This window comes from Rana temporaria, chromosome 1, assembly GCF_905171775.1.
Source record: "Rana temporaria chromosome 1, aRanTem1.1, whole genome shotgun sequence".
In the NCBI taxonomy this organism is placed as follows: domain Eukaryota; kingdom Metazoa; phylum Chordata; class Amphibia; order Anura; family Ranidae; genus Rana; species Rana temporaria.
The window spans coordinates 685,208,493-685,352,671 of record NC_053489.1 but is presented as its reverse complement, the minus strand read 5'-3'; the positions used below and the strand labels follow the sequence as shown (position 1 = coordinate 685,352,671).

The window sequence follows — 144,179 nt, the reverse complement described above, 5'->3', positions numbered from 1 at the left end:
TCACACTAGGGAAGCAGCCGGATGATGTGAAACATCGAGGCGCTGTCAGAGCTGTGCCATCTTACCCTGGCCAAGATGGATGTGTGGACGCTCGGGTAGGAGGTGGGATCTGTCAGCCGTGGATGGGATGGAGCTGTCCTCAAGGTGCGCTGTGGGGAAGCCAGGCGCGTGCTCAACTGTGCCTGCTCAGGACGTCTCGCTGATGCAGACTGGAGGGGTGGGAACGAGGCTGGAAAAGTGCTGGTGCAGGATTGGTTGGAGGCGTGCCAGTGGGAACAGGATGGGCCAAAGTCCTAAGGCTTGAACACTGTCTCAGGAGATACGTGCAGTATGCTGGATAGCACGGGCTGGAACAGGAAACGTGTGCTGCTACGTCCTGCAAGAGGACTATAGGAAACAACACAGTGGCGGCGGCGGCCATTTTGGTGTAGCCGTTTTTGAATTTCCCGGGACAAAGTCTCGAGACAAAAACAATCCGGGACAAGGGTCCTAAATCCGTGAATGTCCCGGGAAATCCGGGACTGTTGGCAACTATGCATTACTACTCTCCTTGAGGCACCCAATGGTGTCCCAGGCCACTAAAGTGTTCAGGTTTGGCTTGAAGAAAATGTTGAAACCCTAGTGGAAGTTGTCATTAGGTTCTTTCCTGGCTGGTAGAGTTGGGGTTTCATGTTTTGCCCGTGTAGCACTACACCCGTAGGAGCTGCTAGTTGTTTTGGGTGGCACATTTACCTCGTGGCTCTTCTGAATTCCTAGGGGTGAATGGTGCATATAGCAGTAGTAAAGGAATTTCCGCAACAAGTGTCTTTTCTGTGCTCTTTATTACCCAGCCAGGTAAAAACAATAAACTTGTGGTGATAGGATAGAGTTTGAAGAAAGAAGGAGAACAGCAGATTCAGGCGTAGTATTTGGAGCAGTCCTGCTCCCATATGTAACACTTTCCGTACCACTCCTGCCTGAGTGGACTTAGTGTACCCGGACAGGCCTCTCTCACTGACCTGGCAGCCGGAGTATCACTCAGACCTTTGTAGGATAAAGTCTCTGCCACAGACCCTCCTGAAATGAACTTGGACTTGAGGAAAATTCTCTGCCACAGACCCTCCTTAGATGGACTTCAGGGAGACGCCTCTGCCACAGGCCCTCACTGATTGTAGTCACGGAGGCAATCCTCCTTAGGTGAATTAAGCCTGGATCTCCTTAACGTCGCCCAGGTTCCGACTGACAGGTGATCAATCCTTCAGTTTCCAGCTACCTTGATCCCCGGTGGTTTGTCAAAATCCTTTTGGACCGCCAGCCTCTCATTGGCGCTCCTCAGATGGACTCCCCACTAAACAGAAATACGGCTTGGGATCCTCAAAAGTGGGAACCCAGTTGATCACTGGGTCCCGTCGCTGCTCAAATGTTCCGGAGCAACATGGTCCCGAAACCAGGAACAACGTGTGGCACGCACGCACGCCCCGGCCAGGTAGGCCATAACGCCAGGCCGCCGTGATGTGGTCACCCTAAAGGTGGGCGCCACACTGGATGAAAAAGACCAAGAACCAATGGCATCTGTCCCATAAGTACTCTCTCCCAGCATGCCCAGTGAGGACACTCCCTCCTGATTGGCTGCTGGTAAAGGACACCCAAGCCTTAACTCTGCTGCTGCCACCTGTCGTTCTGGGGTGGGAGAACACCCCAGCAACAACAGAATGAGCCCACAGTACAGCCAAGCTGAAACAGAGACCCTACTCGAACATTATAATTGGATCAGAGTCATTAGCACTCTGATCACCCTCTAAATTTCAATAGCACCGCTACTTGGAAGTAACCAGGTGCTACACCGGCTTTCCTTATTGTTTTGGCGGGTTTCTGTCTGGGTCTGGCCCCCTTGCCCTGTAGATATAAATTGGGACAGTGGTTTGATTCAGAGAGCCCTCATAAGAGGGAAGTCCGGTGAGCACCGTACAATACAGAGACCCACAGGAGTATGAGAACGCTTCTCATTATGGCCTGTAACAGAGACTTTTAACTTGGGGTTTGCCCTGAAGACACCAGCACTGGAATTCACCTCCGAAGGACCTGCACTTGTGTGAAAGAACCTATGAAGGACTAAAATTGCTGGACTGAACTTTTTCAGGTATTCCAGCGCAGGAGGCTAGCCTGTGTATATAGTTAGGGAGTTACGGTAGCATACCTCCCAGCGATCCCGGATTCGCCGGGACAGTCCCGGGCTTTAATGCAAGTCCCAGCAAATCAAGGCTGAGTCCCGGAGTGGAGCCCAGCGATCTGCACTGCAGGAGCGCACTAGCGTGGGCACCAGTTGATTTTTTTCCAGCCAGAAAGTTCTGCCTTCTCCGGCACTGTTCACCTTTCTCCTTGCTTACTACTGTCACTTGTACAGAGGAAAGCACTGCCTCCTGCACATTTCTATTGGAGAGCAGAGGAGGGTGGGGGCGGGGAATCTACACAGACCACGGCCGCTGTCAGCTCTACGGCAGAAGCTCCCTGCTTTTCAGCATATCCATGCAGGCTGCTGGCATGGGAGGGTAAGTTGTAGCTGCTCTTTTGCAGCAACCCCACTCTATCAGAGGATGTGTGGGGAAGATAGGTCTGTACTCCAATGGGGGGAAGGGGGTGAGCTCTTTATTGAAGGAGAACTTGGGAGTACACAGCACATCCCTCAGCCCTGCACTCAGTACATAGCACACTCTCCAACCATGCACTCAGTATGTAGCGCACCCCTCAGCCCTGCACTCTTTATGTAGAGCACCCCTCAACCCTGCACTCTGTACACAGCACATGCCTCAACCCTGCACCCTGTATACAGCACATTCCTCAACCCTGCACTCTCCGCCCCCCCCCCCCGAGCCCCCATTTTACTTACCTGAGCCCCGAATCTCAGTGTGTGTGATCCTGTGTCGTTCTCTCCATGGCTGATTGGATAGATTGATAGCAGTGCAGCCATTGTCTCCCGCTGCTGTCAATCAAATCCAGTGACGTGGCCAACGGGGGGCGGGGCCGAGTCATACACTCGGCAGCTATGCACGCCGAGTGTATAACACGAGAGTGCGCCCGCAAGGTAACCCCCTCGGGAGAGAGCTTCCCAGAGGGGGTTCGCCCTTGCGGGTTAGAAGCCGAGGCAGCCGCCATGGGACCCCAGAAGAGGACGTTCGGGACCACTCTGTGCAAAACTAACTGCACGGTGGAGGTAAGTATGACATGTTTGTTATTTAAAAAAAAAAAAAAACGGAACCTTTAGTGTCCCTTTATTGAGGATTAAAACATGGATGACATGACTGACATCCACCACCCTACCCCCCCTACAGGCACAGTAAAATTCCCCCACTACAAGCTGCCTGCATGTGGGGAGGTGCAGTGTGGTGTGGTGGACCCTTCGGGTCTGGTATGAATATTAAGGGGAACTCCATGCCCCCTTCTGATGTCGTGTGACGTCAGAGGGGACGGGGTCACCCGGTTACATCACCGGGTGGCCCCGCCCTTGGCTATATGACAGCTGTCAAAACGAAAAGACGGCAGTCAGCGGGATGCCTCCCAGAAGGCTGGAGGGGATCAGCAGCACTGACAAAAAGTTTGGCAATAGTTTATGATTTACAATGAACAGAGCAAGCTACACGCCATTCAGTTAGGACTTACATCTCTCTTCAATACATAATATAACATAATTCTCACCTCTGTCTCCACCTCTACGTTACAGCTCAAATTATCCCTGGAAGATCGGCTATGGAAATTTGAATAATCAGTACACATATCAGAACAGATGGATTTGTGAGAAGAACATCGTATTAACTACAGCGCAAACTTCCTGCTGACCACCAGTCTGAAATCCCACCATTCCTGTAACTCGGGGGGGGGGGGGGGGGGGAGATCCGCTGAGCCTGGAGAATTTGGCCATCTTTCCAGAATGTCATCATTGAACAGCGGGGGGTTAAAGGCGCACTCCACCCTTTGCAAAAATGAGTAAATGCTGCACCATTGATCAAAGGATCCATCATCATTTACTCACTTTTTGCAAAGGCTGCAGAGCATTGCACCTGTGATCGGGGGGGCTTTGTGGGTGCAATGCTCAGGCTCTATTTTTGTGTTCTCCCAGCCTCGGGTCTGTATGGAGGCAGGACCTGTTGGAGGAAGAGCGTGAACTGGTCATGCCTGTAAAGAGGGCGGAATGTGGCATAGCCACCTTGTGCCCAATTGGAAAGAAGTCCAAATTAGTTGCAAACCCTACGCTTCCCCTTCTCATCAGGAACCTTTCTCTACATCCACTGGCTGGCCGGAGACCTGAACAAAGCCGCAATTGGCTTTGATTGGATCTCCGATGTAGTAACCCTCCGAAAGCGAAGTCACGACATCGGTTTTCAGCCAAACTGAACGTTCCAGTAAAGAGGGCAGAATGTGGCATAGCCATCTCGTACCCAATTGGAAAGAAGTCCAAATAAGTTGCGGACCCTACGCTTCCCCTCCTCAACAGAAACTTTTCTCTACATCCATCGACTGGCCGGAGACCTGAACAAAGCCGGAAACGGTTTTGATCGGATATCCGATGTAGTAACCTGGAAGCGAAGTCACGACATCGGTTTTCAGCCAAACTGAACGTTCCAGTAAAGAGGGCAGAATGTGGCCTAGCCGTCTCATGCCCAATTGGAAAGAAGTCCAAATAAGTTGCAAACCCTACGCTTCCCCTTCTAAACAGGAACCTTTCTCTACATCCACCAGTTGGCCGGAGACCTGAACAAAGCCGCAATTGGCTTTGATTGGATCTCCGATGTAGTAACCCTCCGGAAGCAAATACACGACATCGGTTTTCAGCCAAACTGAACGTTCCAGTATAGAGGGCGGAATGTGGCATAGCCATCTTGTGCCCAATTGGAAATAAGTCAAAATAAGTTGCGAACCCTACGCTTCCCCTCCTCAACAGGAACCTTTCTCTACATCCACCGGCTGGCCAGAGACCTGAACAAAGCTGGAATCGGTTTTGATCGGCTCTCCGATGTAGTAACCCGGAAGCGAAGTCACAACGTTAGTTTTCAGCCAAACTGAGTGTGCCGGTAAAGAGGGCAGAATGTGGTCTAGCCATCTCGTGCCCAATTGGAAAGAAGTCCAAATAAGTTGCAAACCCTACGCTTCCCCTCCTCAACAGGAACCTTTCTCTACATTCACCGGCTGGCCAGAGACCTGAACAAAGCCGGAATTGACTTTGATCCGCTTTCTGATGTAGTAACCCGGAAGTAAAGTCACGACAACGGTTTTAAGCCAAACTGAACGTTCCGGTAAAGAGGGCGGAATGTGGTGTAGCCATCTTGTGCCCAATTGGAAAGAAGTCCAAATAAGTTGCAAACCCTGCGCTTTCCCTCCTCAACAGGAACCTTAAGCCTCCATTCACACCTAGGCGTTTTTACGCCCGACGCCCGACGCTATTGCAACATAATACGCTGGAGGGGTGATTTAACATTGTCGGCTATGGAGATGGTTCACATCTCCACGCCGAACGCCGAAACGCTGTACGCCTGAAGCTCAAAACAGGTGGCTTTCGGCTTTCGGCATAGCCGACAATGTTTCAATCACCCCTCCGGCGTATTGTAGGCTAAAAACGACGCGTTTTGTCGCGGCAAATCGCGGGACAAAACTCCGCAATTTGTCACGGCAAATCGCGGTACAATAAGCCGCGTTCAGGTGTGAATGCAGCCTTAAAGCAGAGGTCCGGTTTAAAAAAAATAAAAATAAAATTTAGCAGCTACTAACACTAACACTTACCTGTCCAGGGTGCCGGCGATGACGGCAGCCGAAGCCGAGCAAATGCTCGGGTCTCGGCTGCCCCGCCGCCATCCTCGGTGAGTGAATCAGAAAGTGAAGCCTTTTTACTTCACCGCCCGATTCCCTACTGCGCATGCGCGAGCCACGTGGCGCGACGTGAATGGATGATGTCTCCTGGGACACACACAAGGTCCCAGAAGACACCGCTCCACCATTCCCTAGAAGGCAGCCGAGGAGCAGAAGAAAGAAGACAGACCGCAGATCAGGAAGTAGCAGATTAGGAAGATCATTTGTAGATAATGGCACCCCCCCCCCCCCCCCCCCCCCGTGGTTCACTGGAGTTCCAAAGCCTTAGAAATTACTTTGAAACCCTTCCTAGACCAATACATGCACATTACTTTGTTTATAATCTATTCTTGATTTTTTTTTTTAGAATGTGGCTTTTTGTGATCTGTTATGCCGCGTACACACGATCGTTTTTCCATCGGTGTAAAAAAATTGAACATGTTTTAAATTTTTCCGTTAAAAAAAAAAAAAACTATACGAAATTCCGATCGTCTGTGTGGAACTCCATCAGAGAAAAATCCATGCATGCTCAGAATCAAGTCGATGCATGTCAAGTCGGAATTTAGTCCGATCAGTGTGTAGGCAAGACTGACGAAAGTCAGCTTCTATTTATGTGATTTCTTGATTCAACAGGTCTGGCATTGATCAGGCCTGGGTGTGGCAAGTGAAATTTAACTCAGCTTTCCAAAAAAATGTTGGTTAATCACAGTTCAGTCATGATTCAGCATGGGGGGGGGGGGATTTACTTTTTCACATAGGGCCAGGCAGGTTTAAACATTTTTTTCCCCTTAATAAAATGATAATAAAAAAACTGCATCTTGGATTTACTTGGGTTATCTTTGTGTAATATTCTAATTTGTTTGATGATCTGAATCATTTAAGTGTGAGAAATATGTAAAAAAAAAAAAAATTAGGAAGGGGGCAAATACTTTTTCACAGCACTGTATATATACGCCTCCCTCATCCGTACGTTTACACTGTTGGACCTACTGTAGAACGTTATGTTACTATATTTGTTGGTGCATTACCCATTTGATTTCTTATTTACTCTTTTATGATACTTTGCTGGTGTCCTGACATACCTTGACCGACCTTCCTCATTTGCTGTTGTACCCTGAACATTTAACTCTGTTACTGGACATGCCGATCATTATCTCTGTACCATAAAAACGCCTTCAATAACAAAAAAAAACAATTGTCTCTACATAGACTTGCACTCAGGGCCGATCCTAGGCAGGGTGCACGGGGTGCTCCACACCCAGGCGCCGCCGAGGTGGGGGCGCCGAAGCTCCAAAGTTCTCCCCTCCCTCCTCCTTGTCTGTGTCCAGAGGTGGAGCGCATGTAGCGGGTGCTGCAGTTCCCCATCCCGATTGCTCTCTCCACTGGCAACTGACAAGAGCGCATACCCGAAATCCGGGCTGGGTACCACAGCGGGGCCTAGTACCGGAACTCGTTCCGGGAATAGGCTCCACTAATTAATTCTGTCCAGTGCGCATGGAGCAGTCTCCTGTCTGCCCTGCCCCCTCTGCGTGGGTCGACTCTTCTCCCATAGGCGGTGTGATGAGAGGCTTTTGGGTTGGCCGGAGTTGATGCCAATCATCCCGTACACTCCCAGAAATGCTCTTCGAGTGCCACCCTCTAAGTAACCAAAGATGCCACATATGCCCCTCCCCCCTGTAATGTTCTTCTGCTCCCAGCGCGCCCAAGCTACAGGGATCTATTGGACAAGTACTAATCTATGGGGACACCTGATGTGGGGGGGCTCTGATGGAGACACCTGCTGTGGGGGGGCTCTGATGGGGGACTCTGATGGGGGACACCTGCTGTGGGGGGCTCTGATGGGGGACACCTGCTGGGGGGGCTCTGATGGGGGACACTTGCTGTGGGGGGCTCTGATGGTGGACACCTGCTGTGGGGGGCTCTGATGGTGGACACCTGCTGTGGGGGGCTCTGATGGGGGACACCTGCTGTGGGGGAGCTCTGATGGGGGACACCTGCTGGGGGGGGCTCTGATGGGGACACCTGCTGTGGGGGGGGCTCTGATGGGGGACACCTGCTGGGGGGGACTCTGATGGGGGACACTAATGAAGACTTCTTAGGGGAGCATCTCTGTGTTTGAGTCGTAGACATAGAAACATTTGTAAAGGGGAGGAGTTAGTAAAGATGACCACACCCATGTGGCGGCACCAGAAATATTTCTGCACCCAGGCGTCTGTGACCCTAGGATCGGCCCTGCTTGCACTCACCGCACTGTTTTGACCATCTAATGTAATGTAATACTCGAGTATCCGGGCACTCAATCCGGGCACTGTCCCCGGAAACCGGGGACGTCTGATCACCCTATCCTATAGGGCATCAAAACAAAGACAGTACATGCGTGTCACTTAGGCCCCTTTGACACGGTCGGACCGTTCAGGTCGGCCTGTCAGTTTTGTCAGCGGACCTGAACGGCCGCTCCATGCAAGCCTATGGAGCATCGGTAAGGAACACAAAGGGTTACACGAGGAACGATTTATGAAGAATCTTCATCTTTAGTAGCCAAGTCAGGAAGAGTGTGCTGGATGAGTGAGGCCTGGGACCTCTTTATTCCATTAAGTATATCTTTGAGTTAACCACTTAAAGACCTCAGGTGTTTTTCAGATTTGGTGTTTGCAAGACTAAAACATTTTTTTCTGCTAGAAAATTACTTAAAACCCCCAAACATTATATATTTTTTTTTTCTAACACCCTAGAGAATAAAATGGCGGTCATTGCAATACTTTTTGTCACACCGTATTTGCGCAGCAGTCTTACAAGCGCACTTTTTTTGGAAAAAATTCACTTTTTTGAATTAAAAAATAAGACAACAATAAATTTGGCCCAATTTTTTTATATATTGTGAAAGATAATGTTACGCCGAGTAAAATGATACCCAACATGTCACGCTTTAAAATTGCGCCCGCTCGTGGCATGGCGTCAAACTTTTACCCTTAAAAATCTAGATAGGCGACGTTTAAAAAATTCTATAAGTTGCATTTTTTGAGCTACAGAGTAGCTCTAGGGCTATAATTATTGCTCTCGCTCTAACGATCGCGGCGATACCTCACTTGTGTGATTTGAACACCGTTTTCATATGCGGGCGCTACTCACGTATGCGTTCGCTTCTGCGCGCGAGCTCGTCAGGACGGGGCGCTTTAAAAAAATTTTTTTTTTTGTTTTCTTATTTAATTTTATTGATTTTATTATTTTTTACACTAAAATATAAAAAAAAAAAAATGATCACTTTTATTGTCATTTAAAAAAATGACAGAAAAAAAATTGTCTCTTTAAGAGGCTGGGCGGGACTGACGTTTTGACGTCACTTCCGCCCAGCAGAGCTATGAGGACGGGTGGGGGCCATCTTGCCCTCACTCAAGTCCTCACTCTCCTGGCGGCAGCATCGGATCTCCTCCGCCGCTACCGACGGCTCCGGTAAGCGGCGGAGGGCGCGGAAAAGCGGCGGGAGGGGGGGGGGGCCCTCTCCCGCCACCGATAACGGCGATCTCGCGGCGAATCCGCCGCGGAGACCACCGTTATCGTTTACACGGCCACCAGCTGAAAACATGGATATCTCAGTTGTGGCAGCAGCTGCTGCCGTTACTGAGATATCCATGTTTAAAAAGAGGACGTACATATACAGTGGGGGGTCCGTAAGTGGTTAAATGGCCCTTTGTATAATGACAGGGCCACATTTATAAGCTGTTTCCATGCTGACAAGGATGAGGAGGATTTTCTCTTCCAAGTGAGGAGCTGGGGTCTGTAGGTCACCCAGGACAGGGGTCTCCAAACTACGGCCAAGATTTTACCCAGCAGCCCACAGCAACTTATCCTATAATTACATCAAGTAAGGCCCGGAGCAGAAGACAGCATGCAATAGGCGTAGGGCCGGCCATGACAGGGTTAACAGAAACCCTTGACAAAGAGGTAGGAGCTGTTTGGAGAGAGGACAGTGCGGAGGGAAAGGAGGGTATAAATTCCTCCTCCCCTCTTTCCCGGGTAACAGAACGTGGGGAGAGATTTAGAGGTGGGAGCTGCTGGGGAACTGAGAAAAAAAAACGTTTTGTCTGTCACTATGTCGGCAGTTGATTCCATGCTGGCCAAGCTTAGAGCTGAGACCGAGCTGCGCGGGGAGGGGTGGCTGCAGTCCATGCTGGGGCCGCTTCTCCCACAGGGGGGAGATGACACGCCGGAGGCGGGGGGGGGGGGGGGTCCCACTCGAGCGCGGCGGTCTCGGCCTCCCGAACGCTACTACTCCCCAGGCCCCTCCACAAGGCAGCACAGGAGAGAGGGGAGCCCCATCCAGGCCCCCTCGGGCCCCCCAGCGAAGCGGACGGCGGCGGGTGGGGGCCCCAGGCAGACTTCCAGGCACGATTCCAGGGGGGGGGGCGGCCAGGGGGCTCCAGTGTGGTGGTCAGGCCCGCCCGGCGTGTGGATCAGGCTTCTGCGGGCTCCGATCCCGGTTGTGCACCGGGGGTCCCGGAGCCTAGACGGGGGAGATCGATCGCAGCGGTGGTTAGCCCCTTACCATCCGCGGCTAGCCACCTCCAATCCAGCCCGGTGGAAAGGGGGTGAGGGGGAGTGGAAGACGGCGGCAGGAATGTGGCGGAAGATCGGCACCCAGAAAAGCGACGGCGAAATCCGCTCATGGGTCCAGAGTGCGAAGGGAGCCGTCAGGCCCGAGTCACCTGGTGGGCCATCATCTGAGGAGGATGTCCGGCCCGGGGACCGTTCGGAGGGTGAGCTGTCAGGATCGGAGGACGAGGTCGTGGCCAAATCAGACATCGAGGCGGCATTTCAGCTTCTGCCGGTCCACCAGGATAGCTTCCGGCTGTTGGGCTGCCACTGGGATGGGGAGTTCTACGTTGATAAATGTCTGCCAATGGGATGCTCCGTCTCCTGCACCTTGTTTGAGCAATTCAGTTCTTTCCTGGAGTGGGTGGTTAGAGATGTGGCCGGAGTGAACTCGTGATCCATTATCTGGACGACTTCCTCTGCATTGGCCCGGCAGGGTCGTGTATCTGCGCTGTGTTGTTAGCCACGCTGGAACACATCGCGGAACGGTTTGGCGTCCCGCTGGCGCCCGAGGAGACGGAGGGACCGAGATCGGTCATCCAATTCTTGGGCATTATTATCGATTCAGAGGCGATGGAATGCAGGTTGCCGCTGGACAAATTGGAAGGCCTCAAGGCGGAGATTAAGGACATGATGGGGTTGCGGAAGGTTCAACTCCGGGCGCTGCAGTCGCTCCTGGGGAAGCTCAACTTCGCATGGGGAGGGCTTTTTGCCGACGGCTGTCGGCAGGTACGGCGGGGGTTCGGTCGCCCAAGCACTATGTGCGGCTGGTGAAGGATCACAGGGAGGACTTGGTGGTGTGGCACTCCTTTTTGGAGTCCTTCAACGGCAGGGCGTTGTGGATGTCCGCTCAGCAATTTTGCAATTTTGACATGGAGCTGTTCACGGACGCGGCCGGGGGTTCGGGGTTTGGGGCATTCTTTCAGGGCAAGTGGAGTGCTGGCCCTTGGCCCCAGTCCTGGTTGGCAGCGGGGTTCACAAAGAACTTGGTGCTGCTGGAGCTATTTCTGGTGGTGCTGGCGGTTGAGTTATGGGGTGCGACCTTCCGGGACCGGAAGTTTCGCTTCCACGGGGATAATTTGGGGGTTGTACAGGTGATCAATAGAGTGACGGCGTCCTCTCCCCCGGTTATTCGTCTCTTGCGGCACTTGGTGCTACGCTGTTTACAAATGAACATTTTTGTGTATGCGGTGCATTTACCGGGAGTGGACAATGTAGTGGCTGATGCCTTGTCTCGGTTTCAGTGGGACAGGTTTCGGGAGTTGGTGCCGGAGGCAGAGGAGGTAGGGGTCCCCTGTCCAGAGTGGAGGATTCCGTTGGAATCGTCTCCCGGTGGATCAGAAAGTCGGTAAGTGAGGGGACATGGCCGGCCTATGAGAAGGTCTGGTTGGAGTGGCAGGCGCTGGTCCGGGAGGCGGAGGTGGACCCGGCTGGGCCCAAGGTACGGGTTTTGGTCATATATTTTTTGTCCAGGAATATGGAGGCTGGGGTGTCACAGTCTGTATTGGATAAAAAGTTGTCGAGTCTTGCTTTCCTGTTTAAGTGGCAAGGGTGTCCGGATTTTACAAAAGATTTTTGGGTGCGGCAAGCACTCAATTGGTATAGGAAGCAGGGGCGGCGGGCGGATGCCCGGCGCCCGGTGTCGTTTGAAATCTTGCGGGGGATTATGGGGGAAGTGGGGACATTGTGTTCATCCCGGTACGAGGTGGCTTTGTTCCGAGCAGCATTTGCGCTGGCGTTTTTTGGAGCGTTTAGGGTGGGGGAGTTGGTTAGCCCCTCGAAAAAAGTTCAGGGTGGCATGTTGGCCTCGGATGTGTTGTGGTCGCAAGAAGGGGTCACGCTGTTCTTAAGGAGATCTAAGGCCCCGTACACACGACCAAACATGTATGCATGTACGCGGACCAGTTTCAGCATACATGTTCGGTCGTGTGTAGGCGCGAGCGGGCCGAATTCCAGCAAACATTTGCCCGCCGGGCCTTTTCCCAGCAGACAAATATTCCTGGACGTGTTTTAAAACCGTCCGCTGGAATCCTGCCCGCTCGGACATGTACGGTCGTCAGTACAGACCTACTGTACATGTCCGAGCGCCCGCCGTCCCTCGCATGCGTCGAATGACTTTGACGCATGCGTGGAAGCCTTTAAATGGCAGGCCCGCCCACGTCGCCGCGTCATCGCCGCGTCATCGTCGCGGCGACGACGCGGACACGCCCCGAGTATTGTTTACGCGCGGACTTCTGTACGATGGTTAGTACAGTCATCATACAGAAGCCCTCTGGCAGGCATGTACGGTGAAAACGGTCCGACGGACCGGTTTCATCGTACATGTTTGCTCGTTAGTACCCGGCCTTAGACAGACCAGAGGGGGAAAGGTAGGGCGGTTCAGGTGTTCCCGGTTGCTGGTTCAGTCCTGTGCCCAGTTGCGGTTGTGCGGGAGTTCCTGGACGTACGTCCAGAGGTGGGCGGCCCCTTTTTGGTGCATGAGGATGGGGCGCCATTGTCACGGTATCAATTCGTGGCAGTGTTTCGGAAGTGTCTGGGGGCATTGGGCCTGGTGGCGAAGGAATTTTCGGCACATTCATTCAGAATTGGGGCCGCAACAGAGGCGGCGCAGAATGGTCTGGATGAGGATATAGTCAAGAGGATAGGCAGGTGGGAGTCGAGGAGGTTTCGGCTATATATAAGACCACATTTGTTGGTGAACTTGGTGTAAGAGTTTAAAAAAAAACAGGGGGTCGTTTAGGGAAAAGGGGACATGGTTGTTATGGGGGATGGGATTGTCTCCCGATGGGCATGATTAGTGATTGATGTTTTTGCTTACTGTCTTTCAGGTATAGGACAAGGATTGGTCTGGATAATGGGCCACTCCTTCGTACACTGGGGGGCTAGGAGAGCGGATGTACGACCGGACAGTCGACAGCTGGGGGTCCCAAGACAGGAAGCGTGCGTACGGTGGCTGGGTTTTCCTGGGATGCTATGGAGCAGGGTGGTGCCGGAAGTGCACAAGTTTGCACGGTTGGACCGTCCACCAGATGTGTTGGTACTTCACGTGGGGGGAAATTACTTGGTAATTTGTTCCATGCTAGATGTTGCGTGGGACATAAAATTTGATTTTTTACGAATCCGCATGTCATACCCGGATACGGTGGTGGTGTGGTCGGACATGAATGAATGAAAACTTATATAGCGCAGCACATGCGAACTTAATCGCCTCTGGGCACTTGTTGTTCCTGTCTCCTTTGGTATCAAAAGAGATGAGTCTTGATCTTTCTCCTGAATGCTAAGTGGTTCTCCTCCAACCGAATGCTGGTTGGTAAAGCGTTCCATAGTCTAGGCCCTTGGACCGCAAATCTCCTTTCTCCTTTGGACTTGTATCTAGCTTTGGGTATCTGGAGGAAATTTTGATTGGTGGATCGCAGAACGCAATTGGGATTATGAGCTTTTATTTTTTCGCATAGATAATGGGGAGCATTCCCATAGATACATCTATGCGTTAGACAGAGTGCTTTAAAAGTGATTCTGTCTTTTACTGGTAACCAGTGAAGGGTTCTCAGTGAAGGTGAGATTGATTCCCAAGGTTTTTTCCCAGTCACAAGTCTAGTGGCCGTATTTTGAACGACTTGTAGACGAGCGATTTGGTACTTGGGGAGTCCGAGGTAAAGGGCATTTGCATAGTCCAATCTTGAGTTTACAATAGCTCCCACCACGACCGCTATGTCTTCCTTGGGAATAAAAGGAGTAAGTCTGCGTAGTAGGCGCAGCAGATGGTGAGATCCGCTGACTACTGACCCTATTTGTGCGTCCAATGTCATGTGAGAGTCAAAGATGACCCCGAGACTTTTGACTTTGGCGCTAGGGGTGATGATTTTGCCCAGAATGGGCGGGGGGGGGGGGGTCCAAGTTGTTGTAGGTTGATTCATACGCTTGGCGTGAAACAGGAGAAGTTCTGTTTTCGCTCCGTTGAGTTTAAGATAACTCTTTGTCATTCAGTCCTCTATCAAAGAGAGGCATGTCTCTAGATTGAGGTGATGATCCTTTTTATTGCAAATGCGGAAATATAGTTGCGCGTCGTCTGCATATGAGTGGTAGAGCAGTTTTTGACTGCTAATAATCTCAAAAAGAGGGCGAAGATAGATGTTGAATAACACCGGCGACAGGGGGGATCCTTGAGGGACTCCACACGATAATGTGCGTTTCTCAGAAGTGAAAGGTCCTAACTTCACATGGTGGCTAGGACATCATGGAGGATGGCTAGGTCAGTGGAGGGGGTGAACAGGGCTCGTAGAAAGATCAACAGAGATGTGGGGAGGTTTGTGATCAGGAACGGAGGACTGGTGGTCAGGCATCCAGAGTTGCAGGTGGATACATGGAGATACCTGCGGGGTGATGGAGTTCACCTGACAGACGTGGGTATCGACATGTGGGTGTTGAGACTGCAGGATGGGGTACAGAGAGCATTGAGGGTGTGGAGGTGCGCCCCAAGGTAAGGAGTTACCTTTGGGTGCTGGTGGCGGGTTTTTGGACTTTGCAGGAGAAGAAATTACCCCAAAGTGCATGCCATTACCCAGAGGTGGTATGGGTTCTGAAGGGGTGTTAGTTTCCAGTTTACCAAGTGTAGCTGGGAGGTTGGTTAATGGGGGCACTGCGGTCAGTGGTCATCTCTGAGCCAGCTTGTCGGCTTGAGGCCTATGACCAGAGGTTAGGTACCGCAGTGCCCAAAATGTTAAAATGGTTACAAGTTAGTGTTAATGGTGCCTGCAAAGTCCAGCACTAGTAGGGTTAAAACTGTTGTTTCTCAGGTATATATGTGTTTACATGTTATTTATTATTTAATATTTAAAGGTTATTTAAATAAAAGGAGGCTGCTACGGCCAGTTTTTACTCCAAGTTACAGTGGTGGTCTCATTATTTATTAAAGGTAAAGGGGGAGTAAAAGTTGTGGGTCTTAGCAGTAAAAAGGGTAAATTATGTGATACCATAGTCATGCCTTTTAATTGTGCAGGAAGGCCGCCAGCACCATAACAACCAAGGATGCATTGAATAGAGGTTTTATGGGACCCCAAACCCGAAACACCAAAACAGAAGAGGGGCAATAAGACTATTACGGTACAGAGATGAGTAGGTAAACTCACAGAGAGTAAGTAAAGTAAAAATGTATAAATTTATTAACATGGTATCAAAAATACAGGACATCAAACAACATAGATGATGGGCACCGGGTCCCAGGACATACCCTGCTCCACCAAGCCCTAGGTTTTCATTGGCTACCTACCTGGCTCAACTCCGTGAATATCCCATCACCAACTGCTCCTGTGAAAAATTGGCCGTTCAGCCTGTTAGCTGCAGTCTTTTTTTCTGCCTGGCTCCTTCAATTTCCTTGTTGAAGTTTGTTGAGCCCAGTGGTATCAGCAGGGCCCCCCACTGCTCCAATTTCTGGTGATTCACAAGAAGTCAGAGCAGGTATATGGCCAACTCTAGATCCTGGTGGTCCTGCTCATAACTCACCAGCGGCAGGGGTGGTTATGAGGGTCTACGAGGGGAGTTGAAGCACTCATAATGCTTACGTGTGTCACTTTCCAGCCAGGTAGATGAGCGAGGTGTCACTGTCATTACCTCGTTACCAGCCAGGGGGCGACACCTCACTGGAAAGGGACTGACACCCACAAGCAGAGAAGGTTTTCCTTGCACATTTTTGAGTTTTTCCCAGTGATAGAATCATTAAAGTACCATGGGCCTTAGGCCTCGTACACACGACCGAACATGTCTGCTGAAACTGGTCCGCCGACCAGTTTCCGCGGACATGTTCGGTCGTGTGTACGGCCGACCGGACAATTTTCCGGCGGATCGGACAGGTTTCCAGCGGACAAATGTTTCTTAGCATGCTATGAAACATGTGCGCTGGAAGCCTGTCCGTCGGACATGTTCGGTCGTCTGTACGACTCACCGGACATATCCGCTCGGCCGAAAGCCCTCGCATGCGTCAAAGTGATTCGACGCATGCGTGGAAGCATTGACCTTCCAGGGTCACGCAAGTCGCCGTGTCATCGTCGCGGCGACGGCGCGGCCACGTCACCGCGTATCCTGTCCACGCGGATTTCGGTTTGACGGTGTGTACAACCATCAGACCGAAATCTCCGAGCGGACATGTCCAATGAAAACGGTCCGTGGACCGTTTTCATCGGACATGTCCCCTCGTGTGTACGAGGCCTTAGAGAAATATGGAGGGAGGCTGCCATGGCTCACCTTCTTCTGAAAATGTCAAGTGCCTGGCTTCAGTACAGACCAGGAAAAGTGACAGTGGGGTCAGAATACTTAATCGGCGTACTTGTTAATAATCAGTGATCAGGAAAAATTCATGCCAAGGGATCAGCATGGCAGTCAGGGAAGTAGCACTTTTAGCAGGATAGGTCAGCGTTGGCAGCCCACATGGGCCTCTTTATACAGGTTTCCTTTAGTGTTGTCACTCCTGGATGTCCAGCACATAATTCTCCCGGCTCAGCCAATTTCTAGACTTCCGGGAGAAAAAAATTCCTGTAATTCTTAAAATGAAACGTTACTCGGTGGTCTCAGTTCTTCTTATTACAGTAGAAGTCGGTCTCCCCCAGGGTGAATTCTGGTCTCTTCTGACTGGATTTATATGGACCCTTCACCAGGGAGGTCAATACCAGATCCATCTCGCAGATCCACCAGTTGTATGCCTTGCAGGAAACCCCCTGCAAATCTCCGCCGCTGATTTTCAGACAATCATCGCGCCGTCTGTAAAGTGATCAGATCATAATATTATACCATGTACATGTACTATGTATTTATATTGTATTTAACACTGTTCTTGCAATAGCTGCTGGTAACTAGTTTCCCTATTCCTGCTCCTCAGGAAAATATCCTCCTCAAACCATGATAGGATCTTCCCAAGCCAGCCTGAACCCAGCCTTGAGGCAAAGCCCCCCTAGACTTGGGGGACCCCTCCTAGTCTACCGACAGTCTCCTCAGCACTTTATCATCCACCCGACTCCCCTGCTGGCATGGCTCCCTCATATTTAGGGGCTGACCTAGCCACCCAGCCGAGAAATTCCTGCTGGGGATTGACCAAGTTTCCTCAAGTATGCAGATCAGTCTCTCCTGGACTCTGCCCACTAACTTCTGGAAGTTTCTTCAAAGTTCTAGATTCAGAGGAAAGTACCAGAGACCTGCTTCTGTGAGCCATCCAGCCTGACCTGCAGTAACCCTGTATTTTTCACTTTCATCCGGGCACCAGAAAACAGTCTCTGACCTTGGTTTTGTTGTTTAATTAGGGATAATAACTCAGATGGGGTAGATGGGTTATGGGAAGCCCAGCTTGACCGAAAAAAATACTAGGGACAACTTCCTTCCTATGTACAAAATCCTGGACTGTTCTCCTTCCTGGTCTCCAACAGTCTTTGGGGATCAAAAGCAAAAGTCCCTTGAGGACTAGGAACTCTCAGTCCCCTTTTTGAAAATAGCACAGTGTGTGGCAAACTTCATACAGGAGAATCTCCTCTCCTTTGTAGAAATTGCTACCAGCTCTACTGCCTGCAGAAGATACCAGCCCTCCTGGCTGCTTATCCACCAGCCTAGCTGGCTGCTCTGAAGATCTCACAGAGCAAGGGAAAGAAGGGTTAAGCAAAATGCTGTCCTCCTGAAAGCTTTTTACATGTGGCAGTCTCTTCCCTTGTGAATCCCTGGGTGTGCTGACGTACTCACTCTGTCCTCTTTGTTCTCTGTTGCCCCTCAGGCAAATATCCTCCTCAAACCGTGATAGGATTTTCCTAAGCCAGCCAGAGCCCAGCCTTGAGGAAAAACCCACCCTAGACCAAGGGGACGCCTCCTAGTCTACCGAGAGTCTCCTCAACACTTTATCATCCACCCTACTCCCTTGCTGGCATGGCTCCTTCCTATTTAGGGGCTGACCTAGCCACCCTGCCAAGACATTCCTGCTGGGGCTTGGCCAAGTTTCCTCAAGTATGCAGATCAGTCTCTCCTGGACTCTGCCCACTAACTTCTGGAAGTTTCTTCAAAGTTCTAGATTCAGAGGAAAGTACCAGAGACCTGCTTCTGTGAGCCATCCAGCCTGACCTGCAGTAACCCTGTATCAGGATCATTTAAGTGCTCCTGCTCCTCATTCCAGCATCCGGGTTTTGGCTATTGCATTCTCCCTGTCTGTGTCCACCTGCAAGGTGATTGATATGGTCAGTCATCTGTTATAAGCAAGCCAAACACTCTGTCCCTTGCTTGTGATAGAAAGTGATACGTGTGTTGTTCCTGATCGAGCTCCCTGTCTGTCTGCCCCGCTTTACTAGCTTAGATTTCCCTTGTATGACTTTGGATCGGATATTGGACTATTCCCTGAACTCAGCCTGCCTTTTACCTGGACTTTCATAGAACCATGCTATCTGTCTGCTAACTGCAAGTATCTGATTTCTTTGCTCAGTTCGCATCTGCCCTGGCATGGTGGCCAGGCACTATAGGGACTTGGGGACAACCAAGTACCGGTAGGCCTGCTTGTCTTAAGATAAAGGGGGCTTGTTTCTGTTGCACAGGGTCTACTGCACACCCATTCAGCTGTTCCGATGGGGCAGGAGGGACTCTTCTCTGTGTCCCAAACTATGCGGGGAGGAAGGATCGCTTATTCACCTAATGTGGCGCTGTCCCAAGCTGCATCGGTTCTGGAGGAGTGTCACGGAGGTTGTTTCCTCGGTGTTCCAGGTAAGGGTCCCGCTGGACCCATTGATATGCATATTGGGTGCGGTAGACGAAGAGGTATACCCTCCACCAGTTAATATCGCAGTGATCAGGCTTTTATATCTAGCAAGGAAACAGATAGCTAGATTTTGGTTGTCCCCGCATGTCCCGACTAAAAAACAGTGGATAGACCAAGTGAACCTCATTACTGTGAGGGAGCATTATACATATCAGCACAGAAATGCGTCCAAGAAATTCAACTCCATTTGGCAGCCCTGGCTGGAGACGCCTGGATTAGCACCTCCGAGACTGATTATGACTCGGTTGTTGCAGATGTAGGTGACATTCTCCCCCCAGGACTAGAATCTGAGTGTCTATAGTAATGTCTGTGATAATGAACATTATAATGTGGATACGAGAACGCACACCAAGGACAGGCAGTTGTTATAATTATTTGGGCAGAGTGTGGAACGCGGAATTCTGGGCATGGCCCGTTGGCCAAGTGTTTGGTTGTGTGGGAGGGTGAGGCGGTTCTCGCCTTCTCGACACTGTGTTAATTGTGCTATTGACAACAATGTTTTTTCTTCAGGTGCCACGGTTCTGGCACGGGTATGGTACTAATATCTATGTGATGATGCTTTGTACAATGCTCTGAATGTTGATCTATATTCATGTACCTGACTTCATGTCTTATTTTTTGGCACAATAAACAATTTTTCTGATTTAAAAAAAAAAAAGATAAAGGGGGCTGCTATAGGTGAAGCACACAGTTTCTAGGTACAGTGTCTGACCACCTGCGTCGGGGTAGATGTGACATTCGTGACACCCTCACGCAGATTCAGACTTACAACCCAAACATGAGTCATAACTTAAATTTGTCTGCACTAACACTAGTAGCACACTAGAGGGTGCTGCATATAGAATAGATAGAATTCCACACGTCCTGTCTATATGTGTTATGAGGCACTGATCATTTCCAATATGTTCAGGACTTACATTTGTAAATTAAACCATTTAAACCACTCTCCTGAGGATGTTGCATTGACCGAACGCGTCGAGAGTACAGAGCCTGCGATATCATCAGGTTACGGGACATTTTGTGCACATCCGCTCGCAACTCACGGGACTAGTGATGTTTGAATACTTGTGTTGCACCCTTCTAGTGTAGAGTGGAGTAGACTGTCATCAGAGGAGCAGGGAGTTGATTATAGACATGTGCAAATGACTCGAATGACGAACCACATTGAAGTCTATGAGAGGCCGAACAGGAAAAATCAAAAGAGCCCATTTTGAAGGCTTATATGCAAGTTATTGCTAATAAAATGGGTTTGGGGTGGCCCCATCACTGCCCCAGGGGGACATTATTCAGGAGCAGTGATTTTAATGATGCTTAAAGCTCAACAATAAAAATGAAAAATTCCTTTAAATATTGTGCCTGGGGGTCCCCTTAGTCTGCCTGTAAAGTGGCACATCTGTAGCATGTATAGAACATGCTGCAGCAAAAATGAAATTTCTAAAGAAGGAAAAACAGGTCAAATAACCTTTAAAATGATTTGCGGTTACTAATTCCGGCAACCGGCTATTGAAAAGATAAAGAAAAAACAGTGTGGGGTCCCCCCCATTCCATTCCCCACCTTTGGGCCTGGTATGGATTTAGAGGGGAACCCCACTCCAACATTTAAATAAAAAAACGGCATGGCTCCCCCTTCCAAAATCCATACCAGGCCCTTATCTGGGCATGTAGCCTGGCAGGTCAGGAAAGGGGGGGGGTGACGAGCGACTCAACATGGGGGTGAGTGCTTTGGGGCTGGGGGGACAACCACAGCCCAGGGTTGTCAGTAAGAACCCCTTGTCCCCATCACCATGGGGACAAGGTTCTTTTGGGTGGGGGCGTAGAGCCCCCTTGCCCCAAAGCACCCATCCCCCGTGTTGAGGGCATGTGGCCTGGTATGGTTCGGGGGGCTCGCTAGTCTCCTTTCCCGACCTGCCGGGCTGCATGCTTGAATAAGGGCCTGGTATGGATTTCGGGGGGGGACCCAATGCTGTTTTTTTATTTTAAATGTTGGTGTGGGGTTCCCCTTAAAATTCATCCATTGCCTGCAATTGTAACCTTGAGTCATTTTAAATGGAATTTGATTTTTTTTTCTTTAGAAATGTAATTTTTGCTGTAGTATGTTTTATACATGATTCAGATGCGCCACTTTACAGGCAAACTAAGGGGACCTCCAGGAACTATATTTAAAGGGATTTTTCTTTTTTTTTTCTTGCACTTTAAGCATAATTAAAATTACTGCTCCTGAAAAAGCGATTGTTTTTATTAAAACATTTTTTTATTGATACATGTCCCTCAGGGCAGTACCTAGACCCCCATACCCCTTTTATGGCCAATTACTTGCATATAGTTTTCTTCTGCTCCTATCCCTGGCATCAGACTCACAGTGCAGAAAGAGGAGGGGAGTAGAAGGAGAGGACTTTCATTGGCTGCTGCTGCAGCTGAAGGGAAGACCCACCCCTAGCAATGGGGCTAGGAGGGATTGAATTGGCCGACAGCCTCCTAGCAACCAGTGATATTGGCAGTGTGCAGAGCTTGAGGATAAATCTAAGCCACAAGTTCCCCATCAGGTTCCCTCTCTCTCCATGTAATTGGCAGTGGGCAGGGTCTATGGCCAATAGCAGGCTGTCTATTGGCTTCGGATTGGCCCACTGCCTGCTGTCAATCACACCAGGAGTGGACCTGGTGGGGGAACAAGTGTCTCTAAATATCCGTCAGTCTCCACCCACTCAACTTTAAAGATCCTTGATGGAATTCCAATCTTAACCACTTGATTACCGAGCCTGTTTTTCAGATTCGGTGTTTACGAGACTAAAACAGTTTTTTTTTGCTAGAAAATTACTTAAAACCCCCAAACATCATATATATTTATTTTTCTAACACCCTAGAGAATAAAATGGCAGTCATTGCAATACTTTTTGTCACACCGTATTTGCGCAACGGTCTTACAAGCGCACTTTTTTTGAAAAAAAAAAACACTTTTTTGAATTAAAAAATAAGACAACAATAAATTTTGCCCAATTTTATATATTGTGAAAGATAATGTTACGCCGAGTAAAATGATACCCAACATGTCATGCTTAAAAATTGCGCCCGCTCGTGGCATGGCGTCAAACTTTTACCCTTAAAAATCTCGATAGGCGACGTTTAAAAAATTCTACAGGTTGCATTTTTTGAGTGACAGAGGAGGTCTAGGCCTAGAATTATTTCTCTCACTCTAACGATCGCAGCGATACCTCACTTGTGTGGTTTGAACACCGTTTTCATATGTGGGCGCTTCTCGCATATGCGTTCGCTTCTGTGCGCGAGCTCGTCGGGACGGGGTGCTTTAAAAAAAATATTTTTTTGTTTTCTTATTTATTTTTATTTAGTTTATAATTTTTTTACACTGAAAAAAAAAAAAAAATTATCACTTTTATTCCTATTACAAGGAATGTAAACATCCCTTGTAATAGAAAAAAGCATGACAGGTCCTCTTAAATATGAGATCTGGGGTCAAAAAGACCTCAGATCTCATATTTAGACTAAAATGCAAGAAAAAAAAAAAATTTTAAACTGTCATTTTTTCAAATGACAAAAAAAAAAATGTTGCTTTAAGACGCTGGGCGGGACTGACGTTTTGACGTTACTTTCGCCCAGCAGAGCTATGAGGACGGGCGAAGGAGATTTTTCCTTCAGTCTCGTCCCCAGTCAGCAGCCGAGCGCACCCGATCTCCTCCGCCGCTACCGACGGCTACGGTAAGTGGCGGAGGGCGCGGGAGAGCGGCGGGAGGGGGGTTCTCCCGCGGATCTCGCGGAGAATTCGCCGCTGAGACCGCCGTTATCGTTTACAGGACCGTCGGCACTAAAGATGGATACCTCAGTTGTGGCAGCAGCTGCTGCCATTCCCGAGATATCCATCTTTAAAAACAGGACGTCTTATGACTATGGGCCGGTAACCAAGTGGTTTTAATGAATTCCCCTGATTGTCTTTTGATAATTGGATGCAATTAATAATAATATACAATTAATAAATGTAACAATGACTTTCAGTGTGATTTTGTTTAGTTACTGTATGTTCCCATCCAGGCCAGCCTGGCCGAGGGGTTGTGGTCGTCTATAACATGACAGCGATGTTCATATCTTATCATACTTACAATGACTGGTAGGGTTCCGGCCATTTCCATTCTTGAGCACCCGAATTCCAGATTAATTCCTTCCCGGCCCAGAATTCTCTGCGATCCTCCTCTGGGAAATGCTAAGAATAGTTTTTGTGTTAAAGGGAATGTGTGGTGGATTTGTCCATATCCTCTTTTCTCATTTATTATGGGCAATAGAAAAACTATGCGATTTGGACCTTGTAACAAAATAAAAGTACAATAATATAATATTGAAGTCTGTGAAATCTGAAATAAAGTTACATAGTTAGTCTGGTTGAAAAAAGACACAAGTCCATCCAGTGCAACCAATAAAAGGGGGGGGAAACAAAAATCATACAATCCCATATACAAAACCCCAGCAGAGCATGAGATCCAATTTGCTCCAGCAGGGGAAAAAATCCTTCCTGATATCCCGGGAGGAAATCGGATATTCACCGGATCAACTTTACCTATAAATGTTGATATCCAGTTATATTATGTGTATCTAGAAAATAATACAGACCTTCCTTAAAGCAATCTACTGAGCTGGACAGAACCACCTCTGGAGGGAGTCTGTTCCACATTTGCACAGCTCTTACTGTGAAGAAACCTTTCCGTGTTTGGAGGTGGAATCTTTTTTCCTCTAGACGTAAAGAGTGCCCCCTTGTCCTCTGTGATGACCGTAAAGTGAATAACTCAGCACCAAGTACACTGTATGGACCCCTTATATATTTGTACATGTTGATCATATCCCCCCTTTATGTATTTATACATGGAGATCATACCCCCCCTTATGTATTTCCACATGGAGATCATATCCCCCTTATGTATTTATACATGGAGATCATATCCCCCCTTATGTATTTATACATGGAGATCATATCCCCCCTTATGTATTTATACATGGAGATCATATCCCCCCTTATGTATTTATACATGGAGATCATATCCCCCCCTTATGTATTTATACATGGAGATCATATCCCCCCTTATGTATTTATACATGGAGATCATATCCCCCCCTTATGTATTTATACATGGAGATCATATCCCCCCCTTATGTATTTATACATGGAGATCATATCCCCCCCTTATGTATTTATACATGGAGATCATACCCCCCCTTATGTATTTATACATTGAGATGATATCCCCTCTTATGTATTTATACATGGAGATCATATCCCCCCTTATGTATTTATACATGGAGATCATATCCCCCCCTTATGTATTTATACATGGAGATCATATCCCCCCCTTATGTATTTATACATGGAGATCATATTCCCTCCCTATGTATTTATACATGGAGATCATATCCCCCCTTATGTATTTATACATGGAGATCATACCCCCCTCCTTATGTATTTATACATGGTGATCATATCCCCCCTTATGTATTTATACATGGAGATCATATCCCCCCTTATGCATTATACATGGTGATTATATCCCCCTGTATCCCCTTGCTGTGTGGGTACTTGGCGGGAGGGAGTGAACTGAGAAGGGGAGGATCAGGGCTACTTTGTGCAAAACCATTACAAACAGTGTGATTTCCCTTGTTATGCATTTCCGATGCAATGGAAGTCGCACTACTAGTGTGAACCAGTGTGACGGGCTGGGGTATCACATGAAAGACAAAACAGGCACCCCATAGTCTGCATTCATTTATTTTTATTTTTGCTATCCTGCTATTCTATAAAACAACCAGTAGATGGCAGAGAGGGTACCCGAACAGAGTCTATATAAGGCCACAGGCACCATGTGACTAAGTGAAACACATTTCACATCATAAAGGTGAATGGTCACATATCTTCCTGTTCGTGTATTCTTGCAGGTATGTACTTTAAATCATTCTCATTCTTACTAAACTGTACTAGAAAGATTCCTAAACATCTGGAGCAGATGCAGGAGAAAGTTTTAGTAGATTTTGTGCAATGGTTTTGCTGTGATTGGACTTTCAGAAAAACATGTGGTGAGAGCAGTGAAAATGGCGCCAAAACTGTAAAACTACTGTACTGGTCGGAGCAACTGTTTATTGCAAGCACCAGACTGTTATATATGGGTATATTTCAACCCGATTTATGCAAAGTTACATATATTAGAAGCCACATGTTAAAATGATATAAGATGATAGAGTCTCTTACTGAAAAGGTTATACACTGCTTGTACATTTATGCAAGGTGCACCATCTAGTGGTCAAAAGAAAGAATTGCTTCAGGATGTATATATTTATTAAGCAATACAATGCAACTCTCATTATGGCAGCTGGAGTGTGCCATAGAGATAAAGATAAGTGTCTATAACACGGAAAAAAAGGAAAATGTATGTTTATTAAAATATAATGGTGTTCATTGTTGCAGCTATGTTTTAAAGTATTTTAGTCCAATCTGTACTGTTGTTGTGTTAACGATTATGAACATGTAACTATAAAAAACTGTATGTACTGTTATATAAAAGTGAAACTCATTTAAGTCATAAAGGTGCATGGTCATATGTCTTCCTGTTCCTGTATTCTTGCAGTACCCGCCGAGATGATCACATCACATCATTACGTCTACAATCATCGGTTCCCTTAATCTATATTTTGGGACCGGTAACACCAGGCCTAAGAATCTACTCACAGGTGGAATTACTATATACCTCCTACCTGAAGTTCCATAGAATCCTTCTGTACGGTAATCAGCTTGGAACCTTTCCTTTCGCAGTCCACCCTGCCACTTTCCCAGGCCCCTCTGCTTTTAGAGATCCAGAGACACTTCTTTCCGAAGAGGTCCCAGCCTTTGGGGCAAAGACCTGGAAAAATAATGCATTAGTACGCAAGTCAAGCTCTGGAGTCGGGAATGGAATCTTATAGAAATCATTTTCTGCGGAAGTCTACAATTGGATGATAAAACTGAACAGCGCAAGGTCATCCACAAGGCGTTGTAAGCAGAAGCTTGGGGTCCAGTGAATGACCAAGGGGCCCACACCTCAGGCTCCTGCAATAAAACAGGAGGAAGAGCAACTGGCCAAAGCTGTGCACCTAACTGCTCCTTCAAGGGAGGATGGACTTGTAGACAGTTGGTGCCTGATGGGGACATGGCAGTACAGACAATGCAAAAGGGGCAGCTTCTCTGTTCCTGTTCCTGTTCCTGTCCTTATCAATGTCAATTAGAGATGAGCTCAGGCATCCCCCGAACACACCTCCAACTAAAACATCTAACTTCTGTTTTTTAGCACTCTAATGAGCTAAAGGGTCACTGGAGTGCAAAAATCTGGTGTTTGGAGTTCAGGTTTAATACGAGTTTGGAGAACGCCCAAGGTCAGTGGTCTCCAAATTGTGGCCCTGGGGCCCAGATGCAGAAAGGCTGTTCCAATGGGTTAAATTTTTCATGGGAAATGGGGTAACCCCACAATCATTTTCAATGAATGAAACAACCTCAGAAAGTGTGAGAACTGGAATGTGGAAATCTCCCAGAATCCCATGCTGCAGTTACTAGAATCCAGTGGCAGCTGGTGCTCAAAATTTTTGGGGGGGCGCAAACAAAAAAATAAAAGAAAAAAATTGCAGCCTCACTGTTCCCATCAAATGCAGCCACGGTGCCATGCCATCAAATGCAGCCACTGTGCCATGCCATCAAATGCAGCCACTGTGCCATGCCATCAAATGCAGCCACTGTGCCATGCCATCAAACGCAGCCACTGTGCCATCAATTATCACCACTGTGCCATGCCATTAAATGCAGTCACTATGCCATCAATTCGCACCACTGTGCCATGCCATCAAATGCAGTCACTATGCCATCAATTCGCACCACTGTGCCATCAATTATCACCACTGTGCCATCAATTGTCACTACTGTGCCATGCCAGCAAACACAGCCACTGTGCCATCAATTGTCACCACTGTGCCATCAATTGTCACCACTGTGCCATGCCATCAAATGCAGCCACTGTGCCCCTCAATTGTCGCCACTGTGCCAATTGTCGCCACTGTGCCCATTGTTGCCACTGTGCATGTCACTGTGCCCTTTAATTGTTGCCACTGTGCCCATTGTCGCCACTGTGCCCATTGTCGCAACTGTGCCCATTGATGCCACTGTGCCCATTGATGCCACTGTGCCCATTGTCGCCGCTGTGCCCATTGTCGCCACTGTGCCCTGTAAAATGCACTTACCTTCCACGTCCCTCGATGTCTTCTCCCGCAGAAGCAGCCAGAAAAGGTTTAAGGGCGTTGGAAGACTCTAGCTGTTCAGAATGAGGCAATTAAGGCCTCTATAAGTAATCCAGAGGATTACCACTGATTTGCTGCACCCTGAGGCTTTCTGAGTGAAGGAGAGCAGTAGCTGAAAGTCTTCTGAGGAGGTGAGGTGGTCATTGATTTTTCTGTGTGATAAAAATCAAACAGAGACCATTGTTTTTTTTTCTGCTGTATGACCAGCAGTGTCTGCCCAGCACTAGGCTGTGCCAGACTCCATAGATAGGTTCCTGTGTGGTGAAGGTAGACGCCCCAAGTGGCCAGGGTTTATTTTATGTTTGATTTTGTTTATGCTGTTTGGATGCTTGCACTTGTTTCCAGCAAGATGGAAGAATAAACCCAAATCTTTGTTTTCAACCGTCTTCGACTGCCTGTCTGTATAAATTCAGTGTGTAGTGAACCCATCCAGGGGGTCACACACCCCGCTACCGAGCTAACACCTTACACATGGTGGAGTTCCGCAGGCAGTATAAAATAAACCCTGGCCACTTTGGGCGTCTACCTTCCACACAGAAACCTATCTATGGAGTCTGGCACAGCCTAGTGCTGGGCAGACACTGCTGGTCATACAGCAGAAAAAAAAACAATGGTCTCTGTTTGATTTTTATCACACAGAAAAATCAATGACCACCTCACCTCCTCAGAAGACTTTCAGCTACTGCTCTCCTTCACTCAGAAAGCCTCGGGGTGCAGCAAATCAGTGGTAATCCTCTGGATTACTTATAGAGGCCTTAATTGCCTCATTCTGAACAGCTGGAGTCTTCCAACACCCTTAAACCTTTTCTGGCTGCTTCTGCAGCCGACGCCTAATAACAATTGGTGTATTGTTTAAACAAGGCAGAAATGTATCTCCCGTCTGTGACAACACCCACAGATTTACCTGACTTCCTGTCACAATACATTCATGCAATGCATGAATGTATGTTATCAGACTCAGTGGCGGGCAAGAGCCAGAGGGGGCGGTGCTCCAGCGCCCTCTATGGACAAACCGCCACGGCTAGAATCTGTATAAGATGCATTTGCTGTGCTTCTAGAAGTCATAGAATAAATGACCACAAGTCAAAGCAGTTTTCTTCTATTTATTGTTGTTTGTGAGGTGAATGAACTTGTTTAAATACCCAATTTGCCTCAATGTGAGCCTCCTATTATTACCTGCACAGCAGAACTTGAAGAGGAACACCTATGGCTAGGAGGAGGGCACACACAGACCGGAGAGAGCATAGTGCTGGCCTATTCAGTGTCCTGATACTTCTTTGTCCAGTCAGTATGTTGGACTATGTTCTGACCAAGCTGTACTGCTGCCTTTGGAGGTTATTGACCTAGCTGTGCAGCCTAATAGGAGCGTTCATCCATGGAGGGGTGCTAGTACAGAGGCTGTCTGCCACAGACACAGCCTCACCCACACCGACAACAATGGCTCCATCTAGGGATATCATTTTACTGTTTGTTGCTGAAGAACTTGAAACAGGAGAGGGGTTCAGGGTCAGGTCAGATACTCCAAAACAGAATTATCTATCAATAGAAGGACAATATTCCCTCTAAATCTGTATCACTGCAATCACACATGGAAGTTCCACGTCAGGTCTTACTCGCAGTGTCCCAGGAGCCGACCACCAACCAGGTTCCACCAGGACATCATCAATGAAGGAGATAAAAGGTCCTTCACCAGGACTTCAGACAGTGCTTTCCCACACAAATCCCTTAAGAGTCTTCCCAGAGAGTAACACAAATCCTCCTTAGCAATCTTCTCTAGGCCCTCTGTCCAGCTCCTGCTAAGGCCCAGATTGCAATCTCAGAAAAGCTGCCTCCAGGGGCAGTAGCCCCAAGAGAACTGAAACCCTCTCTAGAGAAGAAAGAACATTCTGACAAGGCCTTCCAAACATGTATCCCCTCCCCATCCACCTTTCTGGATACCCCCTACCAGGGATTGGCTAGGGCATGATCAGTATTTGAATCTCTCGGCCCTATGTTCTAGAAACCTTTTCCAGAAGCAGGTGTGATGAATCAAACTCCCAGCTTAGAAAACCCTGAATAGACAAAACCAATAGATCACTGCTCCATTTACTATAGTGAAGCCATTAACTAGATATAGCCTAGCAGCCTACCCAGAGGAGGATGCTACATGTATACCTATTGGTCAATAAAGTGTTATAACTACCGTATATACTCGAGTATAAGCCGAGTTTTTCAGCACATTTTTTTGTGCTAAAAATGCCCCCCTCAGCTTATACTCGAGTATGTGTCATCTGCATACCTGATGAGCCGTGTCATGCAGTCAGACGGCGGCCATCCAGTGTACAATAGCCACGCCGCCTCCTTGTCCTCGTCCATGATAGGGGAACACTCAGTTTCCCAGTAGTGAGTCAGTGTTCAGTGTTCCACCTATCACGAACGTCTTCTCGTCCTTGTCTCACTGAACACTGACTCACTGCTGGCTGCTGGGAAACTGAGTGTTCCGCCTATCACGGACGAGGAGGAGGCGCAGCTTTTGTACACTGGATGTCCGCCGTCTGACGCAATGCATGATGGGCTGATCAGGTATGGCACAGTGAGGCATGCAATGGACACAGTGTGGCATGCAATGGGCACAGTGAGGCTGCAATGGGCACAGTGAGGCATGCAATGGACACAGTGTGGCATGCAATGGGCACAGTGAAGCTGCAATGGGCACAGTGAGGCATGCAATGGGCACAGTGAGGCTGCAATGGGCACAGTGAGGAGTGCAATGGGCACTTTGAGGCATGCAATGGGCACAGTAAGGCATGCAATGGACACAGTGAGGCATGCAATGGGCACAGTGAGGCATGCAACGGGCACAGTGAGGCATGCAATGGGTACAGTGAGGCATGCAATGGGCACAGTGAGGCTGAAATGGGCACAGTGAGGCTGAAATGGGCACAGTGAGGCTGCAATGGGCACAGTGAGGCTGAAATGGGCACAGTGAGGTATGCAATAGGCACAATGAGGCTGAAAATGAGCACAGTGAGGCTGCAAATGGGCATTGTTGACCCTCTTTTCTGCTTACAGTAGCTGCTGCATTCTCACCCAAGGCTTATACTTGAGACAATACATTTTCCATTTTTTTTGTGGTAAAATTAGGTGCCTCGGCTTATATTCGGGTCGGCTTATATTCGAGTATATACGGTAAGTATTGCCTTTTAGCTTGTGAACGGGTCAGGGGGGGATTTGATTTTTAGAAAACAGAATAGGAATGATAACTAACACATAATACCTCTCCGCTCCGCTAAGCACTGGTCCAGTTTCGACTTTATATCATTCAGTGTCACTTCTGCTTTTTGTCTTTCGGTTGAAGACGTCTCTTTATCCTGAAGACACTGTAGCAGAGAGCCGTTGAGGTCCGCCTCGTTCTGTACTGCCGTCTCCAGCTCAGCCTTGGTGGCTGTCAGATTGCTCCTCATTGATGCCAGGAGCTCCTCTCGCCTCCCGACACTCTGAATGTGACTGCTGTTTAGGTCCAGCATGTTTTCTACCATATCCTTCAGCTCCAGGTGGACCATCTCCAGACTCTGCTGGGTCTTCTCCAGCTCCCGATGGGTGTCCTCCAGCTCACTCTCAGTGCCCACCAGCTTCTTTTTTACTGACTCCAGGAGCTCCTCTTCCCTCCTTAGGCTCCGAGTCAGACTGCTCAATGTGGCCTGGTGTTGGGTCAACGCCTGCTGGAGATCACCGGACACCTGAACATCTGCAACATGTGATGCAGAGAAGAAGAATAATATAAAAAATAATTATAAGAATAAAATCATAAGACAGAATAGCATACAGGATTCATCTGTCTTCAGGGGATCAGGAAAGATTTGTTTGTTTCTTTAACTTTAGCATATTGAACCATGCTTTATTGTTTTTTGGTTGTGTTTTGGAGGTTGAACAAGAAGGAATGTTTTCCCACACCATATAAATATTGCTGACATCACTCACATTTCACGGCCATGCCGATCACCACCATTGACAGGACAAGACACAGCGGCAGAGAGACCAGAGCAAGGTGCAGAGAATGCTTCTTGAACTCTAAGACACAAAAATGGGTGATTATTCTAAAGACTGTAACATGAGGGGGCCATATACAGAAACAGTTGAAGAAGTCACATATTTAAAAGTGATTAAAGTGGAGGTTCACCCATAGAGAACACTTTTTCCCCTTAGATGGATGCTCGTTTTGTCTAGGGGAATCGGCTAGTTGTTTTAAAATATGATCCGTACTTACCATTTACGAGATGCATCTTCTCCGCCGCTTCCGGGTATGGGCTGCGGGACTGGGCGTTCCTTCTTGATTGACAGTCTTCCGAGAGGCTTCCGACGGTCGCATCCATCGCGTCACGATTTTCCGAAAGAGGCCGAACATCGGTGCGCAGGCGCAGTATAGAGCCGCACCGACGTTCGGCTTCTTTCGGCTACGAGTGACGCGATGGATGCGACTGTCGGAAGCCTCTCGGAAGACTGTCAATCAAGAAGGAACGCCCGCTCCCGAAGACCCATACCCGGAAGCGACGGAGAAGATGCATCTCGAAAACGGGTAAGTACTGCTCATATTTTAAAACAACTAGCCGATTCCCCTAGACCAAACGAGCAGGAATCTAAGGGGAAAAGGTAAAAAAATAAATAAATGGGTGAACTCCCGCTTTAAGCTCTGCTCATGCTATCTTCCTGGTACAAGACATTTATGTTTCTGCATGGTACCGTGAAGTGCTCTCCAGTAGATAGAGTGAGAAGATACATTGTATTGGGTTATGAATATTTATTCTGCCTTTGCCAATCACTCAGAGGTTTCTGGTGGTGATGTAGGCTTTGAAAGAGGATACATATTTAGGAAGCTCTTCTTGGAAAGCCCTTGCCTATGAGGTTATCCCTGGAAAGAACATGAATGAGGAAGACCTTTGCCTCCCAGGTCCTCCCTAGAGAGGATATCAATGAGGAAGGTATTTGCCTCCCAGATCCCCCCTAGAGAGGACATAAATGAGGAAGGTCTTTTCCTCACAGATCCCCCCTAGAGAGGACATAAATGAGGAAGGTCTTTTCCTCACAGATCCCCCCTAGAGAGGACATAAATGAGGAAGGTCTTTTCCTCACAGATCCCCCCTAGAGAGGACATAAATGAGGAAGGTCTTTGCCTCACAGATCCCCCCTAGAGAGGACATAAATAGGGAGGGTCTTTGCCTCCCAGGTCCTCCCTGGAGAGGATATCAATGAGGAAGGTCGTTGTCTCCCAAGTCCTGCCTGAAAAGGGACATGAATGAGGAAGGTCTTTGCCTCTCAGGTCCTCCCTAGAGAGGATATCAATGAGGAAGGTCTTTGCCTCCCAGGTCCTACCTGGAGGGGACATCAATGAGGAAGATCTTTGCCTCCCAGATCCTTCTTGGAAAGAACATAAATGAGGAAGGTATTTGCCTCCTAGATCCCCCCTAGAGAGGACATAAATGAGGAAGGTCTTTGCCTCCCAGGTCCTCCCTGGAGAGGATATCAATGAGGAAGGTCTTTGCCTCCCAGGTCCTTCCTGGAGAGGATATCAATGAGGAAGGTCTTTGCCTCCCAGGTCCTTCCTGGAGAGGATATCAATGAGGAAGGTCTTTGCCTCCCAGGTCCTCCCTGGAGAGGATATCAATGAGGAAGGTATTTGCCTCCCAGGTCTTCCCTAAAGAGGACATGAATGAGGAAGGTCTTTGTCTCCCAAGTCCTGCCTGGAGCAGACATCAATAAGGAAGGTCTTTGCTTCCCAGATCCCCCCTAGAGATTACATAAATGAGGAAGGGCTTTGCCTCCCAGGTCCGCCCTGGAGAGGAAATTAATGAGGAAGGTTTTTGCCTCCCAGGTCTTCCCTAAAGAGGACATCAATGAGGAAGGTCTTTGTCTCCCAAGTCCTGCCTGGAGCAGACATCAATGAGGAAGGTCTTTGCTTCCCAGATCCCCCCTAGAGATTACATAAATGAGGAAGGGCTTTGCCTCCCAGGTCCGCCCTGGAGAGGAAATTAATGAGTAAGGTCTTTGCCTCCCAGGTCCTCCCTGGAGAGAACATCAATGAGGAAGGTCGTTGTCTCCCAAGTCCTGCCTGAAAAGGGAAATGAATGAGGAAGGTCTTTGCCTCCCAGGTTCTCCTTGGAGAGGATATCAATGAGGAAGCTCTTTGCCTCCCAATTGCTCCCTGGAGAGGATATCAATATGGAAGGTTTTTGCCTCCCAGGTCTTCCCTGAAGAGGACATGAATGAGGAAGGGTTTTGCCTCAAAGGCTATGACTGGAGATGATATGAGACCAGAGATCCTTCTCTCCAGATTGCTTCTTGAGAAGGGTGTAGCTCCAGAGAGATCCAGTATTTGTCTCCTAGGCCCTTAGCTTGAGGAAGCTGAAGAAGAGTTATGTTTGTATATTTGCACATCTGAGCTTAAGAGGGTCTGAAACATCCTAATCTGGTCCGTGGCCGAGGCCAAGGATTACCTAACAACATATCCCATGCTTTTAGTGTAGGGACACACCTTAGCCTTGGGTGGAGCTGGTGTATATCATCGTGGACCAGCTGCCCGAAACCTGAAAAGGCAGCCGGTGATCTGACAATATGGTTCCGGCTATCGAGATGGTTCCTGTAAGGACTGCGCAGGGGCAATCCTTGCCGACGGAAATCACCGAACCTCCAGGGCGACGTGGAATTTGAGGTAAGTGGCCAGTCGGCCACTTCGGAGATTTCTGTCGGCAAGGATTGTGCTTGCGCAGTCCTTACAGGAACCATCTCGATAGGGGAAACATACCGACAAGTCACCGGCTCGTGATCACTGAGGAAGGTCAAGGAGGCGGTGCGGGACCCGAGTTGTGAAACCTGAACAGTGGATCACTGCAGGACAATGTTGAAAACGCGGGACAGGTTAGTATGTGAATCAAAGACAAGCCATCATAACAGGTAAAGGGTGGTCAAAAAAAAGGGGAGGGAGTGAAGTTTCTCTTCAATGCTTTCAAATGTCAAACATCAGCAGCAGAGTTGGGGGGTTACATATACTATAGCAGCTGGGAGTGTGTGTAAATCTGAGAAGTTGACTCTCAGATGGAAGCAATCCTGTGGCTGAACAGCAGCCTGAACGGTTCCAAAAACTGTCGGTGGTGCCGGCCCCCCCAAACCCCCTCATATTTACTGGGCTCTGCTGTCCCATCTGCAGACTCAAGACCCCCCATGATGTCCCTGTGTAGAGAGGAGGGAGACCAGTGAATGTGTGTTTGCTAATATCTCCTATCTATTAATGTGTAGTATGTGACTTGCTGTTTTGGCTGTCACTCTCCCTGTCCTCAGAAGAAGCCAATGAAGCACAATCTGCACTACATTAACTTCAGTAGAGGGCAGGGGAGATATCAGGGGTCTATCAGATTATCTCATGTCTCATTAAAAGAACACGTTATAGCAAAATGCTATCACATAGGGGTCTTTAAGTAGAGAAAAAGGTTGCCCCCCTTAAAATCAAAACCAGACCCTTATCCAGGCATGCAGCCTGGCTGGCCAGGAAAGGGAGGCTAATGAGTAGGGATGAGCCTGATGTTCACGTCGAACGGGTGTTCGCCTGTTCGCCAAATAGCAAACAATTTGGGGTGTTCGTGGCAAATTCGAAAGCCGCGGAACACCCCTTAAAAGTCTATGGGAGAAATCAAAAGTGCTAATTTTAAAGGTTAATATGCAAGTTATTGTCATAAAAAGTGTTTGGGGACCTGGGTCCTGCCCCAGGGGACATGTATCAATGCAAAAAAAGTTTTAAAAACTGCATTTTTTTCGGGAGCAGCGATTTTAATAATGCTAAAAGTGAAACAATAAAAGTGAAATATTCCTTTAAATTTTGTACCTAGGGGGTGTCTATAGTATGCCTGTAAAGTAGTGCATGTTTCCCGTGTTTAGAAAAGTCTCTGCAGCAAAACATTTCTAAAGGAAAAAAGTCATTCAAAACCACTTGCGGCTATAATGAATTGTCGGGTCCCGGCAATGCAGATAAAAGTCATTGAAAAAAACGGCATGGGTCCCCCCCCAGTCCATTACCAGGCCCTTTGGGTCTGGTATAAATATTAAGGGGAACCCCAAACCAAATTTTAAAAATAAAATTGCGTGGGAGTCCCCCCAAATTCCATACCAGGCCCTTCAGGTCTGGTGTGGATTTTAAGGGGAACCTCGAGCCAAAATTATAAAAAAATGGTGTGCCGTTCCCCCCAAAAATCCATACCAGTTCCTTATCTGAGCACGCAACCTGGAAGACCACAGGAAAAAAGGGGGGACGAGAGAGTGCCCCCCTCCTGAACTGTACCAGGCCACATGCCCTCAACATGGGAAGGATGCTTTGGGGTCCAAAGCACCATATCCCCATGTTGATGGGGACAAGGACCTCATCCCCACAACCCTTGCCTGGTGGTTGTGGGGGTCTGTGGGCGGGGGGCTTATCGGAATCTGGAAGCACCCTTTAACAAAGGGGACCCCCAGATACTACCCCCCCTATGTGAATTGGTAATGGGGTACATTGTACCCCTACCACTTCACCAAAAAAAGTGTGTTGATTGCCAGGGGGGTGGAAAATGTATGAGAAACCTCCCTCAAAAAAATAAAAGTCCCACAATGTAAATTCAACATCAATCATGCCATTCATCAATATAGATCCATCATTCATGAGGAGCGATGCTCTGACAACCCACTGAAAGGAATAAATGTGCTATTATGACCCTCTACTGCTGCTAACCCTGTTACAAATGACAGTTCCCCAGCGCTGCTGCAATGTCAGCACAGAATTAGGACCCAATGTGGTCATGTCTTCATCTATTTCAGCACTGAATGTATAAAAACCTTGTTTAAAAGCTTGGAGTAGGACAAAACAATGACGTCACTTCTTCAGCCTCCCTCCTTTGAAAAATTGTGTAAAGTTTGGGGCGGCTTAAATTTTGGGCAAAATGTTCTTGTAAAAGAGAGATTGTCAGAATTCAGTGGAGTCTTACGCCAATTATGTGTAAGAATTGTCACCCAGCTTTTTCTAAGCCCCACTTTGCAAATGTTCGTACATGGCATGAGTTTCTCAAATGTATTGTTTGAGTATCTATCAGGATGGAGTACTTTGTTTAGTTAAAATGAGTAAAGTGAAGAAATCAGCCAGAGTAAGGCCAAGTATGACATATATTAAACATTTATATTGAGCTTTCTGTTTTATTTCTGATTAATTTATTCCACAATTGTACCTAAACTCCTCCCTCAGTGTTGTTGCTCCTCAGTTTACTGATATACATCATAAATGTACAACACCACGGCACAGCTCACCTGCCATCAGCCGACGGCCTCTCCCCTTAGTGGGCGCTGGTGAGCGTCTACTCCCTCTGGGTGGCTGCGGACCAGTGACATTCTCATACATGTCATCCCAGTGATTTGTGAGATCCTCTGGGGTGGAGCCTGAAATGAAACAAAATCAAATAAAGATATTGTCACGTCACCTGTGGCCAGGTGACAAGTGCACCCCGTTGGGGTCAGGGATGCACCTCAGGGTAGTGAACCCTATAGCCGACTGCCGCTATCAGAGAGGAAGCGTGAACCCAAGATCGCCCAGGGCGCGGAGTCTAAGACCCAGCTTTGTGTTCACCAGAGCCTCTAGTGGTGAGCATGGCCTTCGCCGCAGCTGGATCCAGGTCGCGACCGCAGGGATCCCCTAGGTCACGTTCCGCAGAGAGAGAGGGGAAGCAGAAAGCAGGACAAACGGAAGTGATGGGTAAGCCGAGGTCAGGGCAACAGGCAGACAGGGTAACCGAGGGACAGGCAAAAGGTCAAGGGCACAGGCAAACAGGAGAAGTCAGGGACGAGCCAAAAACGGTACACAGGGACGTAATCGTAGCATACTGCAGACAGGAACTTAGGCAAACAACACTGTTGAACAGCACTGCAGGCCTGTAGTGCAACAGTTAATATAGACTTCCTGGGATGGCCTGGGTGGGGCCATACAGGAAGTAGAGGAGATAAGAAGGTAACCAGAACAGGCCTCTTAATGGACAGATGGAAACAGGTAAGCTGCCAGACTATTGCATATCCATATCTGATAGGGTGTCATGTGCTGTAGATCCCTGGTGCTCAACCTGGGACCTGGAGGCTGCATGCTGCCAATTCCCACTTTCTGAGTGGACCTTGGGGCCCCTGCAGGTGGCAGTCTAGTTTCTGTGATAGCAGTGATTTCTAGCAGTCTTGTGTAGTGTGTCAACAGTCTCCTGAAGCACATTTCTAATCTCCACTGGTCAACAATTACTATAGTATGTCTACAGTTTTAGACCATTTCTTGCCTATAGTGTTTGACCATCATGTTGGCTTGTCTGCACTCTTTCGGCATCTTTTGTGGAAAGCACAAAGTCTTTGACCATCTCTAGTTTAATGTCTGCAGTCACCTGTGGCATGTATACGGTCTCTGGCTATCTCTAGTGGTATGTCTGCATAATATGCCCATAGTCCTTGACCATTTTCTGTTGTATGTCTTCAGTCTCTTACCATCTCATGTTGGCTTGTCTATGCTCTTCAGAGCATATTTTGTGGCAAGCACAACATTTTTGACCATCTCTAGTTTAATGTCTACAGTCTCTGGCCATATCCTGTGGCATGTGTGCAGTCTACGACCATCTCTAGTAGTATGTCTGCAGGCTCTGACCATCTCTAATAGGGATGAGCTTCGAGGTTCGACTCGAACATTGCCTGTTCGCCGAACAGCAAACAATTTGGGGTGTTCGCGGCAAATTCGAAAAGCCGCAGAACACCCTGAAAATGTCTATGGGAGAAATCTAAAGTGCTAATTTTAAAGGCTTGTATCAAGCCTGTAGTCTTTCACCATCTCCTGTAGTATGTCTTTGTGACGGGAGGGCCCATGGTACCCAGAATCCCTTGGAAAGGTTGGGAAACCCTTGTTTCAGCTCCCAATACACCTCCTTTGTCTAAGTGACCCTGTGTCCATTAGGGGCACAGGGTAACTGAGAAAATATGACTTGGATTATTTAAAATGGGACAGTAATATTTATCCACAATATCTCCTAGGATATATGTACCGTATATACTCGATTATAAGCCAAGCTTTTCAGCACATTTTTGTGTGTGCTGAAAATGCCCCCCTTGGCTTATACTTGAGTCACCTTTTTGTGCCTGATCTCCTGGACGTTGGGGACCCGGTACCATGTAGCCCCAATCTTCCTTTACAAGTGTGCAACGTTTTTTGTCCGGGAGACCTACGGCCAGGAAGCAACGATTTTTCAAAGTCGGGCACCCCTTCCATAGACTCCCATGTTAAACGGTAATTTCTCCAGTAAGTTTGGGGACCTGGTACTGGCCGGTTGAAGGTTCTCTGGACCTGGGTCTTGGCATACACGTAGCCCCATTTCTGCTCTACAAATGTGCAAAGTTTGTTGTCTGGAGGACTTACGGCTGGGGAGCACCAATTTTTCAAATCTGGACACCCCTTCCATAGACTTCCATGTTAAACGTCAGTCTAGTCATGGACACAGTGAGGCATGGGCACAGTGAGGCATAGGCACAGTGAGGCATAGGCACAGTGAGGCATGGACACAGTGAGGCATTGGCACAGTGAGGCATTGGCACAGTGAGGCATGGACACAGTGAGGCATGGACACAGTGAGGCATGCACATGGACACAGTGAGGCAAAGTGAGGCATGCAGATGGACAGTACACAAGTAAAATGCGCAAAAGCCCAAAAAAACACTGATATCTCTTTAGTATAAAATGAAATAATTAATGTACAGGAGAATGTACAATCAGTAGGGGAAGAGTCCAAGCTCTAGGGATGTATACATAAAGAATCCAGGGGTCATGGGGGAATGGTGTTGCAAAAGTCACATATACATTCTCAGCCCTGAGAAAAAAAGGCAAGGGAAGAGGCGCCTCTGAGTGTAGACATTTTAAAACAATTTAATGAACAAGTTTAGTACAGGCAACTCACATTTAGCGAGGTAAAAGTAGGCATTCCATAGATGCAAAAGGGTCCTCAGATCGGTCTTACTGTTCCTTCTCCTGTCAACTCATCATGCACCGCTGATGGATGGTGGAAAGCCGGCGGCGGTGGGGGAGTTTCAGAGCGAGGCCTGGAGTGTTGTTTGTCTGGGCAGGCGAGGTGCAGTGACGTCACTGGCAAGTGACGCGTTTCGTGAGCTGGTGTACTGCGTGTGACGTGGCAGCCGCGCTCCTTCGTCAAACTGATCTAGCTCCCCCACCGCCGCCGACTTTCCACCATCCATTAGTGGTGCATGATGACTTCTAGCAGTACAGCGCCCCAGCAGGAGAAGGAAAAGTTAGGCCCCGTACACACGGTCGGTTTGGTCCGATGAGAATTAACCGAAGTTCAGTTTCATCGGACCAAACCCACCGTGTGTATAGGCTATTGGTCTGGTTTCCTTCGGTCCAAAATTTCTAAACATGCTTCAAAACCGAACCGATGGACCGCTGCCCCATCGGACCAAACCGATGGTTAGTACAGAAAAGCATTGGTTCAAAACCCGCGCATGCTCAGAATCAAGTCGACGCATGCTTGGAAGCATTGAACTTCATTTTATTCAGCACGTCGTGTGTTTGACGTCACCGCGTTCTGACCCGATCGGATTTTGGACTGATGGTGTGTACACATATCAAGCCGTACGGCCACTTCAGAGGTGAACGGTCCGACGGGCCAGTCTCATCGGTTTGGTCCGACCGTGTGTACGGGGCCTAAGACCGATCTGAGGACCCTTTTCCATCTATGGTACTCATACTATGCCTACTTTTACCTCGCTAAATGTGAGTTGCCTGTACTAAACTTGTTCATTAAATTGTTTTAAAACGTCTACACTCAGAGGCGCCTTTTCCCTTGCCTTTATTTCATGCAGATGGACACCCTAGGCTTATACTCGAGTCAATACGTTTTCCCATTTTTTTGTGGTAAAATTAGGTGCCTCGGTTTATAATCGGGTCGGCTTATACTCTAGTATATACGGTAAAGACTATTCTTGGTTTGTTTGATTCTGAACTCAACATGTTAGTTGAAAGAGACGATCACATTCGCCTCTGTACAATGCAGGAGACGGGCCGACTCCTACTGGAGCTTCTGCTATTGGGAGAAGGTGTCCTGTGTTTATACTTATGATAATGTATAATCTACTGTGTGAAGCTCGGTGACAACAAGTGTGACCTGTAGTGAAATATCGATTAATCACAACAATGGCCAGTAGGGCACGGAGTCACCTCATCTGGTTAAAGGATTAGTAATTGGCTCTTGTTAATTCGATTTTGGGTTACAGTTTGTATTGTCATCCTGGTGTATATATTTGTGTGAGATCTCAAAGAAAGAAGGCTATTCCTGATGTACTCCAAGACTGGTGTTGCCTGGTTCTTGTGGGTTACTATAGCCAGATCCATTGGTCTCCTGTTCCAGGACTTAGGAAGCAATATACTGGCTGAAGCACTCAAGCGGAGTGTGGGACGTTCCGTCACAGTCTTTAAAGCGGAGGTTCACCTGTACCTAGATGGATGCTTGTTTTGTCTAGGGGAATCAACTAGTTGTTTTAAAATATGAGCTGTACTTACCGTTTACGAGATGCATCTTCTCCGGGTATGGGCTGCGGGACTGGGCGTTCCGATTTTGATTGACAGTCTTCCGAGAGGCTTCCGACGGTCGCATCCATCGCGTCACGATTTTCCGAAAGAAGCCGAACGTCGGTGCGCAGGCGCAGTATAGAGCCGCACCGACGTTCGGCTTCTTTCGGCTACTAGTGACGCGATGGATGCGACCGTCGGAAGCCTCTCGGAAGACTGTCAATCAAGAAGGAACGCCCGCTCCCGAAGACCCATACCCGGAAGCGACGGAGAAGATGCATCTCGAAAACGGTGAGTACAGCTCATATTTTAAAACAACTAGCCGATTCCCCTAGACAAAACGAGCATCCATCTAGCATCCATCTAAGGGGAAAAATTGTTTTATGGGTGAACTCCCGCTTTAACTATCTTCTGTTGCATGCCTGATGTCTTTGACCATCTTCTGTAGTATTACATTCACTGTCATGGGCCACACATGAGGCCCCCTATATCAACAAAGTTGACCACCCCCCTGCTATAGGTGACCCTGTATGAATGTGTGAATGGAACAGGTTATATTCTAGGATCAAATTGCAAACCTTATGAACTGTGACTCCTCTAATTACTGGAGCTCACTGGACAGCCGAGACCACTGGTGAGACTTCAACTACAGTCCCCATGCTGTATACGTTTTGGAAAAGTCGTTCTCACCTTGGCTCAGCCAGACTCACTGTCATCTCCAATGAATCACCCCAGAGCATCTATCTGAATTTATACTTACCCATTGAGTGTGCCAGGAATACAATGCATCTGACATCCCATTTATGGCAAGAGCACACACCTATGAGGAGATCAGCCAATCAGAGAACAGATTCACCAGCAAAATCACTAGCGGGTGTACAGAGGAACAATGTTACCCGTGGGCGGTGTGCAGGGCCACTAATTCCCTACAATGACCCTGATGCAATTACACTATGGTAATGTATAATTGTGCTGTCTATGGCATGGTATCATCACATGGCACCAATGGCGGTGCATCTATAAAGGGAGTACAAGCACCGCCCCCTCTCTTCTGCCAACTCTCTCTCACCAATAGATAGGAAAGCGTTGCAATGTATGAATCTAACACTGAACTGCCTCTCAGCCAATCAGGTGCTTGGGTCTGTTACCTGTCACCTGATTGGCTGAATTGGACACCGCCTATCAGGTGTCCAATCATAGCAGAGGACGGGAGAAGACATCGTGGAGCGTGGAGGACCGTGACCCGCTTCCCCACTGGAACAGGTAAGTGCGGGGATGTACACTTGCAGCATTTGATGGGCACAGTAGCGGCAATTGATGGGCACACTGGAATAAATTGATGGGCACACTGGAATAAATTGATGGGCTCAGTAGCGGCAATTGATGGGCACACTGGCAGCAATTGATAGGCACAGTTTCAGCAATTGATGGGCACAGTAGCAGCAATGGATGAGCACACTGGCATAAATTGATGGGCATAGTGTCAGCAATTGATGGGCATAGTGTCAGCAATTGATGGGTACAGTAGCTGCGTTTGATGGCACAGTGGCGGTAATTTATGGGCACAGTGGCGGTAATTTATGGGCACAGTGGCTGAATTTGATGGCACAGTGGTGGTAATTGATTCCACAGTGGCTGTGTTTGATGGGCACAGTGGCTGCAATTGACGTTTTTTTCGCACGCCCCCAAAAATTTTGAGCTGCAGCCACCACTGCATGGCACCAGAGCCATTCGAAATAGTGAGGCCCCTTATAGTTTATTTAAGGTTACTGATAGGGCCACAAAATGCTAAAATACCTAGGGGAAGTTACTCTATCCAACAGCCAAGCTCTCCCTATGTGCTCTGCTTCCCCGTATACAGTACATGATCCCCGGGTCTGTCCAGACAAAGATTCACTTCCCCTTTTTTCTGTAAATATTTTCTTCCCCGTTCTGTATATCTGACTCTGAGCATTGCAATAAATGCATGCACCATCAGTGATCAGCGTAACACCTACAGCTCTATAGATCTGATCTTATTGGGTGACTTAAAGGGTTGGTTCACCTTTAAGCACTTTTTCCAAAAATCTCAGTTATGCTTTCCATTCTGCCCCCCCCCCCCCCCCCCCTCCCACACACACACACAAATTGTGAAGCTCTGTTTTTATAAAACTGCCTATTTCTGATTGCATACCTCTATGTCCTGCGCAGCCTGTCCTCACAATCTTCTAGGCGGTCAACCTGCTTAGTGATGGTGAACCTTGGCACACCAGATGTTGTGGAACTACATTTCCCATGATGCTCAACTACACTGCAGAGAGAATTAGTGTCATGAAAAATGTAGTTCCAAAACATCTGGGGTGCCAAGGTACACCATCACTGCTCTAGGTGGTCAGCCTCCCTTCGCCCTCTGGGTGGTCAACCTCCCTTCATCCTTTGGGTGGTAAGCTTTCTTGTGTCCTCTGGGTGGTCAACCTCCCTCTGTCCTCTGGTTGGTCAACCTCCCTCTGTCCTCTGGGTGGTCAACCTCCCTCTGTCCTCTGGGTGGTCAACCTCCCTCTGTCCTCTGGGTGGTCAACCTCCCTCTGTCCTCTGGGTGGTCAACCTCCCTCTGTCCTCTGGATAAACATCTCTCCGTCCCCTGGATGATCAATAGCCCTCTAGTCTCTGGTTAAACCTCCCACCATCCTCTGGGTGGTCAACCTCTCTGCATCCTATGGGTGGTCCACCTCCCTCTGTCCTCTGGGTAACTCTCCATCTGTTCTCTAGGTTTTCCTTTGTCCTTTGGGTGGTCAACCTCTCCCCACTCTCTGGGTGGTCAACCTTCCTGTATCCTCTGGGTGGTCAAACTCCCTCTGTCCTTTGAGTGATTAACCTCACTCCACCCTCAGGGTCGTCAACCTCCCTCCAACCTCTGGGTGGTCAACCTCCCTCCATCCTCTGGATGGTCAACCTCACTCTGTCCTCTGGGTAAACCTCCTTCCATCCTTTGGATGGTCAACCTCTCTCTGTCCTCTGGGTGGTCAACCTCCCTCCATCCTCTGGATGGTCAACCTCACTCTGTCCTCTGGGTAAACCTCCTTCCATCCTTTGGATGGTCAACCTCTCTCTGTCCTCTGGGTGGTCAACCCCCCTCCATCCTCTGGGTGGTCAACCTCCCTCTGTCCTCTGGGTAAACCTTTTTCCATCCTTTGTGTGGTCAACCTCCCTATGTCCTCTGGGTGGTCATCCTCTCTCTGTCCTCTGGGTAAACCTCCCTTCATCCTCTGGGTGGTCAATCTTCCTCTGTCATTTGGTAAAACCTCCCTCCATCTTCTGGGTGGTCAACTTCCATTTGTCTTCTGGGTGGTCAACCTCCCTCCGTCCTGGGGGAGCACAACCTCTCTCTGACCCCTGGGTGGTCCACCCCCTTCAGTTCTCTGGGTGTTCAACCTCTCTCCATTCTCTGGGTGGTCACCCACCCTCCTTTATAAGTCCAACACCAATGGATTCTCTCAGCTCAGAGAAAGTGCATTGTAGGATGCATTGTGCATTAGCAAAGTCTGAATGAGACAGAGGCCAGGAGAGGCCACTGGGGGCGCACTTCTAACATTCCCCTGTCCTGCTCTTTGGCTAGGATGTAGGAGGAGTCCTTCACCTAGAGCAGCCTTTCTGAACCAAGGTTCCTCCTTGCTAGGGGTTTCTTGAGGAGACAACATTGGCTGAATAGTCTCTTGCCTACACTTACCACCAATGTAAGGACTCGGGGGTAGATTCAGATAGATCAGCGGATCTTTAGATCTGCGTAATCTATCTGATTTACGATCCGCCGGCGCAATTTTGAGAGGCTAGTGCAGTATTCAGAAAGCACTTACCTCGAAACTTGCGCCGGCGGATCGTAAATCCCCCTGCGGAATTCAAATTCCGCGGCTAGGGGGAGTGTAGTATTTAAATCAGGCGCGTCCCCGCGCCTATTTAAATGCGCATGCGCCGTCCGCAAGTTTTCCCGGCGTGCATTGCTCCCAATGACGTCGCTAGGACGTCATTGGTTTCGGCGTGAGCGTAACTTGCGTCCGGCCGTAAACGACGTAAAAATTCAAAACTCGGCGCGGGAACGACGGCCATACTTAACATTGGATACGCCGCATATAGCAGGGGTAACTATCCGCCGGAAAAAGCCGAACGCAAACGACGTAAAAAAAAAGCGACGGGCGGGCGTTTGTTTCTGAATCGGTGGATCTCCTCATTTGCATATTCGTCGCGTATACAAATGGAAGCGCCCACCTAGCGGCCGGCGGGAGATTGCAGCCTAAGATCCGACGGTGTAAGTCACTTACACCTGTCGGATCTAAGGGAGATCTATGCGGAACTGATTCTTATGAATCAGCCGCATAGATCCGACCGTCGGATCTCAGAGATACGACGGCGTATCAGGAGATCCGCCGTCGTATCTCTATCTGAATCTCCCCTTCGGAGTCACCACAATGTTCAATCGCTGAAGTTCATTTTCTTATATAGGGCAAGGGAAGAGAGAAAAGATTATCCCACTCATTATTTCTACTTTGTTACATTATTGTGAAATTCTAATGACAGTTCCTCCAGCACATTATCAGGCTATAAACACAGAGGAGGATCACTCCATAATAAAATAATAACATTTCATAAATATAATTACCGCCATGTTGGGTTTCCCTCAGCGCGATGCCACTGAATCTCAGTTCGGCGTAGGTGACGGCGTCGGTCATGTTGGTCCCATTTATGAGAACGGTGAGAACTGATTTACGATTTTATGTGCCAGAAGAGGAAGGAACTCAGATCTGTTACGATCAGAGGAATCGCGCTCCGATGGGTTTTATCTAATAATAATAATAATAGGCTTTTCAAAATACTGCCCAGCAGAACCGACACACCGGCGGAAAGATATTATTTTAACTGTAATAGTTTATTTTTAGCATTTAAAGTTGAGCCCCGGGCAGATGTAAGAGACAGAAAGCAATGCAGCTCTGTATTCATTATCACGTCATTAAGGTCCCATTTAGATACATACAGAAGGGCCCGGATTCACATAGCACTTACGCCGACCTATCTCGAGATACGCCGCGTAAGTGTAAATATGCGCTGTCGTATCTGTGCGTCGTGCCCACAAACTGAGATACGCCTAAAAATAGGCTTCATATGACCGACGTAACTTGCCTACGCCAGCGTATCGTGGGCGCATATTTACACTGGGCGCATTTGCCGCTCCCATGGATTTTCTATGCACAAATGAGGGAGATACGCCGATTCACGAACGTACTTGCGCCCGGCGCATAATATACACGGTTTGCGTAAGTCGTACGTCCGGCGTAAAGTTATTCCCCATATATGAGGCGCCACCCATGCAAAGGTATGGACCAGGGAACTCAAGCCGTCGTATTTTACGTTGTTTACGTTGTACGTGAATAGGGCTGGGCGTAGGTTACGTTCACGTCGTAGGTGATTCTGAGCATGCGCACTGGGATGCGCCCACGGGACGGTGCATGCGCCGTTCGTTATTCATATCTATCTGGCGCTCGGCCCATCATTTGCATGGGGTCACGCCTCATTAGCATGGCTCACACCCACTTCCACTTACGACGACTTATGCCGCGTACACACGGTCGTTTTTCGGCATGAAAAAAATGAAATTTTTCCATCATGGAAAAAAACAAAGTTTTTCCAACTTCATCATTAAAAACGACGCTGCCCACAAACCATCGTTTTGGAAAAATTATGAACAAAGCGCGGTGACGTACAACACATATGACGGCACTCTAAAGGGGAAGTTCTATTCGCCTTTGGGCTGCTTTTAGCTGATTCCTTGTTCGAAAAAGACGATTTGCGCTTTTTTGTCTGTTACAGGGTGATGAATGTGCTTACTCCATTACGAACGGTAGTTTTACCTTTCATTTTTTACATCACGAAAAACGAAATTTTGAAAAACGACATTAAAAAATGCAGCATGTTTTTCAGAAGCCGAAAAACGATGTGAAGCCCACACACCATCATTTTAAATTACATTTTAAAAAATGTCGTTTTTTTTTCATGCCGAAAAACGACCGTGTGTACGCGGCATTACGCCTAAGAAACCCAGCGCACATTTGGCAGCACTGGCTTACTGAATTCCATGCTTGCCTCTCTGCGCTGCGTCGGCGTAGCGTAAAGAAGATACGCTACGGCGGCATAAATATGCACCAATGTATGTGAATCTGGCCATATGTGTTTGGAGGTGAGTATTAGGTAGGTGCCCAGCTTCATGACTAGACATGTGCGGCTCGTTTCATTCTGAATAAATATTTGGATGCATTTTTCGCTATTCGGAGATTTGGATAAATCTGAATCCCCAAATTACAGTATAAACGAAAAATTACCGAATGCTCCAAATAACTAAACAAAATTTGTCCGAATTTCCCAAAATTCCAATTGAAATTTGAATCAAATCTAATTCGAACTGTAAACATGTTTCTGAAATCAAAGCCTGTGTGTGTTATTAAAGTACTATTTGGAAATAATGCTGTTTAAGTTAAGGCAAAGGTTATTTAACCACTTAAGCCCCGGACCATATTGCTGGTCAAAGACCAGGCCAGTTTTTGCGATTCGGCACTGCGTCGCTTCAACTGACAATTGCGCGGTCGTGCGACGTGGCTCCCAAACAAAATTGCCGTCCTTTTTTTCCCCACAAATAGAGCTTTCTTTTGGTGGTATTTGATCACCTCTGCGGTTTTTATTTTTTGCGCTATAAACAAAAAAATAGCGACAATTTTGAAAAAAAAAATCTTTTTTACTTGTTGCTATAATAAATATCCCCAATTAAAAAAAATAATAATAATCTCCTAAATCTAGGCCGATACGTATTCTACATATTTTTGGTAAAAAAAAAAAATCGCAATAAGCGACTGGTTTGCGCAAAAGTTATAGCGCCTACAAAATAGGGGACAGAATTATTATTTTTTATAAAAAATTTTTTACTAGAAATGGCGGTGATCTGGGATTTTTATTGGGACTGCCACGTTATGGCGGACACATCGGACACATTTGACACATTTTTGGCACCATTCACATTTATACAGCGATCAGTGCTATAAATATGCACTAATTACTGTATAAATGTGACTGGCAGGGAAGGGGTTAACACTAGGGGGTGAGGGAGGGGTTAAATGTGTACCCTGAATAGTGTTTCTAACTGTGGGGGGAGGGGGGTGACTGGGGGAGGTGACCGATCTGTGTCCCTATGTACAAGGGAGACAGATCGGTCTCCCCTCCCTGACAGGACGTGGATCTGTGTGTTTACACCCCATCATTACACACACAGAGCTCCATGTCCTTGTCTCTGTAACCGCCGATCGCGGGAGCCTGGCACACGCATCGGCATCTCAGTGATGCGGCGGGCACGTGCGCCCCCCAGTGACCCGAAAGGAGCGGAGGCCATAAAAAGACGGCGACTCAAAGATTTAGAACCACCCTGCGGCCATGTATAGTCGAACGGCCGTCAAGAAGTGGTTAAAGTACCATTTGGAAGTAATGCTGTTTTAGTTAAGCCAAAGGCTATTTAACCACTTGAGCCCTGGACCATAATGCTGGTTAAAGACCAGGCCACTTTTTGCGATTCGGCACTGCGTCGCTTTAACTGACAATTGCGCGGTCGTGCGACATGGCTCCCAAACAAAATTGGCGTCCTTTTTTCCCCACAAATAGAGCTTTCTTTTGGTGGCATTTGATCACCTCTGCGGTTTTTATTTTTTGCGCTATAAACAAAAATAGAGCGACAATTTTGAAAACAATTCAATATTTTTTCCTTTTTGCTATAATAAATATCTCCCAAAAATATATAAAAAAAAAACTATTTTTTCCCTCAGTTTAGGCCGATACGTTTTCTTCTACATATTTTTAATTAAAAATAAATCGCAATAAGCGTTTATCGGTTGGTTTGCACAAAAGTTATAGCGTTTACAAAATAGGGGATAGTTTTATGGCATTTTTATTAATATTTATTTTTTTACTACTAATGGCGGCGATCAGCGATTTTTATCGGTACTGTGACATTATGGCGGACACTTCGGACAATTTTGACACATTTTTGGGATCATTGCCATTTTTATAGCGATCAGTTCTATAAAAATGCATTGATTACTATAAAAATGCCACTGGCAGGGAAGGGGTTAACACTAGGGGGCGGGGAAGGGGTTAAGTATGTTCCCTGGGTGTGTTCTAACTGTAGGGGGGGTGGACTGACTTGGGGAAATGACCGATCGATGTTCATACATTGTTTACACACACAGCTCCCGGTTCTCGCTCTGTAACAAGCGATCGCGGGTGCCCGGTGGTGATCGCGCGCATCGGCCTATAGGCTGCTCGCCGAGATGACGTATAGCAGAGCGGACCTGCCGCCATATAACTGCACGGGCTGGTCAGCAAGCAGTTAAAGGCCCAGATTCTCAAAGGACTTACGACGGCGCAGCGCCATGTACGCCGTCGTAAGTCCTAATCTGGCCCGTCGTATCTATGCGACTGATTCTTAGAATCAGTTACGCATTGATATCCATTAGATCCGACAGGCGTAAGTCTCTTACGCCGTCGGAACGTAACTGCAATTTTGTTTTTGCCCGCTAGGTGGCGCTTCCGTAGATTTCCGCGTTGAGTATGCAAATTAGCTAGATACGTGAATTCCAAAACGTACGCACGGCCGACGCAGTGAAGTTACAACGTTTATGTTAGGCTTGTCCCGGCGTAAAGTTGCCCCTGGATATATGAGGCACAGCCAATGTTAAAGCGGTGGTTCACCCTCAGTGACACGATTTTTCCATCGAGACAGGCATTGTAGCGCGAGCTACAGTATGCCTGTCCCGATTTTTTTACCCCCGTACTCACAGTGTAATCGTACATTATAGATTTCGGCTCCCGCGGGGAATGGGCGTGCCTATGGAGAGGGAGGATGATTGACGGCCGGCTCTGGCACGTCACTCTCCCCGAAGACAGCCGGAGTAGGTCTCGGCTCTTCACGGCGCCTGCGCACAGGCTATGCGCAGGCGCCGTGAAGAGCCAAGCCTATTTCGGCTATTTCCGGAGAAGCGTGACGCGCCAGAGCCGGCCGTCAATCATCCTCCGTCTCCATAGGCACGCCCATTCCCCGAGGGGAGTCGGTATCTTCGATGTACGAGTACACGGTGAGTACGGGGAAAAAAAAATCGGGACAGGCATACTGTAGCTCGCGCTACAATGCCTGATTTTATGGTAGAAGAAAAAAAAAATTATTTTTTTGGGTTTATAGGGTGAACCCCCGCTTTATGTATGACCGTCGTTCCCATGTCGAAATTTAAAAATTTACGTCGTTTGCGTAAGTCGTCCGTGAATGGGGCTGGACGCCATTTACGTTCACGTCGAAACCAATGACGTCCTTGCGACGTCATTTAGAGCAATGCACCCTGGGATATTCTTCGGACGGCGCATGCGCAGTACGTTCGGCGCGGGAACGCGCTTAATTTAAATGCTCCACGCCCCCTACCCGGCTAATTTGAATTAGGCGGGCTTGCGCTGGGTGATTTACACTACGCCGCCGCAAATTTACAGGCAAGTTCTTTGGCCCAGATTCAGCATAGCTTGCGCTTTATTTGCGCGGGCACAGGGCAACGATTTTGCCCTGCGCCCACGCAAATATTTTGCGCTGCCCTCGATTCACGGAGCAGTAGCTCCGTGAACTGCGAGGGCGCGCCGACAAATTTCCCCCACGTAAGCGCGCGCAAGTTAAATGATCCCGCCGGGAATCATTTAAATTAGGCGCGCTCCCGCGCCGAGCGTACAGCGCATGCTCCGTCGGGAAACTTTCCCGACGTGCATTGCGGCAAATGACGTCGCAAGGACGTTATTTGCTTTAAAGTGAATGGCGTCCAGCGCCATTCACGAAGCACTTACGCAAACGACGTAACATTTGAACGTCGCGACGCGGGAGCGGCGGTATACTTTAGCACAGGCTGCCCCTGCAATTAGAAAGGGCAGCCTTGCGCTAAAGTAGCCGTACGGAAACTCCGTACCTGGCTTGCGTGGGGCCCGCGCAAGTTTGTGAATCAGTTGGTAGTATACAATTTGCATACTACACGCTGATCACAATGGGAGCGCCCCCTAGCGGCCCCCGCAAGAATGCAGCCTTAAAATCTGCGTGGCATAAGAGCCTTATGCCGCGCAGATTTTAGGCTGCAGTCGGTGTAACGAGGTTCCTGAATCAGGAGCATTCGTTACACCGGAGCAAGTCAGCAATTGCGCCGTGTAACTCATGGTTACACGGGCGCAATTGCTTCTTGAATCTGGGCCTTTGAGAATAAAGCCCTTGCCTGTAAAACTTGCGGCGGCGTAACGTAAATCAGATACGTTACGCCCGCCCAGTTTAACTCGATTCTACGAGAATCTGGGCCCATAAGCCTTCAATTCACAGATTCGACCTTTAATTCATTCGGATTTTCAAACGCCCTTTTTTTAACGAAACAAAATAAATAAAAACGAATTTCGGGAGTAACTAAATCATTTTATTTTTTTTTGACGAAAACGAAATTCCGAAAAACAAAATATTTCAGTGCGCGAATGTCTAATAATTTGTGTCACATAAATAGAGTTTCCTTTTTTATTGGTATTTGAGCACCACTGGGTTTTACATTTTTTTTGCTATATAATTGAGAAATTAGCGAATTGATATTTTCTACTTTCTACTAGGGATGCGCCGATACCATCTTTTTTTTTTATTTTTACAACGAGCACCGATACTTTTTTTTTTTAGTATTCGGCGATACCAATTAGCGATACCTACCGCAACGTTTTTGTTTCTACTTCAGCTGTCAGAAATAGTACAAAAAGCGTTGATTTACAAATGAAATATATTTATTTTGAAATAAAATGTGAAACATGTAAATATATGTCAAAGATGTAAAAATATTGGGGGGCGTGGCCGGATGTGATCGCGGCAAGACCTGTCTTCTCAGAGCTCCGGCTTTCCTCCGGTAATTTATCCTGATTGTGGCGGCTAGATCGACCGGTCAGCATCGTGGTGGCGGCGTTTGGCTAGGGGAACTACCAAGGAACAAGCTGATGCCCTCATCGTCCTCTAAAAAGCAGGGGAAGCGGAGTTCACAGCCTCCGATGGAGCAGCGGCAGCTCCGCTCGCAAGGCAGCATGGCGACTAGCTCCGCCCACGCCATCTTGTCTCCCAGCTCCACTGTAACGCGCGCCAAATTTGTCCCCGTTCAGATGGCGACGCAGCAAGGCGCTCCTCCGGGGATCCCTATAGCCTCCTCTCCCCTACCTCAGGAGATTGAGGTGGACACGGCAGCCATAACTGGGCCAATCCTGGAGGCCATAGCGGCTTCAAAGACTGAGCTGATGGGCCGCATAGATAGCCTTGCGACGGAATGTAACCTCATCCGTCACGACCTAGAGAAGATCAGAGGCAGGCTGACTACGGCTGAGGACCGCATTTCGGGGGTTGAGGATGTCTCCCATGCCCATGATTCACAACTTGCAGAGCTGCAGGATATGGTCAGATCCCTACAACACAGGGCAGACGACGCCGAGGACCGTCAACGCAGGAATAATGTAAGAGTGGTGGGGTTACCGGAGGGGGCCGAGGGAAGAGACACTGCCACTTTTGCGGAGCGGTTCTTTGTGGAGCTCCTAGGACTAAATGATCGTCCCCCAACCTATGTTGTGGAGAGGGCACATAGGGTGCCCACTGCTGCCAGGCCTCCGGGAGCCCCTCCGCGTCCGTTTCTGGTCCGGTTCCTTAACTACAGGGACAGGGACATGCTATTGGCGGAGGCGCGACACCAAAAGGAGCTGAAATTTGACAACGCCCGCATAATGCTGTTCCCTGATTTCTCGGCGGAGACGCAGAAGAGGCGTCGCTCCTTCACGGATGTGAAACGGAGGCTCAGAGATAAAGATTTAAAGTACAGCATGCTCTACCCTAGTCGTCTTCGGGTACAGTACAAGGGATCGGTGAAGTTCTTTGAACGTCCGCAGGACGCCGGTGAATGGCTGGACCGGATGCCGTGAGGACCTTCTTACATGAGGCTGCCAATATCGCCTGGATCTGCTGGTTCCTCGTCTGGTTTGTGCACCGTTTATATTTTTTCTATTTTTTCTTTTTTCATTTTTTGTTACCCTCTTATGGTTATCTGGTGCTGCTGCCACAAGGCTCCGCTGACTGTCCCCATTGGGGGTTGTTCTCCCAGTTTTTCCAGTGGGACACACTAACATGTCAGTTAATAAGACTGGGTCCCTATGGGGCTGTAGCACAAGCTACATGATAAAAAAAACCTCGCACTCCATTCTGCAAGGTGCTGTAATTGCAGTGACCAATCTCCTGTTTCAAGGTCGGTCGGTTGCAAATTCCTTTTTTTTATTTAGCCAATGGAGCTCTGGTGACAGACGTGGATTTTATTTATCTTTAAATGCCGAACTATAATCACGGAAGGTGGAACTCTTCCAGGTTTGTCTGTTACAGGGTTCAAGCTGCATACCGGACTGTTTTTTTCTTTTTTTGTTTGTTAGTTGGGGGTTCTGGTATAACAGCAGGGGGGGGAGGGATGTTTGACCAACACCACGGGGACTACTCTCACAATGCACCTTGGAATTTAGATGCTTTTATGATCTCATGTAGGATATTTCTGCTTGCCTACCTTTGCAGGACTGCCTCGCTACTGAGCTTCTTCTATTTTGTTCCAAATGCTGGTCATGGATAGTCGTGTTAAGATTTTGTCCTGGAATGTCAGGGGTTTAACCCTTTCATGCCTATGCCTATGTATGACATTTGGTGTTTACAAGTTAAAATCCATATTTTTGGCTAGAAAATTACTTAGAACCCCCAAACATTATATATATATTTTTAGCAGAGAATCTAGAGAATAAAATGGCGATTGTTGCAATATTTTATGTCATACGGTATTTGTGCGGCGGTGTTTTAAACACAACTTTTTGGGAAAAATTTACTTTCATGAATTTTAAAAAAATGAAAAAGTAAAATTAGCCCAATTTTTTGGCATAATGTGAAAGATGATGTTATGCCGAGTAAATAGATACCAAGCATGACACGCTTTATAATTGCACGCACTCGTGGAATGGCGACAAACTACGGTAACTAAAAATCTCCATAGGCGACGCTTTAAACTTTTTTTACGGTTACCAGGTTAGAGTTACAGAGTAGGCCTAGTGCTATAATTATTGCTCTCGCTCTTACGATCGCGGCGATACCTCACATGTGTTATTTGAACACCGTTTTCATATGCGGGCGCGACTTCCGTATGCGCTTTCTTTGCTGCGCAAGCTCGCGGGGAGGGGGGCGCTTTAAAAATTTTTTTTTTTTGTTTTCTTATTTATTTATTTATTTTTTCTAATATTACATTTTTTTTTTTTTTTTTTTTTACATTTTGATCACTTTTATTGCTGTCACAAGGAATGTAAACATCCCTTGTGACAGCAATAGGTCGTGACAGGTACTCTTTATGGAGGGATCGGGGTCTAAAAGACCTCCGAGCCCTCCTTTGCACTTCAAAGTATTCAGATCGCCGAAAACGGCGATTCTGAATACTGTGTACTTTTTTAAATCCGGCGCCATTGGCAGCCGAGAAACCCGGAAGTGACGTCATGACGCCGCTTCCGTGGTTTCAATGCGCACACTGAATCAAAGCCGTTTACGGCTTTGTTTCAGAGCGCGCCGAGACGCTGGAGGCGCCGGATCGTGGATCGGGTCTCCCGGTGGGACGGGAGGCCCGGTCAGAGCGGCGAGAGGCGGCGGGAGGGGGGGGATGTCCCCTCCCGCTCCTCCGGCATAACAACCGAGCGGCTTTTAGCCGCATCGGTTGTTATGTTTGGAAAGCCGATCGCCCGCTCTAAACAACGGTACCGGGATGATGCCTGCGGCTGCAGGCATCATCCCGGTACAACCCCTGAAAGCCGAGGACGCATATATGCGTACGCTCGGCGTGAAAGGGTTAAACAATAAATTTAAGAGGGCGGCCATGTTCCAATATCTCAAGCAGGTCAAGCCACATATCGTCCTCCTTCAGGAGACCCATCTGGAGGGGAGTAAAATTTTGGCCTTACGGAGGCAATGGGTGCAGAGGGCGGTTCATTCCACCTACTCCACATATTCAAGGGGGGTTACTATATTGATCAGCAAGGCCCTCTCCTGTATAATCCACCAGGTCTTTACAGACCCTGGGGGCCGATATGTGGCAATCCTCTTAGAAATCTCAGCGCATAAACTTCTGTTAGTCAATGTGTACTTGCCCCCACCTTTCCAGGTGAAATTGTTGTATGACCTATTGGTAACATTGGCCCCGCACCTACACCTTCCGATGATCATTATGGGGGACTACAACGCTATTATAGACTCGGTTCTGGACTCCTCCAATGCTGCTAGGCCGGCCTCGGGGGATCTCAGTTCCTGGGTGTCGATGGCGGGTCTGACGGAGTTGTGGAGATGGAAACACCCTGGTGTCACCTCATACTCTCATCTATCCACCACCCACAGATCCTCTGCTAGGATTGATCTGGCGTTTGGCAATTGCTCTATCTTACAACATGTGCATGCAATGGAATATTTGTCAGGGGGCCCCTCGGACCATAACCCACTTCTGGCCACTCTGGCTTTCCCGGAGGGTGGCGTACGGGGGGGTTGGAGACTGTCCCCGGGATGGTTAGCGGAGGACCAGGTAACAGAACACTTACAAAAGGCCATATCTGCCTATTGGGCGATCAATGAGGATTCGGCTGAACCCTCAGTGGTTTGGGATGCTTTCAAGGCGGTGACGAGGGGTGAATGTATCTCGGCCATAAAATCTGCCAGGAAAGACCATAACCAAGAGGGAGAAACTCTGATGGCCAAAGAGCGGGAGAGTGCTAAAACACATGCAGACTCTCCCTCAGAGGCCTCTTATGTTTCCCTACTAGAGGCTAGGCGCTTACTCACCCTGCATTTTTCAAATCTGGCTCACACCGAGGTTAGGAAAAAGGCCGAAAATATTTTTGCTGAGGGGGATAAAAATGGTAAGTTGTTGGCCAATCTAGCGGCGGACCGTAAAACAACGGTCAGCGTCCCTGTGGTGCGGAGCAAGGGAGGGGACCTGATCACTGACCCCGAGAAAATCTTAGAGGAGTTTGTGAGTTACTACTCGGCCTTATACTCACCCATTCCAGCATACGATTCCGCTGCCTTGGGCGAATTGTTGAGGGATACGGCCCTACCGCGACTGTCGGACGCGGACGCGGAGACTTTAGACGAGCCTATCTCGGTGCTGGAAATCGAGGCGGCGATACAGGCTTTCCCCCCACAGAAGGCGCCGGGCCCGGACGGGTTCCCGGCGGACTTCTATAGGACGTACGGTTCACAATTGGCACCTAGACTTAACCGGCTCTTTCGGCATTGCTGGGAAAGGGGAGCATTGCCGGACTCCATGATGGAGGCCTACATGGTCCTCCTTCTGAAACCTGGTAAGGACCCAGTAGACTGTTCATCCTATCGCCCTATAGCGTTATTAAACATGGATTTAAAAATCCTAACCAAGGTTCTGGCGTCGAGACTGGCAAAAGTTATATCGTCTATAGTGGACATTGATCAAACGGGTTTCATGCCTGGCATGTCAACGGATACGAACTTAAGGAGGCTATTCACGCATATTCAACTGGATAGTGCTGACTTTCCGGCCAAGGTAATTGTCTCCATTGACATAGAAAAGGCATTCGATTCAGTTGATTGGCAATACATGCACGCGGTGTTGGAGGAAATGGGCTTCGGCCCTAGTTTCCGCCAATGGATAAGACTTCTATATGCAAACCCGCGGACGGCTGTCCGTTTGGGTTTTAAGGTGTCCTCATTTTTCAAGATAGGTAGGGGCACAAGACAGGGGTGTCCTCTTTCCCCGTTCCTCTTTGCCTTGATGATGGAACCCATTGCCAGGGCACTCAGGACATCGGGGGAGGTGGGAGGGATTCAGGTCGGCTCAATTGTGGAATCTGTGGCGCTATACGCGGATGATTTGCTCCTGTTCCTTCGGGATCCGGGATCGTCACTTCGGGCGGCTCTGCGGATCCTGGACATGTTTGCCTCCTTTTCAGGCCTGCGTGTGAACTGGAGCAAGTCATCTATCCTTCCTCTGGGCCCGGAGGCCCAGCTGCAGAGGGATGACACGTTGCCATTACTTTGGGTCTCCTCTCTCACTTACCTGGGTGTAAAAATTACTGCTAGGATAACTGACTACATGTCGCTGAATCTCCTCCCGCAAGTGGTGTCTTTGAAACAGAAGATACAGGCATGGGAAAAATTACCCCTTTCATTAATCGGTAGAGTTAGCCTGCTCAAAATGAAGTTCCTCCCGGTATTATTATATTTCCTGCGTCACTCTCCCATGTGGATTCCCAAAAAATTTTTCATCACGCTGAATGGCTTGATTGGGGCGTTTATCTGGTCGCCGCAGGCACCTAGAATAAGCATCAAGGTTCTTCAGGAGCCATGGGGGCAGGGAGGGTTGGCGCTTCCAGACTGGCAAAAGTACTATCTGGCTGGCCAGATGGTGTTTGCCAGGCGGTGGTTGCTGGCTGATGAGGGAGACACGGCCACGGTTCTGGAAGCTGCATTGTTAGGTTCCTATGAAAGTCTACGGTTGGCCCTCTATAGAGGGCCTAAATCCTCCTTACCTTTAACAACCTCCATGAAAGCCACCATTAGAGCATGGGAGTCGGCCACTACCATGATGTCACCTTCCTATTTGGGTGTTTCCCCCTCGGCTCCATTGTGGCTGAACCCGAATTTACCTGACCTTTGCTCCCTTCCGGACCCGATGATTTGGGCTTGTGGGGGAGTTAAGCTATTGGAGCATATCACGAGAGAGGGTGAGCTTATCTCATTCAATCAGCTGAGGGAGAGGCATGGTCTGCCAAACTCCTTCTTCTTTCGGTACCTGCAGCTGCGTCATGCCTTTCGGGCGCAGTTTGGGGTTAGAAGGGTAGAATTCCTTCCTTCCGCACTGGAGAATCTCCTGGGGAACGAGGAGTTGCCCAAAACCTTATCCACGGTGTACAAATCATTGTTTACGAAGACACCTCTGGGAGTCACCAGATGCCGTGAGCGTTGGGTGAGGGAAATCCCAGACATTCAGGGGGAGGACTGGGAGGATATGTGGGATCACCCCTTTAAACATTTGGTCTCAGCTAGGGACCGTCTAATACATTTCAAATTTCTGCACCGCATTTACTATACTCCTGCCAGATTGTCTCGTGTGTATCCTTCAACTAGTAGTCAGTGCTGGAGATGTGTATTCTCTCCAGCGGATTCAGAACACATTTTTTGGAAATGTCCTCACATTCAAACCTTTTGGTCGGAGGTGGTGGAATGTTTAACAGAAGTACTTAGCGTTCCGGTCCCCCTAACAGCTAGGGTATGCCTTCTTGGGTTGATTGAGGAGGTTGTTCCCTCCTTGGCACATCGTACTCTATTGAATATAGGACTATTCTATGGCAGGAAGGCTATCCTGCTGAATTGGAAGAAATCTGCTGCTCCCACAGTGTCATACTGGAAGGGGCTGATCAATTCGGTAATACACTTATACAAGGCCACGTATAAATCTAGGGGCTGTGGTAAAAAGTTTTATAAAGTATGGCAAGCATGGATTGACAATTCAGAAACGGTGGGATAAGTTCTTAGGGCACTGAAACTGAGTGTCGAGATTCCAGTTATGCATAGTGCTTTACCTTGAGTGCAGTTAATGTCACGTGTGGCAAATACCGTTATGATGGGATTGTGGGGTAGGGTGTTGGTCGGGATTGGGTGGGGGGGGGGGGGGGGGGCTAGGGAGTTGTGCAGGGGATGTTTTTTTTTTTTTTACCTCTGTTTTGTGTGTGTTGGCCCTGCGTGGCCACTGTCGTGGTGGGTATGTTGCCTGCCTGTACTGTTTTGTTTTGTCTGTGCAAAAAACTAATAAAAAGAATTTATAAAAAAAAAAAAGATGTAAAAATATTAACCAAAAGCAAACAAAAAAAAAGTTTTAATTATTAATAGCTTATAAAAATGAAGTGAAAGAAAAAAAAATCAGCAGAAAAATAATAACTAAATGGAAAAGGAGAATAAGGGGTTAACAAGGCTAATTAGTGTAAATTAAGAGGTTAAAAAGAGGATTTTTTTTTATAAACAAAACACAATTTTTTTTTTTTTTTTTTTTTACTTGACAGGTTGCTTTAACCACTTAACCCCCGGACCATATTGCTGGTCAAAGACCAGAGCACTTTTTGCGATTCGTGACTGCGACGCTTTAACTGACAATTGCGCGGTCGTGCGACGTGGCTCCCAAACAAAATTGGCGTCCTTTTTTTCCCACAAATAGAGTTTTCTTTTGGTGGTATTTGATCACCTCTGCGGTTTTTACTTTTTGCGCTATAAACAAAAATAGAGCGACAATTTTGAAAAAAATGAATATTTTTTACTTTTTGCTGTAATAAATATCCCCCAAAAATATATATAAAAACATTTTTTTTTCCTCAGTTTAGGCCGATACGTATTCTTCTACCTATTTTTCGTAAAAAAATATCGCAATAAGCTTTAATTGATTGGTTTGCGCAAAAGTTATAGCGTTTACAAAATAGGGGATATTTTTATGTCATTTTTATTATATTTTTTTTTACTAGTAATGGCAGCGATCAGCGATTTTTTTTCGGTACTGCGACATTATGGCGGACACTTCGGACACTTTTGACACATTTTTGGGACCATTGTCATTTTTATAGCGATCCGTGCTATAAAAATGCATTGGATTACCATAAAAATGCCACTGGCAGTGAAGGGGTTAACACTAGGGGGCGGGGAAGGGGTTAAGTATGTTCCCTGGGTGTGTTCTAACTGTAGGGGGGGTGGCCTCACTAGGGGAAACACTGATCCTCTGTTCATACATTGTATGAACAGAAGATCAGCATTTCCCCCGCTGACAGGACCGGGAGCTGTGTGTTTACACACACAGCTCCCGTTCCCCGCTCTGTAACAAGCGATCGTGTGTGCCCGGCGGCGATCGCGTCCGTCGGGCACACGCACGGGAGTCGGGGGCGAGCGAGGGGCGCGCGCACGCGCCCCTAGTGGCCGCTCGAAGAGCGGACGTATAGCTACGGGCTCTCGCCCAGGAGAGCCAACCTGCCGCCGTATAATGACGGTGCGCGGTTGGCTAGTGGTTAACCACTTCAATACCGGGCACTTTCGCCCCTTCCTGCCCACAATGTTCAGCTTTCAGCGCTGTCGCATTTTGAATGACAATTGCGCGGTCATGCTACACTGTACCCAAACTAATTTTTTATCATTTTCTTCTCACAAATAGAGCTTTCTTTTGGTGATATTTGATCACCTCTGCGGTTTTTATTTTTTGCTATACAAACTAGAAAAGACCACATTTTTTTTTTGTTTCTGTCATACAATTTTGTTTTCCCCTTCACTGACGGGCACTGATGAGGCGACAGCGATGGGCACTGATTTGGCACTGATAAAGTGGCACTGATGAGGAGGCACTGATATGTAGAATTGATGGGCACTGATAGGCGGCACAGATATGCAGCACTTATGGGCACCAATAGGCAGCACTGATATGCAGCACTAATGGGCACTGATAGGTGGCACTGATGGGCACTGAAAGGCAGCACCGATGGGAACTGACAGGCAGCTGTGATGGGCACTGACATGCAGCTATGATGGCCACTGACAGGCGGCACTGATAGGTGGTACAGATTGGCACTGACAGGTGGCACTGATGATGAGGTACTGACAGGTGTTACTGCTGGGCAGTGATTGGCGCTGTGGTGGGCAGTGATTGGCACTGTGGCGGGCAGGGACTGGCACTGTGGCGGGCAGGGACTGGCACTGTGGTGGGCACTGGCATACTTTATTATGGGGGCACTGGTTGGCAGGTGATTGGTACATTGGAGGGGGCTGTGCTGATAATCAATGCACTGATTATCAGCACAGACCCCCCCTCTGACCGGGAGAGCTGCTGATCGGCTCTCCCTGTCAGCGTGAACCGAGAAATGACGTTTACCGGCACTTTCTGGTTCCCGCGATGATCAGCTGTGATTGGTCACAGCTGATCACGTGGTAAGAAGCCTCTGACAGAGGCTTCTTATCACGATCGGTGATGCGGCGTGTCAGACTGATAGCCGCGATGCGCGCCGGCATGTTATCCTGCTGGACATCAATAGACGTCCAGTCAGGATAACGGAACCACTTCCCAGATGTCAATTTGGTATGGTCTGGGCGGGAAGTGGTTAAACTGACTTCATATGCAGACCTAAATTAATAAACAGAAAGACAGATAAGAAGAAACAATGTTTATTTTTCTCTTTCTCTTTCAGTGGCTGAGTGTCAGGACCGTTAAGGTAAGTACTCACCGAGGCCGAGATGCTGAGGGCGGCTCACCTTTGCGACCCTGTGAAGACCACTCCCTGGAGTTAGAACAGAGGAGGGACGGCACAAGGAGGCACCAGTGCCGGGAACCGGTAGGCAGACTTGGTGCAGCTGACGACAACAGGGCAGGTGCAGAGGACTGGAGACAGTCGTTGATCAGGCAGGAACAGGCAGGTAAGTCCAGAAGGGACCAACAGGAAACAAGGCAAATCCGGGTCACGGGCCGTGGGTCAGGAGTTGGGGAGATCAGAGGAAGTCCGTGAGAGCAAGCCAAGGTCAAGGGGCAGGAGACAACAGCAAATCCGATAAGCAGGCAGGGGTCAAGTGTAGGAGACGGCAGAGAATAGTCAGGGTCAAACAGGTCAGGGTATTCAGGTTTCAAGGTTCTCTCACAGGGTAAAGCTGACAACGAACCAGCAATTAGCAAAGGGGAAGGGGCTGGCTTAAATAGGCCGCACTGGCCACTGATTGGTCCACAGAAGTACAGGTTTCAGAACCAGGCTCCAATGGACAGCACACAGAATAGAACTGAGCAGTGGCTCAGAGACAAAGAGCCAGACCTGAAAATGAAGAAGTCCCAGGTTCGATTCTACCCAGAACCAGCTGGGGAATGTGACCGTGAAAGGTCTGTGCCCTGACACTGAGCAATGTTGTTGATAAACATTTCCGCGCTGCTTTTTTTGTTTAGCAGCTCCAATCCCTGGAACTTCTTTTAAACCACAGCTTGGAAATGGGGAATCCCGCTCCTTGAACACGGCGGCGCCGCTCCTTAACAACTGATAATTGCAGGATTTTTTTTTTTTTTTTACATTTCAGCTGTCAGTGGGGGAATCCCGCTGGCAGATGAAGGAACCGTGCATGTGTTAACCACTAGCCGACCAGCCACCGTCATTATACGGCGGCAGGTCGGCTCTCCTGGGCAAGAGCCCGTAGCTATACGTCCGCTCTTCGAGCGGCCACTAGGGGCGCGTGCGCGCCGCCCGCTCGCCCCCGACTCCCGTGCGTGTGCCCGGCGGGCTCGATCGCCGCCGGGCACCCGCGATTGCTCGTTACAGAGCGGGGACCGGGAGCTGTGTGTGTAAACACACAGCTCTCGGTCCTGTCAGCAGGGGAAATGCTGATCTTCTGTATATACAATGTATGAACAGAGGATCAGTGTTTCCCCTAGTGAGGCCACCCCCCCCCCCACAGTAAGAACACACCCAGGCATACTTAACCCCTTCCCCGCCCCCTAGTGTTAACCCCTTCACTGCCAGTGTCATTTTTATAGTAATCCAATGCATTTTTATAGCACTGGTCCCAAAAATGTGTCAAAAGTGTCCGAAGTGTCCGCCATAATGTCGCAGTACCGAAAAAAAATCACTGATCGCCGCCATTACTAGTAAAAAAAATATATTGATAAAAATGCCATAAAAATACCCCCTATTTTGTAAACGCTATAACTTTTGCGCAAACCAATCAATAAACACTTATTGCGATTTTTTTTTACGAAAAATATGTAGAAGAATACGTATCGGCCTAAACTAAGGAAAAATTTTTTTTTTTTATATATTTTTGGTGGATATTTATTACAGCAAAAAGTAAAAAATATTCATTTTTTTCAAAATTGTCGCTCTATTTTTGTTTATAGCGCAAAAAATAAAAACCGCAGAGGTGATCAAATACCACCAAAAGAAAGCTCTATTTGTGGGAAAAAAAGGACGCCAATTTTGTTTGGGAGCCACGTCGCACGACCGCGCAATTGTCAGTTAAAGCGTCGCAGTCCCGAATCGCAAAAAGTGCTCTGGTCTTTGACCAGCAATATGGTCCGGGGGTTAAGTGGTTAAACGAGTATATGATCAACTGTAACTCCATTTTGTCTTTTGTCTTCCATTTTATAGTTCATGTAAGTGTTGAACTTTAAACGACCTGTAAGAGGACTGTTAGAATGCATCCAGTGCGCATACGTGCGGGCAACGGCAGATTCTCACACGCGCCAATGCGCATTCACGTGCGCATCGCACGACGCACAAGTGCAGGAGTGCGTCCCTAGCCACAATTGGCGCCAGACGACCTATTTAAAGGATGTCCTGACTTCTGACAAGTGCTGACTGGTCTTCAGCTGTGTCCTGATAATCTGAACTCTGTTAAACGTGGCTTGATCCCTGTTGCTGAACCTTGGCTTTCCTTGACCCTGCTTTTGGACTCTGATTACTGATTTCTGATCCTGGCTTCCCATCTGACCTTGCTCCTGCCTATGCCTTGTTACCTCGCTGCCCGTCTGTTACTGAACCCGGCTATCCCTGTGACCTTGCTCCTGTCTCCTGCTTGGCTCAATGTTGTCTCCGAGTGCCTGTGCTGGCTATCCATCCTATCAGCTTTCCTGGGTCCAGCTCCTTACCGGATGCTTTGCCTGCACCTCCAAGCCTGCAACTCCACCCACAAGTTCTGCACGCAACACCTACAGGCACTCGTGTTCCTCCTCACCCTAACCACCATCTGTTCCACCTTCAGTGGGGCTTGGGTTGGAGATACAAGGGAGGCCGACCTCGTCATTCCAGACTCCTACCAGGTACGTAACGTGACCTCTGCTTCATGACAAGTACTTGTACACAGGTGTTCTTGAAAATGTTTTAAGATAGTTCATTGTAAGTTCACTAATTAGACAAGGAACATTCGGACAATAGTTGAAATGTATATAAATCACAGAGATAATATTAGAGTCTTCAAGGACAAGTGATAAACTTCTTATAACAGGTGGTTTAAAATAATTATGTGGAATATGGGAAAGTTATGTACAGAACATTAATTAAGTTTGACAGGGTCAAACAAAGGTCTGTTTGTGCCCTCATTAAAACTGTTAAAATGCAGTTCTCAATGTATATATTAATAATTAGAACTCACTGGCCCGATTCAGATAGATTTCAATACCTATCTGCTGGTGTAACGTATCTGCGATACGGTACGCCGCCGTAACTTTGGGCGCAAGTTCCGTATGCAGAAAGAACTTGCGCCCTTAGTTACGGCGGCGTAGCATATGTGTGGCGGCGTAAGCCTGCCTAATTCAAATGGGGATGTTGTGGACGTGTTTTATTCAAATTTAAGATGACCCCGCGTATTTTACGTTTTTTGCGTAAATACATAATTAGCATATTCCTTGCGTAACTATACGGAAGCGCCACCTAGCGGCCAGCGTAAATATGCAGCCTAAGATACGGCGGTGTAAGACACTTACGCCAGTCGGATCTTAGGGAAATCTATGCGTAACTGATTCTCTGAATCAGGCGCATAGACGTAAAATTTTCAAAACTCGGCGCGGGAACAACGTCCATACTTAACATTAGCTACTCCTCATATAGCAGGGGTAACTATACGCCGAAAAAAGCCTAACGTAAACGACGTAAAAAAATGCGTCGGCGGGACATACGTTTCTGAATCGGCGTAAATACATAATTAGCATATTCCTTGCGTAACTATACGGAAGCGCCACCTAGCGGCCATCGTAAATATGCAGCCTAAGATACGGCGGTGTAAGACACTTACGCCAGTCGGATCTTAGGGAAATCTATGCGTAACTGATTCTCTGAATCAGGCGCATAGATACGACCACGCACACTCAGAGATACGACGACGTATCCGGAGATACGCCATCGTATCTCGTATCTGAATCCGGCCCGTTGTGTTTGGACCAGCTGTATCCCTGGAGATAGTGTTATCTTTATGTCCTTGAAGATGATTTTGTCTTTCCAAGATATCTTGCAGCTGCCAAGGCCAATTAGATGATGTTGTTTTTCTTTAGTTTCATGCATCTGTAGAGATTAGGTGAATAATGTTGTCTTATCTGAGTTTCTAAGCACCTGCCGAAACTAGTGAGATAATGAATCTCTGTAGAAACCTCCTTGACCCTTAGAAACCCGCTTGACCCTTAGAAACCCAGGAGTAAGTCTACCCCTTCCCTCTTGTTTTCTTCTTTATGAGATGAACCCCTAATACAATTTTCAGACTTGCTTTGCACATTGCCTGCTGTGTGTGTGTGTCATTGAGGTCTCCAGAATTCTGATTGCGGTCGCTGTGGATTTACCAGGATAAGAGGGTGGTCGGCTGTCCAGTAATCTATCCTTTTACATCAGTGGCTCTCAACCTTTCTAGTGCCGTGACCCCTTGATAAAATTTCCCAAGTTGTGGGGATCCCTAAGGCCCCGTACACACGAGAGGATCTATCCGCTGGAATTGATCTGCGGATCAGTTCCAGCGGATAGATCCGCTGGTGTGTACATCCCAGCGGATCTTTTTCCGCGGATTTTTTTCGGCCCGACCGATTTCCAGCAGATAAAAATTTCTTAGCATGCTAAGAAATCTATCCGCTGGAATCGGCTTCAGCGGATCGATCCGGTGGTCTGTACAGACTCACCGGATCGATCCGTCCGATTCCCTCCCTCGCATGCGTCGTAATGATTAGACGCATGCGTGGGTATCCTTATATGACAGCGTCGCGCACGTCGCCGCTTCATCATCGCGGCGACGGCGCGACACGTCATCGCAAAGGGATTTCGACGCGGATTTCGGGGATCCAAATCCGGGGAAATCCTCGAGAGGATTTATCCGCGGATACGGTCCGGCGGACCGTATCCGCGGATCAATCCTCTCGTCTGTACCCGGCATAACAGTAAAATAATTTTCGCAATTTGGGCCCCTAACCCACGGACATTTATTTCTCCCCGAGTCCCTTCCACTCCTACAGTATTAAAACCCCTAATGGTACATTTTGGGATCTCTCTTTGTTCTCCTTTTATCCCTCTCTATTCTAATTTCCTGTTTTTTCCCCCCATCCCTCTCTCTAGCCGTCTTTCTTGTTCTTTCTCTTAATCTTTCTCTCCCTTTTTCTTTTTTCCTCTCCCCTCTTTTCCTCTCCCTTCCATGTATTCTCTATTTTTATTCCTTACTCCTTGGTGGGGGGATGTGATGAGTGGCAGTGTTGGCGGAAGGCTGGGAGAGTGGCGTGGGCTTCAGGAACAGCTCAGGACTCAGGGACCCCTGGCAAATCGTCATTTGACCCCCGAGTTGAGAACCACTGTTTTACATCATGAAAGTATCAGTTTCGGGTATCGGTGCATTTGCATAAGTACTGATACTCGTGTAAATGCTTAGTATTGGCACTGATACTGATATCGGTATCAGTGCAACCCTACTTTCTACTTTGTGTTATAAAACATATCCAATAAATCTATTTTTTTCATAAATTTAGGCTAAAATGTATTCTGCCTCATGTCTTCAGGAACAACAACAACAACAAAAAATCCCAATAAGTGAATAATAATTTGTGTGAAAGTTATAGCGTCTACAAACTATGGGATATATACTAGAACTTACACAACTTTTACTTTCTGACAACCTATCACATTTCTTGAGGTGCTAAAATGCCAGGGCCGTGCAAACAGCTAAAATGACCCCCTTTTTGGAATGTAGACACTCCAAGGTATTTGCTGAGAGGCATGTTGAGTCCAGGGAAGTTTCTTTTTTGCCACACATTTCTCACTTTAATGAGATCTTTCTCACACATTCCATGGGTATATGTTGCACAACACCCCGAAACACATTCTGTTACTTCTCCTGAGTTTGGGGATACCACATGTGTGAGACTTTTGGGGAACCTAGCCATGTACTGGGGGCCCAAAACCAATGACTACCTTCAAGTTTTCAAAGAGTGTAATTACCTAATTTTACTTTCTATCACAGTTTTGGAGGTCCTAAAATGCAAGGACAATTCAGACACCCCACAAATGTCCAAGGTATTTGGTGAGAGGCATATTGAGTTTTTGGAAAATGTAAAAAATGTAATACTTTCACTTTAATGAAAGTTTTGTTAGAATATTTTCCCTGTTCGGGAGTTCTGCTGCTAACCCAACCGGGGGGGGGGGGGGGGGATGGGGTTGTGGGTTGGTATTTTCGGTCCATCCCTAGATTTTACTAAATTCAATTTTATTTTTATTTACTGCCCTCTGGAAGATATGGCTCCTATCAGAGATCTTAGCTCAACGCCCATCATTTCATCCAGTCATTCTCAAAGGATATTTTGTGATAAAAACCAGAGACATCCAAAGTCTCATCTTACCAGAATCTGTCCCATGTGGTGTAATTTCTGGAGCTCTTTAGATGTGGGTCAGTCTCAGGTTCCCATCTCCGCTGATTGGAGAGTCTGGCCAATAGTAATAGAACATCAGCCACAAATTGTGTCAATAAACTGGAATCCATTGCCGGCCATCTCTCAGAGTCATTGTTATACGACTCTTTTACATTTTTAACTGAATTTTATGAACTTTTTAATAAACATATAAAAAAGAAAATAGTGACAGAACTGGGAGGTAATATTCCGGTATGTTCGATGGAAGCTTCGGCGCTAAAGCTGATAATTATACAACATTGAAATGTGTCCAAAATAATGAGCATATCTTCTTAGCCTCTCCATACTGTGCGATCACTGCTGGTCTGGGGGTTGGAGTTGGTCTTGGGGTTGGAGTTGGTCTGGGGGTTGGGTTGGGGGTTGGAGTTGGTCTGGGGTTGGAGTTGGTCTGGGGGTTGGAGTTGAGTTGGGGGTTGGAGTTGAGTTGGGGGTTGGGGTTAGGTTGGGGGTTGGAGTTAGGTTGAGGGTTGGAGTTGAGTTGGGGGTTGGAGTTGAGTTGGGGGTTGGGGTTAGGTTGGGGGTTGGAGTTAGGTTGAGGGTTGGAGTTGAGTTGGGGGTTGGAATTGGTCAGGGGGTTGGAGTTGGTCAGGGGGTTGGAGTTGGTCAGGGGGTTGGAGTTGGTCAGGGGGTTGGAGTTGGTCAGGGGGTTGGAGTTGGTCAGGGGGTTGGAGTTCGTCTGGGGGTTGGAGGAGGCTGTATTGTCCTTCTGCCGGATGCTCTTCCTGGGACCCCGACTGCTGCTCCAGAGAAGAGGGTCCAGAAGGGGTGTACAGAGGATTGTGGAGGACCTCAGCTGGATCCTAAAAGGAAAGATAGATAGTAAGGGTCACCTTGTATATTTCTCTGTCAGTGTCAGAGAATTAAAATACATTTTAGAAGGATGAAATAGGACTCAACTTTGGTCTCAGTGAAATAAAATAAGCGCCATCATTGGTGTCAGTGGGATAAAATAGGTCCCATCATTAGTGTCAGTGGCTTAAAAAAGGCCCCATTGTGTTGGTGTCAGTAGGATAAAATAATCTCCATTGATGGTGGCAGTGGAATAATATTAGCTCCATCATTGATCTCAGTGGGAGTAAAATAAGCCCCATTGTGGCTCTCAGTGGGATAAAAAAATGTCCCAACCTTGGTGTTAGTGGGAGTAAAAGAAGTCCCATCGTTGGTGTCATTGAGAGTGAAAAAAAATAAGTCCCATTAGTGTCAGTAGGAGTTAACTAAGCCCCATTGTTGGTGTCCACTGGATAAAATAAGTCCCATCATTGATGTTTGTGGGTTAAAAAAATTCCAACATTGATGTCAGTGGGATACAACAATCCCCATTGTTGGTGTCATTAGGATGAAATAAGTCTCATTGTTGATGTCATTGACAATAAGAATGACCATTGGTTTTCAATTGTAATGTACCTAAAGCAACATTGCTGCTGCGGATCTGCTGTTGGAACTATATGGGACTGTAGGACGGGAGAGAATTCCACCTGTAATCCTGGATACTGGAACAGAGAGTGTTCCAGCGTTATCTCTGCACATATATTACTGCAGAGATAAATTATAATATCTGTTTTGAATCTCTCCCCATTCCATGACTATGTGATCAGGAGTTGGATCTCACCTCTCGAGTAGTCGGTATCTCCTGGTAGATGTGGGAAGGTCTGTGTGGTAAAGGGGGGTATTCATTGCTTTTCAGATTGATGTCACCGGTAGATCCCATCTTCTTCCCTGGCTGTGATTTGTATTACAGCAATAAAAAAAACTCAAATAAGCAAACTTATCCTCCAGATCTGAGATCACAGATTGGCCTGATACTATAGTAATAGGCATATTATGGAATTAGAGAATACAGACACTGGTAAGACAGACATCATGTGACAGAGACTGTGTGAATAGGGGGAAGGAGACTGGAGGAATAGGGAATTGTGGGAACTGGGTAGAGAGACTGCAGGAACTGGGGGAAGAGACAATAGGAACTGGGAACAGAGACTGTAGGAACTCAGGAGACATTCCAAAAACTGGGGGAAGAGACTACAGGAACTGGGAGGAGAGATTCCAAGAACTGGGGAAAGAGACTGTAGGAACTGGGGAAAGAGACTGTAGGAACTGGGGAAAGAGACTGTAGGAACTGGGGAAAGAGACTTAGGAACTGGGGAAAGAGACTTAGGAACTGGGAGGAGAGAGACGTTAGGAACTGGGAGGAGAGAGACGTTAGGAACTGGGAGACGTTAGGAACTGGGAGGAGAGAGACGTTAGGAACTGGGAGGAGAGAGATGTTAGGAACTGGGAGACGTTAGGAACTGGGAGGAGAGAGACGTTAGGAACTGGGAGACGTTAGGAACTGGAAGGAGAGAGACGTTAGGAACTGGGAGGAGAGAGACGTTAGGAACTGGGAGGAGAGAGACGTTAGGAACTGGGAGGAGAGAGACGTTAGGAACTGGGAGGAGAGAGATGTTAGGAACTGGGAGACGTTAGGAACTGGGAGGAGAGAGACGTTAGGAACTGGGAGACGTTAGGAACTGGGAGGAGAGAGACGTTAGGAACTGGGAGACGTTAGGAACTGGGAGGAGAGAGACGTTAGGAACTGGGAGGAGAGAGACGTTAGGAACTGGGAGGAGAGAGACGTTAGGAACTGGGAGACGTTAGGAACTGGGAGGAGAGAGATGTTAGGAACTGGGAGACGTTAGGAACTGGGAGGAGAGAGACGTTAGGAACTGGGAGGAGAGAGACGTTAGGAACTGGGAGGAGAGAGACGTTAGGAACTGGGAGGAGAGAGATGTTAGGAACTGGGAGACGTTAGGAACTAGGAAGAGAGAGACGTTAGGAACTGGGAGGAGAGAGATGTTAGGAACTGGGAGACGTTAGGAACAGGGAGGAGAGAGACGTTAGGAACTGGGAGGAGAGAGACGTTAGGAACTGGGAGGAGAGAGACGTTAGGAACTGGGAGGAGAGAGACGTTAGGAACTGGGAGGAGAGAGATGTTAGGAACTGGGAGACGTTAGGAACTGGGAGGAGAGAGACGTTAGGAACTGGGAGGAGAGAGACGTTAGGAACTGGGAGACGTTAGGAACTGGGAGGAGAGAGACGTTAGGAACTGGGAGGAGAGATGGTAGGAACTGGGGAGAGAAACGGTAGGAATTGGGAGGAGAGATGGTAGGAACTGGGAGAGAGACGGTATAAACTGGGGGGGGGGAGACGGTAGGAACTGGGTGGAGAGAGACTACATGAACTGGGAGGAGAAACTGCAGGAACTTGGTGGAGAGAATGTAGAAACTGGGGGAAGAGACTACAGGAACTGGGAGGAGAAACTGCAGGAAATGGAAGAAGAAACTGCAGGCAACAACCTGAAAGAAAGACTGTGAGAACTGTTCAGAAAGACTGTGGGAACTTGGGGGGAAGATTGAAAGAACTGGAAGGAGAGACTCCAGGAAATGGGAGGAGTTACTGCAGGAAATAGGAGGAGTGATTGCAGGAACGGAGATGGAAGACTGAAGAAGCTCTGAGAAAAGCAAGCTGGAACTGGGAGAAGAGACTACAAGAACCGTGGAAAATAGTGCATAAATTAAGGGGGGGGTAGAGACTGCAGGAACCCTGATGCCTTGTACACATGGTCGGATTTTCCGTCAGAACAAACTCTGACAGGTTTTTCCGACGGAATTTCGTTCAAGCTGTCTTGCATACACACGGTCACACCAAATTCCGGCCGTCAAAAACGCAGTAACGTACAACACTGCGAAGAGCCGAGAAAAATTAAGTTCAATGCTTCCAAGAATGCGCCGACTTGATTCTGAGCATGCGTGGTTTTTATTCCGTCGTAATTGCATCCAGATGAATGGAATTTCCAATAGGAAAAAAGAGAACATGTTCTCTTTCTAAGTCCGATGAAAAAATTCCATCTGACTTTTTCCATTGGAAATTCCGAACGTGTGTACACGGCAAGAGAGGTGACTGAAGGAACAGGTAGGATAAACTGCAGGAACTGATCTCTTTATTTAATCCACCACACCATAAAAATCAATTACTAAAATTGTCATTATGACTATTGCCTCGTGTAACGCTATCAGCGTTAATTCTCTCAATACGAGCGCAGCTGTATCTCTCACTAACAGCTGCGCTCCTTTCAGTAAGACGTCCGCGTCACTACCGGTGCGCGGACGTCTGCGATTCACGCTGGAACGCGGAAGTGCGTTCCAGCGTACGGCGCCCGGCTCCTTCCACGAGCCCGGGCTATTTAAAGCCTCAGGTACGGCGGCAGGGTGTTCGGATATTCTCGTTGGACCCTGCCGCCACCTGGAACCCAGAACCAAGCTACAGATTGCCCTGTAGCAGCCCTTGTCCCCGGAGCCTGAACCCTGCCTGGTCTCTGTAACCTGGAGCCCCCACTCTGCCCACTCCTATTCTGAAGTCCTCACTTTATCCATACTCCTGCATGTCTACCTACTGGGTCTTCCCATCAACTGCAGTACAGGAGAAGGATTACTTACTGGATCAACAACCTGCTTGTGCCATATTGAAAATAGGAACATCACCTCCACCTAAACAGTGTATCCAGCTTCAATCTAAAACTGCTAACCGCAAGTATTTCATAGCCATGATGTTTTTCTTATATTGAATACTAAACGCTATCCAGGACTGTAAACCTATTATCTTGTGACATTCACATACATCCATCAGTTATAGCAGTACTACTTTATGACATTAATATTGTGAGGTGATATTCAATAAGAGACTGCAACACTTGATTATTCTGACCTATGACCTCAGATTAAGTAGATCTTTCTTTTGTAACATCAGGACTGTTTATATATATATATCGGTTACTCAGTTAAGCTTAAGAGTTATTAAGCTATTACTTATGGTTTGCTCTCATTGGAGGATGTGATGTTGTAAACCCCAAACTCTTATTTATACTGTGAGAGTGAACTGGTGGTTGAAATCTGAGAGGCCTCCTCAGCTGAGATCCAATTCCATAAACACCATATTCAGTATATTGCGGAGTCATAACATAATATCCGAACCACATAAAAAAAAAAAAAAAGAAAAAAAAATGGATCCAGCGGATCTCGCAAATCATTTAGTTGCACTTTCCCAAAGAGTGGATAATCTTACAGCTAATATGAATGAGTTGCGTATAGAGAATGATGCTTTACGAAATCAAAATTTTTGCACAAGCCAGAGATAGACCGGAACCTAAAGTCTGTCCTCCAGAAACTTTCTCTGGTGAAAGGAAAAATTATAGACAATTTATTAGTTCATGCCACTTGATGTTTGAGCTCCGTCCCCGTACCTACTACTCTGATAGGGTTAAAATCCTCACGTTAATTAGTTACCTCAAGGGTGAACCCAGAGTGTGGGCTGACACCTACGTAGAGGAACACGGAGACCTTCTAGGAGCTTTTGACACTTTTCTTGATGAAATGTCCTTATTATACGAAGACCCCAACAAACAGTTAACTGCTGAGAATTCTATCAGAAATCTTAAACAGGGGAAGAGGCCTGTGGAAGATTTTATTTCCGAATTCAAATGTTGGAGCAGGGAGACCCAATGGTCAGATATTGCTCTCAGAAACCAGTTCCGTTTGGGTCTGTCCGAGCCCATGAAGGATGAGCTGGCCAGGGTTGAGCTTCCCACTTCCCTGGAAGATCTTATGCACCTTTCAGTGACTATCGATCGTCGCATTAGGGAAAGAAAAGCCGAACGTGCCAACACCTATCCAGCCATTCCTTTTAAGAGGTCCAGATCACCTCCCAAAGATTCCCCAATGGAACTTGGAGTCATAAAGGGACCCCTAACTCCAGCAGAGAAACAACGCCGCAGAACCAACAATCTCTGCTTGTACTGCTCAGCTCCAGACCACGTTGTATCCAGCTGTCCTTTACTTAAGAGAAATTCTGAAGGTAATGTTTCCCACATTAACAAGTTAAGATTAAATGGAACTACATCTAATCGGTACATTTTTATTCCTCTTACCTTACAGTGGGATCAAGAAAAGATTACCGTTGAAGCAATGGTCGACAGCGGAGCCTGCGGCAACTTCATAGATTCTACTGTTGTAAAATCAAATAAAATACCCTGTGTGTTCAAGCATACTCCTGTGTCACTTACTTTTATTGATGGTTCTAGTTCTACCTTTGGTCCAATTTCTTCTCAAACTCATCCACTTTTGGTTACCTGTGCGACTGGTCATACTGAGTCTCTCATTTTTGATATTATTTTGTCTCCTGTATTTCCAATAGTTTTGGGTCTTCCGTGGCTACTTCTTCATCAGCCTACTTTCTTATGGGCCACAAATTCTCTTTCTCTACAATCCACTTATTGTAAAGAGAGCTGTTATCCTAATGACTTCATCTCTTTCTCAGAAGCTCACCTTGATAAACTCCCTGATTACTTACATGATTTCGCGGATGTCTTCAGTAAGACCAACGCTGATATACTTCCTCCACATAGGATTTATGATTGTCCTATAGACCTTGTTCCAGACAGTCCAATCCCTACCGCTCGGATTTACCCCCTTTCACAACCAGAACTTGCACATTTGAAGGAGTACCTTGATGAGAACCTCAAGAAAGGATTTATTACACCCTCCACATCTCCAGCAAGTGCTGCTATGTTCTTTGTAAAGAATAAGGATGGTTCACTTAGGCCCATAATTGATTACCGATCTCTCAATAATATCACCATCAAGAACAGATATCCTTTACCACTCATTCCAGAACTCATAGAGCGCCTCCAAACTGCCAAGATCTACACAAAACTAGATCTTAGGGGAGCCTATAATTTGATTAGGATACGTCCGGGGGACGAATGGAAGACTGCATTTAAGACCAGATATGGTCTTTTTCAGTATACTGTTATGCCCTTTGGGCTATGTAATGCTCCAGCAACTTTTCAGTGGTTCATTAACGACATTTTCCGTGATCTCCTCGACTTTTGTGTTGTGATTTATTTAGATGACATTTTAATTTACTCCGACACTCCTGAAGAACACAACAAGCATGTGCGTTGGGTTTTGGCTAGGCTCAGAACACACTCCTTATATGCTAAACTTGAAAAGTGCGTATTCAGTCAGACTACCATCTCCTTTCTCGGCTACCTCATCACTCCGAACGGAGTTCAGATGGATCGCGCCAAGGTAGACTGTATCTTGTCCTGGCCGGTTCCTCAAACTAGGAAGGCTCTCCAGCGTTTCCTCGGATTTTCTAATTATTATAGAAAGTTCATCAAGAATTTTTCATCAATTGTGAAACCACTTAGTAGTTTGACTAGTTCAAAGACACCCTTTTCTTGGTCCGAGGATGCACAAGAGTCCTTTGATACACTCAAACTCAGTTATACCTCCGCTCCCATCCTTCAATTACCTAATCCATTATACCATTTTACACTGGAAGTAGATGCCTCACATTTTGCTTTAGGGGCCGTACTCTCCCAACGACCAACCTTATCAGAACCATTGCACCCAGTTGCCTTTTATTCCAGAACCTTATCTCCAGCTGAAAAGAATTACCCAATTGGGGAAAAAGAACTCTTGGCAATAAGAGATGCCTTGGCTACCTGGAGACATTTATTAGAGGGTTCCACACATCCTATTACCATTCTCACAGATCATCGCAATCTGCAACATCTAAAAACTTGTAAGACTCTTTCTGCTCGCCAAGTCAGATGGAGTTTGTTTTTTGATAGATTCAACTTCATAATCTCTTACCTCCCGGGTACACAAAATATTAAAGCTGACTCCTTGTCCCGCATGCATGAAGACCAATCCCTGGAGATTCCTCCTTTATCCATTATACCTTCCCATCGTTTCATTGGTATAACTACATCTTTTAAACAGTTGATTACTCAAACCCTATCCAAGGACCGTTCCCAATTACCTAAGGGACTACTAAAACATTCTGATGGGATACTTACATTCAAAAACAAGATTTACATTCCACCAAAGTTACAACTCATTTTACTCAAACAACTCCATGATTCTCCACTGGCAGGACATCCTGGAGTCAGTAAAACTATCCACCTTGTTAAGAGAGAGTACTGGTGGCCCCATTTGACAAAGACAGTACAGGATTATGTCAGTTCCTGTCAGATCTGTGCCACCAATAAACATTCACGAAAACCTCCTTATGGGTTGCTAACGTCCACCCCAATACCTAAGAGACCCTGGGACGTTATATCCATGGACTTCATAGTTGATCTCCCTAGGTCTCACGGAGCTAATACTATCATGGTCTCAGTTGACGTTTTAACAAAGATGGCTCATTTTGTTCCTTTAAAGAATTTACCAACTTCTCAAGAAACAGCAGAAGCTTTCATCTCTAATATCGTTAAGTTACATGGATTACCTTCCCAGATCATTTCAGATCGTGGTTCTCAGTTTATTTCTAAGTTTTGGAAAGCTCTCTGCCAAAACTTACAAATAGATCACCGCATGTCCACCGCTTACCACCCTCAAACAAATGGACAAACAGAACGTGTCAACCAGACACTCGAACAGTATTTGCGTTGTTATTGTACACATCTTCAAGACGACTGGTTCCATCTGCTCCCGCACGCTGAATTCGCTTACAACAACGTCACCAGTTCTTCTTCTCAGTTCTCACCATTTTACGCCAACTATGGTTTCCATCCCAACAGTATGCCATCAACTGTTCACCAAAATAATGTTCCCGCTCTCGAAAATTATCTTTCAACCATATGGAAAACTCTAAATATACTCCGTTCTAACCTTGAGACTGCACAGCAAAAACAAAAAAGATATTATGACTCGCACAGAACAGTACCTCCTTCATACAAGGTTGGTGATTTAGTCTGGCTATCCACTCGGAATTTACGTCTTAAAATTCCTTCAAAGAAACTGGGTCGTTTATTCACTGGTCCTTTCCAAATCTCTCATATCATCAACGCTAACGCTGTTAAACTACTACTACCTCCAGAGTGGAAAATTCATCCGTCATTCCACGTCTCACTTATTAAACCGTACAAACCTAATCCATTTCCTAACAGAGATCCTCAACCCCCTCCTCCAGTTGAAATCCTTGGTGAGATCGAATACCAAGTAGAGAAGATCCTCGATTCTAGAAAAAGAGGTTCTTCCCTCCAATATTTGATACGTTGGAAAGGCTATTCTTCCATTGATGACTCTTGGGAATGTTCTTCAGACATTCATGCTCCTCGACTCATTAAACAATTCCATCGCAGGTACCCAGATAGACCATCTCTTACTAGGTGCACCGGAAGTGCCCCCTTGAGGAGGGGAGTATGTAACGCTATCAGCGTTAATTCTCTCAATACGAGCGCAGCTGTATCTCTCACTAACAGCTGCGCTCCTTTCAGTAAGACGTCCGCGTCACTTCCGGTGCGCGGACGTCTGCGATTCACGCTGGAACGCGGAAGTGCGTTCCAGCGTACGGCGCCCGGCTCCTTCCACGAGCCCGGGCTATTTAAAGCCTCAGGTACGGCGGCAGGGTGTTCGGATATTCTCATTGGACCCTGCCGCCACCTGGAACCCAGAACCAAGCTACAGATTGCCCTGTAGCAGCCCTTGTCCCCGGAGCCTGAACCCTGCCTGGTCTCTGTAACCTGGAGCCCCCACTCTGCCCACTCCTATTCTGAAGTCCTCACTTTATCCATACTCCTGCATGTCTACCTACTGGGTCTTCCCATCAACTGCAGTACAGGAGAAGGATTACTTACTGGATCAACAACCTGCTTGTGCCATATTGAAAATAGGAACATCACCTCCACCTAAACAGTGTATCCAGCTTCAATCTAAAACTGCTAACCGCAAGTATTTCATAGCCATGATGTTTTTCTTATATTGAATACTAAACGCTATCCAGGACTGTAAACCTATTATCTTGTGACATTCACATACATCCATCAGTTATAGCAGTACTACTTTATGACATTAATATTGTGAGGTGATATTCAATAAGAGACTGCAACACTTGATTATTCTGACCTATGACCTCAGATTAAGTAGATCTTTCTTTTGTAACATCAGGACTGTTTATATATATATATCGGTTACTCAGTTAAGCTTAAGAGTTATTAAGCTATTACTTATGGTTTGCTCTCATTGGAGGATGTGATGTTGTAAACCCCAAACTCTTATTTATACTGTGAGAGTGAACTGGTGGTTGAAATCTGAGAGGCCTCCTCAGCTGAGATCCAATTCCATAAACACCATATTCAGTATATTGCGGAGTCATAACACCTCGTACACACGACCAGTTTTCCCGAAAAGAGAAAACTGCCCACCAAAAAATTAGAACCTGCTCTATTTTTTCCCATCGTGTTTCCTGTCAGTCTTTTTCTCGTTGCGAAAACCGCTTGTGTGTATGCTTTTCCGAGGGGAAAAAAACGTGCCTGCTCAGAATCAAGTATGAGACGGGAGCGCTCATTCTGGTAAAACTAGTGTTCCTAATGGAGATATCACATTCGTCACGCTGTAACGGACTGAAAAGCACGAGGCTGAAAAGCGCGAATCGTTTCTCTCCACACTTTTACTAACACGAGGATCAGCAAAAGTAGCCCAAAGGGTGGCGCCATTGGAATGGAACTTCCCCTTTATAGTGCCGTCGTACGTGTTGGACGTCACTGTGCTTTGGTCGAGCGTTTTTTTGACTGAACGTGTGTATGCAAGGCAGGCTGAGAGGAATCACGTTGGGGAAAATGTCGGGTTTTGGCATGGCAGGAAAACCGGTCGTGTGTACAGGCATCAGGCCAATGTAGGAAGCTGAAATGTGTCTATTTTTAGGAATTGATTCCTTTTTATGGTTTGATAGATTAAATTAAGATATACATTTTAATGCCAAGACAACCTGCTGTAGAATTTTTACTCTCTTCATTGGATTTTGGACGTTCAGTACTACATGACCCGGGCACAGATGTCTTCATCCAGTCCTATCTATCCTTATGGGATTTTGGGGTTGTAGCACTTCCTTTGTTGCTCTAGATCAGTGGTCTCCAAACTGCGGCCCTTTGCTTGCCTTTATCCGGCCCTTGGAGCACTATTCCTCCCCCTAATACCAGATGTTTACTCCCACTGATGCCAGGAAATTTTTCACTCCCGCTGGCCAAAGTCCGGCCCTCCAACAGTCTGAAGGACAATAAACCGGCCCTTTGATTAAAATGTTTGGAGACCCCTGCTCTAGATTGCAGCACCTGGAGAAGGGGAGGCTGCCCAAACTAGTGGAAGAGACTGAAGAAATAGGGGGGATTCGGGAAACTATGGGAACTGGGACAGCAGTACCCAGTATATGGAGATATAGGGAGGGGGTGGACAGCAGTACCCAGTATATGGAGACATAGGGAGGGTGGTGGACAGCAGTACCCAGTATATGGAGATATAGGGAGGGGGGTGGACAGCAGTACCCAGTATATGGAGATATAGGGAGGGGAGTGGACAGCAGTACCCAGTATATGGAGATATAGGGAGGGTGGTGGACAGCAGTACCCAGTATATGGAGATATAGGGAGGGGGGGTGGACACCAGTACCCAGTATATGGAGATATAGGGAGGGTGGTGGACAGCAGTACCCAGTATATGGAGACATAGGGAGGGTGGTGGACAGCAGTACCCAGTATATGGAGATATAGGGAGGGTGGTGGATAGCAGTACCCAGTATATGGAGATATAGGGAGAGTGGTGGACAGCAGTACCCAGTATATGTAGATATAGGGAGGGGGGTGGACAGCATTACCCAGTATATGGAGATATAGGGAGGGGGGTGGACAGCAGTACCCAGTATATGGAGATATAGGGAGGGTGATGGACAGCAGTACCCAGTATATGGAGATACAGGGAGGGTGATGGACAGCATTACCCAGTATATGGAGATATAGGGAGGAGGGTGGACAGCAGTACCCAGTATATGGAGATATAGGGAGGGTGGTGGACAGCAGTACCCAGTATATGGAGATACAGGGAGGGTGATGGACAGCAGTACCCAGTATATGGAGATATAGGGAGGGTGGTGGACAGCAGTACCCAGTATATGGAGATATAGGGAGGGTGATGGACAGCAGTCCCCAGTATATGGAGATATAGGGAGGGTGATGGACAGCAGTACCTAGTATATGGAGATATAGGGAGGGGGTGGACAGCAGTACCCAGTATATGGGGATACAGGGAGGGTGGTGGACAGCAGTACCCAGTATATGGGGATACAGGGAGGGTGATGGACAGCAGTACCCAGTATATGGAGATATAGGGAGGGTGGTGGACAGCAGTACCCAGTATATGGAGATATAGGGAGGGTGATGGACAGCAGTACCCAGTATATGGAGATATAGGGAGGGGGGTGGACAGTAGTACCCAGTATATGGAGATATAGGGAGGGGGGTGGACAGCAGTGCCCAGTATATGGAGATATAGGGAGGGGGTGGACAGCAGTACCTAGTATATGGAGATACAGGGAGGGTGATGGACAGCAGTACCTAGTATATGGAGATACAGGGAGGGTGATGGACAGCAGTACCTAGTATATGGAGATATAGGGAGGGGGTGGACAGCAGTACCCAGTATATGGAGATATAGGGAGGGGGGTGGACAGCAGTACCCAGTATATGGAGATATAGGGAGGGGGGTGGACAGCAGTACCCAGTATATTGAGATATAGGGAGGGGGTAGACAGCAGTACCCAGTATATGGAGATATAGGGAGGGGGGTGGACAGCAGTACCCAGTATATGGGGATATAGGGAGGGGGGTGGACAGCAGTACCCAGTATATTGAGATATAGGGAGGGGGGTAGACAGCAGTACCCAGTATATGGAGATATAGGGAGGGGGGTGGACAGCAGTACCCAGTATATGGAGATATAGGGAGGGTGGTGGACAGCAGTACCCAGTATACAGTATGGAGATATAGGGAGGGTAGTGGACAGTCGTACCCAGTATATGGAGATATAGGCAGGGTGGTGACAGAAGTAAAATGAAGAGTGAGTTGGGAGTCAGAGGTACCCCGGGGCGGGACTGGGGAGATAAATGTGCTTACAAGGAGTGTGCTGGGAAATAGACAAATAGACATGGGACATTGCAGAATGGGGAAGGTCTCTAGAGAGGGCTCTGAAGAGTCAGTCTACTGTATGCTAAGAGAAGTATGTTCTGAATTGCCCGATTCATTGCGAGGGGCAGAAATTGAAATCCAGATCCACATGATTTACTACCCAGATAGCAAGCAATTTTGCTGCAAGTTTGAAAATGACTTGCTAAGCTATTGCCAGACTCGCCAGGCTTCACAAGTTTGTTGCTGTCAGGAAAGGGTTCACCCGTTGGTGGTGCTGTTGGTCCCGTGGATCGCAGTACCGGTGTCCACCAGCGAGTGTCTTCTTGCAGCCAGGATCTGTAATAAATGCTGGTGGCACTGTCAGATCCATGGGCCGTAGTACTGGTGCCGGCAGTGTTGAGCCAACATTATCTCCTGCGGTTCGGCGTCACCTGAGCCTGATTGCAGGAGATGTGTATAAATACCCGGCAACTCACACTCTAGTTGCCTTGGTATCTCTCCTTGCACCCTGACCTTGCTAGACTGTTACTTGATTCTGAGCCTGCATCCAGTCCTGATCCTGAGCCTATCCTGATCCTGATCCTGTCCCTCCTGTGTTCCTGTTCCCTTTCATCCTTGCCCTGTAGCCTGATCCCATTCACCTTCCCCCATCTGCTGATACCCTGTGTATGAACCCAGCCTGCCTTACGTTTGTGATTCGGGAACTGCCCTTGTTTATCTGCTGATCCTCTGTGTATGACTCTGGCCTGGCTTACATTTTTGATTACGGTATTCCCCATCTTCTGTATATAGCTTTTTGTTATTTGTGGGTCACTGTTTGGGTTTATTGTCACTGTTTGGTTTTGGAGATGTTTGTGTATTTGTATATCACTATCCTAAAAAAAACGCTTGTATATTCACTTTACATGCGTTTTTGGTTCTCTCTGTGCAGTCCACACAGTCTGGTCTTACCATTTCCTGACAGTATACCAAGGCCATCTCTGACCAGAAGTGGCTGCACTGAGGAACCATCCTGGTTAGGTTCTGCGAGTTTTGGTTCAGTTTTGTTGTGAAAAAGTCATCCCACCACAGAGGGGCACTGTGGCTGAATTTTTATGCTGTAGACCTGCAGAGCTCTTGCTGTAGACCAGGGGTCTCCAAACTTTCTAAACAAAGGGCCGGATTACTGTCCTCCAGACTCTAAGGGGGCCGGACTGTGGCCATCAGGAGTACAAAATCCCCCATCATTGGTGTCATTGGGAGGAATTCTGCCCCATCACTGGGAGGAATTCTGCCCCATCACTGGGAGTAATTTTGCCCCATCATTGGGAGAAATTCTGCCCCATCATTGGTGTCATTGGGAGTAATTCTGCCCTATCATTGGTGTCACTGGGAGGAATTCTGCCCCGTCACTGGGAGGAATTCTGCCCCGTCATTGATGTCATTGAAGGAAATTCTGCCCTATCATTCGTGTCATTGGGAGGAATTCTGCCCTGTCACTGGGAAGAATTCTGCCCCATCATTGGGAGGAATTCTGCCCCGTCACTGGGAGAAATTCTGCCCCTTTATTGGTGTCATTGGAAGGAATTCTTCCCCATCATTGGGAGGAAACTGTCCCGTCATTGGGAGGAATTCTGCCCCTTCATTGAAGTCATTGGGAGGAATTCTGCCCCATCATTGGTGTCATTGGGAAGAATTCTGCCCCATCGCTGGGAGGAATTCTGCCCCATCGCTGGGAGGAATTCTGCCCCGTCGCTGGGAGGAATTCTGCCCCGTCGCTGGGAGGAATTCTGCCCCGTCGCTGGGAGGACTTCTGCCCCGTCGCTGGGAGGACTTCTGCCCCGTCATTGGGAGGACTTCTGCCCCATCATTAGGAGGACTTCTGCCCCATCACTGGGAGGACTTCTGGTCCGTCATCTGGAGGAATTCTGCCCCTTCATTGGTGTCATTGGGAGGAATTCTGCCCTTCATTGGTGCCAATGAATAAAAAAGCACCCCAAGGGCCGGATAAGGGCCACTGCTGTAGACTCATCACTGCAACTTTGCTCTTGCTAGAGACTCGCCATGCAAATTTGCTACAAATTGGGAAAGGGTTAACTAGAACTTGTGCTTCAAGTTAACATAAAAACATAAACATAAACAAACCAGTTGTGTGTGAGAGACATTGGAGACATTATGAGGGTCCACAATTCCAACCCTTGTAAGATCAGCCAATCATATCATTTGCTTCACCCAATAAACCAACTAGGATGCTTACCTGATAACTAGCGCCCCCTATCTCGAGGCCTCCTGGGGAAAAAAGACAATGCAGTCGTTATTGTGAGTAAGAGGAAAACAAAGTCATCAATGCTAAAACTACTGATCAGAGTCTTGTGCTCAGTGTTGGAACCCAAACTAATTAGTGTTGTTATCTTAAAGTAGAGCTCCGCCTTTATAACAAGCCACTTGCTTGTCCTCATTGGATATGCCAGTATGTAAATGATGTACAATTACCTGATTAACCAATCAGAAATCATCTCTTAGCACAGAGAAGGACATCTAACTCTCTATAGGTAAATTACATTTTGGAAGAAAATGACGGACCAGGGATTATAATAATTTCCTCCTTACGTTGACGTTTCCTCCTTAGAAGAAAGGCGCAGATCACCAGAATGAGCACCGCAGCCAGACAAGGGAGGACAATACTCAGACTTTTAGACCTGAAACAGAATACCAGCTTAAGAAGAGAGTAAGTAAGTAAATAAATAAAACACATACATAAATATCAATAGCCTCCACCAACCACAACAGCTTATCCGACAATCCAGCCGACAGGACCCATTCCATTCCCCAGAATAAAGACGAGACACACAGCTCCATTCTTTCTGGTTCCAAACGAATGAACCCATTAATGGTACACTCAGCTTGTCATATACAGTTTCAAGCATGCTACAGTACTCACAGGGACAATGAAACTCTCCACCCCCAACATCACACAATGGGGGCTTCGATACACATTCAGATGGGCTAATTACTAATCATTATTCAGACGGTCTGGCTCTGCAATAAGTGATCCCCACCTGTTACACAAAACACATTCATTTACTAAACATAATTGACATGCTAATTCACTATACCTGAAAGGTTAGACTTTTTGGCACCGAATCTAGTGGAGTTAATTACTACAGCTGACAAGTCACATTCCACATCTATTATCAATAGACTTTCACACAATACAGTGTCATTAGCATACACAATGAAAAGGTCTGTAGAAGCAGACCTAGTTAACACAATGGACACAGAATGCAATCACAGCAAGACACTTAAACATCCCATAATAGGCAGCCAGACTGGCTTCCATGCTCCAATTCACATCACCACAGTAGAAGACTTAATTAGCATCTCAACAGTCTATTGAATGAGACATTCTTATTGACCTGTTCGGGGTCAGAATAAACCACCTGTAATATGTCAAGATCTCCTGCAATACATGAATTATCATTAATGTCCCATCTCATGAATAATCCGAGATATCAGTTCTCAGTCATCCTATGCCCCTAAGGGACATAGGATGACCCTAGACCCAAGAGTCATTGGTGAAGCTGGCACAGGAGTACCCCCCTATCCTTCAAAAGTCTCTGTGTGTCACGGGCCATTCCGTTACAAGCCTATTAAAATAAAAAAGCAACTTTTGTGGTCCTGCCGAGCAACTCCTTTCAGCCACTAGATGTCACCAGACCTCCACAATGAATGATGATCAGCATTCAAACTCCTTTCTCTAAGTCCTGTCAGGACCATCTTTAACGCAGGGCAAAAGGGGAAGCTGCCTCGGCCTACAGAAGGGTTGAAGTTTTCTGCTGTACTGTCTGGGTTTCCTGTGCTCAGGGGCATCGGGAGTGGGGGCTAGATCCCCGAATGGGTCCCCAAAAAGCCCGGAGTCTCGGCCATTTATTAAAAAATTATTAGCCCAGAGTCCCCCGAGAAAGTGTGGCGCTGCACTGCGCATGGGCGGGGATGAGTGAGCACAAAGTCCGGTCACGTGGGCTGCGGCACCTAACTCCAAGTGACCAAGACTATTGGACGTCACGCGGTCCCGCCCGCGATCCCGGCATTGGACCAGTGAGACGTCCATCATAGGCGCCGCGCTGGTCCAATGAATGCCAGGATTGCGGGACGTGTGACGTCATTATAGTCACGCACGGCCGGCACGGAGAGACACACTGTGCCTGCACACGGCCACGGCGGGACGAAAAGCACGCTCTTGCATTGCAGCCAGACTTGAGTCTTGAGGACCGATTACAATGCGGCCGCCACGCCGTGTCACTATGAGATCCCCGCTTGGCTCTCCTCTCCTGACATGGATCTGGCTGCCTGGAGTCACCAGTGGAGTGCTGTCTACTCTACTCTCTGATGGGCGTGCCGCACACTACGGCTGAGCTACAGGAGGACTGAGAGGTCACGTCACCTGAAGTCTAGTCAGGTAGGTCACTCAGTGTGTGTCAGTGTATGTCAGGTAGGTCAGTGTTTGTCAGATAGGTCAGTATATGTCAGGTCAGTGTGCGTAAGGTAGGTCAGTGTATGTCAGGTAGGTCAGTCACAGTGTATGTTAGGTAGGTCAGTCACAGTGTATGTCAGGTAGGTCAGTGTATGTCAGGTCAGTGTATGTCAGGTAGGTTAGTCACAGTGTATGTCAAGTAGGTAGGTCAGTGTATGTCAGGTAAATGTATGTCAGGTAGGTCAGTGTATGTCAGGTTGGTCAGAGATGTATCTTGGCCTAGGCCGACAAGGCCTAAGCCTAAGGCGGCACTTTGCGGGGCGCAGCGTTTCGCCACCCCCCCGCACGAAAACCCTCCGCCCGTCTTCCCAACTCTGAGGCAGCCACCCACTCAGATTGCTTCCCGCGGAGCTGCTGGGTGCCGCCTCCCGCGGCTGGCTGCCTTTCTCTGTGTCATGGGAGCACGCCGCGGCCGCATACTGTGGGTAGCGACTGCCAGTGCTGCCCCCATAGATGCAATGATCAATGGGCCATACTGTCTGGTGCACGGCGTGCACGTTGTTTAGCTGGTGGAGGCGGAGCCTAATGCTCCGCCTACCAGCCTCCGCACGGCATCATTCATAGCATCTGCTGTGGTTGGGACGGGAGGAGAAGAGGAGGAGCGAGAGAGAGAGGACGATGGTGGACCGTGGAGGAAGACAAACTTCAGGCAGCACTCAGAACTTAGCAGGTACAAATTGATCAGACGAGAGACTGAGCGAGGAATGTATATCATGTATTTGAAGAAATCAAGCAGGATTTGCTGTTCGGCGAAAATAGCTGCAAGAACCCCCCCCAAAACCAACAAAACCCCAACCCCCCCATTTTTTTCCTTTAAATGTGAACCCAGCCCGAGTTCTGAACTGTTTTACTGATCTAGTGATTCTCAGCTTGACTCTGTAAATGGAGTGTGAGTGTTCGGCCCCCACTTATTAACTTTTTTTTTTATTATTATTTAAGTGTTTTCGGTGAAAATATCGGATGTCTATGACCCCCTCCCCCAGCTTATTAAGATTTTTTTTTATTTAACTGTACGGCGAAAATAGCGGCCGCCAGGCCCCCCCAACCATCGCTTATTAACTTATTAACAATTATCTTTTATATTTAAATTACCTTGTTATCTAAATTATCTGGTAATCTCGTGCAGTATGTCCGCAGTCTCTGGTAATCTCGTGCAGTATGTCCGCAGTCTCTGGTAATCTCGTGCAGTATGTCCGCAGTCTCTGGTAATCTCGTGCAGTATGTCCGCAGTCTCTGGAAATCTCGTGCAGTATGTCCGCAGTCTCTGGTAATCTCATGCAATATGTGCGCACTTTCTGGTAATCTCATGCAGTATGTCCGCACTCTCTGGTAATCTCATGCAGTATGTCCGCAGTCTCTGGTAATCTCATGCCCATTTAGAGTCCTTCATTACTAACAGTGTAATTTTTTAGTTTGCGCCGATCTGTAAGGGCCCTTTCACACTGGCGGCCCGTTCAGGTTCACCCTGTCAGTTTTTTTAGGGGGACCTGAACGGGCGCTCCGACCTCCGACATCCGACATGCCAAAGTGTGACAGAGGAAAACCTACTTTTCCATCCGTCTGGCGGATCGGACCGGGTGAACACGGAGAGACGGTCCATGTTCATCCGATCCCCCCCATAGGGGAGAGCAGAGGAAAGACAGGGCGGTCCCTGCACAGTGTGCGGGGATGGCCCTGTCATCCGACGGCTCAGCGGGGATCAATGGAGCGATCCCCGCTGAGTAAGCAGAGGTTCACGGGGCGGATATTTGCCACCTAGCAACGCCCATGCCTGTGCTGTTTCTTAGCTGAATTGTTACAATGTAGATGTGTGGTGGATCTGAGGAATTGATTGGCTAGATTTTCCTATGAGTTTTGTAAAGATCGACATAAAAAAGGTCCCTTAAGTGTCTCAGGAGGTCTCTTGCTAAACCACTGTCAAGTTGTAGGCGGTGATTCTGTCAGATTGTGCCCCCATCTGGGGGCCCAGTCGGGATTCCCTGTGGGGTTTGAGGACTCCTATGGACTCTTAGCTGCCAGTTATTGACTTATTATCTTTGTAGATTACTGGCAAATCATGGACTTAAAGCAGAGCTCCACTTGTTTGAACCCTCCACTGCCACATTTGACCTTTTTTTTTTGGGGGGGGGGGGGGTAACTGTTTTTTACAAACAGTAAACTAAGCCAGAAGGTCGACCCGCTGCAGGGCTTCACTACCAGTTTCCCTTACACAAGATGCCAGTACCAGCACCCAATAGCTGATTAAAGAATAGGCTTGGGCGAGGAGGACACTGCTGGATCCCTGGACAGGTAAGTGCCCTTATATTAAATAATCAACAACTTGGCTCCTCTTTAACCACTTGCCGACCGGTGCACCACTTGTCGACCGCTGCACGCCGATATACGTCGGCACATTGGCAGAGGTGGGCAAATAGAAGTACAGGTACGTCCCCTTTCATTTACGCGCCCGCCGCGCACTTCGTGACCATGCCAGCAGGCACTGCAAACTCGAAGTCCGCCGGTGTCCCACGATCAGGTCACAGGGCTGCAGGAACGGGGGGATGTCTATGTAAAAAAGGCATCTCCCTGTTCTGCCTAGTGACAGGACACTGATCGTCTGCTTCCTGTCATCGGGAGCAGTGATCAATGTCATTGGTAGCCCATCCCCCCCACAGTTAGAATCACTCCCTAGAACACACTTAACCCCTTCCTCGCCCCCTAGTGTTTAACTCCTTCCCTGCCAGTGTCATTTACACAGTAATCAGTGCAGAACTACAGGTCCCAGGATGAACCAGTGAAATCTATGGGGTCACAAAAAAGGTATAAAAAATGATCTTTTTTTTTTTAGGAAGGGGTCCCTGAATGGCAGTTTTAAAATGTGGTCACCCTATCGGGCCCACACAAACCTGAACAATGAGTGTGCCGGTGAGTCTCAAAACCCGGATCCTGGACTGGGGATTTCATCCCACCCAGTCCTGGATCCCCAGGTTCCAGGTAGGGTGACCACATTTCCAAACTACCATTCAGGGACACCCCCTCCCTTTCCAAAAATCAGCTTGTGCTGTAACGAATCACAGTACGGTGATTGGACACAAGAGGCGGGATTTATGATTTCTCCAATCACAAGCAGGGATTCCTGACCAGGGCAAGTACTGTCAGTGAGTAAAGTGGTGATGTGGCGGCCTTTTTTGGGGGCATCAGACTGGCCCGGGGGGGGGGGGGGGGGGCTGTGTCAGTTTCATTTTGGGACACAGTATTGTCCTGGAATGAAGGTGCCCGGGACAGACCTGCAAAATGGGACTGTCCTGGGCAATCCGGGGACACGTGATCACCCTAGGTCCAGGTCCCAAACTTGCCTTGCCTGGAGCCCCTCAACTTGCCTTGTTGAGAATCCTGTATTCATACACTGGGGGGTACCACACTTCCACAATATATACTGTATGTATGTGTGTGTGTATATATATATATATATATATATATATATATATATATATATATATATACACAGTATAGCATTTTATAAATGGTCACATGACCTCTGTTCACAGCTGCATAAGACCCAGAAAACTGACCCCATTGGGACAGTTGTGCTTTTAAGTCTAGTGTGGTCGGTTTTTAGTAGGAAACAGGGGAACTGGCAGGATCACCAAGTATTTCACACTAAGGAAGCAATACACATATAATTTTTATCACAAGTACATGTAGCATATATCAGGAATAGATATATTGGGGTAACATACATATTAACCACTTCTCGCCCGCCATATAACAAAATGATGGCCGGAAAGTGGTTGTATTATCATGACTGGGCATCATATGACATCCAGCAGGATAAGCCGTGGTGTGTCAGTCTGACACACCGCATCTCTGATCTAGGTAAAGAACCTATGATGTAGGCTCTTTACCATATGATCAGCTGTGTCCAATCACAGCTGGTCACATCGTTTTTATACAGTTACAAGCATGCTACAGTAGTTACAGGGACAATAAAACTCTCCACCCAAAACATCACACAATGGGTGGTTAACGAGTTCCCCCTCCAATCCACACCCAGACAGACACTCTGGCACCACATTTAGAGGGGTTTATTACTACAGCTTGACAAGTCACATTCCACATCTTATCATTAATAGACTTTTTACACAAAACAGTGTCATTAGCATACACAATGAAATATCTCATTAGCAGACCTAATTAACACAATGGACAATGAAATGCAATCACAGCAAGACACTTAAACATCCCATAATAGGCAGCCAGACTGGCTACCAAGCTCCAATTCACATGACCACAGTAGCAGACTTAATTAGCATTTCAACAGTCTATGAGACATTCTTATTGACCTGTTGGGGGTCAGAATAAGCAACCTGTAATATTCCAAGATTTTGCAATACATGAATTATCATTAATGTCCCATCTCATGTAATCCGAGATATCAGTTCTCAGCCATCCTATGCCCAAAAGGGACATATGATGACCCTAGACCCAAGAGTCATTAGTGACGCTGGCACAGGAGTACCCCACATCCTTCAAAAGTCTCTGGGTGTCACGGGCCATTCCGTTACATGCCGTAATCGGCTTTTCCTCTATTCACGATGACAGGCTCTCCTGACAGGGGGGGGGGGGTTTGTGCTATTAATCAGCACATTGATTATCAGGACAGACCCATCAGTGCTGAATATAAGTGCCTCATCATCAGTGCCTATGAGCAGTGGCGGTGCGTCCATGTCACACTACCCGCGTGGGTCTAATACCCGTCAGCTGATTTGCACAGGCATCCCTATTGGACGTCTAGCAGAACAAAAGAAAAGACGCATGGGAGGACAGAGAACCTAGGAGGACACAGGAGCCGTTGCCTGACCCGCTGCATGTCCCGCAGCTCGCCGCTGTCACCTGCTGCCTGACCTGCCACCAAAATGGGGTAAATTCCCGGTCAGACAGTGACCGAGCAGGTGGGTGGGGGGGGGTGGTCACAGTGGCTGCATTTTATGGGTACAGAGGCTGCATTTTATGGTCACAGAGGCTGCATATTATGGGCACACAAGCTGCATATTATGGGCACAGAAGCTGCATTTTATGGGCACAGAAGCTGCATATTATGGACACAGTGGCTGCATATGATGGACACAGAGGCTGAATATGATGGACACATAGGCTGCATATGATGGGCACAGAGGCTGCCTATGATGGGCACAGAGGCTGCATATTATGTGCACAGTGGCTGCATATGATGGGCACAGTGGCTGCATATGATGGGCACAGAGGCTGCATATGATGGGCACAGAGGCTGCATATGATGGGCACAGAGGCTGCATATCATGGGCACAGAGGCTGCATATGATGGGCACAGAGGCTGCATATTATGGGCACAGAGGCTGCATATTATGGGCACAGAAGCTGCATATGATGGGCACAGAGGCTGCATATGATGGGCACAGAGGCTGCATTTTATGGGCATAGTGGCTGCATATGATGGGCACAGAGGCTGCATATGATGAGTACAGTATTTAATACATCCCTCTTTCATCCACCCAACTACTTCAACCCCATTTTTAGATTGACTATGCTAACTGGCCTGTGGACATGTTTGAAGATCTTTTTTTATTTTAGTTTTTTGCCACCTATGAAAAAGTAATGGAAAAAAATTTGAGTGAGATATCCACAGCTTCTCACCTATTGTTTTCATCATCATCCTCATCATCATCCTCCTCATCATCGAAATCGTAGGTACGATCATTGATTTCTTTATCTTAAAGAATTAAAACAAAGCAGAGTTTACACAGCTCCTCCACACGTTAGTAGTTCATCTGAAAGTCATTTTACAACAAGATTTACTAACATTTTGTAGGCCGTCTTTCCACAAATCATAGAATAGGAGGACAGAACATTTATCTCAGAGATCTCTTTGCTGATCCGGCCTTGTATCTGCCTGGGCAGGAGACGGAATGTCGCATAGAGTCGTGTTTTGTCTCCCGCTATATGTGAGATCTTCCTTCTTCCCCTGTTAGTGCTTGTGAAGGAAGCAGCAGGCAGTGACATCATCAGGCCTCATTCATTTGCTGGCCAGATATTCCCAGCTATGTAAGCAAAGGGGTGGGGATAGCAGTGACATCACTGACCAAATATGGTCATGTCATCAGCTATAGTGCGATATGGAAAAGACACATATAGCAGAGATGAAAGAGCTGCTCGCCCCGGAATTAAATACTATGGAAAGAATCCCCAGTGGGGCTTTTAGGCAGCGATGTCAAAAAAGTAAGATACTTGTTACTATAAAAATAGTGGGCCAGATTCACATAGGTTAGCGAATCTTTAGATGTGATTTAAGATCCGCCGGCGCAAGTTTTTGAGGCAAGTGGGTAATTCAAAAAACACTTACCTCAAAATTTGCGGCGGCGTATCGAAATTCCCCCGGCGGAATTCAAATTCCGCGGCTAGGGGGAGTGTACTATTCAAATCAGGCGCGTCCCTGCGCCGATCGAATAGCGCATGCGCCGTCCGGAAATTTTCCCAGCGTGCATTGCTCCAAATGACGTTGCAAGGACGTCATTGGTTTCGATGTTTACGTAAATTACGTCCATCCGTATTCGCGATCGACTTACGCAAACGATGTAAAAAATTCAAATTTCATCACGGGAACGACGGCCATACTTAACATTGGCTGCGCCTCATAGAAGCAGGGGTAACTATACGCCGGGGAAACCCTTACGTAAACGACGTAAAGTGACTGCGTCGGGCCCGCGTATGTTCGTGAATTGGCGTAGAACAAGAACGCCCCCAGCGGCCATTTTAAAATTGCAGTTAAGATCCGACGGTGTAACACAGTTACACCTGTCGGATCTTAGGCATATGTATGCGGAACTGATTCTATGAATCAGGCGCATAGATACGACCGACGCAACTCTGAGATACGACGGTGTATCAGGAGATACACCGTCGTATCTCTATGTGAATCTGGCCCAGTGTTTATTTATACAAATCTCAGATGTGAGCTTCACTTTGCCGACGGCGTCCTTTGATCCTCTCCGGACTAACAGTGGCGAAGTGCGCACGTGCAAGGTCTCGGCATGGCGTCATGAAGTCACGCGGCTTTGCGGCAGAGATGATGACAGCGGTCGGGGCTGTCTAGCCTTCCGGGACGCCAAAGGGAGCCACACGTGGGCCGCTTTTTTTGGCGGACGGGGCGCCATATCTCTCGGGGGAGGGGGGGAGGTAGGCGCCTACGTGCGATCATGCCATACTCTTAGGCCTCGTACACACGACCGGATCTATCCGCTGGGACAGTTCCAGCGGACAAATCCGGTCGTCTGAACGGCCTAGCGAATATTTATCCGCGGAGATTCGTCCGGCCGATCGATTTCAAGCGGATAGAAATTTCTTAGCATGCTAAGAAACCTTTCCGCTTCAATCGTGTCCCGCGGATTGATTCGGTCGTCTGTACAGACTCACCGGATCAATCCGTCCGCTCCCCTCCCTCGCATGCGTCGTAATGATTCGACGCATGCGTGGAAGTACTTACCTTCCAGCTTCACGCACGTCGCAGCGTCATCATCGCGGCGACGACGCGACACGTCACCGCGGATGTATTCCGCGCGGATTTTGATCCGATGGTGTGTACAAGCCATCGGATCAAAATCCGGAGGAGGAATCTCCGCTGGAAACGGTCCGGCGGACCGTTTCCAGCGGAGATCCCCTCGTCTGTACGAGGCCTTAGGGCTGTATATAATGACTGGCTACTGGGGAATCAATACTAGATTCCATACAGGCCAGGTCGGATGCCATTGCGTCTATGTTCTCTCGGCACCGCGTCCCTACCTGTCCTGCATAATTGCAGCCAGGTTCCCAACAATATACTACGCATAATCCATACAAGCTATATCACCACACCAGGTATATTATAGTATCTATATACTGTATATTATTTTACAATTTTGGTTTTCGTTTGATCACAATTTTCGCAGGCGCCGGCTCCTCCATCCCTTGGAGGGCGTCCTTAATGTGGCTCCTTGTAAGCCCCTTTGGGTGGGCCCTTCAATCCTGGGAAGGTGGGGGCAGCCTTGAGTCCCTCCGGATCATCCAGAGGCTCCAAACATTATCAACTACTATAGTACTAGATTATCATAATTACTCATTACCTATTACTGGTTAGTCAACCTTACGGGACGCATAAGGATGCCCCGATTAACATTATATACATTGGCAACTTACAATTGCTTTCAGCCCATAGACTCTTATTTATATATATATATATATATATATATATATATATAGGGCCAGATCCACGTAGATAGGCGTAACTTTAAATGGGCGTAGCGTATCGTAGTTACGCTACACCGCCGCAACTTTGAGAGGCAAGTGCTGTATTCACAAAGCACTTGCCTCTAAAGTTACGGCGGCGTAGCGTAAATGTTCCGGCGTAAGCGCACCTAAATCAAATGAGGAACAGGGGGGCGTGTTTTATGTAAACTAAGCATAACCCCACATAAATTACGCTTTTTTGAAACGGTGCATGCTCAGTATCACGTTGAATTTTCAAATTAAATTACGTGAACGTAATTTACGCAAAGCCCTATTCGCAAACGTTTTAAGCAAACGACGTAAACAACGGAAAATTCGACGCTGTCCCGACGTCCATACTTAACATTGCGTACGCCTCATGAGGCAGGGGTAACTATACGTCGGAAAAAGCCTTACGCAAACGACGTAAAAAAATGCGCCGGGCGGACGTACGTTCTGAGAATCGGCGTATCTAGCTAATTTGCATACTCTACGCGGAAATCAACGGAAGCGCCACCTACCGGCCACCGTAAATATGCACCTAAGATCCGACGGCGTACTAAGACGTACGCCAGTCGGATCTAGCCCACATTCAGGCGTATCTTTGTTTTGTGAATACAAAACAAAGATACGCCGGCGCATCGTAGAACTTACGCGGCGTATGAATAGATACGCCGCTGTAAGTTCTTGGTGGATCTGGGCCATATAGTCTAACTGTCATCTGGCAGGTGTGCTCAGAATTAACTTACCTAATTTTTTCTAACTAATTATGGCTATCATGGGTCTTCGTTGCAGGTGCCGGCTCCTCCATCCCTTGGAGGGCGTCCTTAATGTGGCTCCTTGTAAGCCCCTTTGGGTGGGCCCTTCACTCCTGGAAAGGTGGGGGCAGCCTTGAGCCCCTCCGGATCATCCAGCGGCTCCAAACATCTTTGGTCACAAGATCATTTATTCCATGTTTTAGAGGTAAATATAATCACTATGGTAGATTCAATGTGATGTATGATGACATGTTCTCTTTTTTTACTCTGAATTTATGTAATATATTTTTTTGAATCAATTATCCCCCTGAAGAGACCGCATACAGGTCGAAACGCGTCGGGGTCTATATACTGTATAACATTATGGAACATAACGATATGTATAAGGCCGCGTACACACGACCGGTCCAAACCGATGAAAACGGACCGTAGTCCAGTTTCATCGGTCCAAACCGACCGTGTGTACGGCCCATCGGACTTTTGTCCTTCAGACCAAAGTTTGAGAACTTGCTTTAAAATCGAACCGATGGACGGCTGACCATCGGTCAAAACCGATGGTTAGTACACAAAAGCATCGGTTCAAAACGCGCGCATGCTCAGAATCAAGTCGACGCATGCTTGGAAGCATTGAACTTAGTTTTTTTCAGCACGTCGTTGTGTTTTACGTCACCGCGTTCTGACAAGATCGGGTTTTGAACTGATGGGCCCAGATTCTCAAAGGAGCTACGACGGCGTATCTCCAGATACACCGTCGTATCTCTGAGGCCGGGTACACACGGACAAACATGTATGGTGAAAGCGGTCCGTCGGACCGTTTTCACCATACATGTCTGCCAGAGGGCTTCTGTACGATGGTTGTACACACCATCGTACAGAAGTCCGCGCGTAAACAATACGCGGGGCGTGTCCGCGGTGTCGCCGCGTCGATGACGCGGTGTCGCCGCGACAATGACGCGGCGACGTGGGCGGCCCGCCTTTAAAATGCTTCCACGCATGCGTCGAAGTCATTCGACGCATGCGAGGGACGGCGGGCGCCTGGACATGTACGGTAGGTCTGTACTGACGACCGTACATGTCCGAGCGGGCTGAATTCCAGCGGGCTGTTTTAAAACAAGTCCAGGAATATTTGTCTGCTGGGAAAAGGCCCGGCGGGCAAATGTTTGCTGGAATTCGGCCCGCTCGCGCCCACACACGACCAAACATGTCTGCTGAAACTGGCCTGCGGGCCAGTTTCAGCAGACATGTTTGCTCGTGAGTATGGGGCCTGAGTCCGAGCCGTCGTATTTATGCGCCTGATTCTTAGAATCAGTTACACATAGATTTGTATTAGATCCGACCAGCGTAAGTCTCTTACGCCGTCGGATCTTAACTGCATATTTACGCTGGCCGCTAGGGGCGTGTACGCTGATTTACACCTAGAAATATGTAAATCAGCTAGATACGCAAATTCACGAACGTACGCCCGGCCGACGCAGTACAGATACGCCGTTTACGTTAGGCTTTTCCCGGCGTAAAGTTACCCCTGCTATATGAGGCGTACATGCGGCGTACCAATGTTAAGTATGGACGTCGTCCCCGCGTCGAATTTTGAAAATTTTACGTCGTTTGCGTAAGTTGTTCGCGAATAGGGCTGGGCGTCATTTACGTTCACGTCGAAAGCATTGGCTTCTTGCGGGTTAATTCGGAGCATGCGCACTGGGATACTTTCACGGACAGCATGCGCTGTTCGTAAAAAGCGTAATTTACGTGGGGTCACATAAAATTAACATAACACACGCCCACATCTACCACATTTTAATTAGGCGGGCTTACGCCGGCCTATTTACGCTACGCCGCTGTAACTTTTGTTTGAGAATACGGCACTTGCCTGTAAAAGTTGCGGAGGCGTAACGTAAATAGGATACGTTACGCCCGCACAAAGATACGCCGCTGTACGTGAATCTGGGCCATGGTGTGTACGCACATCGGTCTGCTTAAGCGGTGAACCGATGAAAACGGTACGTCGGACCATTCTCATCGGATGGATCGACCGTGTGTACGCGGCCTAACAGTTTTTGTCTACTGCATCATGGAATTTGTTTTTTTTTTACCATTGGACCTGATTTTTTATATATTGCATTTTCACCCATCATGACATCTGAGATTTTTATAAATAAACACTGGGCTAGATTCAGCAATGAATTACGCCGGCGTATATATAGATACGCCGCGTAAATTCAAAGCTGTGCCGGCGTATCTTTTTTCTGTATTCAGAAAGCAAGATACGCCGACATTAGCCTAAGATCCGACTGGCGTAAGTCTCTTACACCGTAGTATCTTAGGGTGCATTTTTCCGCTGGCCGATAGGTGGCGCTTCCGTCGTTTTCGTTAGGCGCTATTTTTTTACGTCGTTTATGCTAGGCTTTTTCGGCGTAAGGTTACTCCTGCTATTAGGAGGCGCACGCAATGTTAAGTATGGCCGTCGTTCCCGCGTCGAATTTTTTACGCCGTTTGCGAATAGGGCTGGACGTAATTTACTTCCACGTCGAAACCAATGACGTCCTTGCGGCGTACTTTGGAGAAATTCCACGTTCGGGAAAAACGTCAATCACGTCGCGTCACCAAGAATTAACAGAAAAACACGCCCCCTCATCCACATTTTAATTACGCGCGCTTACGCCGGCCCCATTTACGCTACGCCGCCGTAACTTAGAAGGCAAGTGCTTTGTGAATACAGCACTTGCCTCTCTAACTTACGGCGGTGTAACGTAAATACGATACGCTACGCCACCATAACAATGCGCGCCCCTACCTGAATCTAGCCCACTATTTTTATAGTAACAAGTATCTTACTTTTTTGACATCGCTGCCTTAAAGCCCCACTGGGGAATCTTTCCATAGTATGTCAGCGGGTATAGTAATTGACGTAATTACCCAGATATAGCCACCTGGCCATATTTTGGTAATGGTCACGTTTGTTGAAGGACATCACTGGGAATACCCCACCCCCTTGTTTACATTTAGTGGACAGGACCAGAGCCGTCGTTTGTGGCGAGTGTAGCGACGGGATAAGACAAGTCCATCAGTCGGCGGGCACTATTCATCATGATTGTCACTGGATGATGTGTGAGTGACAATGGATTTACATCATGGGGCATTTATTTTTTTAATAAAAGAATTGTCAAAATGTGTGTTTTTTATTTACACTTTATACTTTTTTTTGTGACTGTGTAGGGACACTGTGTACCCCTTTCTCTTTCACATGGAAGAACTGGTGTTCGGAGGACCCTTTATTTTTAAAGGTGACTTCCAGATTCTGATAAGCCCCCCACCCACAGATTAGGCCAGGGTTGTGGGTAGGAGGCTCTTGTATTCATCATCATGGGGACAAGGTACTTTTCTGTGGGAAACACAACAAGGAATGGTAGCCTCCCTATATTGAGGCCTTGTATGGTTCAGGAAGCGGGGTGGAAGTGCGTGAAAGACCCCATACGTTTCTGGCCTGCCAGGCTGCATTGTTATATAAGGGTCTGCTATGGATTTTGTCTATGTATGTCAGGTAGGTGAGGTGAGTGTATGTATGTCAGGTAGGTGACGTGAGTGTATGTATGTCAGGTAGGTGAAGTCAGTATATGTCAGGTAGGTCTATGTATGTCAGGTAGGTGAAGTGAGTGTATGTATGTCAGGTAGGTGAGATGAGTGTATGTATGTCAGGTAGGTGAGGTGAGTGTATGTATGTATGTCAGGTAGGTGAGGTGAGTGTATGTATGTCAGGTAGGGGAGGTGAGTGTATGTATGTCAGGTAGGGGAGGTGAGTGTATGTATGTCAGGTAGGTCTAGGTATGTCAGGTAGGTGAGGTGAGTGTATGTATGTCAGGTAGGTGAGGTGAGTGTATGTATGTCAGGTAGGTGAGGTGAGTGTATGTATGTCAGGTAGGTGACGTGAGTGTATGTATGTCAGGTAGGTGAAGTCAGTATATGTCAGGTAGGTCTATGTATGTCAGGTAGGTGAAGTGAGTGTATGTATGTCAGGTAGGTGAGATGAGTGTATGTATGTCAGGTAGGTGAGGTGAGTGTATGTATGTATGTCAGGTAGGTGAGGTGAGTGTATGTATGTCAGGTAGGGGAGGTGAGTGTATGTATGTCAGGTAGGGGAGGTGAGTGTATGTATGTCAGGTAGGTCTAGGTATGTCAGGTAGGTGAGGTGAGTGTATGTATGTCAGGTAGGTGAGGTGAGTGTATGTATGTCAGGTAGGGGAGGTGAGTGTATGTATGTCAGGTAGGTGACGTGAGTGTATGTATGTCAGGTAGGTCTAGGTATGTCAGGTAGGTGAGGTGAGTGTATGTATATCAGGTAGGTGGGGTGAGTGTATGTATGTCAGATAGGTGAGGTGAGTGTATGTATGTCAGGTAGGTGAGGTGAGTGTATGTATGTCAGGTAGGTGAGGTGAGTGTATGTATGTCAGGTAGGTCTAGGTATGTCAGGTAGGTGAGGTGAGTGTATGTATGTCAGGTAGGTGAGGTGAGTATATGTATATCAGGTAGGTGAGGTGAGTGTATGTATGTCAGGTAGGTGAGGTGAATGTATGTCAGGTAGGTGAGGTGAGTGTATGTATGTCAGGTAGGTGAGGTGAGTGTATGTATGTCAGGTAGGTGAGGTGAATGTATGTCAGGTAGGTGAGGTGAGTGTATGTATGTCAGGTAGGTGAGGTGAGTGTATGTATGTCAGGTAAGTGAGGTGAGTGTATGTATGCCAGGTAGGGGAGGTGAGTGTATGTATGTCAGGTAGGTGAGGTGAGTGTATGTATGTCAGGTAGGTGAGGTGAGTGTATGTATGTCAGGTAGGTCTAGGTATGTCAGGTAGGTGAGGTGAGTGTATGTATGTCAGGTAAGTGAGGTGAGTGTATGTATGCCAGGTAGGTGAGGTGAGTGTATGTATGTCAGGTAGGTCTAGGTATGTCAGGTAGGTGAGGTGAGTGTATGTATGTCAGGTAAGTGAGGTGAGTGTATGTATGCCAGGTAGGTGAGGTGAGTGTATGTATGTCAGGTAGGGGAGGTGAGTGTATGTATGTCAGGTAGGTGAGGTGAGTGTATGTATGTCAGGTAGGTGAGGTGAGTGTATGTATGTCAGGTAGGTGAGGTGAGTGTATGTATGTCAGGTAGGTCTAGGTATGTCAGGTAGGTGAGGTGAGTGTATGTATGCCAGGTAGGTGAGGTGAGTGTATGTATGTCAGGTAGGTGAGTGTATGTATGTCAGGTAGGTGAGGTGAGTGTATGTATGTCAGGTAGGTGAGTGTATGTATGTCAGGTAGGTCTATGTATATCAGGTAGGTGAGGTGAGTGTATGTATGTCAGGTAGGTGAGGTGAGTGTATGTATGTCAGGTAGGGGAGGTGAGTGTATGTATGTCAGGTAGGTGACGTGAGTGTATGTATGTCAGGTAGGTCTAGGTATGTCAGGTAGGTGAGGTGAGTGTATGTATATCAGGTAGGTGGGGTGAGTGTATGTATGTCAGATAGGTGAGGTGAGTGTATGTATGTCAGGTAGGTGAGGTGAGTGTATGTATGTCAGGTAGGTGAGGTGAGTGTATGTATGTCAGGTAGGTCTAGGTATGTCAGGTAGGTGAGGTGAGTGTATGTATGTCAGGTAGGTGAGGTGAGTATATGTATATCAGGTAGGTGAGGTGAGTGTATGTATGTCAGGTAGGTGAGGTGAATGTATGTCAGGTAGGTGAGGTGAGTGTATGTATGTCAGGTAGGTGAGGTGAGTGTATGTATGTCAGGTAGGTGAGGTGAGTGTATGTATGTCAGGTAAGTGAGGTGAGTGTATGTATGTCAGGTAGGTGAGGTGAGTGTATGTATGTCAGGTAGGTGAGGTGAGTGTATGTATGTCAGGTAAGTGAGGTGAGTGTATGTATGCCAGGTAGGGGAGGTGAGTGTATGTATGTCAGGTAGGTCTAGGTATGTCAGGTAGGTGAGGTGAGTGTATGTATGTCAGGTAAGTGAGGTGAGTGTATGTATGTCAGGTAGGTGAGGTGAGTGTATGTATGTCAGGTAGGTCTAGGTATGTCAGGTAGGTGAGGTGAGTGTATGTATGTCAGGTAGGTGAAGTCAGTATATGTTAGGTAGGTCTATGTATGTCAGGTAGGTGAGGTGAGTGTATGTATGTCAGGTAGGTGAGGTGAGTGTATGTATGTCAGGTAGGTGAGATGAGTGTATGTATGTCAGGTAGGTGAGGTGAGTGTATGTATGGCAGGTAGGTCTATGTGTGTCAGGTAGGTGAGGTGAGTGTATGTATGTCAGGTAGGTGAGGTGAGTGTATGTATGGCAGGTAGGTCTATGTGTGTCAGGTAGGTGAGGTGAGTGTATGTATGTCAGGTAGGTGAGGTGAGTGTATGTATGTCAGGTAGGGGAGGTGAGTTTATGTATGTCAGGTAGGTCTAGGTATGTCAGGTAGGTGAGGTGAGTGTATGTATGTCAGGTAGGTGAGGTGAGTGTATGTATGTCAGGTAGGGGAGGTGAGTTTATGTATGTCAGGTAGGTCTAGGTATGTCAGGTAGGTGAGGTGAGTGTATGTATGTCAGGTAGGTGAGGTGAGTGTATGTATGTCAGGTAGGGGAGGTGAGTTTATGTATGTCAGGTAGGTCTAGGTATGTCAGGTAGGTGAGGTGAGTGTATGTATGTCAGGTAGGTGAGGTGAGTGTATGTATGTCAGGTAGGGGAGGTGAGTGTATGTATGTCAGATAGGTCTAGGTATGTCAGGTAGGTGAGGTGAGTGTATGTATGCCAGGTAGGTGAGGTGAGTGTATGTATGTCAGGTAAGTGAGGTGAGTGTATGTATGTCAGGTAAGTGAGGTGAGTGTATGTATGTCAGGTAAGTGAGGTGAGTGTATGTCAGGTAGGTGAGGTGAGTGTATGTATGTCAGGTAGGTGAGGTGAGTGTATGTATGTCAGGTAAGTGAGGTGAGTGTATGTATGTCAGGTAGGTCTAGGTATGTCAGGTAGGTGAGGTGAGTGTATGTATGCCAGGTAGGTGAGGTGAGTGTATGTATGTCAGGTAAGTGAGGTGAGTGTATGTATGTCAGGTAAGTGAGGTGAGTGTATGTATGTCAGGTAAGTGAGGTGAGTGTATGTATGTCAGGTAGGTGAGGTGAGTGTATGTATGCCAGGTAGGTGAGGTGAGTGTATGTATGTATGTCAGGTAGGTGAGGTGAGTGTATGTATGTCAGGTAAGTGAGGTGAGTGTATGTATGTCAGGTAGGTCTAGGTATGTCAGGTAGGTGAGGTGAGTGTATGTATGTCAGGTAGGGGAGGTGAGTTTATGTATGTCAGGTAGGTCTAGGTATGTCAGGTAGGTGAGGTGAGTGTATGTATGTCAGGTAGGTGAGGTGAGTGTATGTATGTCAGGTAGGGGAGGTGAGTGTATGTATGTCAGGTAGGTCTATGTATGTCAGGTAGGTGAGGTGAGTGTATGTATGTCAGGTAGGTGAGGTGAGTGTATGTATGTCAGATAGGTCAATGTATGTCAGGTAGGTGAGGTGAGTGTATGTATGTCAGGTAGGTGAGGTGAGTGTATGTATGTCAGGTAGGTGAGGTGAGTGTATGTATGTCAGGTAGGTGAGGTGAGTGTATGTATGTCAGGTAGGTGAGGTGAGTGTATGTATGTCAGGTAGGTCTATGTATATCGGGTAGGTGAGGTGAGTGTATGTATATCGGGTAGGTGAGGTGAGTGTATGTATGTCAGGTAGGTAAGGTGAGTGTATGTATGTCAGGTAGGTGAGGTGAGTGTATGTATGTCAGGTAGGTGAGGTGAGTGTATGTATGTCAGGTAGGTGAGGTGAGTGTATGTATGTCGGGTAGGTCTATGTATGTCAGGTAGGTGAGGTGAGTGTATATATGTCAGGTAGGTTAGGTGAGTGTATGTATGTCAGGTAGGTGAGGTGAATGTATGTCAGGTAGGTGAGGTGAGTGTATGTATGTCAGGTAGGTGAGGTGAATGTATGTCAGGTAGGTGAGGTGAGTGTATGTATGTCAGGTAGGTCTAGGTATGTCAGGTAGGTGAGGTGAGTGTATGTATGTCAGATAGGTCAATGTATGTCAGGTAGGTGAGGTGAGTGTATGTATGTCAGGTAAGTGAGGTGAGTGTATGTATGTCAGGTAGGTGAGGTGAGTGTATGTATGTCAGGTAGGTGAGGTGAGTGTATGTATGTCAGGTAGGTGAGGTGAGTGTATGTATATCAGGTAGGGGAGGTGAGTGTATGTATGTCAGGTAGGTGAGGTGAGTGTATGTATGTCAGGTAGGTGAGGTGAATGTATGTCGGTGAGGTGAGTGTATGTATGTCAGGTAGGTGAGGTGAGTGTATGTATGTCAGGTAGGTGAGATGAGTGTATGTATGTCAGGTAAGTGAGGTGAGTGTATGTATGCCAGGTAGGGGAGGTGAGTGTATGTATGTCAGGTAGGTGAGGTGAGTGTATGTATGTCAGGTAGGTCTAGGTATGTCAGGTAGGTGAGGTGAGTGTATGTATGTCAGGTAAGTGAGGTGAGTGTATGTATGTCAGGTAGGTGAGGTGAGTGTATGTATGTCAGGTAGGTCTAGGTATGTCAGGTAGGTGAGGTGAGTGTATGTATGTCAGGTAGGTGAAGTCAGTATATGTTAGGTAGGTCTATGTATGTCAGGTAGGTGAGGTGAGTGTATGTATGTCAGGTAGGTGAGATGAGTGTATGTATGTCAGGTAGGTGAGGTGAGTGTATGTATGTCAGGTAGGTGAGGTGAGTGTATGTATGTCAGGTAGGGGAGGTGAGTGTATGTATATCAGGTAGGTGAGGTGAGTGTATGTATGTCAGGTAGGTGAGGTGAGTGTATGTATGTCAGGTAGGGGAGGTGAGTTTATGTATGTCAGGTAGGTCTAGGTATGTCAGGTAGGTGAGGTGAGTGTATGTATGTCAGGTAGGTGAGGTGAGTGTATGTATGTCAGGTAGGGGAGGTGAGTGTATGTATGTCAGGTAGGTGACGTGAGTGTATGTATGTCAGGTAGGTCTAGGTATGTCAGGTAGGTGAGGTGAGTGTATGTATGTCAGGTAGGTGAGGTGAGTGTATGTATGTCAGGTAGGTGAGGTGAGTGTATGTATGTCAGGTAGGTCTAGGTATGTCAGGTAGGTGAGGTGAGTGTATGTATGTCAGGTAAGTGAGGTGAGTGTATGTATGTCAGGTAGGTGAGGTGAGTGTATGTATGTCAGGTAGGTGAGGTGAATGTATGTCAGGTAGGTGAGGTGAGTGTATGTATGTCAGGTAGGTGAGGTGAGTGTATGTATGTCAGGTAAGTGAGGTGAGTGTATGTATGTCAGGTAGGTGAGGTGAGTGTATGTATGTCAGGTAGGTCTAGGTATGTCAGGTAGGTGAGGTGAGTGTATGTATGTCAGGTAAGTGAGGTGAGTGTATGTATGTCAGGTAGGTGAGGTGAGTGTATGTATGTCAGGTAGGTCTAGGTATGTCAGGTAGGTGAGGTGAGTGTATGTATGTCAGGTAGGTGAGGTGAGTGTATGTATGTCAGGTAGGTGAGGTGAGTGTATGTATGTCAGATAGGTCAATGTATGTCAGGTAGGTGAGGTGAGTGTATGTATGTCAGGTAGGTGAGGTGAGTGTATGTATGTCAGGTAGGTGAGATGAGTGTATGTATGTCAGGTAGGTGAGGTGAGTGTATGTATGTCAGGTAAGTGAGGTGAGTGTATGTATGCCAGGTAGGGGAGGTGAGTGTATGTATGTCAGGTAGGTGAGGTGAGTGTATGTATGTCAGGTAGGTCTAGGTATGTCAGGTAGGTGAGGTGAGTGTATGTATGTCAGGTAAGTGAGGTGAGTGTATGTATGTCAGGTAGGTGAGGTGAGTGTATGTATGTCAGGTAGGTCTAGGTATGTCAGGTAGGTGAGGTGAGTGTATGTATGTCAGGTAGGTGAAGTCAGTATATGTTAGGTAGGTCTATGTATGTCAGGTAGGTGAGGTGAGTGTATGTATGTCAGGTAGGTGAGATGAGTGTATGTATGTCAGGTAGGTGAGGTGAGTGTATGTATGTCAGGTAGGTGAGGTGAGTGTATGTATGTCAGGTAGGGGAGGTGAGTGTATGTATATCAGGTAGGTGAGGTGAGTGTATGTATGTCAGGTAGGTGAGGTGAGTGTATGTATGTCAGGTAGGGGAGGTGAGTTTATGTATGTCAGGTAGGTCTAGGTATGTCAGGTAGGTGAGGTGAGTGTATGTATGTCAGGTAGGTGAGGTGAGTGTATGTATGTCAGGTAGGGGAGGTGAGTGTATGTATGTCAGGTAGGTGACGTGAGTGTATGTATGTCAGGTAGGTCTAGGTATGTCAGGTAGGTGAGGTGAGTGTATGTATGTCAGGTAGGTGAGGTGAGTGTATGTATGTCAGGTAGGTGAGGTGAGTGTATGTATGTCAGGTAGGTGAGGTGAGTGTATGTATGTCAGGTAGGTCTAGGTATGTCAGGTAGGTGAGGTGAGTGTATGTATGTCAGGTAAGTGAGGTGAGTGTATGTATGTCAGGTAGGTGAGGTGAGTGTATGTATGTCAGGTAGGTGAGGTGAATGTATGTCAGGTAGGTGAGGTGAGTGTATGTATGTCAGGTAGGTGAGGTGAGTGTATGTATGTCAGGTAAGTGAGGTGAGTGTATGTATGCCAGGTAGGTGAGGTGAGTGTATGTATGTCAGGTAGGTCTAGGTATGTCAGGTAGGTGAGGTGAGTGTATGTATGTCAGGTAAGTGAGGTGAGTGTATGTATGTCAGGTAGGTGAGGTGAGTGTATGTATGTCAGGTAGGTCTAGGTATGTCAGGTAGGTGAGGTGAGTGTATGTATGTCAGGTAGGTGAGGTGAGTGTATGTATGTCAGGTAGGTGAGGTGAGTGTATGTATGTCAGATAGGTCAATGTATGTCAGGTAGGTGAGGTGAGTGTATGTATGTCAGGTAGGTGAGGTGAGTGTATGTATGTCAGGTAGGTGAGGTGAGTGTATGTATGTCAGGTAGGGGAGGTTAGTGTATGTATGTCAGGTAGGTCTATGTATATCGGGTAGGTGAGGTGAGTGTATGTATATCGGGTAGGTGAGGTGAGTGTATGTATGTCAGGTAGGGGAGGTGAGTGTATGTATGTCAGGTAGGTCTATGTATATCGGGTAGGTGAGGTGAGTGTATGTATATCGGGTAGGTGAGGTGAGTGTATGTATGTCAGGTAGGTGAGGTGAGTGTATGTATATCAGGTAGGTGAGGTGAGTGTATGTATGTCAGGTAGGTGAGGTGAGTGTATGTATATCAGGTAGGTGAGGTGAGTGTATGTATATCAGGTAAGTGAGGTGAGTGTATGTATGTCAGGTAGGTGAGGTGAGTGTATGTATGTCAGGTAGGTGAGGTGAGTGTATGTATGTCAGGTAGGTGAGGTGAGTGTATGTATGTCAGGTAGGTGAGGTGAGTGTATGTATGTCAGGTAGGTGAGGTGAGTGTATGTATGTCAGGTAGGTGAGGTGAGTGTATGTATGTCGGGTAGGTCTATGTATGTCAGGTAGGTGAGGTGAGTGTATATATGTCAGGTAGGTTAGGTGAGTGTATGTATGTCAGGTAGGTGAGGTGAATGTATGTCAGGTAGGTGAGGTGAGTGTATGTATGTCAGGTAGGTGAGGTGAATGTATGTCAGGTAGGTGAGGTGAGTGTATGTATGTCAGGTAGGTCTAGGTATGTCAGGTAGGTGAGGTGAGTGTATGTATGTCAGATAGGTCAATGTATGTCAGGTAGGTGAGGTGAGTGTATGTATGTCAGGTAGGTGAGGTGAGTGTATGTATGTCAGGTAGGTGAGGTGAGTGTATGTATGTCAGGTAGGTGAGGTGAATGTATGTCAGGTAGGTGAGGTGAGTGTATGTATGCCAGGTAGGGGAGGTGAGTGTATGTATGTCAGGTAGGTGAGGTGAGTGTATGTATGTCAGGTAGGTCTAGGTATGTCAGGTAGGTGAGGTGAGTGTATGTATGTCAGGTAGGTGAGGTGAGTGTATGTATGTCAGGTAGGTCTAGGTATGTCAGGTAGGTGAGGTGAGTGTATGTATGTCAGGTAGGTGAAGTCAGTATATGTTAGGTAGGTCTATGTATGTCAGGTAGGTGAGGTGAGTGTATGTATGTCAGGTAGGTGAGGTGAGTGTATGTATGTCAGGTAGGTGAGATGAGTGTATGTATGTCAGGTAGGTGAGGTGAGTGTATGTATGTCAGGTAGGTGAGGTGAGTGTATGTATGTCAGGTAGGGGAGGTGAGTGTATGTATGTCAGGTAGGTGACGTGAGTGTATGTATGTCAGGTAGGTCTAGGTATGTCAGGTAGGTGAGGTGAGTGTATGTATGTCAGGTAGGGGAGGTGAGTGTATGTATGTCAGGTAGGTGACGTGAGTGTATGTATGTCAGGTAGGTCTAGGTATGTCAGGTAGGTGAGGTGAGTGTATGTATGTCAGGTAGGTGAGGTGAGTGTATGTATGTCAGGTAGGTGAGGTGAGTGTATGTATGTCAGGTAGGTCTAGGTATGTCAGGTAGGTGAGGTGAGTGTATGTATGTCAGGTAAGTGAGGTGAGTGTATGTATGTCAGGTAGGTGAGGTGAGTGTATGTATGTCAGGTAGGTGAGGTGAATGTATGTCAGGTAGGTGAGGTGAGTGTATGTATGTCAGGTAGGTGAGGTGAGTGTATGTATGTCAGGTAAGTGAGGTGAGTGTATGTATGCCAGGTAGGTGAGGTGAGTGTATGTATGTCAGGTAGGTCTAGGTATGTCAGGTAGGTGAGGTGAGTGTATGTATGTCAGGTAAGTGAGGTGAGTGTATGTATGCCAGGTAGGTGAGGTGAGTGTATGTATGTCAGGTAGGTGAGGTGAGTGTATGTATGTTAGGTAGGTGAGGTGAATGTATGTCAGGTAGGTGAGGTGAGTGTATGTATGTCAGGTAGGTGAGGTGAGTGTATGTATGTCAGGTAGGGGAGGTGAGTGTATGTATGTCAGGTAGGTGAGGTGAGTGAATGTATGTCAGGTAGGTGAGGTGAGTGTATGTATGTCAGGTAGGGGAGGTGAGTGTATGTATGTCAGGTAGGGGAGGTGAGTGTATGTATGTCAGGTAGGTGAGGTGAGTGTATGTATGTCAGGTAGGTCTATGTATGTCAGGTAGGTGAGGTGAGTGTATATATGTCAGGTAGGTTAGGTGAGTGTATGTATGTCAGGTAGGTGAGGTGAATGTATGTCAGGTAGGTGAGGTGAGTGTATGTATGTCAGGTAGGTCTATGTATGTCAGGTAGGTGAGGTGAGTGTATGTATGTCAGATAGGTCAATGTATGTCAGGTAGGTGAGGTGAGTGTATGTATGTCAGGTAGGTGAGGTGAGTGTATGTATGTCAGGTAGGTGAGGTGAGTGTATGTATGTCAGGTAGGTGAGGTGAGTGTATGTATGTCAGGTAGGTGAGGTGAGTGTATGTATGTCAGGTAGGTGAGGTGAGTGTATGTATGTCAGGTAGGTGAGGTGAGTGTATGTATATCAGGTAGGTGTATGTATGTCAGGTAGGTGAGGTGAGTGTATGTATGTCAGGTAGGTGAGGTGAGTGTATGTATGTCAGGTAGGTGAGGTGAGTGTATGTATGTCAGGTAGGTGAGGTGAGTGTATGTATGTCAGGTAGGTGAGGTGAGTGTATGTATGTCAGGTAGGTGAGGTGAGTGTATGTATGTCAGGTAGGTGAGGTGAGTGTATGTATGTCAGGTAGGTGAGGTGAGTGTATGTATATCAGGTAGGTGAGGTGAGTGTATGTATGTCAGGTAGGTGAAGTCAGTATATGTTAGGTAGGTCTATGTATGTCAGGTAGGTGAGGTGAGTGTATGTATGTCAGGTAGGTGAGGTGAGTGTATGTATGTCAGGTAGGTGAGGTGAGTGTATGTATGTCAGGTAGGGGAGGTGAGTGTATGTATGTCAGGTAAGTGAGGTGAGTTTATGTATGTCAGGTAGGGGAGGTGAGTTTATGTATGTCAGGTAGGTCTAGGTATGTCAGGTAGGTGAGGTGAGTGTATATATGTCAGGTAGGTGAGGTGAGTGTATGTATATCAGGTAGGTGAGGTGAGTGTATGTATGTCAGGTAGGGGAGGTGAGTGTATGTATGTCAGGTAAGTGAGGTGAGTGTATGTATGTCAGGTAGGGGAGGTGAGTTTATGTATGTCAGGTAGGTCTAGGTATGTCAGGTAGGTGAGGTGAGTGTATATATGTCAGGTAGGTGAGGTGAGTGTATGTATATCAGGTAGGTGAGGTGAGTGTATGTATGTCAGGTAGGGGAGGTGAGTGTATGTATGTCAGGTAGGTCTATGTATATCGGGTAGGTGAGGTGAGTGTATGTATATCGGGTAGGTGAGGTGAGTGTATGTATGTCAGGTAGGTGAGGTGAGTGTATGTATGTCAGGTAGGTGAGGTGAGTGTATGTATGTCAGGTAGGTGAGGTGAGTGTATGTATGTCAGGTAGGTGAGGTGAGTGTATGTATATCAGGTAGGTGAGGTGAGTGTATGTATGTCAGGTAGGTGAAGTCAGTATATGTTAGGTAGGTCTATGTATGTCAGGTAGGTGAGGTGAGTGTATGTATGTCAGGTAGGTGAGGTGAGTGTATGTATGTCAGGTAGGTGAGGTGAGTGTATGTATGTCAGGTAGGTGAGGTGAGTGTATGTATATCAGGTAGGTGAGGTGAGTGTATGTATGTCAGGTAGGGGAGGTGAGTGTATGTATGTCAGGTAGGTCTATGTATATCGGGTAGGTGAGGTGAGTGTATGTATATCGGGTAGGTGACGTGAGTGTATGTATGTCAGGTAGGTCTATGTATATCGGGTAGGTGAGGTGAGTGTATGTATATCAGGTAGGTGAGGTGAGTGTATATATGTCAGGTAGGTGAGGTGAGTGTATGTATGTCAGGTAGGTGAGGTGAATGTATGTCAGGTAGGTGAGGTGAGTGTATGTATGTCAGGTAGGTCTAGGTATGTCAGGTAGGTGAGGTGAGTGTATGTATGTCAGGTAGGTGAGGTGAGTGTATGTATGTCAGGTAGGTGAGGTGAGTGTATGTATGTCAGGTAGGTGAGGTGAGTGTATGTATGTCGGGTAGGTCTATGTATGTCAGGTAGGTGAGGTGAGTGTATATATGTCAGGTAGGTGAGGTGAGTGTATGTATGTCAGGTAGGGGAGGTGAGTGTATGTATGTCAGGTAGGTGAGGTGAGTGTATGTATGTCAGGTAGGTGAGGTGAGTGTATGTATGTCAGGTAGGGGAGGTGAGTGTATGTATGTCAGGTAGGTGAGGTGAGTGTATGTATGTCAGGTAGGTGAGGTGAGTGTATGTATGTCGGGTAGGTCTATGTATGTCAGGTAGGTGAGGTGAGTGTATATATGTCAGGTAGGTTAGGTGAGTGTATGTATGTCAGGTAGGTGAGGTGAATGTATGTATGTCAGGTAGGTGAGGTGAGTGTATGTATGTCAGGTAGGTGAGGTGAGTGTATGTATGTCAGGTAGGTGAGGTGAGTGTATGTATGTCAGGTAGGTGAGGTGAGTGTATGTATGTCAGGTAGGTCTAGGTATGTCAGGTAGGTGAGGTGAGTGTATGTATGTCGGGTAGGTCTATGTATGTCAGGTAGGTGAGGTGAGTGTATATATGTCAGGTAGGTTAGGTGAGTGTATGTATGTCAGGTAGGTGAGGTGAATGTATGTCAGGTAGGTGAGGTGAGTGTATGTATGTCAGGTAGGTGAGGTGAGTGTATGTATGTCAGGTAGGTGAGGTGAGGGTATGTATGTCAGGTAGGTCTAGGTATGTCAGGTAGGTGAAGTGAGTGTATATATGTCAGGTAGTTGAGGTTAGGTAGGTCAGTGTGTCAGGTAGGTGAGTGTATGTATGTCAGGTAGGTGAGGTCAGGTAGGTCCGTGTGTCAGGTAGGTGAGTTTAGTGGTCATTGATGGGCACTGGTAAGCCAGGCAGCAAGTGAGCTTAGCCTCCGCCACACAACCTCACCGCCAGCCAAAAAAACGTGCTGCGATAACCCCCCCAGTGGCGACTTTGCGCTGAAGCCCCTGGTCTTTTTGCCACCTAGCAACGCCCCTGCTATGTGCCAAGCCAGTGTCTCGATCAGTATCACTTGATTGTGTTACACTGACACGTTACTGAGCATTCGTAGACTTAACATAAAATAAGATATCTGATGAATATTTGGTTGTAATCGTTTTTGAAGACGCGGGCACTGAGGTTGTCATCTTGATCCCGGTTTCCTTCTAAGTGACAAGCATGTAGCTAGTGAAGCACTTCAGTTCTTACTATTTTCTTTGTAGTGACTTACTATAGAGTGCAGCACGGAAGATGATGAGTGAACTATAAAAAAAACAAGCCGTCAATGGCAGATCTTCTATTTCTGTCCTCGGGGATCCCTGAAAAAGCAGATCTGAAAGCAAAGAAGTGTATATGTGTGTGTGTGTGGTGTGATTTACCTGTAAACAATTTTTTCAATTTTCCCAGCAATCCCTGTAAATCAGACAAGTCTGCCAGAAAAAACAAAGTATTGTCATTTTACTTCACTCAAATACACTAAGCAAAACAGCTAGGTCAGAGACCCACCCCCTGAATGGTTTATTCTCACAATAAAGAGCTTGACTGAGAGATACAAAGTAACATTGTTTATAAACATTGATCAGACAGGAGATAGAGAGATACAAAGTAACATTGTTTATAAACATTGATCAGACGGGAGATAGAGAGATACAAAGTAACATTGTTTATAAACATTGATCAGACGAGAGAGAGAGATACAAAGTTACATTGTTTATAAACATTGATCAGAGAGGAGATAGAGAGATACAAAGTAACATTGTTTATAAACATTGATCAGACAGGAGATAGAGAGATACAAAGTAACATTGTTTATAAACATTGATCAGACAGGAGATAGAGCGATCTAGGCCTCATTCACACTGCATGTTATAATAATTTCTAAAAAAGCCAGTAGCATTGCAGTGAGTTTTTCAATGTTCTTCAACATTTTTGCAATAGCGTTTTTAGCATTTTCAAGCATTTACATTTTATTTTTTCAATGGATCAAAACATTTTAGAGAAGTAACATTGGAGAAGTAACATTGGAGAAGAAACATTGGAGAAGAAACTTTGGAGAAGAAACTTTGGAGAAGAAACATTGGAGAGGAAACATTGGAGAAGAAACATTGGAGAAGAAGCATTGGAGAAGAAACATTAGAGAAGAAACATTGGAGAAGAAACATTGGAGAAGAATCATTGGAGAAGAAACATTGGAGAAGTCACATTGGAGAAGAAACATTGGAGAAGAATCATTGGAGAAGAAACATTGGAGAAGAAACATTGGAGAAGAATCATTGGAGAAGAAACATTGGAGAAGAAACATTGGAGAAGAAACATTGGAGAAGTCACATTGGAGAAGAAACATTGGAGAAGTCACATTGGAGAAGAATCATTGGAGAAGTCACATTGGAGAAGAAACATTGGAGAAGAAACATTGGAGAAGTCACATTGGAGAAGTCACATTGGAGAAGAATCATTGGAGAAGAAACATTGGAGAAGAAACATTGGAGAAGAATCATTGGAGAAGAAACATTGGAGAGGAAACGTTGGAGAAGTCACATTGGAGAGGAAACATTGGGGAAGAAACATTGGAGAAGTCACATTGGAGAAGAAACATTGGAGAAGAAACATTGGAGAAGAAACATTGGAGAAGAAACATTCGGGAAGAAACATTGGAGAGGAAACGTTGGAGAAGAAACATTGGAGAAGAAACATTGGGGAAGAAACATTGGAGAAGAAACATTGGAGAAGTCACATTGGAGAAGAAACATTGGTGAAGAAACATTGGAGAAGAAAAATTGGAGAAGAAACATTGGAGAAGAAACATTGGAGAAGAAACATTGGAGAAGTCACATTGGGGAAGAAACATTGGGGAAGAAACATTGGAGAAGAAACATTGGAGAAGTCACATTGGAGAAGAAACATTGGAGAAGTCACATTGGAGAAGAAACATTGGAGAAGTCACATTGGAGAAGAAACATTGGAGAAGAAACATTGGAGAAGTCACTGTGATACATTTGCCTATATGTCTCAGTTTACTGCTCCCTGCTAGCCAGGTTATTGATGTGCTAATGTCCCCTCACTATTTCTAAAGGTTAATTGATCTATTGTGTTGTGTGAAGGAGAGCTGGGTTTAAGTGGCTTGTGTTAATTATTCTGATTGCTTCATTGTGGTAATTATCTCTCTATATGCGGGGTCGAGCGGTCTGGTTGATGTATTCAGTACAGCTAGTGCTCAGCGTCATTGATGTCATTGTCTAAAGAAAATGTGTTTCAGCATCTGCCCCGTCGTGTCTACCTACTCATCTGTATGGAAGCCCCAGTGTGAGGGGGGCGGAGATTTGTCATTGTAACAGTTTTGGAAATGACATATAAGCTGTGTGTTATAACATTAAAGTCTGTGTTGTTCAAGCAGTAAGCTTGTCTCATGTGTGGCTTTCTGGGCGATTCCAGGGATATCCCTCCTCGTGGAATATTGGGGTGATTTTCGTTATGGGAAGAAGGGAACGTTGACGGGGATATCATACCGATACCGTCACAATTGGTTGGTAGCAGTGGGATTTTTCCCTTCTATTCCCCTTCACACCCGGATTCCAAGCAGACACTGGAAGAACTACTGGAAGTTCGTGGAAGGATTGCTAGCAACAAAACCAAGCGGGTCATCATAGCAGAATCAATGGAGCTAGACCAGGAGGACGGGATTGCAGCAACGCCAGCAGTACAAGAGATGGAGACACCAGTGATTCAGGAGGAGGAATCGCCAGCCAACAAGCTAATGAGAGAGAAGCTAGCGTGGTTCGGCCCGAACCCAACGCCAGATGTGGTACTGAAAGTGATGGACCTGTTAGCGAAGGAGGCTAAAGAAATAAGAGACGCGGAGCTACAGAAGGATAAACAAATAAGGGACGCAGAGCTACAGAAGGATAAACAAATAAGAGACGCAGAGCTACAGGAGGCTAAAGAAATAAGGGACGCAGAACTACAGAAGGATAAACAAATAAGAGACGCAGAGCTACAGGAGGATAAACAAATAAGGGACGCAGAACTACAGAAGGATAAACAAATAAGGGACGCAGAACTACAGTTAAAACTGGCAGCAGTCCAACAAGCAGCCGCACATTCTCCAAACAGTGAGTACAGCACAGCAGACACAAGGAAGATTCCGTTTAGCGCTTTTAAAGCTTTTGATGAAAAGGACTGTGAGATTGATAACTTCCTGGCGGATTTTGAGCGACAATGTAACCTGCACCGAATAGCTAGAGGAGACTGGGTTGCAATATTGTCAGGCAAACTGTCAGGCAAAGCTTCTGATGCTTTCCGGACCGTGCCAGATCAGGATATTCATAGCTACGCCCGGGTTAAAGAAGTGCTCCTGGCTCGTTATGCAGTAACCCCAGAGTCCCACCGACAGAAGTTCAGGGACTCACGCAAAACCACGAAAGACTCTTATGCGGAATGGGCATGCCAATTGTCCCTGTCGGCCTCTAACTGGGTTAACAGCAGCCAGGCCACCACCGCAGAGGACATTTTGCAACTAATGCTCCTGGAGCAATTTTACAATCACATCCAGACGGACGTCAAAGATTGGGTGAGAGATCGCAGGCCCATGACTCTACCAGAGGCCGCGAAGTTGGCGGATGAATATGCAGATACTCGCAAGACGAACCAGGTCACACCACAGGAACAACCTCCACCACAAACGGCACCCTCACACCCACCAGCCGCTAGATACCAACCTCCTAACAGACCGGTGACATCTAGCCCTCGCTATCATCGCCAGGAGGGCAACGAACAACGCTGCTTCCGGTGCAAACAGCTGGGTCACTTCAAGCAGAATTGCCCCATGAATGACAACACCAGGTCAAATTGGTCTCAACCTGGGTACCGCCCACCAGCAGCAGCCCATTGTGTAGACTCGGCTTGGGATCCAAAGGAGCTGGGTCAGGAAGAACCATTGGGCACCCCTTACGAAGCCCTCATGGTACAATCTGTTATTACGGACAACAGGGAACACCATTGTCAGCTGGTCATGGGCGACAGCCCTGAGCCAGAGGGGCCCTGGAGGGAGCTGGGCAGAAAGAGGCACCGCCGGCCACCCTTCAAGAAGAAGAGGTCCTGGAAGCCGTATAACAAGCTGACCTGGGAGGAGAAGAAGCGACTGGAGGAGAGGGAGTCGCAGCGGGCGTCCCAGATGCGTGCCGAGATGTTCGCCAAGGGCCCACCGGTGGCCCCTTACACCACCACCCAGTTCCTGATGATGAAGGACCACGTGGAGAGCCTGCAGGACATGAGCAAGCAGGAGCTGATCCGTGAGTACATAGAGCTGGAGGAGTGCATAAGCCGCATGGAGGAGGAGAACAACCACCTGAGGTCACAGCAGCATGAACTGGAGATGGAGCTGGAGAAGCTCCAAGAGGAGAACCGGCGGCTGCGGAGGGAGCAGGGGGTGGCTGACCTTATGGGGCTCTGATTCCCCTCCCCCCCCCCCCCCCGGACTCTGAGCACCAGTGCTACAGCATTTCAACAAATATAACTTTTTCTTTTTATGAATCTCCTGGGATTGTCACTTCAGAGCCATAACCTGCCCCCTCCCATAGCGGGACACCTAGACGGCGGCGCACAGACCCATTCGCTGTCTTCACACTGACTTCTGGTGACTTTGCAGATCGCACAAAGACTTGGGGACTGACCAGCGTGTGATCTGACGACCCGGTGACATACCTGAGTCTGAAGCAGTTGCCAAGGGAGGTCAGTCATGCCAAACGGAGTTAACCTCTGACTAATAGCTCTGAACCCGTCAACCCTACTGGACCAGGGAAGGTCCAACCGGGTTTGCCGGAGCAGGGAGCAAAAGGGGGGCCATTGTGATACATTTGCCTATATGTCTCAGTTTACTGCTCCCTGCTAGCCAGGTTATTGATGTGCTAATGTCCCCTCACTATTTCTAAAGGTTAATTGATCTATTGTGTTGTGTGAAGGAGAGCTGGGTTTAAGTGGCTTGTGTTAATTATTCTGATTGCTTCATTGTGGTAATTATCTCTCTATATGCGGGGTCGAGCGGTCTGGTTGATGTATTCAGTACAGCTAGTGCTCAGCGTCATTGATGTCATTGTCTAAAGAAAATGTGTTTCAGCATCGGCCCCGTCGTGTCTACCTACTCATCTGTATGGAAGCCCCAGTGTGAGGGGGGCGGAGATTTGTCATTGTAACAGTTTTGGAAATGACATATAAGCTGTGTGTTATAACATTAAAGTCTGTGTTGTTCAAGCAGTAAGCTGGTCTCATGTGTGGCTTTCTGGGCGATTCCAGGGATATCCCTCCTCGTGGAATATTGGGGTGATTTTCGTTATGGGAAGAAGGGAACGTTGACGGGGATATCATACCGATACCGTCACAGTCACATTGGAGAAGAAACATTGGAGAAGAAACATTGGAGAAGTCACATTGGAGAAGAAACATTGGAGAAGTCACATTGGAGAAGTCACATTGGAGAAGAAACATTGGAGAAGAAACATTGGAGAAGAAACATTGGAGAAGTCACATTGGAGAAGAAACATTGGATAAGTCACATTGGAAAAGTCACATTGGAGAAGTCACATTGGAGAAGAAACATTGGAGAAGAAACATTGGAGAAGTCACATTGGAGAAGAAACATTGGAGAAGAAACATTGGAGAAGAAACATTGGATAAGTCACATTGGAGAAGAAACATTGGAGAAGTCACATTGGAGAAGTCACATTGGAGAAGTCACATTGGAGAAGAAACATTGGAGAAGTCACATTGGAGAAGAAACATTGGAGAAGTCACATTGGAGAAGTCACATTGGAGAAGTCACATTGGAGAAGTCACATTGGAGAAGTCACATTGGAGAGAAGAAACATTGGAGAAGAAACATTGGAGAAGTCACATTGGAGAAGAAACATTGGATAAGTCACATTGGAGAAGAAACATTGGATAAGTCACATTGGAGAGAAGAAACATTGGAGAAGAAACATTGGAGAAGTCACATTGGAGAAGTCACATTGGAGAAGAAACATTGGAGAAGTCACATTGGAGAAGTCACATTGGAGAAGAAACATTGGAGAAGTCACATTGGAGAAGTCACATTGGGGAAGTCACATTGGAGAAGAAACGTTGGAGAAGAAACATTGGAGAAGTCACATTGGAGAAGAAACATTGGAGAAGTCACATTGGAGAAGAAACATTGGAGAGGAAACATTGGAGAAGTCACATTGGAGAAGTCACATTGGAGAAGTCACATTGGAGTAGTCACATTGGAGAAGTCACATTGGAGAAGAAACATTGGAGAAGAAACATTGGAGAAGTCACATTGGAGAAGTCACATTGGAGAAGAAACATTGGAGAAGTCACATTGGAGAAGAAACATTGGAGATGAAACATTGTAGAAGTCACATTGGAGAAGAAACATTGGAGAAGAAGCATCGGAGAAGAAGCATTGGAGAAGAAGCATTGGAGAAGAAACATTGGAGAAGAAGCATTGGAGAAGAAGCATTGAAGAAGAAGCATTGGAGAAGAAACATTGGAGAAGAAACATTGGAGAAGAAACATTGGAGAAGTCACATTGGAGAAGAAACATTGGAGAAGAAACATTGGAGAAGTCACATTGGAGAAGTCACATTGGAGAAGTCACATTGGAGAAGAAGCATTGGAGAAGAAACATTGGAGAGTAAACATTGGAGAAGAAACATTGGAGAAGAAACATTGGTGAAGAAACATTGGAGAAGTCACATTGGAGAAGTCACATTGAAGAAGAAACATTGGAGAAGAAACATTGGAGAAGAAACATTGGAGAGGAAACATTGGAGAAGAAACATTGGAGAAGAAACATTGGTGAAGAAACATTGGAGAAGAAACATTGGAGAAGAAACATTGGAGAAGAAACATTAAAGAAGAAACATTGGAGAAGAAACATTGGAGAAGAAACATTGGAGAAGAAACATTGGAGAAGTCACATTGGAGAAGAAACATTGGTGAAGAAACATTGGAGAAGAAACATTGGAGAAGAAACATTGGAGAAGAAACATTGAAGAAGAAACATTGGAGAAGAAACATTGGAGAAGAAACATTGGAGAAGAAACATTGGAGAAGTCACATTGGATATGAAACATTGGAGAAGTCACATTGGAGAAGTCACATTGGAGAAGTCACATTGGAGAAGTCACATTGGAGAAGAAACATTGGAGAAGAAACATTGGAGAAGAAACATTGGAGAAGAAACATTGGAGAAGTCACATTGGAGAAGTCACATTGGAGAAGAAACATTGGAGAAGTCACATTGGAGAAGAAACATTGGAGAAGTCACATTGGAGAAGTCACATTGGAGAAGTCACATTGGAGAAGTCACATTGGAAAAGTCACATTGGAGAAGTCACATTGGAGAAGAAACATTGGAGAAGAAACATTGGAGAAGTCACATTGGAGAAGAAACATTGGAGAAGAAACATTGGAGAAGTCACATTGGAGAAGAAACATTGGAGAAGTCACATTGGAGAAGTCACATTGGAGAAGTCACATTGGAGAAGAAACATTGGAGAAGTCACATTGGAGAAGAAACATTGGAGAAGTCACATTGGAGAAGTCACATTGGAGAAGTCACATTGGAGAAGTCACATTGGAGAAGTCACATTGGAGAGAAGAAACATTGGAGAAGAAACATTGGAGAAGTCACATTGGAGAAGAAACATTGGATAAGTCACATTGGAGAAGAAACATTGGATAAGTCACATTGGAGAGAAGAAACATTGGAGAAGAAACATTGGAGAAGTCACATTGGAGAAGTCACATTGGAGAAGAAACATTGGAGAAGTCACATTGGAGAAGTCACATTGGAGAAGAAACATTGGAGAAGTCACATTGGAGAAGTCACATTGGGGAAGTCACATTGGAGAAGAAACGTTGGAGAAGAAACATTGGAGAAGTCACATTGGAGAAGAAACATTGGAGAAGTCACATTGGAGAAGAAACATTGGAGAGGAAACATTGGAGAAGAAACATTGGAGAAGAAACATTGGAGAAGTCACATTGGAGAAGAAACATTGGTGAAGAAACATTGGAGAAGAAACATTGGAGAAGAAACATTGGAGAAGAAACATTGAAGAAGAAACATTGGAGAAGAAACATTGGAGAAGAAACATTGGAGAAGAAACATTGGAGAAGTCACATTGGATATGAAACATTGGAGAAGTCACATTGGAGAAGTCACATTGGAGAAGTCACATTGGAGAAGAAACATTGGAGAAGAAGCATCGGAGAAGAAGCATTGGAGAAGAAGCATTGGAGAAGAAACATTGGAGAAGAAGCATTGGAGAAGAAGCATTGAAGAAGAAGCATTGGAGAAGAAACATTGGAGAAGAAACATTGGAGAAGAAACATTGGAGAAGTCACATTGGAGAAGAAACATTGGAGAAGTCACATTGGAGAAGAAACATTGGAGAGGAAACATTGGAGAAGTCACATTGGAGAAGTCACATTGGAGAAGTCACATTGGAGTAGTCACATTGGAGAAGTCACATTGGAGAAGAAACATTGGAGAAGAAACATTGGAGAAGTCACATTGGAGAAGTCACATTGGAGAAGAAACATTGGAGAAGTCACATTGGAGAAGAAACATTGGAGATGAAACATTGTAGAAGTCACATTGGAGAAGAAACATTGGAGAAGAAGCATCGGAGAAGAAGCATTGGAGAAGAAACATTGGAGAAGAAGCATTGGAGAAGAAGCATTGAAGAAGAAGCATTGGAGAAGAAACATTGGAGAAGAAACATTGGAGAAGAAACATTGGAGAAGTCACATTGGAGAAGAAACATTGGAGAAGAAACATTGGAGAAGTCACATTGGAGAAGTCACATTGGAGAAGAAGCATTGGAGAAGAAACATTGGAGAGGAAACATTGGAGAAGAAACATTGGAGAAGAAACATTGGTGAAGAAACATTGGAGAAGTCACATTGGAGAAGTCACATTGAAGAAGAAACATTGGAGAAGAAACATTGGAGAAGAAACATTGGAGAGGAAACATTGGAGAAGAAACATTGGAGAAGAAACATTGGACAGGAAACATTGAAGAAGAAACATTGGAGAAGAAACATTGGTGAAGAAACATTGGAGAAGAAACATTGGAGAAGAAACATTGGAGAAGAAACATTGAAGAAGAAACATTGGAGAAGAAACATTGGAGAAGAAACATTGGAGAAGAAACATTGGAGAAGTCACATTGGATATGAAACATTGGAGAAGTCACATTGGAGAAGTCACATTGGAGAAGTCACATTGGAGAAGTCACATTGGAGAAGAAACATTGGAGAAGAAACATTGGAGAAGAAACATTGGAGAAGAAACATTGGAGAGGAAACGTTGGAGAAGTCACATTGGAGAAGAAACATTGGAGAAGTCACATTGGAGAAGAATCATTGGAGAAGTCACATTGGAGAAGAAACATTGGAGAAGAAACATTGGAGAAGTCACATTGGAGAAGTCACATTGGAGAAGAATCATTGGAGAAGAAACATTGGAGAGGAAACGTTGGAGAAGAAACATTGGAGAGGAAACATTGGGGAAGAAACATTGGAGAAGTCACATTGGAGAAGAAACATTGGAGAAGAAACATTGGAGAAGAAACATTGGAGAAGAAACATTGGGGAAGAAACATTGGAGAGGAAACGTTGGAGAAGAAACATTGGAGAAGAAACATTGGGGAAGAAACATTGGAGAAGAAACATTGGAGAAGTCACATTGGAGAAGAAACATTGGTGAAGAAACATTGGAGAAGAAAAATTGGAGAAGAAACATTGGAGAAGAAACATTGGAGAAGAAACATTGGAGAAGTCACATTGGGGAAGAAACATTGGGGAAGAAACATTGGAGAAGAAACATTGGAGAAGTCACATTGGAGAAGAAACATTGGAGAAGTCACATTGGAGAAGAAACATTGGAGAAGTCACATTGGAGAAGAAACATTGGAGAAGTCACATTGGAGAAGAAACATTGGAGAAGTCACATTGGAGAAGAAACATTGGAGAAGAAACATTGGAGAAGTCACATTGGAGAAGAAACATTGGAGAAGAAACATTGGAGAAGTCACATTGGAGAAGAAACATTGGAGAAGTCACATTGGAGAAGTCACATTGGAGAAGAAACATTGGAGAAGAAACATTGGAGAAGAAACATTGGAGAAGTCACATTGGAGAAGAAACATTGGATAAGTCACATTGGAAAAGTCACATTGGAGAAGTCACATTGGAGAAGAAACATTGGAGAAGAAACATTGGAGAAGTCACATTGGAGAAGAAACATTGGAGAAGAAACATTGGAGAAGAAACATTGGAGAAGTCACATTGGAGAAGAAACATTGGAGAAGTCACATTGGAGAAGTCACATTGGAGAAGAAACATTGGAGAAGTCACATTGGAGAAGTCACATTGAAGAAGAAACATTGGAGAAGAAACATTGGAGAAGAAACATTGGAGAGGAAACATTGGAGAAGAAACATTGGAGAAGAAACATTGGTGAAGAAACATTGGAGAAGAAACATTGGAGAAGAAACATTGGAGAAGAAACATTGAAGAAGAAACATTGGAGAAGAAACATTGGAGAAGAAACATTGGAGAAGAAACATTGGAGAAGTCACATTGGAGAAGAAACATTGGTGAAGAAACATTGGAGAAGAAACATTGGAGAAGAAACATTGAAGAAGAAACATTGGAGAAGAAACATTGGAGAAGAAACATTGGAGAAGAAACATTGGAGAAGTCACATTGGATATGAAACATTGGAGAAGTCACATTGGAGAAGTCACATTGGAGAAGTCACATTGGAGAAGTCACATTGGAGAAGAAACATTGGAGAAGAAACATTGGAGAAGAAACATTGGAGAAGTCACATTGGAGAAGTCACATTGGAGAAGAAACATTGGAGAAGTCACATTGGAGAAGAAACATTGGAGAAGTCACATTGGAGAAGTCACATTGGAGAAGTCACATTGGAGAAGTCACATTGGAAAAGTCACATTGGAGAAGTCACATTGGAGAAGAAACATTGGAGAAGAAACATTGGAGAAGTCACATTGGAGAAGAAACATTGGAGAAGAAACATTGGAGAAGTCACATTGGAGAAGAAACATTGGAGAAGTCACATTGGAGAAGTCACATTGGAGAAGTCACATTGGAGAAGAAACATTGGAGAAGTCACATTGGAGAAGAAACATTGGAGAAGTCACATTGGAGAAGTCACATTGGAGAAGTCACATTGGAGAAGTCACATTGGAGAGAAGAAACATTGGAGAAGAAACATTGGAGAAGTCACATTGGAGAAGAAACATTGGATAAGTCACATTGGAGAAGAAACATTGGATAAGTCACATTGGAGAGAAGAAACATTGGAGAAGAAACATTGGAGAAGTCACATTGGAGAAGTCACATTGGAGAAGAAACATTGGAGAAGTCACATTGGAGAAGTCACATTGGAGAAGAAACATTGGAGAAGTCACATTGGAGAAGTCACATTGGGGAAGTCACATTGGAGAAGAAACGTTGGAGAAGAAACATTGGAGAAGTCACATTGGAGAAGAAACATTGGAGAAGTCACATTGGAGAAGAAACATTGGAGAGGAAACATTGGAGAAGTCACATTGGAGAAGTCACATTGGAGAAGTCACATTGGAGTAGTCACATTGGAGAAGTCACATTGGAGAAGAAACATTGGAGAAGAAACATTGGAGAAGTCACATTGGAGAAGTCACATTGGAGAAGAAACATTGGAGAAGTCACATTGGAGAAGAAACATTGGAGATGAAACATTGTAGAAGTCACATTGGAGAAGAAACATTGGAGAAGAAGCATCGGAGAAGAAGCATTGGAGAAGAAGCATTGGAGAAGAAACATTGGAGAAGAAGCATTGGAGAAGAAGCATTGAAGAAGAAGCATTGGAGAAGAAACATTGGAGAAGAAACATTGGAGAAGAAACATTGGAGAAGTCACATTGGAGAAGAAACATTGGAGAAGAAACATTGGAGAAGTCACATTGGAGAAGTCACATTGGAGAAGTCACATTGGAGAAGAAGCATTGGAGAAGAAACATTGGAGAGGAAACATTGGAGAAGAAACATTGGAGAAGAAACATTGGTGAAGAAACATTGGAGAAGTCACATTGGAGAAGTCACATTGAAGAAGAAACATTGGAGAAGAAACATTGGAGAAGAAACATTGGAGAGGAAACATTGGAGAAGAAACATTGGAGAAGAAACATTGGACAGGAAACATTGAAGAAGAAACATTGGAGAAGAAACATTGGTGAAGAAACATTGGAGAAGAAACATTGGAGAAGAAACATTGGAGAAGAAACATTGAAGAAGAAACATTGGAGAAGAAACATTGGAGAAGAAACATTGGAGAAGAAACATTGGAGAAGTCACATTGGATATGAAACATTGGAGAAGTCACATTGGAGAAGTCACATTGGAGAAGTCACATTGGAGAAGTCACATTGGAGAAGAAACATTGGAGAAGAAACATTGGAGAAGAAACATTGGAGAAGAAACATTGGAGAAGTCACATTGGAGAAGTCACATTGGAGAAGAAACATTGGAGAAGTCACATTGGAGAAGAAACATTGGAGAAGAAACATTGGAGAAGTCACATTGGAGAAGTCACATTGGAGAAGTCACATTGGAGAAGTCACATTGGAGAAGAAACATTGGAGAAGTCACATTGGAGAAGAAACATTGGAGAAGAAACATTGGAGAAGTCACGTTGGAGAAGAAACATTGGAGAAGTCACATTGGAGAAGTCACATTGGAGAAGTCACATTGGAGAAGTCACATTGGAGAAGAAACATTGGAGAAGTCACATTGGAGAAGAAACATTGGAGAAGTCACATTGGAGAAGTCACATTGGAGAAGAAACATTGGAGAAGAAACATTGGAGAAGAAACATTGGAGAAGAAACATTGGAGAAGAAACATTGGAGAAGAAACATTGGAGAAGAAACATTGGAGAAGTCACATTGGAGAAGAAACATTGGAGAAGTCACATTGGAGAAGAAACATTGGAGAAGTCACATTGGAGAAGAAACATTGGAGAAGAAACATTGGAGAAGAAACATTGGAGAAGAAACATTGGAGAAGAAACATTGGAGAAGTCACATTGGAGAAGAAACATTGGAGAAGAAACATTGGAGAAGAAACATTGGAGAAGAAATGTTGGAGAAGTCACATTGGAGAAGTCACATTGTTTATTGCTTATTAACTCCCTAGTTATTAACTAAGCTAAACCAATAAAAGGTTTTAAAAAGCTCCTCAAATGTTATCTATAAATAATTTTGAATGGCTTTTTACCAGAATAATAATTTGTGTGTCATTTTAACTGCTTGCCGACCAGCCACCGCAGTTATACGGCGGCAGGTCGGCTCTGCTGGGTGAGAGCAAGTAGATCTACGTCATCTCTCCCAGCAGCCAATAGGGGCGCTCGCTCCTGACTCCCGCGCACGTGCCTGGCGGTCACGATCACCGCTGAGCACCCGCGATTGCTCGTTACAGAGCGGGGACCGGGAGCTGTGTGTGTAAACACACAGCTCCCGGTCCTGTCAGGGGAGAAATGCTGATCTTCTGTTCATACAATGTATGAACAGCGATCAGTCATTTCCCCTAGTGAGTCCACCCCCCCCTACAGTTAGAACACACCCAGGGAACATACTTAACCCCTTCCCTGCCCCCTAGTGTTAACCCCTTCGCTGCCAGTGGCATTTTTATAGTAATCAATGCATTTTTATAGCACTGATCGCTATAAAAATGCCAATGGTCCCAAAAATCTGTCAAAAGTGTCCGAAGTGTCCGCCATAATGTCGGAGTACCGAAAAAAAATCGCTGATCGCCGCCATTACTAGTAAAAAAAAAATATTAATAATAAAAATGCCATAAAACTACCCCCTATTTTGTAAACGCTATAACTTTTGTGCAAACCAATTAATAAACGCTTATTGCGTTTTTTTTTTTTTTTACGAAAAATATGTAGAAGAATACGTATCGGCCTAAACTGAGGAAAAAAATGTTTTTTTATATATTTTTGGGGGATATTTATTATAGCAAAAAGTTAAAATAATTCATATTTTTCAAAATTGTTGCTCTATTTTTGTTTATAGCGCAAAAACTAAAAACCGCAGAGGTGATCAAATACCACCAAAAGAAAGCTCTATTTGTGGGGAAAAAAACACGCCAATTTTGTTTGGGAGCCACATTTTATTTTGCCCTTTTTTTGTTCATGATTTGTAAAAAATATAAAATATAATTATTGCCAGACCATATCACCAAAAGGAAGCCTTCTTTATCCCCAAAATGTTATATGTATTACATTGCTATCTAAAGTAATGACAACAGTGGGCCAGATTCTGGTAGATTCTGAGTTGGCGTAGCGTAAGCCATTTACACTACGCCACCGTAACTTACTGGAGCAAGTGCCGTATTCCTCAAGCACTTGCTCCGTAGTTTGCGGCGGCGTAGTGTAAATGGCCCGGCGTATCCCCGCGTAATTCAAAGGTGGCAGCTTGTATTTAAATTAAGCGCGCCCCCGCGTCGATTGAACTGCGCATGCGCCGGGCTGAAAAATAGCCCAGTGCGCATGCTCCAGCTCACGACGGAAAACGTCAATGACGCCAACGTGTGCGTCATTGACGTAAAGTCGTATTCAAGAACGACTTAGGAAAACGACGTACCCGACGGGAAAAGACGACGCTGAGCCAACGCCATACTTAACATGGCATACGGCGGACTGGCGTAAGGTTACCCCTCATATAGCAGGGGTAACCTTACGCCTACGGAAACGACGTAAGCGACGACTACGTGACGCAAAATCGTTCGGGAATCGGCGTATCAGGCTCATTTGCATAGTCAAATGAGACCTGAACGTAAACGCCACTTAGCGGCCGGCGGCGAATTACATTTAAGATCCGACAGTGTAAGTCACTTACACCTGTCGGATCTTGGCCGTATCTATGCGAAAATGATTCTAGGAATCACTCACATAGATACCCGGGCTCAGAACCAGAGATACGACGGTGTTTCCTGAGATACTCCATCGTAACTCTTCTGAGAATCTGGCCCAGTGTCACTAAATAAACAGACCCATAACATAAATGTATAATGTAATGTATAATATGCATTTTAAATTGTAAATACCTTTCACAAAATCTCTGGCGTCTCTCACCCAGTCTTGTGCTCTATGAAAACCTGCCACTGCTGCCAGACAACATACACAGGTCAGAGATCTCACATTTATCCACTGCCGTAAATCAATACAGCTTAATCACCTACAAATCCCAGTCACTGTATCCCAATGTTGGACTGCATTGCAGTAAAGACCGATCAGCCCCACAGCTCAGGTCCCCCCTCCCCCCAGCCTGATTTCTGCTGAGCAGAGGGTCACAACACGCTAATACAGAGAGAGAACCAGATACTACTACTAGTTGTAATAAAGTATAAATTTTAAATGTAAAATACATACTTGCCCAGAATTCCTCCCTTTTTTGGTTCAGCCAATCTTGTACTCGAGACCCACCTGCCAGACAATATAGACAACTTAATGACATCATGGTTTGCCATCATGTGAGCTAAACTTTCCCAACCTATATATTTTAAGAAACGCCAGAATGTCTGACACATGATTGTCAAACATCACCTAATTAATGGTGTTTCACTATGCCGAGGGTCAAAAGTCATGTAAATAACATTACAAGTCATTTCTTATACAACACTGCCCCTAGAGGGGGAAAATAGAAATTATTCAAGATAGGATGCGGATACTTGGTTGTCACGGTAACATATAAAGCACATCGTCACATGACCTAATCAATTACATAGTAGGGACACACACACACCCACTTTTTCGAGTAAGATAAAAGTAGCTACAAGAAGCAGAAGAGGGGCTCGCTTGATCTCTCTGGATCGCTCTATCTCTATAGAGGCTGAAGAAAGAAGATTTGTCTCTCTCCCTCGGGCTAAAAGGTGCAGATCTTGAAACGCAGAGATGTAGGTGTAACGGAATGACCCGGGACAAACAGAGACTTTGTAAGGATGAGGGGTACTCCTGTGCCAGCGTCATTAGTAACTCTTATGTCTAGGGTCACCTTATGTCCGATAGGGCCATATGGTGACTGAGAAATGATATCCTAAATTACAGGACAGGGGACATTACTGATAGCTCATATTGCAGGATCTGAGATATTGCAAAGTGTTGGTTTATTCTATGACTCATCTCTCTGTGTAGACTGTTGACATGTTAAATGAGCCTGGCTCTTGAAAGGCCTTCCATTGTTTGAGGCTGTTGAGATGCTAAGACTGCTTCTATGGATTGAAACTGAGAGTCAGCCTGGCTCCTAGACCTCTCATTATGTATACTGTTTATGTGTGGAATGTACTTGTCGGAGAAGTAACGTCTGGGGGATAATTAACTCTGAATATCATTATGTAAAATAATGTGATTGAAGCCCCCCCATGGTGTGATGAGGGGGGTGGAGAGTTTTGATTGTTCCTGTGATTACTGTAACCTGTTGTACTGTATAAAGAAAGAAAGAAACCATTAAAAGTTAATTCATACATTTTGAAGCAGAGAATAGAGCGGTCAGTCTCATTTTCTGGGGAATTGATATGGATCAGGTCCTGTTGGTTTGTCTGTGTGTCAGATGAGCTGTCGTGGGTTGATGGAAGGTCGTAAACGGTGGTGACCGTTACAAGTGGTGGCACAACAGTGGGATGTTTCCATCGGCAGAAGGATGGCTACAAGGACACAGGACGATGGAGACGCTGTATGAACGGCTGAAGCTCTCTTCCCTCAAGGACTTACTGGAGAGCCGGGGCAGATCGGCCTGCAACCGTAAGAGAAGGGGCATTATTACAGAGCTGGTCCAAATGGATAGAGCTGAAAGGCCCAGCGTAACAGAAAGGCCCAGCATAACAGACAGGACACCGGAGGAAGAGTTTTTTGACCGGGCTGTTAGACGTGGACTGGCACAGTATGGACCTAATCGTCCACCGGAGATCATAGACCGGGTTATAGCGGCTGTGGATGCCACTTGGCTACAGCAAAGAGGTGCTGCAGCAGCAGAAGTCACAGCAGCACCAACTGAAGAGAGGGGAGAGGTACAGATGCCAGTCACCATGGAAGTGGAGATCCAGGGAGCCGGGGCAATTGGCCCCTCTCCCCAGCAACAATATGTGGTGGTAAAGCATTTACTCCCAGCTGAATCACTGGCGGCAGGGCAGGATGCTACTGGCTGCTGCACACAACTGCAGCTTGAGCTGACATCGGGGGATGGGACTATGGTCTCCCCTCACAGCAACACAGCGGAAGAGCTGGCAACAGAGCAGAGTGCCACATGTCTCTGCTCTCAACTAACAGAAGAGGGAGTTCCTGTGGGTGTGGATGGGACTGTGGTCTTCACTGACACAACCCCAGAAAATGGTGCGTCACCGAGACAGGAGGATGTCGGCTTTGCTTTGCAAGCATCAGGGGATTTTCTACCTCCGGTGGATGGGACTTCAGTCTCCACTGGTATACCCCAGGAATATGGGCCAGTTGGCCCAGATCCCCAACAACATGATGGACTGAGCCCAGTCACCCTGTCTTCTCTCCAGCGGCTGAAAGGACTCCAGGGAGAAGGGCCAGTCCAGGCCTCTCCCCAGCGGCAGGCAGGTGCTCTGAGAGAGGCAGAGGTTGGCGGGGTGAGTAATGCTCTGTTTGGAGCAATTTATTTGGGGTACGGTATGGATACCAGCATTGAAGGACTGGTACTACTGACTAACTTCTGAGTCAACCCGTTTGGGGTTCCGTCCTGTGTCAGTCTCCCACCGAAAGGGGAGAGATGTAACGGAATGACCCGGGACAAACAGAGACTTTGGAAGGATGAGGGGGACTCCTGTGCCAGCATCATTAATAACTCTTATGTCTAGGGTCACCTTATGTCCAATAGGGCCATAGGGTGACTGAGAAATTATATCCTAAATTACAGGACAGGGGACATTACTGATAGCTCATATTGCAAAGTGTTGGTTTATTCTATGACTCATCTCTCTGTGTAGACTGTTGACATGTTGAATGAGGCTGGCTCTTGAAAGGCCTTCCATTGTTTGAGGCTGTTGAGATGCTAACTAAGACTGCTTCTGTATATAAGACTGAAAGAAACCATTAAAAGTTAGTTTATACATTTTGAAGCAGAGAATAGAGCGGTCAGTCTAATTTTCTGGGGAATTGATATGGATCGGGTCCTGTTGGTTTGTCTGTGTGTCAGATGAGCTGTTGTGGGTTGATGGAAGGTCGTAAACGGTGGTGACCATTACAGTAGGAATGTTGAAAGGAGTCCTGTGGGACTCATCACCTCACATGAAGCTTCTCAAAATGACAGAATTCTTATAGTCCTGGTAAAGTATTATTCTGATTGAAGTTTGGTTGAGCATACAGTTGCAATAAAAAGTATGTGAACCCTTTTGGAATGATATGGATTTCTGCACAAATTGGTCATTAAATGTGATCTGATCTTCATCTAAGTCACAACAATAGACAATCACAGTCGGCTTAAACTAATAACACACAAATAATTAAATGTTACCATTTTTTTATTGAACACACCATGGAAAAATTCACAGTGCAGGTGGAAAAAGTATATGAACCCCCTAGACTAATGACATCTCCAAGAGCCAATTGGAGCTAATTGGAGTGAGGTGTCAGCCAACTGGAGTCCAATCAATGAGATGAGATTGGAGGTGTTGGTTACAGCTGCTCTGCCCTATAAAAAACACACACCAGTTCTGGGTTTGGTTTTCACAAGAAGCATTGCCTGATGTGAATGATGCCTCGCACAAAAGAGCTCTCAGAAGACCTACGATTAAGAATTGTTGACTTGCATGAAGCTGGAAAGGGTTATAAAAGTATCTCCAAAAGCCTTGCTGTTCATCAGTCCACGGTAAAACAAATTGTCTATGAATGAAGAAAGTTCAGCACTGCTGCTACTCTCCCTAGGAGTGGCCGCCCTGTAAAGATGACTGCAAGAGCACAGCGCAGACTGACCAATGAGGAGAAGAAGAATCCCAGAGTGTCAGCTAAAGACTTACAAAAGTCTCTGGCATATGCAAACATCCCTGTTAGCGAATCTACGACATGTAAAACACTAAACAATAATGGATTTCATGGGAGGATACCACAGAGGAAGCCACTGCTGTCCAAAAAAAACATTGCTGCACGTTTACAGTTTGCACAAGAGCACCTGGATGTTCCACAGCAGTACTGGCAAAATATTCTGTGGACAGATGAAACCAAAGTTGAGTTGTTTGGAAGAAACACACAACACTATGTGTGGAGAAAAAGAGGCACAGCACACCAACATCAAAACCTCATCCCAACTGTGAAGTATGGTGGTGGGAGCATCATGGTTTGGGGCTGCTTTGCTGCGTCAGGGCCTGGATGGATTGCTATCATCGAAGGAAAGATGAATTCCCAAGTTTATCAAGACATTTTGCAGGAGAACTTAAGGCCATCTGTCCACCAGCTGAAGCTCAACAGAAGATGGGTGTTGCAACAGGACAACGACCCAAAGCATAGAAGTAAATCAACAACAGAAGAAAATAAGCCTTCTGGAGTGGCCCAGTCAGAGTCCTGACCTCAACCCCATTGAGATGCTGTGGCATGACCTCAATAAAGCGATTCACACCAGACATCCGAAGAATATTGCTGAACTGAAACCGTTCTGTAAAGAGGAATGGTGAAGAATGACTCCTGACCATTGTGCCCGTCTGATCTGCAACTACAGGAAACGTTTGGGTGAAGTTATTGCTGCCAAAGGAGGTTCAACCAGTTACTAAATCCAGGGGTTCACATACTTTTTCCACCTGCACTGTGAATGTTTACATGGTTTGTTCAATAAAAACATAATATTTAATTCTTTGTGTGTTATTAGTTTAAGCCGACTGTGATTGTCTATTGTTGTGACTGAGATGAAGATCAGATCACATTTTATGAGAAATCCATCTCATGCCAAAAGGGTTCACATACTTTTTATTGCAACTGTATGCTTGACTATTGACAATATGGGACATAAACACTCAAATCAGAACACCACATCCCATTAGATGTAAAAAAAAAAAAGATAGAGAAGGACAAAGGGTACAATAGCCCTGGTATTTTTAATGGTGTTCAGTTGCAGGCATAGTAATACACAAGTATTAAAAATTAAACATTTTAATTAAGAGAGTAAACAAAAAAAACAAGCATTGATAAGAAACCATCCTAGTTGTGTACATGACATTTGGCCATACGCATTAACCACTTAAAGACCCCTTCACGCCGATTTACGTCGGCAGAATGGCACGGCTGGGCACATCCACGTACATTGCCCTTTAAGCCCAGCCATGGGGTCGCGCGTGCCACGGGCACGTGCACGCTACCCGGTCCTAAGCTCAGTGACCACAGCCGAGGGACTCGCGGACCCGATCGCCGCTGGAGTCCCGCGATCGGTCCCCGGAGCTGAAGAACGGGGAGAGCCGTGTGTAAACACCGATTCCCCGTTCTTCACTGTGGCGCCGTGATCGATCGTGCGTTCCCTGATATAGGGAATCACAATCGATGACGTCACACCTACAGCCACACCCCCTACAGTTAGAAACAGACATGAGGTCACACATAACCCCATCAGCGCCCCCTTGTGGTTAACTCCCTAACTGCAATTGTCATTTTCACAGTAATCAGTGCATTTTAAATGCATTTTTTGCTGTGAAAATGACAATGGTCCCAAAAATGTGTCAAAATTGTCCGATGTGTCCGCTATAATGTCGCAGTCACGAAAAAAATTGCTGATCGCCGCCATTAGTAAAATAATTAATAAAAATGCAATAAAACTATCCCCTATTTTGTAAACGCTATAAATTTCGCGCAAACCAATCGATAAACGCTTATTGCGATTTTTTTTACCAAAAATAGGTAGAAGAATACGTATCGGCCTAAACTGAGGGAAAACATTTTTTTATATATTTTTTGGGGGATATTTATTATAGCAACAAGTAAAAAATATTGCATTTTTTTCAAAATTGTCGCTCTATTTTTGTTTATAGCGCAAAAAATAAAAACCGCAGAGGTGATCAAATACCACCAAAAGAAAGCTCTATTTGTGGGGAAAAAAGGATGCCAATTTTGTTTGGGAGCTACGCCGCACGACCACGCAATTGTCAGTTAAAGCGACGCAGTGCCGAATCGCAAAAAGGGGCAAGGTCCTTTAGCTGCATTTTGGTCCGGGTCTTAAGTGGTTAAGAATGCAGCCCTGTTCTCACAGTACGGACCTCCCATTCCCCCAATGCGAGTTCTGTTGTGCTGGAGATCACAGAAAGCAAATCCAAAGGCGGGTTCTGAAATTTTCATACCTTCCGAAATATTCATCAGTTTGTCCCTCCAGCCACGTGATCCGGGTTTATCTGTCAGAGAACAGAGAGAGGTCAGCGGCCTCACATTAATGAGCTTGTTACACCCAGTGTTAGAATACCGCCCTCTGCAATGTAGTACAGCTTGATTGGCTCACTGCTCTGCCCCTCCCCTCCCCCCACTCTGCTGTACAGGGCATTGTTACAGGAAACGTTTTTGGTAAAATACACATTTTTAGGCCTGAAGATTACGTAAAAACCCCTAAAAGATTCTGGGCTGGATTCAGATAGAATGCTCTATCTATGTGCCGGCGTAACGTATATCAGATACGTTACGCCGCCGTAAATTACAGCAAAAAGCAAAAAATTATTATTATTTTTTTTTTTTTAATTGACGCTATTTTTTTGTTTGAAGCGCAAAAAAATAAAAACCGCAGAGGTGATCAAATACCACCAAAAGAAATCTCTATTTGTGGGGGGAAAAAGGACGCCAATTTTGTTTGGGAACAAGGTCGCACAACGACCGCGCAACTGTCAGTTAAAGCGACGCAGTGCCGAATCGCAAAAAATGCTCTGGTCATTGAGCAGCAAAATCTGAAGTGGTAAAAAAAAAAAAAAATCCCCAAAAATTGTGTTTGCGAAACTGCTGCGCAAATACGGTGTGAGATAACGATCGCCACTTTATTCCCCAGGCTTTCTACTAATAAATTAATTATAATTTTTGGGGGGTTAAAGGTACCGTATTTATCGGCGTATACCGCGCACTTTTTTGCCCTGAAAATCGGGGCAAAATCGTGGGTGCGCGATATACGCCGATACCCACTTCCCGCGCCGAGTTTGAACCACTGCGCCGACATTTACTGAGCGCAGTACACTCGGGTATAGTCGGGCAGGCTCGACTCCTCTCACGGTCACGTCCTGGACGTACAGGAAGCACAGGACGTGACCGCGAGAGGAGCCGAGCCTGCCCGACTATACCCGAGTGTACTGCGCTCGGTATATGCCGGCGCAGTGGTTCAAACTCGGCGCGGGAAGCGGTGATCGAGCGGGGAGGACACCGCAGAAGGACGCCGGACCCGATGAGGAGGACACCACCGAAGCCGCAGACGGACGCCGGACCCGACGAGGCCACCGATGAACGCCGCGCAAGACACTAATGGGGCAGATCCACATACATAGACTGCGCCCGGCGCAGATGTGAGGTACGCTACGCCGCTGTAATTTACTTTGCAAATCTTTGAATCCTGAAAGAATTTGCGCCGTAAGTTACGGCGGCGTAGCGTATCTCTCGCAGCGTAAGGGCGCGGAAATCAAATGCGGCGAGTAGGGGGCGTGTTTCATTTAAATGAAGCGCGTCCCCGCGCCAAACGAACTGCGCATGCCCCGTCCGTCAAAACTCCCAGGGTGAATTGCTCCGAATGACGTCGCAAGGACGTCATTGTTTTCGACGTGAACGTAAATGGCGTCCAGCCCCATTCACGGACGACTTAGGCAAACGACTTAAAATTTTCATAGTTAAACGCGGGAACGACGGCCATACTTAACATTGAGTACGCCACCAGATAGCAGCTTTAACTATACGCCGGAAAAAGCCGAACGGAAACAACGTAAAAGAATGCGACGTTCGTGGATCGTCGGAAATAGCTAATTTGCATACTCGACGCGGGTTACGACGTGAACGCCACCCAGCGGCCGCCGGAAAATTGCATCTTAGATCCGACGGCGTACTAAGGCATACGCCTGTCGGATCTAACACAGATGCCGTTGTATCTTGTTTGGTGGATACCAAAACAAAGATACGACGTGCAAAATTTGAAATTACGCCGGCGTATCAACAGATACGCCGGCGTAATTTCTTTGAGGATCTGCCCCTAAAACTGTAAGTACTAAAATGTTTTTCTAACAGGAATGCGGGTCCACATTAGGGGTGCGCGCTATACACCGGAGCGCGCTATACGCCGATTAATACGGTAATTTTCTGGCAAAAAAAAAATACAAATTTAAACCAAAAAAAAAATCCAGAAAAAGCCGCGGTCAGCAAGTGGTTGGAGAAACTCACCAGAAAGAGCGGATAGGAGGGCCGAGACGTAGAGGGGTCTTTCTATTTGACAACAGTATTTCTTAAATTTTCCCTTCTTTGACGGATTCTTTGTCCTGCATTTGAGTGCCTGGAATTTCATATCATTGCTGACATTCTTCAGACTTGGGATTACCGGGCAGATTATTTCTCGGTCATCACACCATAAATGGATTTCCTTCTCATGACCTTCCCTAGGGCCCTGGTGGACATCACCGCAGGTGACCTCCTTCCCTTTCCTGAGACACGTCACAGAGTCTCCAACTCCATCAGAGAGTCCTGCAAAGAGAGAGATTATTACACATATGATATGACCGTCTGGGCGGTTCCTGGCACTCCTCGGAGGTGGTCATTAGGGATGAGCCGAACACACCGCCCCCTCCCCCCGTTTGGTTTGGTCGAACGTTCAAATTCAAAAACGCTCATTTTAAAGCCCAATATTCAAGTTAATGTCGGAAAACGTCTTTGAGAATCCAGGTCTTGCCCCAGGGAACATGTATCAATGGAAAAAAAAGTTTTAAGAGCGGTCGTTTTTCCGGAGCAGCGATTTTAACCACTTGACACCTGCATGCCGTCATATGACGTCCAAAACGGGGACCTGTTATCCTGGGTGGACGTCATATGACGTCCTGGGCTTTGCGGGGGGATATCTCAATGATGCCTGCACCCGGAGGCATCATTGAGATATCATTTTTTAGCGGCGGCGATCCTGCGCACCGTAAGAACGATCATAGCGGCGGTTCCGCCGCTAGATCGTTCTTACAGGCGGCGGGAGGGGACATCCCCCCCTCCCGCCGCCATCCGGTGCTTCTCCGGGCTCTCCCGTCCCACCGGGGGCCCGGAGAGATGATCGCCGTCCGCCGGATGTTTGCGATAGAGAAGACTAGTGACCAGATGGTCACCAGTCATCTCTATGACCGTCGGAGGCCCGGGCGCGATGTGATGACGTCACGCCCGGGTCCCCGTAAGTAAACAAACCGCAATTGCGGCTAGTTTGAATGAGATCTGTGAATTTTTTTTCACAATCTCATTCTTTCCAGCCTGGAGGAGAGATGTGAGGTCTTATTGACCCCGCATCTCTCCTTAAAGAGGACCTGTCACACACATTCCTATTACAAGGGATGTTTACATTCCTTGTAATAGGAATAAAAGCGATTGAAAAAAAAAAAGTGTAAAAAAAAGTGTAAAAAATAAAGAAATATGTAAAATAAAAAATAAAAAATAATAATAAAAAAATTAAAATGCCCCTGTCCCCGGTAGCTCGCGCTCAGAAGCGTACGCACACGTAAGTCCCGCCCACGTATGTAAACGTCGTTCAAACCACACATGTGAGGTGTCGCCGCGTGCGTTAGAGCGTGTGCAACAATTCTAGCACTAGACCTCCTCTGTAACTCTAAACTGGCAACTTGTAAAAATGTTAAAGTGTAGCCTATGGAGATTTTTAAGTAACAAAGTTTGACGCCATTCCATGAGTGTACGCAATTTTAAAGCGTGACATGTTAGGTATCTAGTTACTCGGCGTAACATCATCTTTCATATTTTACCAAAAAATTGGGCTAACGTTACTGTTTTGTTATTTTTTAATTTATGAAACCATTTTTTTACAAAAAAAAGCCGTTTGAAAAATGATTGCGCAAATACGGTGCAAGATAAAAAGTTGCAATGACCGCCATTTTATTCCCTAGGGTGTCTGCTAAAAAAACATATATAATGTTTGGGGGTTCTGAGTAATTTTCTAGCAAAAGAATGATGATTTGTACATGTAGGAGAGAAGTGCCAGAATAGGCCCGGGAAGGAGGTGGGTTTTAAAGCCCGGTATTGAAGTGGTTAATGATGCTTAAAGTGAAAAAAAAAAATGAAAAATTCTTTTAAATATGGTACCTGCTGGGTGTCTATAGTAGTGGCACGTGTTTAGAACTGTCCCTGCACAACATGAGATTACTATAAGAAAAAAAGTCTGGTCCCTGCAATATGGATGAAAATCACTGAGAAAAATAGCATGGGTTTCTTTGGGCGCAAACTACAGAGCACAAGTGCAGTACTGGTACACACCAAGTAACTTTAGGTGCAAAACTACAGAGCACAAGTGCAGTACGGGTACACACCAAGTCGCTTTAGGTGCAATCTACAGAGCACACGGGCAGTACACACCAAGTAGCTTTAGGTGCAAACTACAGAGCACAAGTGCAGTACACACCAAGTAGCTTTAGGTGCAAACTACAGAGCACAAGTGCAGTACACACCAAGTAGCTTTAGGTGCAAACTACAGAGCACAAGTGCAGTACTGGTACACACAAAGTAACTTTAGGTGCAAACTACAGAGCACAAGTGCAGTACACACCAAGTAGCTTTAGGTGCAAACTACAGAGCACAAGTGCAGTACTGGTACACACAAAGTAACGTTAGGTGCAAACTACAGAGCACAAGTGCAGTACTGGTACACACAAAGTAACGTTAGGTGCAAACTACAGAGCACAAGTGCAGTACTGGTACACACAAAGTAACATTAGGTGCAAACTACAGAGCACAAGTGCAGTACTGGTACACACCAAGTAACTTTAGGTGCAATCTATAGAGCACAAGTTCAGTACTGGTACACACAAAGTAACTTTAGGTGCAAAACTACAGAGCACACGTGCAATACACCACGTGAGAATACTGAAGCAAGCACAATCAACTGATAGATGGTAAATTAGGAAGAACTGATCTAGCTAAACTATACAGTGTATAAATATATGTACAACACCTGGGATGTATATATATCCTCTACACACTGTAACTTTAACTGACTAGCCTTCCTGCTCTATCTATCTATCTAGAAAAAAAGACACTTTCTCTCTCTCTCTCTCTCTCTCTCTCTCTCTCTCTCTCTCTCTCTCTCTCTAGGACTCATCTATTCACTAACACCACCGCAACACACTACACAAGGCCACCCTGCAGGCAGCCTTTTATAGTGGGGGGCGTGTACTAAGCCCTGAGCCATAATTGGCCAAAGCCACCCTGGCTTTGGCCAATTATGGCTCTCTGTTTTTTGCGCGGGTCATAGTGCATGCTTGGCCAATCATCAGCGCGCAATGCCGCAGTGAATTATGGGCCGTGGCGCGTCACTCGAATTTGGCGCAAACGACCCGTTTTGTTCGTATTTCGACGAACGGTCAAACAGACGATGTTCGAGTCGAACATACGTTCAAATCGAACGCGGAGCTCATCCCTAGTGATCAGTATAGTATAGTGGTCAGTGTAGTGTAGTGGTCAGTGTAGTGTAGTGATCAGTATAGTGGTCAGTGTAGTGGTCAGTGTAGTGTAGTGATCAGTATAGTGGTCAGTGTAGTGTAGTGATCAGTATAGTATATTGGTCAGTGTAGTGTAGTGGTCAGTGTAGTGTAGTGATCAGTATAGTGATCAGTGTAGTGTAGTGGTCAGTGTAGTGTAGTGGTCAGTGTAGTGGTCAGTGTAGTGTAGTGATCAGTATAGTGGTCAGTGTAGTGTAGTGGTCAGTATAGTATAGTGATCAGTATAGTATAGTGGCCAGTGTAGTGTAGTGGACAGTATAGTGGTCAGTGTAGTGTAGTGATCAGTATAGTATAGTGGTCAGTGTAGTGTAGTGGTCAGTATAGTATAGTGGCCAGTGTAGTGTAGTGGTCAGTATAGTATAGTGGCCAGTGTAGTGTAGTGGTCAGTATAGTATAGTGGTCAGTGTAGTGTAGTGGTCAGTATAGTATAGTGGTCAGTGTAGTGTAGTGGTCAGTATAGTATAGTGGTTAGTGTAGTGTAGTGATCAGTATAGTGGTCAGTGTAGTGTAGTGATCAGTATAGTATAGTGGTCAGCGTAGTGTAGTGGTCAGTATAGTATATTGATCAGTGTAGTGTAGTGGTCAGTATAGTGGTCAGTGTAGTGTAGTGATCAGTGTAGTGTAGTGGTCAGTGTAGTGTAGTGGTCAGTATAGTATAGTGGTCAGTGTAGTGGTCAGTATAGTATAGTGGCCAGTGTAGTGTAGTGGTCAGTATAGTATAGTGGCCAGTGTAGTGTAGTGGTCAGTATAGTATAGTGGTCAGTGTAGTGTAGTGGTCAGTGTAGTGTAGTGGTCAGTGTAGTGTAGTGTAGTGGTCAGTATAGTATAGTGGTTAGTGTAGTGTAGTGGTCAGTATAGTATAGTGGTCAGTGTAGTGTAGTGGTCAGTATAGTATAGTGGTCAGTGTAGTGTAGTGGTCAGTATAGTATAGTGGTTAGTGTAGTGTAGTGGTCAGTATAGTATAGTGGTCAGTGTAGTGTAGTGGTCAGTATAGTATAGTGGTCAGTGTAGTGTAGTGGTCAGTATAGTATAGTGGTTAGTGTAGTATAGTGGTCAGTGTAGTGTAGTGATCAGTGTAGTGTAGTGGTCAGTATAGTATAGTGGTCAGTGTAGTGTAGTGATCAGTATAGTGTAGTGGTCAGTATAGTGATCAGTGTAGTGGTCAGTATAGTATAGTGATCAGTGTAGTGGGAGAAAAACCGACTTTTAGCAACACAGAGTATCTTTCTATAATTGCACTTCCACCCGACCAAACCCATTCCTCCTGCTGTTTGGGCCCCATGTGTGCCCGGGCCCCCTACAGGAGGACTGGCGCCCCCCCCTATCAGCAGCCCTGGGTTAATGTAAAGGAGACGGACTGAAGAAAAGATCCCCATCAGAAATGTCCGGCTTATCTTTTCCTCTCTTGGGGTTCTCTGACTTATCTTGGTCTTTTGGTGAGTTCTCTATTCTGGACGCTCACACACCTCATCCTCCTTCCTTTTTTCTCTCAGCACATTTCCACATCAGTTCTAATTCTCTTTTCCAGACGACAAGCAACGCCTTCCACCATACAAGTCCGCAATGAAATGCCAACAGAATCGGTTGGAGACTTACCCATCACGCCCACGACAAGGACCCAGAAATAGAAGGTCGTCATATTTTCTCCTCCAGCAGATCCGTCTGGCAGTGAAGGGACGGAGGAGCCCGGCGCAGTCTTCTACGTGCCTGAGAGAGGAGCGGGCGGTCTGGTGAGAAACAGGACGTGGAACAGGAAGGAACATTGCCTAATATTTTACGGTGAAGTGCTGAGATCCTATCAGACATTTCTACTGAACAAGTTTCACTTCATCCATCAGAACACCCATCAGAAGAGGTGAAGTTCCGTAAACTCCACGGACATCGGTGTGCGGCCAATTCCAGGAGAGCGACCCGAAGGTCTATAGAATGTACAGATCTTCCTCTAGGAGATCTGGTAGGAGGAGTCTAATGATAAGTATAGGCACATTAGGAATTCGTAGCAGGGCACTAGTTGAAAAAAAATGTTTTCTTTTCTAAACAATTGTTCTCTTAACCACTTAAGCCCCGGACCAATATGCTGCTAAATGACCCAAGGGGTTTTTACAATTCGGCACTGCGTCGCTTTAACAGACAATTGCGCGGTCGTGCGACGTGGCTCCCAAACCAAATTTGGTGTCCTTTTTTCCCCACAAATAGACCTTTCTTTTGGTGGTATTTGATCACCTCTGCGGTTTTTATTTTTTGCGCTATAAACAAAAATAGAGCGACAATTTTGAAAAAAATGCAATATTTTTTACTTTTTGCTATAATAAATATCCCCCAAAAACATATATAAAATGTATTTTTTCCTCAGTTTAGGCCGATACGAATTCTTCAACCTATTTTTGGTAAAAAAAATCGCAATAAGCGTTTATCGGTTGGTTTGCGCCAAATTTATAGCGTTTACACAGTAGGGGATATTTTTATTGCATTTTTATTATTTTTTTTTTTTTTACTACTAATGGCGGCGATCAGCGATTTTTTTCGTGACTGCGACATTATGGCGGACACTTCAGACAATTTTGACACATTTTTGGGACCATTGTCATTTTCACAGCAAAAAATGCATTTAAATTGCATTGTTTATTGTGAAAATGACAGTTGCAGTTTGGGAGTTAACCACAGGGGGCGCTGTAGGAGTTAGGGTTCACCTAGTGTGTGTTTACAACTGTAGGGGGGTGTGGCTGTAGGTGTGACGCCATCGATCGTGTCTTCCCTATAAAAGGGATCACTCGATCGATGCAGCCGCCACAGTGAAGCACGGGGAAGCCACACCCCCTACAGTTGTAAACAGACATGAGGTCACACATAACCCCATCAGCGCCCCCTTGTGGTTAACTCCCAAACTGCAATTGTCATTTTTTACAGTAAACAATGCAATTTAAATGCATTTTTTGCTGTGAAAATGACAACGGTCCCAAAAATGTGTCAAAATTGCCCGAAGTGTCCTCCATAATGTCGCAGTCACAAAAAAAAATCGCTGATCACCGCCATTAGTAGTTATAAAAAAAAAAATGCAATAAAACTATCCCCTATTTTGTAAACACTATAAACTTTGCGCAAACCAATCGATAAACGCTTATTGCGATTTTTTTTATACCAAAAATAGGTAGAAGAATACGTATCGGCCTAAACTGAGGAAAAAAAACGTTTTTTTTTATATATGTTTTTGGGGGATATTTATTATAGCAACAAGTAAAAAATATTGATTTTTTTTCAAAATTGTCGCTCTATTTTTGTTTATAGCGCAAAAAATAAAAACCGCAGAGGCGATCAAATACCACCAAAAGAAAAGTCTATTTGTGGGGAAAAAAGGACGCCAATTTTGTTTGGGAGCCACGTCGCACGACCGCGCAATTGTCTGTTAAAGCGACGCAGTGCCGAATCGCAAAACCTGGCCGGGTCCTTTAGCTGCCTAAAGGTCCGGGTCTTAAGTGGTTAAAAGTTATATGTATTTAAAATGCTTCTCAGCTCCATCTAATGGCCATAATGCAAACAGTAGTCAAATACCACAATATGGCCACTAGACGGAGCTGAGTAGCATAGGAAGTGCATATATAACAAGAGATACAATCTAACAATTCCAGTTTGCTATTTGACTGAAGCCAACAATCCAGGGTTTTCTTGTCAGAATTTCCGATCGTATGTAAGAGGCATAACAGGTTTTCTTCTAAGATTGTCCTGTATTTGTCTCCATCCATCTTCCCATCAACTCTGACCAGCTTCCCTGTCCCTGCTGAAGAAAAGCATCCCCACCACATGATGCTGCCACCACCATGTTTCACAGTGGGGATGGTGTGTTCAGGGTGATGTGCAGTGTTAGTTTTCCCCACACATAGCGTTTTTTATAGAATTTTGGTGTCATGTGACCAGAGCACCTTCTCCCACATGTTTGCTGTGTCCCCTCCCCCACATGTTTGCTGTGTCCCCTCCCCCACATGTTTGCTGTGTCCCCTCCCCCACATGTTTGCTGTGTCCCCTCCCCCACATGGCTTCTCACAAACTGCAAACAGGACTTCTTATGTCTTTCTTTCTCCAGTGTCTTTCTTCTCGTCACTCTTCCATAAAGGGCAGATTTGTGGAGAGACCACTAATAGTTGTCCTGTGGACAGATTCTCCCCCCTGAGCTGTGCAGCTCCTGTGCAGCTCCTCCAGAGTTACCATGGGCCTCTTGGCTTCTTCTCTGATGAATGCTCTCCTTGCCCGGCCCGGTCAGTTTAGGTGGACGGCCGTGTCTTGGTAGGTTTGCAGTGCTATACTCTTTCCATTTTCCGATGATGGATTGAACAGAAGCTCCGTGAGATCTTCAAAGCTTGGGAGATTTTTTTTTATAACCTAACCCTGCTTTATACTTCTCCACAACTTTATCCCTGACCTGTCTGGTGTGTTCCTCGGCCTTCATGATGCTGTTTGTTTACTAAGGTTCTCTAGCAAAGCTCTGAGGGCTTCACAGAACAGCTGTATTTATAGTGAGATTAAATGACACACAGGTGGACTCCATTTACTAGTTAGGTGACTTCTGAAGGCGATTGGTTCCTCTAGATTTTAGTTATCAGAGTAAAGGGGGCGCCATACAAATGCCCCTCCCCCGAAACTTTTCACATATTTATTTGTATCATTTATCATTTTCCTTCCACTTCACAATTATGTGACACTTTGTGTTGGTCTATCACATAAAATCCCAATAAAATACATTTATGTTTTTGGGTTGTCACATGAGAAAATGTGGAGAATTTCAAGGGGTATGAATACTTTTTCAAGGCACTGTAACTTCATAACCCATTCATCCTATATACTTCTCCCAGAATGTTACTCCTCTGGGAAGCACATTAATTCTCTCATCAGTCTTCAGCGCTGAGCTTTTCACACCTTAACCACTTGACCTCCAGGAATGTTTTACCCCCTTTATGACCAGGGCACTTTTTGCTATTTAGCACTTTTCTACTTTAACCACTTCAGCCCCGGAAGATTTTATCCCCCCCCCCCCCTTCCTGACCAGAACATTTTTTTTGTGATACGGCACTGCGTCGCTTTAACTGACAATTGCGCGGTCGCGCGACGCTGTACCTTAACTAAATTTGCGTTTTTTTCCCCACAAATAGAGCTTTCCTTTGGTGGTATTTGATCACCTCTGCGTTTTTTTATTTTTTGCGCTATAAACTAATTTTGAAAAAAAAAAGCAATATTTTTTACTTTTTTGCTATAATAAATATCCCCAAAAATATATAAAAAACTTTATTTTTCCCTCAGTTTAGGCCGATACGTATTCTTCTACATATTTTTGGTAAAAAAATCGCAATAAGCGTTTATTGATTGGTTTGCGCAAAAATTATATAGCTAGATTCAGGTAGGAGAGCCTAACGTTAGGCAGGCATATCGTATCGCATTTACCCTACGCCACCGTGAGTTAGAGAGGCAAGTGCTGTATTCACAAAGCACTTGCGTCCTAAGTTACGGTGGCGTAGCGTAAATGTGCCGGCCTAAGCGCGCCTAATTCAAATTGTGAAGAGGTGGGCGTGTTTTATGCTAATGAATCGTGACACGACGTGATTGACCTTTTTTACGAACGGCGCATGCGCCGCCCGTGGACATATCCCAGTGGGCATGCTCCAAATTACACCGCAAAGACTTATTGGTTTCGATGTGAACGTAAATTACGCCCAGCCCCATTCACGAACGACTTACGCAAACTACGTAAAAATTTCAAAATTCGACGCGGGACAACCATCCATACTTAACATTGGCTGCGCCAGCTTTTTGGTGGAATAACTTTACGCCTTACGTAAACGACGTATCTTTACTGCGACGGGCAAGCGTACGTTCGTGAATAGGCGTATCCCGCTGATTTATGCATTCTAGGCGTAAATCAGCGTACACGCCCCTAGCGGCCGGCGTAAATAGACAGCTATAATACGACGGCGTATCTTAGCTACTTTTAAGTGTATCTCAATCCTGACTGCAACATTATGGCGGACACATCGGACACTTCCCAAACTTTTTCGGTGATCAGTGCTGTAAGAATGCATTGTTTACTGTGTAAATGTGACTGGCAAGGAAGGGGTTAACCACTAGGGGGCGATCAATGGGGTTAAATGTGTCCTAGGGAGTGATTCTAACTGTGCGGGGGGATGGGCTACCAGTGACATGACAGTTTCCCCCCCACATATAGAGCTTTCTTTTGGTGGTATTTGATCACCTCTGCAGGTTTTAATTTTTATTATATGAATGAAAAAAAGACCAATATATAAAAAAAATCAATATATTTTCTACTTTCTGTTATAAAACATGTCCAATAAAATCAAATTTCTTCATAAATTTAAGCCAAAATATATTCTTTGGTGTAGCACTAACCCCACAGGAGCCGCTGGTGAATGTTGGTTATCTCCCACCCCGCACAGCCAGGTACATGAATTTCTCAATCACTCCTGAGACAAGAAGCAGTCCTTGCAGCTTTGCTCTTTATTTCAGGAGATTGAACTTGGATGGGGGAAGGGTTATTATGGGATGCCCATTTGACTTTTCTGGGACACAAACTATATACATCCGGTATATACACACTCCTCTTCTACCTCCAGCCAGGGGCGGATCCAAGGGGGGGGCAACAGGGTCATTGCCCCCTCCGAGAATGCAAAAGAGAGGAACGGCTTCGCGGGTGACATCGCGGGCGGCTCCGTGGGCGGGCGGCTCCGAGGATGACATTGCGGGCATCTCCGCGGGCGGGCGTCTTCATGGGTGAAAGTGCGGACGGCTCCACGGTCTTGCGGCTCCACGGGTGACAAGGCTGGCGGCTCCGCGGGTGACAAGGTGGGCGGCTCCGCGGGTGACAAGGTGGGCGGCTCCGCGGGTGACAAGGTGGGCGGCTCCGCGGGTGACAAGGTGGGCGGCTCCGCGGGTGACAAGGTGGGCGGCTCCGCGGGTGACAAGGTGGGCGGCTCCGCGGGTGACAAGGTGGGCGGCTCCGCGGGTGACAAGGTGGGTGGCTCCGCGGGTGACAAGGTGGGCGGCTCCGCGGGTAACAAGGTGGGTGGCTCCGCGGGTGACAAGGTGGGTGGCTCCGCGGGTGACAAGGTGGGCGGCTCCGCGGGTAACAAGGTGGGCGGCTTCGTGGGCTGAAAATCAATTTCTTAGAGAACATCT

General features: G+C 46.5%; 1 protein-coding gene across 1 annotated transcript; it reads right to left on the bottom strand.

Annotated features, from left to right (window-relative positions):
* Window positions 1–68,151: 68,151 nt before the first annotated feature.
* LOC120945987 lies at window positions 68,152–138,943 on the bottom strand. The gene is made up of 11 exons (XM_040360639.1): window positions 138,600–138,943; window positions 133,693–133,989; window positions 131,637–131,687; window positions 125,737–125,790; window positions 125,412–125,471; window positions 110,629–110,679; window positions 90,787–90,862; window positions 83,211–83,299; window positions 82,858–82,889; window positions 69,234–69,344; window positions 68,152–68,424 (listed from the first exon to the last, which is right to left on the bottom strand). Exons 1-11 carry the CDS (start codon window positions 138,640–138,642, stop codon window positions 68,152–68,154), a joined length of 1,137 nt encoding a protein of 378 aa, XP_040216573.1. The 5' UTR covers window positions 138,643–138,943.
* Window positions 138,944–144,179: the final 5,236 nt, after the last annotated feature.

Bases quoted from the DNA above. Each gene is read 5' to 3' on its own strand.
- LOC120945987 (XM_040360639.1), bottom strand. From the start codon at position 138,642: ATGACGACCTTCTATTTCTGGGTCCTTGTCGTGGGCGTGATGG. The intron at 131,688-133,692 runs GTGAGTTTCTCC...GTTCTCTGACAG, and splicing joins CCTCCTATCCGCTCTTTCTG to ATAAACCCGGATCACGTGGC. The intron at 125,472-125,736 runs GTATGTATTTTA...GTTGTCTGGCAG, and splicing joins AAGGGAGGAATTCTGGGCAA to CAGTGGCAGGTTTTCATAGA.